The sequence below is a fragment of the Chiloscyllium punctatum genome, chromosome 7, assembly GCF_047496795.1.
Source record: "Chiloscyllium punctatum isolate Juve2018m chromosome 7, sChiPun1.3, whole genome shotgun sequence".
In the NCBI taxonomy this organism is placed as follows: Eukaryota; Metazoa; Chordata; class Chondrichthyes; order Orectolobiformes; family Hemiscylliidae; genus Chiloscyllium; species Chiloscyllium punctatum.
The window spans coordinates 4,648,297-4,792,475 of NC_092745.1; positions in this window are offsets into that span (position 1 = coordinate 4,648,297).

Below are 144,179 nucleotides of genomic sequence, written 5' to 3' on the forward strand. Positions count from 1 at the left end.
TGTGTGTATGTTTGTGTGTGTGTTAACTCAGTGTTGCCTGCAGGTGTGTGTGAGTGATGGATAGAGAATAGGCTTTGAGATGGGGATTGAAGATTAGGCCTTAATCTTCTCAAATCTCAGATGAAGAACAATTTAGTCTGAGATGGCAGCTCATTGAGGTGGACAAAGTTAAAAATCACACAACACCAGATTAGAGTCCAACAGGTTTCTTTGGAAGTACAAGCTTTCGGAGTGCTGCTCTTTCATCAGGTGGCGAGTGGGGCAGGATCATAGGAGAGAGAATTTGTCATGAAATTGACATGGCAGCTGAAAAAGGTGAATACTGAGAGTGAGTTCTCAGTAAGGGAGGGATTTCAGAGGCAGTGCACACTGTGCTCCCTAATGTGTTCCCCAATTACAAGGAGCCGGGGTCATTGCAGTTGTGGTTGTCAGCTCAGCCAGTGCTGGCTAGCCATAGTCGTATTTCAAGCTCAATTAGCCCTACACCAGGTGCAGCAATATTACCTTCCAGGGAGGGAGCTGTCTGAGTGAGGGAGGTTGAATCCTTGCAGCCCTGAGAGTGATTGCAGTGGATTAATTAAGGGTGCTACCACCATGAAGGTGTGACCTTCTCTCCCTCTGCCTCAGCTGTGATGACCCTCAGGGTTAAACTCACCACCAGTCATTTCTGTTTGTAATGAGCGAGTGTGGGGAAGGGGAAAGTGAAGACTGAGGATGCTGGAGATCAGAGTTGAGAGTGTGTTGCTGGGAAACCACAACAGGTCAGGCAGCATCGAGGAGCAGGATAATCAATATTTTGGGCATAAGCTCTTCATCAGGAATGGAGGGAACGTCAACCTCTCCCAAAGGCAGCACAGGCTGGATCGACGGGGCCACAAGAGTAAGCTTGTGGAGATTGAAGGTGACAGAAGGAGGGGGTTGGTTGGCAGGTTGTTATTCAGAGTCAGGTACTAGAGTATCAGTCCTTCTGACGCTCCCATTTTTATCTGTCAGCCAGGACTCCCTGATTGGACACGTTAACAGCTCATCAGGGAACTCATATTATCAGAAAAAATGAAACATTTATCAAACAAGGAGTGCAAGAACTAAACGACACTAGGCAAAATGAATGGTTTGAAAGATTTCATTACAGACATCACCAATTTGGCCCAACAAGTCCACACCGACCCACTGAAGAGAAACTCCCGAAGAATCATTCACCTGCCCTTTCACTCGACATTTCCCCTGACCGACACATTCCTGAACACTGTGACAATGGTAACATGGCCAACTCACCTAACCTGCACATATTTGGATTGTGGGAGGAAACTTGGAGCACATGGAGGAAATCCACACAGACACAGGGGGAGCGTGCAAATTCCACAAAGACCTGGGGCTGGAATCGAACCTGGGTCCCTGGTGCTGTGAGTTAGCCATGCTAACCACTGAGCCACCATGCCACAAATTTTTAAAAAATGCCCATAGAGTTGAGCTTTTGTTAAGCTTTGTGAGCCTGACGTGATATAAACTATAAACATGCAACCCTCTGTCAGGGAAGGTAGTGCAGTGTGGAAACTTTACAACCTTTAAATATCATAACATTCAAGGATCTGGGATAAATGCAGGAAATTGGGATGAGAGTGCCTTTAGTGGTAGTTATGTTGGTACAGACTCAATGGGACAAAGGATCTTTTCTGCTCTGTATCAATCTGTGCTCCATGTTGAGAGGGCAGTGCAGGTTAATTGTGACTAGGTGAGGCAGTTCTAAGATGGCAAACACATGATCAAGGGTCAGAGGAAATGGCTCAAGCTTCAGTGAAGGCCCAAGTAAGTGCTTGGGAGGACGGTCAAGGCTAATGGAGACAAGGTCAATGGGAACTGAACGAGGGCACAGGGTGCTGGCTGGCATCTCATTGTGTTGCAGTGAGGCATGTGGGGACAAGAGAGGATCGTGTAGAGAGGGAGTGCAGTTTCAGTTAAAATGTAACCTTTGTCAGCAGCAGCATGACCTTCAGCACCAGGGGGTGTCCCTGACTGTGTCAGGCTCACTGGCTGCTCTCTGTGTGATTCCACATAGCCACCCATGTGATCACCACGCAAGGTCTTGCTTGTGTCTACACTACCATTTACACCACCGTCTGCACCACCGTCTGTACCCACTGTCTGAACCCAGCATCCACAGCCACTGTCTAGTCCCTCTGTTTGCACCCACCACCTACACCCACTGTCTACACCGCTGTCTGCACCCTCCATCTACACCTCCCATCTTTCTGCTGTTGTACGATTGTATCCAATGATTCCATTGAGATTACTGCACCCGAAACCTGAATCTTAGATCCGGCAATGATTGTCTTCTAACCCTGACCTACAAAGTCTGTGTTCCACATTGGGCTGATTAATATTAATTACTGGATGGTATTTGATTTCTGTGATGGCAGGCCTGACGTATAAGGAGAGGTTGAGTTGGTGAGGATTGTGTTCACTGGAGTTTAGAAGAATGAAGGAAGGGAATCTTGGAGAAAGCTGTAAAATTGGAACAGGACGAGACAAGTTAGATGGAGAAAGGTTATTCCCAATGGTGGGGAAGTCCAGAACCAGGGCACATGGTTTAAGGTTAAGAGGTAAACTCTATAGGACAGAGATGAGGAAAAATGTTTTCACCCAGAGAGTGGTGAGCCTGTGGAATTCTCTGTCACAGAAAGTGGTTGAGGCCAAAACATGATGTTATCAAGAAAGCTCTTGTGGCTAAAGAATCAAGGGATATGGGGTAGGGATGGATTATAGTAATGTGATCCATGACCAGCTTCAATAATATCGAATGGCATAGCAGGCTGGTGGGGCCAAATGGCCTACTCCTGCTCCTATCCTCTATGTTTCCACATCATGTAAAATAGATTGCCAGGTGGAGTGCACTCTGTCAGATGGGCAAGTATCCATTCACAGATTCCACCCACACCACTCCCCTTCCATTTTAATTGGGTCCACTCCCTCTCTTCCTATGTCTTTGTTATCTAACCAGTGACCACACCTCCCCTTCACCACCCCGGCAGGGAGCTGTGCTAATAACCCATCGTTTGTTTTAATTTGCTAACTGAGTGATGTGATGGTGGGGTTTTCAAAAACAGGAAGAGCTGAATTCTTATCACCTTTTGTGCTGATTTTTTTGTGTGCCTCCCTCAATATGGGTGACACAGCACTGCTGCCTCACAGAGCCAGGGACCCAGGTTCGAGAGACACACAGCAAAGAGATAGGCCCTTCGGCCCACCATGTCAATGCTGACCAACATACACTCAACTACACTAATCCCATTTACCTGCAGTCGTCTGGAGCCTACCATGCCCTGGTATTATAATTGCTCATTCAAATGTTTTTAAAGGTTGTGTAATTTTTAGCCTGCACCACACTCTCAGGCAGCATATTCCATATATCTACCACACACAGGGTCAAAAAATAGTTCCACCTTAATCATATAACCTCTGGTCTTAAATAGTCTGGGCGAGGAGCGGAAGCTGCAGAACAGTGTGAGAGGTCAGGAGTGGAGAGAGGGAGAACAGTGTGAGGGTGAGGAGTGGAGGCTGGAGCAGGAAGACACTTGTGTTCTGGAAAGCAGCACAAATAGGGGAGAGATCCAAGAGCTGATAGGAATAGTCTCCATGCTTCCTAACAGTAGCTTTATTGTGGGAAAGAGCATAAATCAGGAGATAATGAGGGCCTGTAACAAAGGCTGCTCATTCATTACAAATGACTGTTATCCTTGTTGATTATTTATTGTCAAATTTTTCTTTTTTAATTCATTGACAGGATGAGGGTGTCACTGCCTAGGACACCATTTATTACCCACCCATAATTGCCCCCAGAGGGCAGTTAACAGTCATCCACATTGCTGTGGGATTGGATTTCCATGTAGGCCAGACCAGGAAAGGATAGCAGTTCCCTTCCCTAAAGTACGTTTATAAACCAGATGTGTTTTCCTGACAATCCACATGGATTAATGGTCATTGTTAGACTCTTAATTGCAGACTTTTTAATTGAATTTAAATTCCCCCATCTGCCATGGTGGGATTTGAGCCTGTGTCCCCAGACCCATATCTGGGTCTCTGTGCATTAATCTCAGAAGGTTAGTATGTAGGTACAGCAAGTCATCAGGAAAGCTCACAGAACATTATGGTGTAGTGTGAGGGGAAACTGAATGCAAGACTTCATTGAAACAAGCAGGATCCTGAGGGTCCTTGACCAGGTGGATGTGGAAAGGATGTTTCCTCTTGTGGGAGAATCCAGAACTAGGGATCACTGTTTAAAATTAAGGGAGAATCCATTCAAAACAGAGATTCAGAAACATGTTTTTCTCTCAGAGATTGTCAGTCTTTGGAATTCCCCTCCTTAAAAGGCAGTGGATGCAGAATTTAGAATCCATCCAGTGTGGAAACAGGCCCTTCAGCCCAACAAGGCCACACAAACCCTCCGAAGAGTAACTAATCCAGACCCATTTCCCGACCCTATATTTACCCTAGGAAGAGGTAGATAGATTCTTGATGACTGAAGGGATGGAACATTATTGGAGAATGTAGAGTTGAGGTTAAAATCAGATCAACCACAATCGTATTGAATGGGGGAGCAGGTTCAATGGGCCGAGTGGCCTACTTTTGTTCCTTGCCCATATGTTGCCTCACACACCTTCGCACAAGCAAAGACAGCCACTCGTATTTTCTACCTGCAGATTAAGCTGCTTGTGCAATAGGCCTCATGTGCACAGTGTTTTCTCCAGCCTTTCACTGTGAGGTTAAAGATCATGGTCCCATAATCAATCCATTAACTCTATGAGCTGGTTTTTTTAAAACAATAAAATAAATTACAAGTCATGAAACAGACATTACAGCAAGCAATAATAGGCAGCACGATGGCACAGTGGTTAGCACTACTGTCTCACCGTGTCAGGGAACTGCCTCAGGTGGGTCTGTGTGGAGTCTGCACATTCTCCCTGTGTCTGCGTGGGCTTTCCCCAGGTGCCTTGGCTTCCTCGCACGGTCTAAAGATCTGCAGGCTCGATAAATTGGCCATGCTAAATTGCCCAGAGTGTACAGGGATGTGCAGGCTTAGTGGAGTAGCCATTGGAACATACAGAGATAGGATAGGGATCGAGATAGAATGACCTTCGGAGGGGCGGTATGGAGTCAATGGGCTGAATGGCCTACTTCCACACTATAGGGATTCTGTGTTACAAATGCAAGTTCCTTCTTTCCATTCTCGCCCTGAAGCATGTGGTTCTGTCTCATATCCACTCAAGGGATGGCAACCCTTTGAAGACAGGAGCAGTCTCTATTCTTTTGGAAAGTACTTCTTCCACTCTGTGTCCTTCACAGCCTTGTAGGCAGCAACAATGAGATCGGGAAATAACCCAAAGCTGTAATCTTCTGGACTCTTCATTAAACTGTGGAACCTGAAAAATACAATTAATGTCCAAGTCAATGAAGATATTTCTCAGCAATCCCTGAATGCTGAGTTTTAGTACTCAGCATGCCCCAGGAGTCAAAATAACTGAATAATTGCTCAGAATTGCTCATAAATTTCATCTTCATATTTCTGGAGGCTTTGATCGAAAAGGTTGCTTACCCCTCTCCAAAATACAGCTTAAAATCAGCTCCAACTCCCAACCATCCAACTGAGAGCGGAGCCCTGTACAAACTGGAACCTGGTCTGTGGGAGCACTGTCACCTCTGTCTCAGAAGCTTTGGGGAGTCTATTTTGATCATAGAGTCCTTCAGCACTGGAGGCTGTTCAGGGGATGTTCCCCAGACTGATTCCAGGGATGAAAGGGCTGTCCCATGAGGAGCAGTTAAAGAGCTTGGGCTTGTACTCACTGGAGTTCAAAAGAATGAGGAGGGATCTGATTGAGGGAGAGAAAATGGGAAAGGGGATTGAGAAGGTGGACGTTGGATAGATGGTCCCCCTTGTAGGACAGTCTGCAACAAGAAGTCATCAATATCGAGTGAGAGGATGTCAGTTCAAAACTGAGCTGAGGAGAAACTACATCTCCCAGAGGGTTGTGAATCTGTGAAAGTCAATGCCCCAGAGTGCAGTGGAGGCAGAATCAATCAACAGGTTCACGAAATATGTCTTTCTGATGAAAAGTGAGATAAAGAGCAATGGGGAGCAGGCAGGAGAGTGGAGTTGAGACCAGGATAAGATCAGCCATGGTCCTGTTAAATGGCAGAGCGGCATCGAAGGGCTGAATTGCCTCCTCCTGCTCCTAATTCTTATGCTGACACTGCAAAACTGAGGGAGCTGTTGTCTTTCAGTGAGATACAAAACAGAGGTCCTGCCACTGTTATATATCGAACTGTACTATCTCCCCCAGTGACAAGTGCTGGAATTTGAATTCAAATCACAAAGCAAGCCTCATTAATGGTGTCTCCGATAATGATCCCTGATTGCTGTCCAGCCTCAGCCTTACCCAGTCTGGACTTCATGTGACTCCAGCCCCACAGCAATCTGGTTAACTCTTAGGTGCCTTCTGAGAGGCCACAGCAGGCCAGCAGTTCAAGGACAATTAGTCTTGGTTAACAAATACTGATCTATGCCAGTGACACCCACCTCCCAGAAAATAGAATGCAACAGAGATTGCTCTCAGCCAAAATTGTCAGATCAGACTCCCAATGAGATGGGGAGATGGTTAAAAATGCATTCAGCTCAGTATGGAACAGGTCCCCACTTGTTAACACATCGTCGCTGACCACATAAGTGAGAGAAAACAGAAAACTAAAGGTGAGAACTCTCAAATGTGAGAATATCAATGAGAATTCAGGCAACTGAAGGAAGAAATGAAGAACTGCAAAGGAAGACAAAAAGGAAGTAAGAGTTACAGAAAAGTGATTGAGACAGAGACCTGCAAGGGGTCACAAGAATAACACAAATATTTTACACGAAAATTAGAAAACCAAAGAGGCTCCAGTGCAATGTGAGCCCTTTAAAAACAAACTGGGAATTCCATGAATGAGCCTAAGGGAATGGCCGATATGTACAATAATTAATTGTGTCAGTCTTCATAGTCAACGAACGGCAAAATGCAGCTTATATTCCAGGGAGGTCCTGCCACAATTGAAGACTGGAATTCGCTAAACTTGATACATGCCAGAAAACAGCGAGCAGCTCTAATGGCTGACAGATCTCCAGGACCTCAGGGGTTGAAAGGAATGGGGAGGGGGGAGAAGTTGCAGACGCTTGTCCCATCAGGTTCCAAAGCAGCAACCATTCCTTTAGTTTGGAAAATGTCTTGCTGTAACTCCACGGGTTCAAGAAAGATGAGAGCGGGAACCATGAAAATTACATTATGGTCAATCTAACATCTCTTTTGAGGGTTTCATTGGAATCTATAATTAACAGCTGAGAGAATGAACATGTAGAGAATTGGAAATAGCCCACACAGATTTGTGATGGGTAGGTTCTGACAAATGAACCAAATGCATAAACTAAATAGTCGATAGGGCAGCAAGTTCAGAATTCCTCGATAATTTCCCACAAAACAGTCTGCTGATCAAAGTTAAAACCCGTGGGATTGAAGATGAATGTTTGACTTGGTTTGGAGGCATGTTTAGTGACAGACAACAGGGAAAGAAAGTGATGAGGGGTGTTCCACAAGGATTCTGTGGTGAGACCTTAACTACTTACTGTATGTATTAATGAGAATCATAGATCCATATTGACACAAAGACTGATGGAATAGTAAGCAGTGCAGATGGTTTTTTTGTTTAAAACTCACTCTGAGGACATCGGTGCTGCTATCTGGGCCAGCGTTTATTACACATTCTGTGTTATCCTTGTGAATCATGGAATCATCATACAGGGTAGAAGTTGGTCATTCAGCTAATCAAATCCACATCAACCCACCAAACAGCATCCCATCTGGACTGACCCCATTCCTGTACTGCAGCATTTCCTATGGCCAACTCACCCAGCCAACACATACCTCGACACTATGTGCAATTTGGCATGGCTAATCCACCTAACCAACACATCTATGGACTGTGTCGAAGAAACCCACACAGACATGTTGAAAATGTGCATCCTCCACACAGACAGTTGTTCCACGGTGAAATTGAACCCAGGTCCCTAGTGCTGTGAGGTAGCAGCACTAACCACTGAGCCACAATCCTGACCTTTGCAAAATGATGGTGAGCTGCCGTCTTGAACCACTGCAGTCCATGTGCTGTAGATAAACCCACAATGCCCTTAGGGAGAGAATTTCAGGATTTTCATCCAGCGACACTGGAGGATCAGGAATATATTTTCAAATCAAGATTCTATGTGGATTGGAGGGGAACTTGTTTTTGGTAGTATTCTGTGTCCTTCTACATGGAAATGATCGTGGGTTTGGATGGTGCTGTCTCCAGAGACTTGGTGTGAATTCCTGCAGTGCATCTTGTAGATGGTGCACACGGCTGTTACTGAGCATCAGTGGTGGAGGGAGTGTATGTTTATCGATGTGGTGCCAATCAAGCAGGCTGCTTTGTACTGGATGTAATCAAGCTTCTTGATTGTCTTTGGAGCTGCATTCATCCAGGCAAGTGGGGAGTAACCCATCACACTCCTATCCAAAACTTGACTGATCTTTTCTTAATTCATTTACTGGATTGGGCATCACTTGCGATGTGAGCATTTATTGCCCAGAATCAAGTGGGGTGGCACAGCACTGGGACAAGTTTTAATTTCACCCTTTGGGCAACTGACTGTGTGGAGTTTGCACGTTCTCCCTGTGTCTGCCTGGGTTCCCTCCAGCTGATCTGGTTTCCTTCCACAGTCCACAAACGTGCGGGTTAGGTGGAATGGCCATGGGAAATGCAAGGTAAAAGGGGAGTGGGTCTTGGTGAGATGCTCTTTCGAGAGGCGGTTTGGGCTGAATGGCCTGTTTCCACATTGTAGGGATTCCATGAATTTCTTCACTCAGCGGGTTTTGAATCTTTGGGATACTCATCGATACTTCGGCAGTTGAATAAATTCAAGATAGCGATAATACACATGTGGGGAGGCAATGAGTTAATGGTATCATCACTAGATTATTAATCACAGGACCCAAGTAATGTTCTGGGCGACCTGGGATCACCGTACGGCAGCACGGTGGTACAGTGGTTAGCATTGCTGCCTCACAGCACCAGAATCCCAGGTTCAATTTTAGCCTCGGGTGACTGCCTTTTATGGAGTTTGCACATTCTCACTGTGTCTGCATGGGCTTCCTCCGGGTGCTCCGGTCTCCTCCCATAATCCAAAGATGTGCAGGTTAGGTGAATTGGTCACGCTAAATTCCCATAGTCAGGGGTGAATGTGGGGAATGAGTCTAGGTGGGTTACTCTTCGGAGGGTCGGTGTGGACTTGTTGAGCCAAAGGGCCTGTATCCACACTGTAGGGAATCTAATCTAAATCCTGGCAATGAATGGAGTGGAATTTTAAATTCAAAAAGACTCTGGAGATAAGAGTCCAATGACGACTATTGTTGGGGGAGAACCCTGTCGGGCCCATTAATGTCCATCAGATTGTTGTCCTTGCTCATACTGACTGACATATGACTCCAGACCCACAGCAACATAGAATCATAAAATCACTACTGTGTGGAAGAAGGCCATTCAGCCCATCAAGTACACGCAGCATCTCACCCAGAACCAGCCCCCTCTCCTAACCTTACACTTCCATGGCCAATCCACCTAACCTGCACATCTCTGGACTGAGAGAGGTAACTGAGGCACCCAGAGGAAACCCATTCAGACACAGGGAGAACATTCAAATTCACACAGACAGTTGCCTGAAGGTGGAATCAAACTCAGGTCCCTGGCACTGTAAGGAAATGGCGCCAGCCACTGTGCCACCCATTCCTCATCTCTGATCGAAATGTCTAACCCCTTATTCCCAGACTGGGACTCTGCTTTAGAATCCCCAGGTAGGGCTTCATCCTTCCAAACTCTACCCTGTCAGGGTCCTGGAGAATTTGAAATGTTTCAGTGAAATCTCATCCAAGAATTCTGAATTCTAGGGAATCCTGACCCAGTCCCCTCTCGCAAACATTCGACAATCCCTCAGCCGGTCACATGAACTGTGGCTGGGTTTGATCATCTCATTAAGAGTTTCAAGGGGGGAAGGAGAAAGAAAGACTCTTTCTGCTTTGAATCCATGCTAAAATCTGAAAAAGCAGGAAAATATTATAATTAAATATTGTTCACATACTCTTACTTTTCATCAAAGTGCTGGGTGAGGTATCTTATGAATTTCAGGAGGTCACTGGTGGTGTCCTTATATTCTTTATTCTTGCCTTGTCCCTTGTTCATGTCATTGAGGAGAACGGAGTCAACCGAGAAGGAAATGAACAGCAGAGTTTGTTTTTTCTGTTGATTAAATTCACCTTGCTTGCTCCTCTGAGCACCTGAAGATAGGGCGAGGCTCTGAAAGATTATGTTTTCTAATAAATCTGTTGGACTATAATCTGGTGTCGTATGCTTTTTGACCTTGTCCTCTGATCACATTCAGGTTATTCCTCCGGGCACTGCATGTTCTTGCTTCTCCAGGCCAGGAGGTGGTGATCTTGACAATGGATTTCACAATGGTCTCCATCAGAGAGGACCCAGAAATAAGGGACAGCGACCAGAAATTACAGGCTCCTCAGTCCCAGACCCGAGTACAACGGGCCCCCTGGCATCCCAGTTACAGCTTGTTGCGTTCCGGACCCTGTACATAATGCAAATGGTGCAGCTGATCCTTCTGATTTTTCCCAACCTCACCAGGTCTCCACAATCGTTGAGATTCGTTAAATGCAGCCTTTGCCAATTAAGGACCCTGACTGATGGGAAACAGACTGAAATGGGTCAATAATACAGTATTGGGGAGTTACAGACACAGATTGCCAAGTGGAAAACTGATGCTGTGGCTCTAACAGAGACAGTCACAGCGACACCCCCCAGAGATTGGGAAAGTAACACTGACACATTTAAAACTGTATTATCACAACTGAGAATTCAAACAGCCACCCACTCCATCACACGGTGTTGAAGATGCACTGTCCTCATCAAAACACGTTTGCAAACCTCTTCAGACCATGTCAGGGGAGAGAAACATTGTAAAATGTATTATCACGAGTTAGGGTCAACTTAAAACAAGGACAATGATGTTAAATGTTCCCAGCTGTAAACAACACTGGTATATTGATGTCATTATCTTATTAAACAATATTAAAACCTCGGCCAAACATTTTCCTGCAGACAGTGCGTTTAAAATATCAAGAACCTTTCTGCGTTGTTGGTTTGATCAGTGACGTAGAAAGGAAGCAGCAGCTGCCCCATGAACTCCAACAAAAGAATGAGAACAGGCTCTTCATACGGAGTGGCTCCCGAGAATCCAATTCAACAGCAGGGATTAAGGAACAAGGAACAATACAGCACAGGAACAGGCCCTTCGGCCCCCCAAGCCTGTGCTGACATATTTTGCCCTTTCTCTCTGAAACTGTCTTCACCTACAGGATTCATATCCCTCTATTCCCTTCCTATTCATGCAATAGTGAAGGTATTTCTTGAATACTTCTATTGTGTCTGCTTCCACCCCCTCCTCTGGCAGTGTGTTCCAGGTACTCAACTCCCTTTGTGTGAAATACTTGCCTCGCACATCTCTTTTAAATTCCCCCGCACTTGAACCTCTATTCCCCAATAATTGACCCCTCCACCCTGGGGATAAAAAGCCTCATATTCTCCACTCTACATATCCCATTCACTACTTTATAAACTTCTATCAGGACACGCCTCATTTTTCCGCATTCCAGTGAAAACAAACCCAGTCTATCCAAACTTTCTTCAGGACTACTATCCACCATACCAGACAATCTCCTGATAAACATTTTATGCACCATCTTCAAAACATCCACATCCTTGTGGTAGTGTGGTGACCAGAACTGTATGCAATATTCCAAGTGTGGCCTAACTAATTTTCGATAAAGCTGCAGCATAACTTGTATTTCCTTACACCCAATGCCCCTTCCAATGAAGCCAAGCAGGCCATAAGCCTTTTTTACTGCCTTACCTCCCTGTACTGCCACCTTCAGTGGTCTGTGAACATACACACCCAGATCCCTCTGCATATCAATACTCCAGAGGATTCTGCCATTCACTGTAAAATTCCCACCTGAACATCACCTTTCAAAATGCATCACCTCACATTTGGTTGGATTAAACTACATCTGCCATTTTTCTGTCCATGCATCCAACTGATATAATATCCTGCTGTATCCTCCGACAATCCTTCTCATTATCTGCAACCCTACCAATCTTTGTATCAACCGTAAACTTACTCATTGGATCAGCAACGCATTGCTCCAAATCATTTATGGAGATCATGAACACCACTGTTATCTGTAGAACATCACTAGTCACAGCCCTCCGTTCTGAAAACCGTTCTTTCATCGCTACCCTTTGTCTCCTGTGACAAAAATAGTTCTGTGCCCAATGCTGGCAACATTGTAGACAAGACAACTTGTGTTGTGCGGGCACAGTGAAACAACTGGCTTCCAGTAACTATAGAGTACTTGAAGTACTGCTGAGGATTATGGGTAACGCCTCCTTCCATTAGCCACGAAAAAAACCGCAGTCATTCCAGTGGGAATGACCTGTCAGTTGCTTCCCAGATATTACATGGTTCACCATCGCCATCTCCAGGACAATTCGGGAAGAGCAACAAATAACCGACACGTCAACGCCCGCTCCATCCCAGGAGAAGTCAAAATAAATGGCATCCAATTCAAATGAACAAACTGGTGAGGCTTGAATTCATCTCTTTCAAAGACTGGACCGTCGCCCAGAAACAGAGCTTTGAAATGGGTGAACCTGGTTTGTCAGACTGAAAGGTGGAGTGTCCTTCGGATTAGCAGTGGGATCAGCAAAAAAACTAATTATACGCAAAGATCTAACAAACAGACATCAAAGCGTGCCACCAAAGTGCAAAGATCAGTATTTGAAGCTCCATGTCCCCATCTCCATCCTTATTTGTTGCTCTTCCCTAATTGTCCTGGAGATGGCGGTGGTGAGCCATGGGTTTCTTGAAGAGGATCTGACAGAGGGGCAAGGTCATGTCGTCAGCCTGAGCACAACTGTCTGACCTGCTGTGCTTTTCCAGCGCCACACTTTTCGACTCCGAGCACAATTATCCCTCAGGAGAATGATCTGTGGCACAACAGGAAACATGGGAGTGTTGGAAGGCACCGGCAGCCTGGTCAGCCTGCAGAGGGTCAGAAACAGATTTGATGAATGAGCTGATATCCTTCTGAGCTGAGATGCAGACTCAGGCTTTCAGAGCAACACAGTTTACATTGTTACTGACTGTGGCTCCATGGGCAATGCTCCTGCCTCATCGTCAAAATGGTCATCGGGTTGAAAGCCACCTCAGAAATGAGAGCACAGAATCCAGGTTGAGACTGTGGTGCACTGCTGAAAGTTGTACAGTCTCTGGCTCCATCATTTGAGGCTCCATCCCCACCACACCCTGACCACCCCCACCCCCACCTCAGGGAGCTCGACAAGATCCCATTCTGAAAGATTCCCTCGGGTGTCCTGCTCACTATTCAACTCGTGCCAACAAAACAGATGTGTTTCGTCATTCGTTTACTGTCTGTGGGACCTCACCATCTTGTCCGTGAACGTGACTGCTCTGTGCTCACATCTTTGAATATTCTGAGATGATTAAAAGAAAACAGCACCAACAAGAGTTCTTTCCTCATTATCATGTAAAAGGGGAGCATTGAGCAAGTGATAATGCACACTGAGAGCAAACACTGAAGCTTCAGCTGAAAGGCTTTTTGCATCATATTAACCTGCTCCTTGGGCATTTCCTTCCAATGTCCGAGATGCTTATCCGGCTGGGATGGAGGCTGACAGACCACATGGGATCCTTCAGGCAAGGTACACAAGGGCGCAGTTCAGGCTTGCTGCAAACATTGGCCTTCCTTCTGTTGAAGGGAAGGGAGATTCTCTATGGCGGTTTCTAGTGCAGATTCTCCGTGGAATTATCACAGACTTTACTGAAATGGAATGAACTCAGAGAGGAGAAGGAAATGGGAAGAATTAACCAGACAAGGGTGAGCATCAAGAGAAGTGGGATTGTGTGGAAGATTCCGTGCCATTTAAATTCCCAACTGGGTTTCACATGGAAAACTCAAATCGTTACTAGAATATAACCGGGAGAATACTCGCTGACAGAAACAGGCTGCGTGTCAGAGACCCCGAGCCTCCGGTGCCTGACTCTCTCTGAAGCATTACAGTCAAGGACTGTTCATGTGTCAATAAAGGGAGACTTGGTGACATGGGGTTGCGTCATGATTAATGACCGGAGGGGTACAGATTAAAGATAAATAGCCGAATATTAAGAGGGAACGTAAGGAAACACATTTTAACCCAGAGGGTGGTGGCTGTCTGGGATTCACTCCCTGTAAGGGTGGTTGAGGCAGAAGCTCTCTCATAACATTGAAGCATTTCGATGTGCAGCTGTGATGCAAAGGCATATAGGGTTACAGGCCAAGTGCTGGAACATGGAATTAGAATAGTGAGGTGGATGTTTGACTGGTTTAGGCTTATTGGGCCGAACGGCCTTGTTCTTGTAGACCTGTTGTAGATGTCTGACTCTGCCAGGACTCCAGCAATGTGGCTGACCCTTACCTGCCATTTGAAAGGCTGAGAAAGCCACTCAGTTTCAGGACAGTTAGGGATGGGGAACAAATGTTTGCCAGTCTTGCCAATGACACCCACATCCCATGAAAGAAGAGACAGCCTCAGTGGTAACGCCGTCACCTGAACCTGCAGGTTTTAAGCCCCACTCCAGAGACTGGATCACTATCCTTGGCTGGCAAAGGCAAAGATTCCATCTGCTGGATGATTGGTTAAACCACTGCCCTCTCAGAACAATGTGAATGTAAGGGCTTTCCGATCATCTCAGACAAAATGCCCGCCAGTGTTCTGACCAATACTTCTCCTGTAACCAATGGCATTAAAACAGATACAGAAACAAAATCCTGCAAATCTCAAATAGAAGTGCGATGCTGGAGAAAGGGAACAGGGGAAGCCTCTGTGGGAAGAGGAGGATTAACTTTTTGGGGTTCAGTGATGTTTTATCAAAAAAGCAGCAGCATTTTATTTTATTCCATTTTACGTTGTTTTATATTATTTTGTTTATCAAATTTTAGCCCGTTTGATTGGCACCACTTCCACACACATCCAATCCCTCCACATCAACACTCAGTAACATCTGTGTGTACTAGTTACAAGATGCACTGCAATAAATTCATCAAAAGTCCTGAGACAACGGCTTCTAAACCCATGATTACTTGAATCAAGATGGATAAGGGCAGCAGATACAATGGGTACATCACCCCAGCAAGTTCTCTCTAGGTTATTCACCAGTTTGACTTGGAAATATCATCACGGGGTCAGAATTCTGGAATTCCCTTCGTAAGGACATTTTGGGTCTACCTACAGCACCATCTTGTCCAGGACAATTAAAGATGGACAGTAAAAAGGCTGGTAAAAGTAAGAGTAGGTGTCATATTGGACCAGAAAGTGAGACTGTGATGTTTCAGTTATTCCTGGACATTGGTGTGACCACATCTCAAATAATGTGCGTAGTTTTGGTCTCCTTATTGAAGGAAGAATATAAATGCATTGGAGGTGTTTCAGAGGAGTTTTACCCAATTGATCGCTGGAATGAGGGGGCTGTGTGATGAGGAAGGATTGGAAAGGCTGGCCTTGTTCTCACTGGAGTTTAGAAGAGTGAGGGGTTTTCCTGACCCACAGTATTCTCCAACTCCCTATCTGCCTCCCTCACGGGTCATACCCTCCTGCCCCTTAGTACATGTGGAATTGAACTGTGCAGTCCTGAGGCCTATAATTTCCTTCTGGAACTAAGTCTCCAGGTATCTCCAGCACTGCCTGATATATCACTGCTTTTTCAATTCCGCTTCATTCCAAACTCCCTGAATGGGAGTTTCTGTAGTTTTATACATTCACTGCAGATATATTTACCCTGAATCATTTCAATGCAATGATTGGTTAGCTCTGCTGCCTCACAGCGCCAGAGACCCGGGTTCAATTCCCGCCTCAGGCGACTGACTGTGTGGAGTTTGCACGTTCTCCCCGTGTCTGCGTGGGTTTCCTCCGGGTGCTCCGGTTTCCTCCCACAGTCCAAAGAGGTGCAGGTCAGGTGAATTGGCCATGCTAAATTGGCCGTAGTGTTAGGTAAGGGGTAAATGTAGGGGTATGGGTGGGTTGCGCTTCGGCGGGTCGGTGTGGACTTGTTGGGCCGAAGGGCCTGTTTCCACACTGTAATGTAATCTGTAATCTGTAATCTGTTTGAACGGCACGTGGATCGAATACAAGGGGGCAAATTGTGAGCAAAAAGTAATTGTTACCAGTTTAGTAATTGCAAAGGAGAGAGCAACAACATTGCATTGCTTCTGGTGTCATCCTCTGTGCCCTAACATTTCACAGTGCCAGCTCCACACCCATCCATTGGCTTTGTCATTGAGAGTCAACTGTTGCCTTCCCACAGCCCTTTTTAAAATGTCATGTCCCAGAGAGGCAGAAAATACTTCACCTTTTCTGGGAAAGATAGAGAAATTTAGGATGTCGAGGAGCTGATTTCAGCCTTCAGGGTCTGACAGAAGGATGTGTACCATCTGTGGATTCTGGAGACAGATCACGGAGATATTCCTCACTCCCATCAACACCTGACTTTATTCTAACAACAGTTTTTATTCTTCATTATAAAGTACCAGTTTCAGACTGGACATTCCACACCAAGCCCCTATTTCCTCACATTGAAATCAAGAACCAAACTTTTCCCATCTCAGGATTGTCCTCTGAATGTGGTGTCAGTGTGCTAATCCTGTGTTTGAATGAAAGAGCCACGATGGATTCTGGTACTGAAGCCAAGGGGTTTCTGAGCCACCAGCAGCCTCCCCGCTGTGTGAGGGTCGGTTTGGATAAGATTTCAACCCCATGGTTCCCACTGATACTAGAGCCATGGACTGAGATTGCTGGAGCCACATGTGGACTGAGGAGCACAACAGTCAGGACAATGAACTGCTCTAGAATCCACCCTGAGCCCTGGATGATCCTCATTGAGATGGCCCAGAGGATACAGAATATGACAGCAGAAGGTTTATCTTTGATGGTCGTCCCCAGCCGTGACTCCCAGATGCCCCCGGACTGAACATTCTCAATCTGACCCTATGGACACATGGGAAAATTCTGTCCCATTTGAAGAGGAAAGAAAAACCAGGTCTAATTTATGGAATATTTATTTCTCAAACCCTGTAGAATTGTTATTCTGAGTAACAAGAGCCTGCTGGTCATATTCGTAAATAGAGGGTTCCCAATGGCACTGGCTCACAAACAGTTGAGTTGAATTTCTTGGATTGGGATCTTGCTGTGCCTAAGGGATGGGTGAGGGAATTTCCATCAGATTATTGTGTTCCCCAGTGTCCTTTCCTGCCTTCCTTCTTTTCTCCATTTATTGGGAAAGAATTCCTTGTGGCCCTGCATTCCTTCTGAAAGTACCCCTTCTGGACACAGTTGTAGAATTGCCCTCCTGCTCCAGGGACCTCATTACCCCCTCGATTCCCCCCTCTCGTTCCAGACCTTGAAGGTGGAGGTTAACACTTCACACACCTTTTCCTGAGGTTTCAACTCTCGCCATTCCCAAAGCACACATGAGACAGAGGCTGAATCTTCTTCATGTTTATTCCCTTTTCCAGACTGACATTAACAGAAAACAGACTTCAATGAACAGCCAAGACAGAGGAAGCGGCACAAATTCACAGCCACAATGGATCTTGAGGAAAACACTTGTGGAGATTTTCTCAATGACATAAGAATCCTGTCCCTTTAAACAGTGACAGAACCTTAAATTGGAACTGAAGGCTGAGCTTTAAGAAAATCTGTTTTACTGAAGCAGAGACTTCTGAGGTTCACATTGTTTTGTACAGCTGACAGTCTTCAACATCTTCGAAAGGTTTTACTTGGCATCACGAGTCTTTACTGTTCAATCGAACACTCCTAGAATAGGGTTAGCATGGGGTTTGATACAGAGTAAAGCTTGTTTTTGATTATCCAAATGACCTGCCTTAACCCTTGAACCTCAGACGTGTCTCTGATCCAATCCCAAGCAGGAAGAGAGTTGAAATTCAATGCTGACAATGACCTTTGTCCTGCCAGCTCAGCCCTGTTCTATTTAAAGTTGTGTCTCCTCTGTGGATTGTCTCACACACTCTACACACATTCTGATCTCCTGATGCTCATGCTGAGGGGAGAGGGGAGAGTCACGTGGGTGAGGGCACAGGAGAAGCGAGCGTTGGACTCCCAGTCAGACCCAGAGAGGGTCAGCAGGCTGCTGACACTGTAGGTGCTGTCCGAAGCTCGCAGGTAGTTGCTGGTCTGAAACCCGTCCGAAATGACTACACCGTCCTTCTTCCACTGCACCTCCAGCTCATCGGGATAGAAGTGATTGGCAAGGCACACCAGGGTGGCAGTGCCCTTGGCATTGACCTGCTCCGGGGAGGGGTGCAGCAGGGTCAGCTTGGGCTGAGTATTCTGACGGCCTGAAAGACAAGAGAAACCATTTTAATCCCTGCCATTCAAAGGGATTTCAACTCTGAACATTCACTGGCAAAACAATCCATTTGAAAATTTTCAGCCAATACCTAACAAACTCCATAAAAGGACAGGGACTTTTCAAATTGCTTCTTGGGATGTGAGTGTCACTGGCATGGTGAGCATTTATTGACCATCCCTAATTGCCCCTGATAAGGTGATGGTGAAAGAGAAGGGACAGTTTTGGACCTCCATTTATGGAATGGATGTGAGCAGCTGGAAGGGCTATCAATGGGGGAGCATTTGAGTGACAGTGATCAGAACTCAGTGAGATTGAGAGAAGGGATGGAAATGGAGAACCACGGAACAAGTGTAAAAGTTTTCATTTGGGAACAAACCATTTTACTAAACTGGGCAGGGATTGGGTAAAAGTGGGCTGAAAGACAAAATGCAGTGGTGAAATTTACCAGGACCTGAGGAAAGCAAAGAGCTGACAGGATGAAATGTGTCCAAATGAAGTCAGGGAAATCCCAGTGATGATTTATTGTCACAAAAAGAACAATAAAAATAAGGAATATATGAGGGCCATTCGGGAGCAGGAAGGGAACTTGAGTGCCATGGTGGAAGATGGAGCAATGGTTCCTCATGAAAACGTCCGGTCTGTTTTCACAAAAGAGAGGGACAAAGTAGTAACTGTAGTTCAGGAGGAGAACTGTGCAATATTGGAACGGCATCTTTCACATCTGAAAGACTCCCAGTTCATCCAAAGAATAGAAGGATTCATACTGTCCCAAAGACATTTGCAGACAGTGTGGGACCTGTTTGAAATGTGGTCCCTGTTGTAATGAAGGAAATGTGCAAGCCAAATTGTACACAGCAAGTAACAATGAGCCAATGAACATTTTGAGAGATGTTTGTTCAGGGATAAATATCAGCCTGAATACGATTCAAAGAGAAAGGAACTGGAACAGTTGGATGGAAAATGAGAAAATGAAAGTTAAAGGAGAAGGGAGGATTCCTGTGTCGTGATGGGATTGATTGTTACCAGGAAATAAAAGGAAAGGACAGAATATTATGAATGTCCTATTGTACTGAGGAAACCTAAAAGTGCAGGGAAGCTCAATTACTGACCAAACTTAAAGGCTTTGTCTCTTAATGCATGACCCATTCGAAATAATGTCGGCAAAGTGGTACCACACAAACCAAGGTCAATGAAGCTTCCGAGGAATTTAAACTAATTAAAGAAGGTAGAGGCTCAGGACACTTTATTAAAGCATCCAGACCAAGTAATAGGATCGAGAGTATGGAAAGGATCAGGAAGTGAACTTGATGCCTAGCAGGGTAGAATGGTGGATCAGTGGTTAGCATTGCTGTCTCACAGCTCCGGAGACACAGACTCAATTCCAACTGACTTTCTGTGTGGGATTTACACATTCTCCCCGTGTCCACTTGGGTTTCCTCCCATTGTCACAAAGAAGTATACGTTAGGAGGATTATCCATGGGAATTGTAGGATGGGTGTGATACTTTTTGGACGGTCAGTCTGGGCTGAATATCCTGCTTCCACACTGTAGGGTTTCTATGAATTCTAACGGAGATAACTGTGAGAAGGAGACAGTCAATTCATGACTGAGGGGGTTGTACTTCGATGCATCGAGTATATGAAACAAGGTAAATGAGCCTGTAGTGCAGGGACGTGGCTGCAAGGGGATCAGGGCTGGGAACTAAATATCCAGGTATGCACATCCAATTGAAAAGAAATACAAGGGGATAGAGGGTCAAGTGTGAAGGAGGAACTGAAGGTAATCCTTGTTAGTCAGGAAATGTTCTTGGAGAAGCTGATGCTATCAAAACTTAATCTGTCCCCAGGGCCTGATGCTCTGCAACTCAGAGTCCTTAAGAAAGTGAGTTTCAAAATAGTGGACACATTGGTGATCATTTTCTGGCATTCTGTCGACTCTGACAGAGTTCCATTGGATTGGACAGTATCCAATATGACCCCACTTTTTAATAAAAGGAGGGAGAGTGAAAATGAGGAATTATACATGAGGAAAATGCTGGAGTCAGTTATTAAAGATACAATAACCGAACATTTGGAAAGCAGTGACAGGATCGGTCCAAGTCAGCATGGATTTACTAAAGGGAAATCAGACCTGATACATCTTCTGGAAGGTTTTGAGGATGTGATCAGTTGAGAGTGGACAAGGCTAAATTAGTGGATATCAAAAACAAAAATTGAAGAAAAAGTTCAGCCGGTCTTGCAGTATCTGTGGAGAACAATCAACGTTAGCGTTTCGGATTGAGTGACCCTCCCTCAGAATTCAGTGGATGTTGTGTGTCTGAACTTTAAAAAGGCTTTTGACAAGGTCCCATACAAGAGATTAGTGAGTTTCATTAAACCTCATGGTATTGGAGATAATGTATTGACATGGAGAGAGAACTCGTTGCCAGATAAAAAGCAGAGAGTTGGAATAAATGGGTCCTTCTCAGAGTGGCAGGCAGTGATGAGTGGGTTACCGCATGGTTCAGTGCTGGGACCCCAGCTGTTCACAATATACATAAACGATATGGACAAAGGAATTGAATGCAATCCCTACAAACTTGCAGATGACATGAAGCTGGGTGACAATGTTGTGAGGAGGATGCTAACAGGCTGCAGGGTGACTTGGACAGGCTGACTGAGTGGACATATACTTGGCAAGTGCAACATATTGTGGATAAATGTGGGATGATCCACTTTGGTGGTAAACAGATTATGAATAAATGGTGGAAGTTTAGGAAAAGGTGAGGTGCACTGAGAGCTGGGTGTCATTGAAAGGGTGCATAAAGGTGCAGCAGGCAGTGAGGAAAGCTAATGGCATGATGGCCTTCACAGTGAGAGGATTTGTGTGTTGGAGTAAGGATGTTTTGCAGAATTAAACAGGGGCTTTTTGAGGCCTCGCCTTGAGTATTGTGTGCAGTTTTGGTCTCCGAGTCTGAGGAAGGACATTTTTGCTGTTGAGGGAGCCCAGCGAAGGTTCACCAGACTGATTCCCGGGACGGCAGGACTGACAAATGAGGAAAGACTGGATCAAATGGGCTTGTACTCACTGGGATTTAGAAGAATGAGGGTAATCTCACAGAAACATATTAGATCCTAATGGGATTTGAAGGGTTGATGCTGGAAGAATGTTCCCAACATTAGGAAAGTCCAGAACCAGGGGTCACTGTCTATGATTAAGGGTTAAGTTACTCAGATGTTGTGAAACTGTGGAATTCTCTACCACAGAAAGCTGGTGGGGCCAGTTTGTTAGATATATATTAAGAGGGACGTGGCCCTTGAGGATGAAGGGATTTATGGGAATAGGGGGAGAGTGAGAATGGGAAACTGAGATTACATAATCAGCCATGATCATATTGAACGGTGGTGCAGGCTCAAAGGGCTGAATAGCCTGTTCCTGCAGCTATTTTCTATGTTTCTATGTTTCTAATGATAGGTAGATGTGTGAGGGGTGTGAGGGTGGGGCATGGGAGGAGACGGTTTACCCTGTCAGGTAAAACTGAAATTACATCGATAGCAAGAAGAAATATCGAGTGGGAATGCATAGAGTCTGTGGGAGTCAACTTACGAAACCACAAAGGAACAAACACCCTGATGGGAGTTATGTACCAGCCTCTTCGCAGTAGTCAGGATGTGGGTCAGAAAATAAATCAGGAGATAGAAAAGGCATGTAAGAAAGGGATTATTACAATAATCATGGGGACTGCAATATGCAGGTGGACTGGGAAAATCAGGTTGGGAATGGATCTCAAGGAAAGGAATTCATGGAATGTCTGCAAGAGGCTTTTTTGGAGCAGTTTGTGGTAGAGCTACTCGGAAACAGGTAATTCTGGACTTGTGAATGTCTAATGAGGCAGCTCTGATTGGGGAGCTGAAGGTAAGTGAACCCTGAGGGGGCAGTGACCACAATATGATAGAATTCACCCTGCAGTTTGAGAGGGAGAAGCTGGAATTCTAAGTAACAAGAGGAGTTTATGAGCAAGTTAGACAAAGGAGAGCCAATGGATTTCCAGAAGGCCTTTGACAAGTTGCCACACAGGAGGCTGCAAAATAACATAAAAGCCCATGGGGTTTGGGGCCCGGTACTGACATGGATAGAGAGTGGGAATAAATGGATCTTTTGCAGCCTGGCAGCTGGTTTGTTGTGCAGTTCAGCACGGGACTGTGTTGGGTCCACAGCTATTCATGTATCAATTAATTATATATGAACGATCTGGGAAAAGGAACTGAGGGCATTGTTCCTAAATTTGCTGATGACACAAAGATGAGGTGAGGGACAGGGAGAGTTGAGGAAGTCGGGAGGCTGCAGAAGGACTTGGAAAGGCACAGGGAGTGGGCAAAGAAGTGGCTGATGTAATACAATATGGGAATGTGTGAGGTTATGCACCTTGGTTGGAAGAAAAGAGGCTCAAACTGTTTTCTAAACGGGGAAATTTGGAATTCTGAAACACAAAGTGGCTTAGGAGTCCTCTTTCAGGTTTCTCTTAAAGTTAGCATGTATGTTCAGTTGGCAATTCGGAAGATAAATGCAATGTTAGCATTCATTTCACCTGAGTTAGAATATAAGAGCAGGCATGTCCTGTTGAGGCTGTATGAGACTCTGGTCAGACTGCATTTGGAACATTGTGAACAGTTTTGGGACCTGTATCTAAGGAGGGAAGTGCTTGTATTGGGGGAGATCCAGAGGAGGTTTATAAGAATGACCCTGGGGGTGACAGCCTGGTCTGATGAGGAGCGGTTGAGGAATCTGGATGTGTACTTGATGGAGTTCAGAAGGACATGGGAGGATCACATTGACACTTACAGAACACTGAGACGCCTGGATAGAGTGGACATGGAGAAGATGCTTCCACCAGTAATAGAAACTCGGACCAATGGGCACAGCCACAGACTTAAGGGATAACTCATTAGGACTGAGATGAGGAGGAATTTCTTCTGCCAGAGCTTGGTTAATCTGTGGAACTCATTGCTGTGGAGGTGAAGTCATTGAGTGTATTTAGGACAGAAATTGATAGATTCCTGATTGGGAAGTTGATCAAACATAATGGGAAGAAGGCAGGAGAATGGTCTTGAGAAACACATGACCATACAACACAGCAGAGGGATGGGGCGAATGGCCTAATTCTGATGTCTTTTGAAGAGACACTGCCAATCCCCAGAACACTGAAAGCTCTGGATTGTGAGCCCTGCTGGAGCTGTTTGTCATCAGAACTTTGCAAAGTGGAGAGAGTGTGCATCCTATTCCTTGTGGGAACTTCGGAATGCTTCCTAGCTCCTGGAATACCATGAAGTACAGGAAGTGTGGTCAGAGATAGCAGTTGGAGCTCCGGGTTTCGGAGCTTGAGCAGCAGCTGGTGTCAGTGTGGAGTGTCCGTGAGGGTGAGAGCTCCGTGGAGAGCACGTTTCTCGATGTGGTCACTCTGAAGCTTCAGAGTATGCAGGGAGAGAGGGAATGGGGGAGCAGCAGACATTCGAAAAGGACCAGGCAGCTAGTACAGGAATACCCTGAGTGCATCCCGCTCTCCAACAAAAATTCAGTTTGGAATCCTGACGAGAATGATGGTTCATCTGGGGAATGCAGCCAGAGCCAAGTCCCTGGCACCACGGGTGCGGGGCAGCTGTACAGGAGGGCGCAAGGAAGACTGGAAGACTGGTAATGAGAGGAGATTGGAGAGTGAGGGCAATCGATAGGTGTTTCTGCAGCTGCAAATGGGAATCCAGAATGGTGTGTTGTCTCCCTGGTACCAGGGTCAAGAATGTCTCTGACTGGCTGCAGAGCACCCTGAGGGGAGAGGGGGAATAGGCAGCGGTCATGGTCCACATCGGTCCCGGTGACAGAGGGAGAAAAGGGATGTGCTCCTGCAGTCAGACTTTAAGGAGCTTGGGAGGCAATTCGCAACAGGAACTCAAAAATAGGAATTTTTGGATTACTCCATTGACCAATGCAAGTGAGGATAGGAACAGGAGGATAAGATCGGTGTATGTGGGGCTGGAAAGGTGGTCCAGGAGGGAGGGCGTTAGATTCTTGGCTCTCTGGGAATGACTTGGTGGGAGATGCGACCTCTGTAGAATGGATGGGTTGCTCCTGAATAGAGCAGGAATTGAGCTCCTCGTGGGGTGATTTGCTGGTGCTGTTGGAGAGGGTTTAAATTAGTATTGAAGGGCCGTGGGAACCAGGAAGTAATATCAGGGAGGAACATCAAGGATCACAGAATCCTGGAAAAAATTGTTAGCATCAGAATGAGGAATAGGAGCTTCTTAGGCAGGGTCAGAGTGAGAGAGAGCCAGCAATAAATTCTAAATCTGGCTGACTGTGCATGTATGGGACTGCACGGAGTGTGGGAATAAGATTGGGAGTTACAGACGCAGATTACCAAGTGGAAATCTGATGTTGTTGCTTTAACAGATGAGGTTCAAATGAGGACAGGACTGTTTGTTAAATATTCCTGGATACAAGGTGTTCAGAAAAGATAGGAAAGGGGGGAAAGGGTGAGAGGTGTGGGATTGATTAAGGAGATCGGTACAGAGCTGGAGAAAGAAGGTGTCTCAAAGGTGGCAAGGACAGAATCGATTTGGTTCAGGATAAGGACCAAAAAGGTGCAATCAGTTTTTTCAGTGCAGTCTGTCGGTCACCGACTAGTGGGAAGGATGTAGAGGAACAAACCTACAAGGAATTTACAGAGAGGTGCAAACATTAGGGGATTTTAATTGTCAGAATATCAACTGAGACAGTAACTGGATCTTGGGAATGAGGAGATCCAAGTGGATCAACTGACAGTGAGAGGACATTGAGGGAAGAGTGATCATTGTATCATAAGGTTTAGGGGAACAGTGGAAAAAGACAATGGACAATCCAGCATAAAGTCATGATCATGGATCGTATCCCATGGATCACCTCCAATGTTTCACTCTTAGAATTTTTCATATTTTATTTTAAAACCGAATATGAATGAGTTACCAATCTAATATTTTGCCGCAGTATTTACGGTTGAGAAGGACATGGAAGTGAAGGGAATTTGGGAAATAAATGTTGATGTCTTGAGAAGAGTCCATATTACAGAAGAAGAGGTGCAGTAATATGTTCTTTAAACTCATGAAGATAGATAAATGCCCAGGACCTGATCAGCTCCTTCCCAGTACTTTGTGGGAAGCTTGGGAAGAGACAGTGACACCCCTTGTGGAGATGTTTGTATCATCAACAGCCACGGGTGATGTGCTGGAAGACTGGAGTGTGTGTAATGTTGAGCTGTTATTTAATAAGGTCTTCAAGGAATACCCTGTGAATTATACACCGGTGAGTCTGATAGTGGTAAGTTGTTGGAGGGGATTTTGACAGACAGGATCTAAATGCATTTGGAAAGACAAGGATTGATTAGGGATAATCCACATGGCTTTGTCAGTGGGAAAATGTGTCTTACAAATTTTATTTGAGAATATGACCAATAAGATAGCTGAGGGCAGAGTGGTAGACATTGTCTACATGGACTTTAGCAAGGCCTTTGACAATTTCCTGCATGGACATCTGGTTAGTAAGTTAGATCAAATGGGATCCAGGGAGAGCAGGTTAATTGATACAAAATTGGCTTAATGGTTGGAGACAGACTGTGGTGGTCGAGGGTTGTTGTTCGGACTGGAAGCCTGTGACAAGCAAAAGGATTGCTTCCGGGTTCATCATTGTTTGTCATTCATAGAAACAAATTGAACGAGAATTTAGGAAGTATAGTTTGTGAGTTTGAACATGACACCGAAATTGGTTGTTTCATTGTCAGTGAAGAAGGCTATTTGAGAGTACATTTACATTATGTATTGAGATAATAGCGAGGTGTTGCATTTTGGTACAAAAACCAGGCCAGGGCTTACACAGTTAATTATGGGGCCTTGGGGAGTGTTGTCAAACAGGGACACCAAGGGGTGGAGGCACATAGAGGATTGAACATGGTGTCACGTGGAGACAGGGTGGTGAAGAAAGCATTTGGTGCACTTTTCTTCATCGGGTATGGGACTTGGGACATTATGTTACAGCTCCCCAAGATATTGGTCAGGCCATGTTTCCAATCACCCTGCTATTGAAGGATAGCATTCGAATGGAAACAGTGTAAAAAGGATGACAAGGATGTCACCGAGATTTGAGGGTTTCAGTTATAAGGAGAGGCTGGTTAGGCAGGGCTACTTTCCTTGGAAGCTCAGAGGCAGCAGGGTGACATTTAAGAGATTTATTCAATCATAATGGACATAGATAAGGTGACTAGCTAAGGTCTTTTCCCCAGGGTAGGTTCGTCAAAACCTAGCGGGCAGAGGTTTAAAGTGAAAGAGGAAAGATTCAAAAGGGACCTGAGGTATCCCTCTTTCAGGCAGAGAGTGGTATTGAATGAACTGCCAGAGGAAGTCGGAGATGCGAGAATGATTAAAACATTTAAAAGACATTTGAACAGGTACATGGGAAGAGAAAAAGGATAGGAAATAAGCCAAATGCAGGGAAATGGAACTACGGGGGATAGAAAAGTTTTATATTTCACAAAGAATGTGAATATGTTGCAGATGATGTGAAAGAAAATTCCCATGAAAAGTTCAGAGATGAGGAACGTCAGTTAAGAAAATATATTGGAGAAGTTCAGACTGTCTTCCTTGGGGAAGAGAAGGCTGAGAGGAGATTTGTTTGAGAAATTCAACATCAGGAGAGGTCTGGAGAGATTAAATAGGGAGAAAATGTTCCCACTCATTAAAGGATCGAGAGCGAGAGCCACAGATCGAAAGTAATTGGTAGAAGAAGCAGAAGTGAGACAAGGAAAATCATTTTCAGCCAGTGAGTGGTTAAAGTATGGAATGCACTGCCCGAGAGTGTGGTGGAGGCAGCTTCAATTGAAACATTCCAAAGGGAATGAGACTGTTATTTGAAAAGGAACAATGTGCAGGGTGAGAGGGAGAAGGCAGGAGAATGACACTCAGTTAATGGCTCATTCGGAGAGCAAGTACAGTCAGGATGGGCTGAATGGCCTCCTTGTGCACTGCAACAATTTTGTGATTGTGTGATTGAGCAGAGTTAAAGCTGGGGGAGGTGGGAGCTCAGTGTCTCACTGTGCTGCTGCTGCTGCTGCTGCTGCTGCTGAGGTCAGTGAGATCAGAGACTGGGACAGGGAGCCAGAGCTCACATCAAAATCTGCCCGTGTCTGTCACACTGAGACTGACAGGAGGCTACTCACTGATTTCACTCCATGCTGCAGGAATGCGACCACAGGCTGCAAATGGACAGAGCTCCTCCACAGGGTGAGTAAAACTGACTGATTATATCTTGCTGCTAAAAGGGGGCAATGGAACTAAAGAAATACAGCTGGACACCCTATTAGACACAGTGCTCCTCAATCAACCATTTCATTCACTGCAGCTCCCCACTAACACCTTCAACAATTCAGCATTTGTGTTTTAGCAAGTTTTGTATTGAAAGGGTTTACTTACTCAGTCTGAGCTTGGTTCCTTTACCGAACGTGTACCACAGTGAGAGCTCCCAGTGCAGAGGCTGTACAAAAATCTATGCTCTCTGCTTCATTCTGTCACTCTCACCCTCTCCCCATCTGTTTCTGTCTCTCACTTACTCTCAACTTCTCTTTGTCATTCATGTTTTTCTATATTTTCTCATTCTGTTTTTATCTCTCTCTCTTTCTCCCTCTCTCTCTCTCTTTCACACACACACACACACACAATCTCTCTCTCTCTCTGGGTTGAGTCCAGCTGGGTTCAGGAGGTTTGTGAACTTTTTATTTTGATGTTAAATCTTCCAGTTGCTCTTCACATGTGACCATGGAATGTAAGAAGGAAACTTGAGGCCTTCAGTGAGCGCTGGACACCACAGGGACTGGAGTGTGTAGTGGACAGTGACAATCCCTGCATGGGGTAATTTGCTCAGTTCCATTTATCTATAACTGTGGACTTTTCAATATAGGTGGTGTATGAGTGTGTTCTCTATTATATATTAAATATATACAATTGTGGGAGGTGTCAGTACAGGAGGTGGGACTGTGTGTCCATTGTTATACATTATATATAACAGTGGGATGTGTCAGTACAGGCAGTGGTGCTGTGTGTATTGAGGTTTTTGTATAGCTGTGTATCACAGTGCCAAGGCCAGCTCTCAGTCTGCTGACAGTAATAATCAGCGACATCCTCATTCTGAACACTGCTGATTGTCAGGGTGAAATGTGTGCTGGATACTTGTGTCCCGGTGAATCTGCTGGAGACTCCTGTGACTCGACTTGTTGCACTATAGATCAGGAGAGAGAGTTTCTGTCCTGCTGGTACCAGGAAACATCACAACTGGCACTCTGACTGGATTTCCAGGTGATGGTTGCAGTCTGGCCCACTCCCACTGACAGCACCGGTGGAGACTGCGTCGTGATGATGTCCCCACTGATACCTGAGGGGTCTGAGAGAAACACAGTGAAGTCAGAACTGTCACAGAAAGAGCCTGTCAAATGAGAGATTGTTGGAGACACTGAGCATTCCTCTGGTTTTAACATTTTCCCTTCAATCACAAGTCAGTGGAATTGGAGTGAAATGGAGAGCAGCTAAAGATTCAAGGTGGAAGGAGAGAGATTTGTCCCTGCGACACAGAATGCCAGGGGCCAGATCAACTGGATGTGTGAGATCATGGTGCATGCTCCTGTCCCTGTGTCGAGTTCCTGATAAACTCTCCCTTCACTGGGCTCTGCTTTAAAAAGCTGCAGCCTGTGAGAGTCTGACTGGGTGTTCCTCAGTATGTAAATGGAATCAGGCAGAGAGACAGGTCAGTTCCTCCCACTTCCTGTTTTTGTCTCTGTCTTATCCTTCCCTGGTTCCTCCCACCCTTTTCCCTTCTATCTCTTTTTCACCTTTCGCTTGAATATAATCCTGTTGTTTATTGACTTACTACCTCTTTTTCTTTTGATCTCCCTTTCCTTCTGTGTTGGTTGGCCTGTCTTTCTCTCTCTCTCTCTTATCATCCATTCCTCTCCGTCACAACTTGTTTCCTCACTCGTCCCCTCAATCTCTCATTGCCTCACTCCATCTTTGTCTCTCTCCCTCCAGTCACTCTCTAACTAATCTCTGCAGCAGGCGTTATTCCAGGACATTGGAACACTGAATCCTTGGGCAGCAGTTAAATGCCTCGCCTTCTCTCACTCAATCTCACAACGTGCACTTGCTCTCTTTCTCTCTCTCTCTCTCTCTGTCTTCTGTCTATCTCTCAATCAGAAGCTCAATGACTTGAACAGCATTTAACGACTTGGACAAATCATCAACGCTAATCCCACCTTGGCATTGAGGGAGAGGATCAGCCAGGATCATAGTGAATGACAGAGCAGCCTCACAGGACCAAACCCAAACCCTAACCCTAACCTGAACACTAACCCTAACCCGCACCCTAAAGAGAACATTACTCCTGCTCCCTGTTTCTATCTTTGTATGTCTGTGTTATCTTCAATCTCCGCCACTGGGTATTGATTCCTCTACTCATGGAAAAAATACCTTCCTGTCCACTCTATCTCTGCCCCTCATAATCTTATAGCCCTTTATTAGGTCCCCTCTCAACCTTCACTGCTCCCAGATAAACAACCCCAGCCTTTCCAATCCTTCCTCATAGCTCAGACTCTCCAGGCCAGGCAGCAAGCGGGGAAATCTCTGCACACCCTCGAGTACAGTCACATCCTTCTCATAATGTGGTGACCAGAACCTGTCTATCTCTCTCTCTCTCTCTCTTTTACGAGATTCCCTTTACTCCTAGTGTCACACCTACTCTGCATCTTTGTCTCTCTGTCTCTCTCCTCTCCCTCTGTCACACTGTTTCATAATCGATCTCATTCTCTCTCTCTTTCTCTCTCTCTCTATTATTCAACCACACCATCTCTATCTCCCTCTAACTCTCTCTCCCTCTCTACCTTTGCTCATCTTACATTTCCTCAGACTCACTCTACCTCTCTCTCTCATTCACACCCTGTCCTTCTCTCTCTCTCTCTCTCTCCAACTGTTCCTCTCCCTCTCTCTCTTTCTCTCTCTGTCTTACTCTATCTCCCTCTCTCTTTCTTTCCCACAGCATCCCAGGTGGTAACAGTTAAATACAGGGTAAATCTCCCTCTGCTCTGTCCCACCAATAGATGTTAACCCTTGATCCCAGCAGCATGTCTTCTCCTGGAGGAAGTTCCCACTTCCCACATTGACCAGGCTTTGGTAGCTCTCAGGAAGACAGACATATTCTTGCCAAATGAAGGGCACTTCCGTGCTGTTGGCCTATTTTCACTGAGGACTGGTTTGGACACAAACCTCATTCCATGAAGGCACAGCAGAGAGAGGAGATCTTCAGGCCATCAGTGTGAGCTGGAGGGACAGGACAGACTCTGAACCACTGACCCATCCTGTCCATTCACAACATGACCCAATCCCTTCTCCTCTCCTGCCCCTTCCATGGTCAAATCCAGTTTTACTGTCAAGGGCAGAACCCCCCTGGTCCTTACCTTCCACCCCACTGACCTTCGTATACATTGCATCATCCTCCGTTATTTCCGGCACCTATAAACAGACTCCAGCAACAGAGATAGATTTCCCTTCCCATCCCTATCCGCTTTCCATAAAGACCATTCCCTCCGTGACTCCCTCATCAGGTCCACCCCACCCCGCCACCAATCCATCGTCCCCAGCTGGCACTTCCCCTGCCATCACAGGAACCTGAGCCCACAACTCCCCCCTCACCTCTGTCCAAAACTCCAAAGGAGCCTTCCACATCCATCAAAGTTTTGCCTTCACTTCCACACATGCCATTTACTGTATCCGTTGCTCCCAATGCAGTCTCTTCTACATTGAGGAGACAGGACATCTACGAGCAGAGTGCTTCAGAGAACATTTCTGGGACACTCGCACCAACCAATCTCACCGCCCCCGGCCAAACACTTCAACTCTGCCTCCTACTCTGCCAACGAAATGTAGGTCATGGGCCTCCTACATCATCACTTCCTAGCCACCCGACACCTGGAGGAAGAACGCTTCATCTTCCGCCTCAGGACCTTCCAACCCCACGGCATTAATGTGAATTTCACCAGGTTTCTCGTTCCCCCCTCCCCATCTTATCCCAGTTTCAAACATTCAACTTGGCACTGTCCCATCTGTCCCTTCATGACCTGTCCCATCTGTCAATCTTCCTTCCCACCTATCCTCTCTACCCTCCTCTCTGACCTATCACCATTACCCGTACCTCCATCTACCAATCACACGGTCAACTTCCTTCCCTCCAACTTTGGAATGAGGAGCAGGAAGAGATAATTCAGTCCTTCAAGCCCTGATCTTGCCTGATCTTATCCTCATCTCCACTTTCCAGACTGCTCCTATTGCCCTCTATCCTGCTTTTCATCAGAAAGATATCTGTTTCTTTATTGAATCTGTTGATTGATTCTGCCTCCACTGCGGTCTGGGGGCAGTGACCTCCACAGATTCTCAACCCTCTGAGAGAACGAGTTACAATAGAACAGAATCCATTCAGGATGGAAACAGGTCATTTGGCCCAACAAGTCCATAGCGGCCGTTCAAAGAGCATTTCACCCAGACCCATCCCCTTACCCTTTCCCTGTGACCCTACATTTCCCATGACTGACGAACCTAACCTACACATCCCTGAACACAATGGGAAATTTAGCATAGCCAATCCTCCTAGTCCATATATCTTCCGACTGTGAGAGCAGCACCCTGATAAAACCCCCACAGATAGGGGGAGAATCTACAAACTCCACACAGCTGCCCAAGGGTGGGATCAAACCCAGCTCCCTGAACTGTGAGGCAGTAGTGCTAACACTGCACCACCGTGCCATTGTAGTTTATCCTCATCGCATTGTAGTTTATCCTCATCGCAGTTGGAACCTACCTCACCCACTCTATATCTATGACCTATTTTTCACGACTGTCCCACAGGAGGGAACAACTGTTCCATGTCTGACTTATCAATCCCCTTTAGCATCTTATATACCTCTCTCAGATCCCACCTCATGTGACTGAATTCCAGTGAGTAAAAGCCCAAGCTATTCAATCATTTCTCATATGACAGCCCTTTCACGCCAGGAATCAGTCTGGTGAACATCCTTTGAACTGCATCCAGTGCCACCATATCCTTCATCAAGTAAGGAGACCAAAACTGGACACAATGCTTCAGATGTGGTCTCACCAATACCTCACAGAATTGTCACAATATTTCTTTATTTCTGAATTCCAGTCCTTTTATAATAAATACCAAGATTCCAATTGCTGCAAGAAATACCAACATTCCAATTCCATGGGACTCAATTGGAACCTCCATCAGACATCAGTAAATATGAGCCTCCTTCCATCTGGACTCTCCAACAGACACCAATAAAACTGGACATCATTCCTACTGGGCCACCAAACAGAGATCAGTAACCATGGGCCTCTATCCCATTGGAATGTCTAATGGACAGCTGTGAGCACAGGACTCTTTCCCACTGGACCCTCCCTATTGGAACTTCAAACCCCACATCCTCTCCATGACGAAGTCTTTTATTTCAATCTCCACAAGATTGATCATCTATGCCCTACGTCAGCCCCTTGGCTACAGAAACCTCTATTCCTGCTCATCCCACATCCAAACTCTCCCAGTTTAGAGTCATAGAGTTAGAGAGATATACAACACGGAAACAGACCCTTTGGCCCAACCCGATATCCCAACCTAATCTCGTCCCACCTGCCAGCACCCGGCCCATATCCCTCCAAACCCTTCCTATTCATATGCCCATCCAGATATCTTTTAAATGTTGTAATTGTACCAGCCTCCACCACTTCCTCTGGCAGCCCATTCCATACACGTACCACCAGATGCGTGAAAAAGTTGCCCCTCAATACTCTTTTATATCTTTCCCCTCTCACCCTAAACGTACTCTCCTAGATCTGGACTCCCCTACCCCAGGGAAAAGACTTTGTCGATCTACACTATTCATGTCCCTCATGATTTTGTAAACCCCCAAAAGGCCATTCCTTAGCCTACAACGTTCCAAGAAAAACAGCCTAGCCTATTTAACCTCTCCCTATAGCTCAAATCCTCTAACCCTGGCAACACCCTTTTAAATTTTCTCTGAACCTTTTCAAGTTTCACAACATCCTTCTGAAAGGAAAGAGACCAGAACTGCATAGAATATTCCAAAATTGGTGTAAGCAATGTCCTGTTCAGCCATAACATGACCTCCCAACTCCTGCACTCAATACTCTGACCAATAAAGGAAAGTATACCAAACGCCTTCTTCACTATCCTATCTACCTGCGATTCTACTTTCAAGGAGCGAAGAACCTGCACTCCAAGGTCTCTTTGTTCAGCAAAACTCCAGAAGACCTTACCATTAAGTGTATAAGTCCTGCTAAGATTTGCTTTCCTGAAATACATCATTTATCTCTATCAAACTCCATCTGCCACTCCTCAGCCCATTGGCTCATCTGATCAAGATCCCATTGTCATCTGAGGTAACCTTCTTCACTGTCCACTACACCTCCAATTTTGGTGTCATCTGCAAACTTACTAACTCTACCTCTTAAGAACACATCCAAATCATTTATATAAATGATGAAAAGTAGCAATGATCTTTGTGGCACTCCACTGGTTACAGGCCTCCAATCTGCAAAACAACCCTCCACCACCACCCTCCGTCTTCTACCTTTGAGCCATTTCTGTATCCAAATGGCCAGTTCTCCCTGTATTCGGTAAGATCTCACCTTGCTAACCTGTCTCCCATGGGAAATCTTGTTGAATGCCTTACTGAAGTCCATATAGACCATGTCTACCATTCTGCCCTCATCAATCCTCTTTGTTATTTCTTCAAAAAACTCAATCACGTTTGTGAGACTTGATTTCCCAGGCAGAAAGCCATGTCGACTATCCCTAATCAGTCCTTGCCTTTCCAAATACAGGTACATCCAGTCACTCAGAATTCCCTCCAACAACTTGCCCACCAAGACGTCAGGCTCACTGGTCTATAGTTCCCTGGCTTGTCCTTACCACCTTTCTTAAGCAGTGGCACGACATTAGCCAACTTCCAGAATTCCAGCACCTCACCTGTGACTATTGATGATACAAATATCTCAGCAAGAGGCCCAGCAATCAGTTCCCTAGCTTCCCACAGAGTGCTACAGGACACCTGATCAGATCCTGAGGATTTATTCATTTTTATGCGTTTCAAGACATCCAGCACTTCCTCCATTGATATGTCGACATTTTTCAAGGCGTCACCATCTATTTCCCTCCATTCTACATCACCCATTTCCTTTTCCACAAAAATATTTGCTCAGTATCTCCCCTATCTCCTGCAGCTCCAAACAAAGGCCACCGAGCTGATCTTTGAGCGGCGCTAATCTCTCCCTAGTTACCCTTTTGTCCTTAATCTATTTGTAATGTCCCTTTGGATCTTCCTCAACCTTTGCTCTGTAAATTCCAAATTGTCTGCAACAGACTAGTCCCTTCCCTGTCTCACACCAAGGAGGAGATTGTCCATCAATAATGATTAAAAGGGTTATGGAGAGTTGGGGTGGTCAGAATTGATCAAACAGATGATAGCTTCAGCAGTTGAATATCCTGCTGGCAGGCTCCAGCCTTTTGCACACAGAATGGGGAAGTGTGTATTGTCGGGCTCCTTGGAACTATCCCTCATCATCAAGTGTCCCTCAGGAGGGGGGAGAGAATGTTCAGGGTCCTGAGCTCCATTTCCCAGCCCAGGCAGTTTTTCTCCCAGTGAATGAATGAGGTGCCAATTTGGAGCCCAGTTTAGGGACAGTCTCTGCTGTGGAACCAGGTCTACAAGGGGCAACTGGAGATCGAGCTAAAAAGGAAAGATTTACTGAGTTATGTGGAGAGAGAGGGCAGTGGGATTAATTGGATCACTCACAGACTCGATGGGCTGAATGGTCTCCTCCTGTGCGAGGGGGAGCAGATTTAGGACTTAATAGAGAAGGAACTTCTTCACCCAGAGGGTTGTGAATCTCTCCAATTCCCCGCCCAGTGAAGTGGTTGAGCTTTCCACAGTAAATGTTTTTCAAGCTAAGGCAGGTAATTTTGGAACAGTAAATGAATCTAGGGTTTTGGTGAAAAGGTGGGTAAGGGGGAGCTGAGGCCATGAAAAGATCAGCCACGATCTCACTGAATGGCAGAGCAGCCCGAGAGGCCAGAAAGCCTGCTCCCGCTCCTGGTTTTAATGTTCTTATGTGCTGTCAAATTCCAGGGAGTTTAGATGGTTCACAGTTTTCTCCCGTCTCAGTAACAAACGTCCAGCTGCTCCGAGCTCCTTCTTTCACTTCCTCTCTTGGTAAAGTTTCAACCTTGCGATCTGACAGTCTTTCCAGTTATTTTTTACACTGGGGCTTTCTGCTGTGGTCAGAATCTCTAATAATAAGTGTCCAATCAGTGACAATCACAGCAGCTTAGAGCAGTCAGGACTGAGGAGCCATGCTCACTGGGAAACATATTGGGAAGATCCAAGCAATCCTCTTCAGCTCCCAGCACGAACTCCATCCCTCTCCCTGAGCACTGTCTGCTGCTCAACCAGACTCTTTGTAAAAACAGAATACCTCAGCAGGTCTGGCGAGATCTGGGGAAATAAATCAGCATTAACATTTCGGGTGCCATGACCTTTCTCAGAACAGTTCTGCAGAAGGTTCACTTGTCCCAAAATGTTAACTGCTTTCTCTCCACAGATGGTGCCAGACCTGCTGAGCCTTTCCAGCAATTTCAGTTTTTGTTCGTCATTTACTGCAACCACAGCTTTTTCAGCTTTTATTTAGTATCAGATTCCTGCCAATCCTGGCCTCATCTTTGAGGCTGATCTGAGCCCCACAAACCACGGTGGCACAGTGGTTAGCACTGCCGCCTCACAGCACCGGAGACGCGGGTTCAATTCCCGACTCAGGTGACTGACTGTGTGGAGTTTGCACGTTCTCCCCGTGTCTGCGTGGGTTTCCTCCGGGTGCTCCGATTTCCTCTCACAGTCCAAAGATTTGCAGGTCAGGTGAATTGGCCATGATAAATTGCCCGTAGTCTTAGGTAAGGGGTTGATTTAGATGTAGGGGTATGGGTGGGTACACTTCGGCGGGGTGGTGTGGACTTGTTGGGCCGAAGGGCCTGTTTCCACACTGTAAGTAATCTAAATCTAAATCACAAACCCTCCAAATCACAGAGATCAGTCACTGAAAATCTCAGCCATTGCTTCGGGATTCCAAACATGATCATTCTAATGTTATACTGGGCCACATCACAGCCACTGCCCTCTGTAAACTTCAGCTCATCCCAAACTCTGCTGCCTGTATCCGAACTTGCACCAAGTCCCATCCCCATCCTCCACTGTCCTCACTGAGCAACATTGGCTCCCGGTCCAACAACACCTCGATTTTCACATTCTCATCCTTGTTCTGAAGTCCCTCCTTGTCCATCCACCCACCCCATCTCTGTAACCTCCTCCTAGCTGCCTCACTCAGTGTGGTCTGCAATCTTGAACAGATGACTCTCTGTTTCTTCATCCAAGTCATTGAGAAATATCGTGAAATGCTGAGGTCCCAGCACAGATCCCTGGGGACACCACTATTCACCTCTTGCTTATTGGAGGACACATACGTTATCCCTCCACTCTGTCTCCTTTCTCCAAATTAATTCCTGACCAAAGGCAAATGCTTTTCTCTAACTCAATATGTTTCCACGTTGATGAACAGTCTCTCAAACAGTGAAACTATGAGCAGGATTAGGCCATTCAGCCCTTCAAGACTGTTCCAATTTTCAATATGATCATGGCTGATCATCCAACTCAGTCGCATGTTCCTGCTTTCTCCCCGTAACCGTTGATCCCTTTCATCCGAAGAACTATGCGTAGCTTTTTCTGGAAAACATTCATTGGTTTGGGTTCTTTCAGTGACAGAAACTTCCACAAGCTTCCCACTCATTGGATGAAAAACCTTTCTCTCCATCTCAGCCCTAAATGGCCTTTCCCGTATCCTTAAATTGGAGTCCTTGATTCTGGACTCCCCAGTCATCAGGAACATTTGTCCTGTTAGGATTTTAGAGTTTTCAATGTGACTCCCCTCAATCTTCTAACCTCCAGTTAATATAATCCTAATTTATCCAGTTTCTCATCAGATCTAAGTGCTGTCATCCCCAGGAATCAGTCTGGTAAACCTTCACTGCCCTCCCCCCACAGCCAGAACATCCTTCCTAAGATAACGAGACCAAAACTGCACACAATACAATCATAAAATCACACAGTACAGAAGAGGCCCTTCGGCCCATTGAACCTGTACCAGCCAAACTACACTAAACCTGCATTCATCCAACTTTGCAACACAAGGGCCTTAGCATTAAATGTCATGATATTTCAAGGGGTCATCCAAATACTTTTTAAAGATTGTGAGATTTTCCACCTCAACTACCATCCCAGGCAGTACAAACCAGACCCCCACCACCCTCTGAATGAAAACCTGCTCTTCAAATGACCTCTAAAGCTCCTATCTTTCACAGTGAATGTGTGCCGACTGCGAGGTAGGGGAACAATCCAGTTAGATCCTCCTGTAACCTAAGACCTTCTTCCTCACTGTCAACCCTCTGCCAAACCTCGTGTCATCTACAAACTCAGTCATCATCCACTCACCTCTCACATTCTCATCTTCATTGTTTCAATACATCCTGAACAATAAGGGACCCAGCACTGATCCCTGTGGATCCCACTGCACACTGCGTCCAGTCACACAAACAACGTTTTGCCTTCACCCACTGTCTCCTGTCACTGAACCAGTTTTGGTATGAATATTCCAGGTGTGGACTCACTAAGGCTGCATACAATTACACCAAGACATCCCTGTTCCTGCACTCAAATCCTCTCACTATAAAGGTAACATATAATTTATCTTCTTCACTGCCTGCTGCACCTGCATGCTGACTTTCATTGACTGGTATACTCAGACACCCAGATCTTATTGCACCTCCCCATTCCCAATCTATCACCATTCAGATAATAATCTGCCTTCCAATTTTTGCTATTAAACTGGGTAACCTCACATTTAACATCATTGTATTTCATCTGCCATCACTTAACATCTCCAAAAATCACACTGATGTATCTCTGCATCCTCCTCACAGCTCCCCCTCCCACCCAGCTTTGTGTCATCTGCAAACTTGGAGATATTACTCTTAAGTTCCCTCATCTAAACCATGAACAAATATTGTGAATAGCTACCTTTCAGACAAATTCCAGTTTATTTTTACTCTTTGTTTCCTGCCTGCCAACCAGTTCTCTATCCACGTCAGTCACTGTCCCCAGTCCCATGAATCTTAATATTTTATACTCTCTTCTGTGGGATTTCTTAAAAACCTTTTAAAAGTTCCAAATATACCACGTCAATTGCCTCCTTCTTGTCAAATTCGCTATTTCCATACTCAAACAATTCCAGTCAATTTGTTAAGCGCGATCTCCCTTTCCACAAACCATGCTGACTCTGTCTCATCCTGCCACTGTCTTCCACGTGCTCAGTGATTATAATCTTTCATAACAGACTTGAGTATTGTCAGGCTGAATGGTCTAAGTTGTCCAGTTTCTCTTTCCCTCCCATTTTCAATAGTGGTGTTACATGAGCAACTCTCCAGTCAGTGGGAATTATTCCAGAATGTATAGAATCTTGAACATCAATGTTTCCAAATATTTTGGGCATTTCCTGAAGTAATCTGAGATGTAGATTATTGGATCCTGTGGATTTATCAGAATTTAATCCCATAAATTTCCAAAAATATTTCCCTAAAAAGCTAGTTTTCTTCAGTTCTGCTGTCAGTCTATACCCTGTCATCCCAAATGTTTAGAATGTATTTGAGTTTTCCATTGTATACAAAGATCCAGAATGCAGCACAGGAAGAAATTTCCTTTGCTCTTGTTGTCAGTGGCACTTTTAGCAAATCAATTTTGGATACGAATGACACACTACCTACCCTATCAATGCAATCTCCTGTCCTGGGAATAGGGTACAAATCCATCTTTGTGGCAACATTCACTTTCCTACTGTCTACACAGGATCGAATTGAAACATTTGGTTTCAGAACCAACACTACAATAGAACTCCAATTACTCTTACAGTTCAATCAGGGTACCCTGTCCATTTTTTGTTCAGTAATTTGCTGATTTTTAGATGGTTTGAATCAACCCCAGATCCCTGGTTCTGTCACTGGATTTATTTAAAAATGTCAAATGAAGAAGGCAGTAGATGGGTGTTTCAGGGCAAAAGAATTTCTGCGTTTATTCAATACAAAAGGTAAGTTTAATACAGGAGCAAATGCAAATGTAATAATCAGTGAAATTAACAGTATCCATTATACAGAGAACAGTAATTAAATACACTACCAAATTAAACACTGGTTATACACTATTAGAAGCTAGAGTGGTTTCAGAACTCGATCCCTATATTAGTGCCTTCTTAACAACACTTTCAACAAGGGTGGCAACTTTCAAGGATCTGTGTACCTGGACACCGAGATCTCTCTACGCATCTACACTTCCAAGAATCTTATCATAAGCCCAGTGCTTTGAATTCCTGTTCCTCCGACCAAAGTGAATCACCTCACACTTGTCCACATTAAACTCCATTTGCCACCTCTCATCCCAGCTCTGCAGCTTATCTATATCTCTCTGTAACCTGCAACATCTTTCGTCACTATCCACAACTCCACCGACCTTAGTGTTGTCTGCAAATTTACTAACCCACCCGCCCTTCCACTCCCTCATCCAGGTCGTTTATAAAAATGATGAACCGCAGTGGACCCAACACCGACCCTTGCGGCAAATCACGAGGAACTGAACTCCATATGAACATTTCCCATCAACCACCACCCTCTGTCTTCTTTCATCAAGCCAATTACTGATCCAACCTGCTATATCTCCCACAATCTCATTCCTCCGCATTTTGAACAGTAGCCTACTGTGGGGAACCTTATCAAATGCGTTGCTGATACCCATATACACCACACCAACCGGTTTACTCTCATCTAGCTGTTTGGTCACTTTGTCAAAGAACTAAATACGATTTGTGAGGCACGACATAACCTTCACAAAACCTTGCTGACTATCCATTATCAAATTATTATTTTATAGATAATTGTAAATCCTATCTCTTATAACCATTTCCAACATTTTACCAACAACTAAAGTAAGGCTCACTGGACTATAATTATCAGGGTTGTCTCTACTCCCCTGCTTGAACAGGGGAACCACGTTTGCCATAATTCAGTCTTCTGGCACTATTCCTGTAGACAATGACGATTTAAAGATCAATGCCAAAGGCTCGGCAACCTCCTCCCTGGCTTCCCAGAGGATCCCAGGCTAAATCCCATCCAGCCCAGTGGACGTATCTATTTTCACACTCTGCAGGATTCCTAATACGTCTTCATTGTGAACCTCAATCCAAACTAGTCTAGTAGCCTGTATCTCAGTATTCTTCTCGACAACATTGTCGTTTTCTAGAGTGAATACTGTCGAAAAATATTCATTTAGTGCTTTCTCTATCTCCTCCGACTCCTCACACAATTTCCCATTAATATGCTTGATTGCCCGTAATCATACTCTTGTCATTCTTTTATTCCTTGAATACCTATAGAAAGCTTTATGGTTTACCCTGATCCTATCGGCCAACAAATTTTCATGTCTCCTCCTGGCTCTTCTGAGCTCTCTCTTTAGGTCTTTCCTGGCTACCCTGTACCCCTCAAGCGCCCTAACTGAGCATTCATATCTCATTCGAACATGAGCCTCCCTCTTCCTCTTGACCAGAGATTCCACTTCCTTTGTAAACCATGGCTCCTGCGCTCTACAGCTTCCTACCTGCCTGACAGGTACATATTTATCGAGGACTCTCAGGAGCGTTTCCTTGAATAAGCTCCACATATCTAATGTGCCCATTCCCTGCAGGTTCCTTACCCATCCTATATTTCCTAAATCTTGCCTAAGCACATCGTAACTGCTGTTCCCTCAGCTGTAAATTTCGTGGAAGTTGTGTGTGTGTGTATTTCCGTGTATAACTCTTTGATGACAGGAGACAGGGTGGTCAAGGAGATTTTAGTGTGTGAGTGTTTGTTACCGTGTAGATGTGCTTACTGGCACGAGACAGTTTGGTGTGTGTGTGTTTTTTGTCTATATCTGTCCAATGTGCATATATCTTTTTCATGGTAGGAGACATGGTGGTGGTTGAGGGATGTGTGTGTGTTTGTGCGTATATCTGCTTAAAGGCAGGAGACAGGGTGGTGGTGGAGGATTGTGCATTGGGTTCGGTGTCTACCTGTTTAATGTCAGGAGGCAGGATGGTCATATTGAGTTGTGTGCATGGGTGTTAATGTGTATATCTATTTAAGGGCTAGAGACAGGGTGGTAGTGGAGTGTGCTGAGTGTGTGTTTCTGTTTATAACTGTTTAATGGCAGGTGGCTTGTTGGTATGGAGGGTTGTGTGTGTGCTTCTGCGTATATGTGCTTAATGGCAGGAGACATGATGATGTGTGTGTGTTTCTCTGTATACCTGTTCAATGGCAGGAGACAGGATGGTCATGGAGGGTTGTGTGTGTTTCTGCGTATCTCTATTCAATGGCGGGAGACACAGTGGTGCTGGAGGGTAGAGTGTCTGTGTTTCTGTGTCTGTGTGCTTAGTGGCAGGTGACAGGGTAGTGGAGGAGGGTTGTGTATGTTTCTGTGTATACCTGTTTAAGGTCAGTAGACAGGGTGTTCGTAGAATGTTGTATGTGCGTTTCTGTGTATATCTGTTTAATGGCAGAAAACAATGTGGTGGTTAACAGTTGTGTGTTTGTGCATTTCTACGTATATCTGTTTAATCGCAGGGGACAGGGTTGTTGTGGAGATTTGTGTGTGTTTGTTTCTGTGCATGTCTGTTTAATGGCAGGAGACAGGTTGATGGTGTCGAGATGAGTTTGTATTTCTGTTTATATCTATTTAATTGCCAGAGTGAGTGTGATGATGGAGGGTTGTGTCTGTGTGTGTTTAGGTGTATATCTGATTAACGGCAGCAAACGGGGTGGTGGTGGAGGGTTCTGTATATGTGTGTGTTTCTGCGTATATCTGTTTCAGGGCAGGAGACATGACGGTGGTCGAGGGTTGTGTGTGTGTACTTCTGTGTATAACTGCTAAATGGCAGCAGAACAGGGTGGTCGTGGACGGACATGTGTGTGTTTGAGGGTATATCTGTTTAATGTCAACAGACAGGGAGGCGGTCGAGGATTGTGTGTGTGTGTGTTTTTCTATGTATATCTGTTTAGTGGTAGGAGAAATGGTTGTGGTGAAGTGTAGAGTCCGTGTTTGTGTGTATATCCACTTAGTGGCAGGAAATAAGGTTGTGGTGGAGGGCTGTGTGTGTGTGTTTCTGCACATATCTGTTTAATGGCTGCTGACAGGGAGGTAGTGGGGGGTTTGTGTGTGTGAGTGTTTCTGTATATATCTGTTGAAATGCAGGAGACAGGGTGGTAGTGGAGGGTTGTGCATGTGCCTTTCTGTATATATCTATTGAATTGCAGGAGACAGGGTGGCAGTGGAGGTTTGTGTGTGTGCTTCTGTGTACATCTGATCATTGGCAGAAAACAACTTGCTTGTGTAGTGGTCTGTGTATCTCTGTTTAATGGCAGGAGACAGGATGGTAGTGGAGGTTTGTGTGTTTGTGTTTCTGTGTATAATTGATTTATAGCATCAAACGGGGTCGTGGGGGAGGGTTCTCTATGTGTGTGTTTCTGTATATACCTGTTTAATTGCAGTAGACAGGTTGGCGGTGGAGAATGGTATATGTTTGTTTCTGATTATATCTGTTTCATGGCACGAGACATGGCGGCAGTTGGTGGTTGTGCGTGTGTTTCTGTGTATATCTGCATAATGGCAGAAAACAATGTTGTGGTGTACTGTTGTGTGTGTATTTCTATGTATATCTGTTTAATGGCAGGAGACAGGGTTGTGGTGCAGGGTGGTGAGCGTGTATTTCTGCGTATATCTGTTTAATGATAGGCGAGGGGGTGGTCGTGGTGGTGTGTGTGTGTGTATTTGTGTATATCTGTTTAATGACAGGAGACAGGGTGGTGGTGGAGGCTTGTCTGGATGTTTCTGTAAATATCTGTTTAATTGCAGGAGACAGAGTGGTTTTGAAGGTTGTGTGTGTTTCTGTGTATATCTGTTTAATGGCAGAAAACAATATGGTGGTGAAGGGTTGTGTGTGTTTCTGTGTACATCTGATCATTGGCAGGAAACAACTTGCTTGTGTAGTGTTCATGTGTATCCCTGTTCAATGGCAGGAGACAGGATGGTAGTGGAGGTTTGTTTAATGATAGGAGGCAGGGTGGTGCTAAAGATATGCCTTTCTGTTTCTGTATAAATCTGTTTAATTCCAAGAGACAGGGTGGTGGAGGAGGGTGGTGTGTGTGTGTGTGTGTCTTTGTGTGTATAAATGTTTAATTGCAGGAGACAGTGTGGTGTTGGATGAATGGGTGTGCGTGTTTCTGTGTATATCTGTTTAATGACGGGAGACTGGGTGGTGGTGGAGGGTTGTCTGTATGTTTCTGTAAATATCTGTTTAATTGCTTAATGACAGGAAACAATTTGCTGTTCAAGGGTTGTGTGTGTGTATGTGCATGTGTGTGTGTGTGTGTGTGTGTGTGTGTGTGTTTATGAGTATGTCTATTCAATGGCAGGAGACAGGGTGTTGCTGTCGAGATGTGTGTGTGTTTCTTTTTATATCTGTTTAATCACCAGAGAGTGTGTGATTGGAGAGGGTTGTGTGTGTATTTCTGTACATATCTGAGTAACGGCAGCAAACAGGATGGTGGTGGAGGGTTCTGCATGTGTGTGTGTTTCTGTGTATATCTGTTTCAGGGAAGTAGACATGGTGGTGGTCGAGGGTTGTGTGTGTGTATTTCTGTGTATATCTGCTCAATGGCAGCAGGACAGGGTAGTGGTGGAGGGATGGACGTGTGTTTGTGTATATATCCCTTTAATGTCAGCAGACAGGGTGTTTGTCGAGGATTGTGTGTGTGCTTTTCTGTGTATATCTGTTTAGTGGCAGGAGACAAGGTGGTGGTGAAGTGTACAGTCCGTGTTTATATGTATATCTACTTAACAGCAGGAAATAAGGTGGTGGTGCAGGGTTGTGTGTGTGAGTTTCTCCATATATCTGTTTAATGGCGGGTGGCAGGGTGGTAGTGGAGGGTTGTGTGTGCGTTTCTGTATATATTTGTTGAATTGCAGGAGCAGGGTGGTAGTGGAGGGATATGCGTGTGCGTTTCTGTATATATCTGTTGAATTGCAGGAGGCAGGGTGGTAGTGGAGGGTTGTGTGTGTGCGTTTCAGTATATATCTGTTGAATTGCAGGAGACAGGGCGGTAGTGAAGGGTTATGCGTGTGCGTTTCTGTATATATCTGTTGAATTGCAGGAGACAGGGCGGTAGTGAAGGGTTATGCGTGTGCGTTTCTGTATATATCTGTTGAATTGCAGGAGACAGGGCTGTAGTGGAGGGTTGCATGTGTGTGTTTCTGTATATATCTATTGAATTGCAGGAGACAGGGTGGTAGTGGAGGGTTGTGTGTGTTTCTGTGTACATAACAATGGCAGAAAACAGGTGGTGGTGTAGTGTTGCGTGTGTGTTTCTGTATATCTCTGTTTAATGGCAGGAGACAGGATGGTAGTGGAGGTTTGTGTGTGTGTATAATTGATTTGTGGCATAAAACGGGGTTGTGGGGGAGGGTTCTCTCTGTGTGTGTTTCTGGATATACCTGTTTAATTGCAGGAGACAGGTTGGTGGTAGAGGGTGGTATGTGTTTGTTTCTGATTATATCTATTGCATGGCAGGAGACATGGTGGCAGTTGGTGGTTGTGCGTGTGCATCTGTGTATATCTGCACAATGGCAGAAAACAATGTGGTGGTGTACTGTTGTGCGTTTGTGTATTTCTATGTATATCTATTTAATGGCAGGAGACAGGGTTGTGGTGAAGGGTGGTATGTGCGTGTTTCTGCGTATATCTGTTTAATGATAGGTGAGGGGGTTGTCGTGGTGGTGTGTGTGTATGTTTGTGTATATCTGTTTAATGACAGGAGACAGGGTGGTGGTGGAGGCTTGTCTGGATGTTTCTGTAAATATCTGTTTAATTCAGGAGACAGGGTGGTTTTGGAGGTCAGTGAGTGTGTTTCTGTATATAACTGTTTAATGAATGTAGACAGGGTGGTCGTGAAGGGTTGTGTGTGTGTTTCTGTGTTCATCTGCTTAATGACAGGAAACAAATTGGTTGTCAATGCTTGTGTGTACATATGCGTGTGTGTTTCTGTAATGTCTGTTTAATGGCAGAAGACAGGGTTGTGCTGAAGATATGTCTTTATGTTTCTGTATATATCTGTTTAATTGCCAGAGACAGAGTGGCGGAGGAGGGTCGTATGTGCGTGTGTTTGTGTGTCTATATGTTTCATTGCAGGAGACAGTGTGGTGTTGGAGGAATGGGTGTGCGTGTTACTGTGTATATATGTATAATGATGGGAGATTGAGTGGTGGTGGTGGAGGTTTATCTGTATGTTTCTGTAAATATCTGTTTAATTGCTTAATGACAGGAAACAAATTGCTGTTCAAGGGTTGTGTGTGTGCGCGCGTGTGTGTGTGTGTGCGTGTGTTTGTGTGTGTTTCTGTGTATGTCTGCTCAATGGCAGGAAGCAGGGTGTTGATGTCAAGATGTGTGTGTGTTTCTGTTTATATCTGTTTAATCACCGGAGAGTGTGTGATTGGGGAGGATTGTGTGTGTGTATGTGTATGTTTATGTGCATATCTGATTAATGACAGCAGACAGGGTGGTGGTGGAGGGTTCTGTATGTGTGTGTTCTTCTGGGTATATCTGTTTTAGGGCAGGGGACAGGGTGATGGTCGAGGGTTGTGTGTGTGTATTTCTGTGTATATCTGTTCAATGGCACGAGAACAGTGTGGTGGTGGAGGGTTATGTGTGTGTGTGTGAGTGTGTGTGTGTTTCTGTGTATATCAGTTTAATGCCAGGAGACAGAGTGTTGGTGGAGGGTTGTCTGTGCGTTTTTTTTGTGCCAGTCTCTTTAATGGTAGTTGATAAGGTGGTAGTGCAGGGTTGTGTGTCTTTTTCTGCATATCTCTGCTCAATAGCAGGAGAACAAGGTGGTGTTGGAGGATTATGTGTGTGTTTCTGTGTATATTTATTTAAGGGCAGGACACAGGGTGGTGATGGAAGATTGTGTGCATGTTTCTGTATATATCTGTATAATGGCAGGAGACAGGGTTATCGTGGAGGAGGTGTGTGTGTGTTTCTGTGAATATCTGATTAATGGCAGTAAACAGGGTGGTGATGGAGGATTGTGTGTGTATTTCTGTGTGCGCCTGTTTAATAGCAGGAGACAGGGTGTTCGTTGAGTGTTGTGTGCGTGTGTTTCTGTATACATCTATTTAAGGGCTGTAGACAGGGTTGGGGGGCGGGTAGTGTGCGTGCGTGTTTCCGTGTATAATTGTTTAAGGACAGGAGACAGTGGTGGAGGAAGAACGTGTGTGTTTTTCTGTGTTTAACTGCTTAATGACAGGAGACAGGGTGGTGCCGGAAATATGTGTGTATGTTTCTGTATGTATCGGTTTATAGCAGGACATGGTGGTGGAGGAGGCTGGTGTGTGTGTTTCTGAGTAAATCTATTTAATGACAAGACACAGTGTGGTAGTGGAGGGTAGAATGTCTGTGGTTCTGTGTCTATGTGCTTACTTACACGAGACAGGATGGTGGTGGAGGGTTGTGTATGTATGAGTGTTTCTTTGTATATCTGTTTAATGGCAGGAGACAGTGTGGTGGCCGAGCTTTGTGGGTGTTTGTTTCTGTGTATATCTGTTTAAGGGAAGGAGACAGGGAGTTGGTCGAGGGTTGTGTGTGTGCATTTCTGTGTATATCCCTTCAATGGTAGAGACAGGGTGGTGATGGAGGGTTGTGTGTGTGTGTTTCTATGTATATCTGTTTAATGGCAGGAGACAGGGTGGTCGTGGAGGGTTGTGCATGTGTTTATTTGTGTGTTTATCTATTTAATTGCTGAGGACAGGGTGGTGGTGGAGAGACGTGTGTGTGTTTCAATGCATATCTGTTTAATGTCAGGAGACAAGGTGGTGGTAGGGCGATGAATGGGTCTGTGTTTCTGTGTATATCCGTTTAATGTCAGGAAACAGGGTGGTGATGCAGCCAGTATGTGCGTGTTTCTGTGTATGTCTGTTTTATTGCAGGAGACAGGGTTTTGGTAGAAGGTGGTGTATGTGTGTTTCTGTGTTTATCTGTATAATCGTAGGAGACAGGGTGGTGATGGAGGGTTGTGTGTGTTTGTGTTCCCGTGTGTATCTGTTTAATGAAAGGAGACAGGGTGGTGATGGAGGGTTGCTGTATGTTTCTGTAAATTTCTGTTTAATAGCAGCAGACAGCGTGGTGGTGGAGGATGGTGAGTGTGTGTTTCTGTGTATAACTGTTTAATAGCTGGAGACAGGGTGGTGCTGGAGTTTTGTGTGTGTATTTCTGTACATATCTGTTTAATTACAGGAGACAGATTGAGGGTTGCGTGTGTATTTCTGTGTATACATGCTCAATGACAGGAGACAAATTAGGTGTCAAGGATTGTGTGTGCTTGTGTGTGTGTGTGCTCCTGTATATATCTGTTAAATGGCAGAAAACAATGTGGTGGTGAAGGGGTGTGTGTGTTTCTGTGTATAACTGTTTAATTGCAGGAGACAGGGTAGTGGTGGAAAGTTGTGTGCTTTTGTTTCTGCTTATAACAGTTTGATAACAGGAGACAGGTATTGGTGCAGGTTGGGGTGTATGTTTCTCTGCATTTTACATTAACTTTGCAATTTGATGCAGAGACGTTGAAACTTGGACACGAGCCACATTGATACCAACTGAGTTGAAACTGAGTTGGAAACGTGTCTTTTTTTCTAACGTTTTCAAGATATCAATTACGCTGAACAACAACGAACTCTTGGAAACAGAAAGGTGAAAGGTAGAATTGCTTCAACTTTCAGCGCAGAATGCCACTGAGCCACAGGACGGGCGGCTGTGGTTCGTTTCTGTAGTGTATTGGTCATCACGTTTGCCTTTCACGCGAAAAGTCCCCAGTTTGAAACTGGGCAGAAGCTGCTTTGTTCTGCAACGGCAGCCTTTTACATGGACAAGAACGGAGCTTTCTTGCTTGCTTTCCATCTGCAAACCTGCCTTCGAGTTTGCTTGAACAAATCTGCTCTCATAGTCAAATGTAATGCAATTTCATTTAATGACTGTGCAAAGCATTGTAAAGTTTTTTCTCCAACCTGGTTCTGATCATATGCCCTTCTGTTTGTGAGTGTAGTTACCCCCTTCTGATGCTTCCATGAAAAGCAGCACCGCATTTGCATTCCTTGCGCAGGCGGCTCGGTTCAAAAACAGGGAAGAAGCTGATGCGCTGGTGTCACTGTGCACCACGAATTCCTGAACTTGTCTGTCTATCAAATGTACCCCAAAGTCGTCGCTGAAAGACTTCATTTGGAAGCTGTCTTTCGTTATTAAATGCGCGAGAATTGGCACCAGAGGTGCTGAATCATGTTTTGGAGCAGTTCGCACGTTAGTGGCTCATTCAATCAGCAACAGCAATGAAAGAAATTACACTCTCAGAGGAACCTCTGGACCTATGCTTTCATAGAGTCGCGAGAATTAAGGTGCGCCCCGAGATCAAAACCATGTTGGAACTGAAACGGAGGAATCGACAGAGAGGCTACAGAATGACATCGCATCCATTTGGTTTTCTTTAAATCACTGACGAGCAGGAAAATGTAAACGGGGAGGGCGAGTGGGGAAGTGAGGCAGTTACAGCTCTGGAGAAAGTCCTTCTTTGTGATTCACTCAGCAACCAGATACGTGAAGGTGACTCAGGCATGAGAGCTCTTCACATCGTGAACAAAAAGCAATCAAGGGCAGTTAGCACCTCTTTTGGAGTGGGGGTGGGGTGAGGTAATTACCTTTTGATTTCTGTTACTATGTTCAGAAACTGCCTTTTAGACTGAGGTGAACAGAAACTGCATTTCTAAAAAGCAACATGGAATTTAGCAAAATTTATGCAGTCTCATCTCGTCGATTCCCACACAGGTTTCCACCTCAGTGGTTATCCATGTGGATCATGTCCAGGTGTGAACATCTCTGCTGCAAATTGCACGGTTAAGGTAAAAGGCAAGGAAAGTGACATCTCGAACTGGCTCCGAGGTCAGAGCATCCTCACAATCCGTGATCTGTCGTTCTCGGATTGTAACGCTACCTCCGGTTTGAGGGTGGTGAACATTCTTTGGGACTCTTATTCTGCAAAACAGACACAGTGACTGAAACTGTGCTGCACGGTATGATGTGGAACACGGCCTGCTCAGCTTTGTGCATTTTCCCTGTAGTCCGGTGTGTTACATGTTCCGTGTAAACGTGAAAGTTGTCCTGTTTCGAGCAATGGGTGAAATCATTGAGCAAAGCAAGAATCGAAATTGCAGTAATGTCAAGCAGCTCATGGTTATTTGGCCAAATCATAAGCGAACATATATTCTCACAGAAACATTTGGAGCTGAAAAGAGTCTGAGAAGATAGACTCAGCTTACCATTGATTTTTGTTTGGATTGATTAGCTATCGTTATCTGCTGCGAAATTGATATTGTAGACGGGCACATCCCAGCAGCTGTGCGAGTCGGAGAGGGATCATGGAAACGTTTTCATGTGACTTTGCATCTGGTGTTATGCAAGAGATCACAATTGGAAATGCAAGAAAATGGGCTGTGTAGCCGGCTGGTAGTGTGGCCCAGCGGTCTCAGGCGCTGCATTTAGGCTCCAGTCTCGACAGAGGCGTGAGTTCGAATCCCCCTGCTGGCATTTCCGCAGAGCGACGCTGCTTGTCAGAATGCTGTTTTGACACCTGCTGCATTTCTGTTTAAAAAAAGAAAAATGAGTTTGCTTCCCGGGCAACTAACTGTGGTGTGGGAAAGTGCCGAATTTCCCGAGTTGTCTGTGCTGTCATGATCGTGTTCACCTCCCACGCGCAAAATCGCAAGCAGCTCTATTGTAGCTTTACGTTCCAGGCAAGTTGCGTTTTTACTGGAAACAAATGGAGACTGTTATTTCATCGCTGTTGTGAAACAAAGTCCTACGGTGACTCGACTCGTCGTTATTTGGTTTTCTGGCCAATGGGAAAATCGTCCCAATGAATTTCGATGTCATATGTTATTGAATTTCTCCCATTTTCTTCATTTCCGTCCTGGAGACATCGGAAGGGAAAGGTAATCTAATCGAGACTGCGATTGGTGAAATTCCCTTTTTATGGCCCATTCTTATTATGTTATTTCTTTCTCTCTTTTCAGCATTGTCTGGGAAGTGATGGTTCCCTAAGGCTGCAGTATGTTTGAAAGAGTATTTTGGAATTGTCCTGATGTTAGTTGTGAGATTACTTTATGGCTCATGCCCCCGGAATGTCTCACATTTAGCATTCATGCATCTCTGTGTCTGAAAATTGATTTGGTTTCCCAGATTTGTTTGTGTTCCGTGTTAAATGCTTTCTATTTTGCGATTCTCTCAATACATTACGAATTAACAGGGTTTCTGAGGTAACTTCCAGCTGCAAAAATCCTTAACTGAGAATCTGGCAAAATTTCCCAGAGTATGGTCAGTCGGAGCAAAAGTAAGGAAGTCGTTCGTTTCTGCAGTGTTTCACAATACTACCTTTCCCGTGAGCAATCGAACAGACTAAATGATTGTGCCACAGGCTGAAACGGAAAACTCCGCTAAAAAGTGACCCTTTAAAGCAGGTGTGAGCAACACAACTTTATTGAGGTACACCACGTGGAAACAGATACTTCGGTGTATCTCGTCCATGCTCACCACATAGCCAAACTTAAACAAGTCCCATTAAGCAACAAGCTAATGGAAACAGAAAGGTGAAAGGTAGAATGGTTTCAACTTTCAGTGCTGGATGCCACTGTGCCCCAGCAGGGACGGCGGAGACTTGTTTCTGTGGTGTAGTGGTCATCACGTTCACCTTACGTGTGAAAGGTCCCCCGTTGGAAACTGGGCAGAAACTGCTTTGCTCTTCAACTGCAGCCTTTTACATGTATAAGAACGGAGCTTTCTTTCTTGCTTTCCCATCTGCAAACCTACCTACGAATTTGCTTGAACAAATCTGCTCTCGTCGTGAAATGCAATGCAACTCCATTTAATTACTGTGCAAAGCATTGTAAAGTTTTTTTCTTCAACCTGGTTCTGATCATATGCCATTCTGTTTGAGAGTGTAGTTACCGCCTTCTGATACTTGCATTTGTATTCCTTGCGCAGGCGGCCCGGTTCAAAGACAGGGAAGAAGCTGAGGCGCTGGTGTCAGAGTACACCACGGATTCCTGAACTAGTCTGTCTGTCAAATGTACTCCAAAGTCATCTCTGAAAGACTTCATTTGGAAGCTGTCTGTCGTTATTCAACGTGCGAGAATTGGCACGAGAGCTCCTGAATCATGTTTTGGAGCAGTTCGCACGTTAGTGGCTCATTCCATCAGCAACAGCAATGAAAGAAATTACACTCTCAGAGGAACCTTTGGACCTGTGCTTTCATAGCGTCGCTCGTATTAAGTGGCGCCCCGAGATCTAAGCCATGTTGAAACTGAAACGGAGGAATCGACAGAGAGGCTACAGAATGACATCGCATCCATTTGGTTTTCTTTAAATCACTGACGAGCAGGAAAATGTAAACGAGGAGGGCGAGTGGGGAAGTGAGGCAGTTGCAGCTCTGGAGAAAGTCCTTCTTTGTGATTCACTCAGCAACCAGACACGTGAAGGTGACTCAGGCGTGAGAACCCTTCACGTCGAGAACATAAAGCACTCAAGTGCAGTTAGCACCTCTTCTGGTGTGGGGGTGGGGTGAGGTAATTACCTTTTGACTCTGTTACTATGTTCAGAAACTGGCTTTTAGATTGAGGTGATCAGAAACACCATTTCTAATAAGCACCATGGAATTTATTAAAATTTATTGAGTCGCTTCTCGTCGATTCCCACACAGGTTTCCACCTCAGTGGGTATCCATGTGGCTCATATCCAGGTGTGAACATCTCTGCAGCAAATTGCACGGTTAAGGTAAAAGGCAACGAAAGTAACATCTCGAACTGGCTCCGAGGTCAGAGCACCCTCACAATGTGATCTGTCGCTCTCGGATTGGAATGTGACCTCCGGTTTTAGGGTGGAGAACAGTCTTTGGGACTCTTATTCTGCACAACAAACACAGTGACTGAAACTATGCTGCACGGTATGATGTAGAACACGGCCTGCTCAGGTTTGTGCATTTTCCCTGTAGTCCGGTGTGTTTCATGTTCCGTGTAAACTTGGAATTCGTCCTGTTTCGAGTAATGGGTGAAATCATTTAGCAAAGCAAGAATCGAAATTGCAGTAATGTCAAGTAGCTCATGGTAATTTGACCCAATCATAACCGATCATATATTCTCAGGCACTCACAAATACATTTGTAGCTGAAAAGAGTCTGAGAAGATAGACTCAGTTTACCATTGATTTTTGGCTGGATTGATGGGCTATCATTATCTGCTGCGAAGTTGATATATTGTGGACGGGCACATCCCAGCAGCTGTGCGAATCAGAGAGGGATCATGGAACCCTTTTCACGTGAGTTTGCATCTGTTGTTATACAGGACCACAATTGGAAGTGCAAGAAAGTGAGTGCCTGGACTCCTGGTTGTGCGGCCGAGCGGTCTGAGACGCTGGATTAAGGCTCCAATCTCGACAAAGGCGTGGGTTCCAATCCCACCGCTGCCATTTCTGCTGAACAACACCAATGACGCCGCTTGTTAAAGTGCTGTTGCGAACCCTGCTGCATTTCTGTTAAAAAGAAAAGTGCTTTTGCTTCCTGGGGAATTACCTGTGGTGTGGGAAAGTGCCGAATTTTCCAAAGTGTCCGTGCTATCGTGATCGTGTTCGCCTCCCGCGTGGAAAATCGCAAGCAGCTCAACTGTTTCTTTCTGTTCCAGGCAAGTTGAGTTTGTACTGAAACCGAATGGAGACTGTTATTTCATCGCTGTTGGGAAACAAAGTCCTGCGGTGACTCGACTCGTCGTTATTTGGTTTTCTGGTCAATGGGAAAATCGTTCCAATGTAATTCGATGTGACATGTAATTGAATTTCTCCCATTTCTTTCATTTCCGTCCTGGAGACATCAGAAGGTAAAGGTCATCTAATCGAGACTGTGATTGGTGAAATTCACTTTTTATGGTCCATTCTTATTAGGTTATTTCTTTCTCTCTTTTCAACATTGTCTGGGAAGCGGTGATGCACTCAGGCTCCAGTATATTTGAAAGAGCAGTTTGGAATTGCCCTGTTGTTAATTGTGAGATTACTTTATAACCCATGCCCTCGGACTGTCTCACATTTTGCATTCATGATTCGCTGTGTCTGAAAATGCATTTGGTTTGCCAGTTTTGTTTGTATTCCGTGTTAAATGATTTCTGTTTTGCGATTCGCTCAATACATTACGAGTTAACAGGGTTTCTGAGGTAACTTCCACCTGCAAAAATCCTTAACTGAGGATCTGGGAAAATTGCACGGAGTTTGGTCAGTCGGAGCAAAAGTAAGGAAGTCGTTCGTTTCTGCAGTGTTTCACAATACTAGCTTTCCCGTGAGCAGTCGAACAGACTAAATGATTGTGCCACAGACTGCGACGGCATGCTCCGCTAAAAAGTAATCCATTAAAGCCGGTGAAAGGAACACAACGTTATTGGGATACCCGGCGTGGAAACAGATACTTCGGTGTATCTCGTCCATGAAGGTAAAACGTAAAATGGCTTCAACCTTCAGTGCTGGATGCAACTGTGCCGCAGCACGCGTGGCTGAGGCTTGTTTCTGTCGTGTAGTGGTCATTTGGCGTTTGTATCAATACGAGATATTTATTTCAGACACCATTGAATGACAGAATGCAGAAGGCTCATCAATATGTAATACCAAGAAGAGAGCATTGTCATAAAGGAACACTGGCTGGGTCAGTACACACACTGAAAGCCGAAATTGTCAGTCAGCAGAGGATGCGTTTTATCCATTAATTTCTGGTTTATGGGCCTACCACACTTCTGCTGGGCCGTCCTGTTAGCGCTGACCACAACAGCTTCCCGCAGTCTTCAGCTTTTTGTAGCATGTACCTTGGAGGATGACGTCAAAAGATCATCATCACTATTATTGTGGAACAGATGTGTCCCAGCTCTGTCAATATAACCACTTTATAATTTCCCAGATTCTGTTGATTTAACTGCCCTTTCACTCAGAATGACAAATTATGCCACACTACAGATTGAGGCCATGCAGCCCACCTTCGCTGTGCTGGTTCCACACAATGACGAAATGACTGTGTTTTGATTGATTGATTGTCACATGGATGTAACGACAGTGGAAAGCTTTGTTTGTGACTGGTAAAGGCAGATTATAGTAAGTATGAACATGCAGATCACAGAGAAAATCAAAATTTGGACAGACTCAGGAATTCAGTTTTCTCTGCACAGGTCACGCTCTCAGCAAGATCTGCAATGGCAGGATCGGCATTATTTCCAGGTAGACAATTCATTTCTCAGAGCAGTAAGTGCCTAGAAGAAGCTGCTCTTGAACTTGCTGGTGTGTGTTTTAAAGCTTCGGAATCTTGCTCTGACCTTGATCGATAAAAATCATACCTTCTCAGTCAAAAAAGAGGCAGTGAGCAAAATTCCAGGGCTCATGCGGGATGTGAACCCAAAACCTCTCATATGTAAGCCACCCGCCTGAAGCGCTACCTCACCTGAGACAAAGGAGCCACAACGGCGCCAGATGTGGTAGCCATAAATCTGGTGATATGGCTTGTCAGCTAAGGCTACTTCTGCTGTTTCGGAGTGAAAGCAGCACAGTGTTTTAATAACAGCTCCTTTCTATTCTGACTCACTTCTCCCAGGAGGCTGTGCTCGCTGCTTCCCCCGGAACCGTGCGCTCTCCATTGATGACTGGAACAACTGATCTTCTGGTGGCAATCAGTGTCGTGGGAGAGCAATGTGAGTCCGCTCTTCAGCTCCCTATCAAACACGGGATTGTGGAGCGGGGAGGGGGCTAGTGGGGGTGGGTGTTTTAGAAATTCAGGAAAGCCATACAAAAGGGAGATCGCGCATGCACAGGACCTCACCTTTTTTTGGCAACCTTGTACAAATAACGCCAGCTGAAACAGATAGAAATGTACAGAAATTCTGGGAAAAAGAGAATCTCACCCAGTCAACGGGAACAGTGTCTGTGCCCTTCTCGAAGTCACGGGAGGCCTCTGCTGTCTGACTCAGCATGGGATGTCACTGCAGCGACTCCTGTCACTCACACACACTCCATGTGAAGTGTATCCATTTTACCACGTTGCATCCAGTTCAGAGTAGATTTCACAGCTCACATCATCCCAGACTGACAGGGAACAGAAGCAAGCGATTCAGACCATCATCTTAAGACCTCCTGGAGAAAAAAATGAATGTGTAAGAGCGGACAGTCTCGACTGTTTCCAGCATTTACAACCTTGGTCCGTGTGACAACAAAAGCGGGAACCTGGATATGTTTATCTTGCTTCTTAAAACAGACAAGTAAATTTTGAAGAGCATCGATATTTTTTCCTGGTGGTCATGAACTGATCAAGAGCAGAGAACGGTTCCCTGAGTATGGGCTGATTTCTGGGTTATTGGCCCAGGGCACTCCCACTGTGAAATTCTGCTCATATGATCTGAACACATACAAAGAAATGACTCAGTGACAAAATCTGCTGAATCGGATTCAGTGAAGAACAGATTCCGATGGAATGATAAGAGGCATGAGAGTGGGGATGCAACATTATCTGTGAGGAAACTGCTTTCCAGACTCGAGGAGAGTGCACAGTGCTGTTTCCAGGGTTCAATATCTGGTAAATAGACGGAATCAGCGTTGGGTGTTATTGTACTGCATCTATTGTACAACGGTGACAAAGCACGGACCTTTTGTATAGAGGGGACAATTTCAATTTCCTCAATGAGACAAAACGGACAAATTAGGTAAACAACAATGCAACCAAACAAACTGGTGTTACATCATGGGTTAAACACCCCCTGCTCAAATTTGACTCAAAATCGCTTTCTGTCAAATTCCTGAGTCTGAGATTCGAACAGTGTGAATGGTCTATGTTCATAAAAACTGCTCTGATCTCACAACTTCAGCATATCATAGCCCATGTATATATGGCTGGCAATAGTAATTTATCCCTCACTGTGTTACTTCAGTACACGTAGAGAAGAAATAAATATAATAACAACAGCCACTTAATTGACTGGGATTTGACCCTATGCTGCTGCAGCCAATTTATTCAGCTGTAGTTGAAATTGCTTCCAACTTTCCTGTGTCGGTAATAAGATTGCACAGCTTAGTCGCGAGTTTTCACGCGTTGATTAGGACCCAGCGTCCTTTCTTAGCTTGAAACTTACTGGGATATAAAGATATGATGAAAGACACGGGCAGCACTTACTGGAATATAAAGACGTTAGGAATGACAGTGCCAGATTTCCTTTGATACAAAATCGATACAAGCGATGGAAATGAGGTTTACTAGGAGATAAAACCACAAGAAAAGAAAAGGGGCAATTTAATGGAATGGTGGGATAGATAAAGAATCATGCGGGAGAAATCAGGAAAGGCTTAATTCTCTCCGAAAGGAAGTTATCCAGCTGATGTGAAGTTGGTAAGAGTAAATATGATGGAAATTCCCTCGTTTAAGTGAGTGGATACAAAAGGTTAGAACTTCACAGCCAGTCGGGAACGATAAAGATGTTTGGAGCAATCATTTTTTATTCTGAGAGTTCTTGAAATTGGAGATGAATTTTCAGAAATAAAAGCATTTAGAAGCTGATTCCAGAGTATTTGAAAAGCGTGAACAGAGACATAGTGAGTGGATTTGACAGCGAAAGGGATTCTGGGCTGCCTGGATGGCGAGGTAAAAGGGACATATTCTCGATTTGGTTAACATTCATCGGAAAGAAATTTCATAACACCTGCAACTGAAAATGTTATGTATAAGAAGAGCTGCTGGCATTGAAAGGTGCAGCAGCTCATTCTACATGAGACATTATAGCTTGCAAATGCACTGAGCTGTTTGAATTAGCTCTACATTGAATAAAACTCGGTTAGCTCAGTCTGCTGTCTGACTGGTTTATGAGAAAATTGAGACCAACAGCATGGGATTAATTCTCTCATTATCTCAGGTAGACATAAGGAGCATTATCTCCCCCGCTCTCCTGGTCTGTAATGCTACTGTGCCTCTGGTGTGTAAGATTTGGTCCGTTGATGTAAAACATCATTATCATTGCCATCTGTTGCCTTGAACATTTAGTCACAATCACCAAAAAGGGGAGTGAGTCCATTTAATACTCACTGGTCTCCGCTTGAAATATCCTGCGACAAGACTCGATCTTATTCCCGTTTGAACCCTCTGTTCCTCCCAACACCAAAACTACTTTTCCAGATGTACTGACAACAATCAAACTTCCCAAAGAGATAGATCTAATACTTCCGATTGGTTTAATGAGCTGTGCGAGTTTGCAGGAAACGGAATGATATGAAACGAGATAAACAGACTTTCCCAGAATGTAATCCAGTGCAGGGTCAGCGATTTGAGAAAGGTCATCAAGCTAAAATTTCACCTCTGTATCTCTATCCACAGACGGATATCCACCTGGGGAATATTTGTAGCTTTTCAGTTCATAATTGGCACGTTTCCCAAAGACAGAACATTTCCCCAAATCAGAAACTAAAGTTGTCAAATAACTGCTACTTTACTCAACATTGTTTTCAACTGCATTTCAGTCTGATGCTCCAATATCTCCTGGTCCATGGCAGTAATGGTATCTTCAGATAAGCATTGGCCTTACAACCTTGGCAGTTTACGCACCTTTAAGTACCTGGCACTGACAAATCGCGGTCTTCGAGCCGCAGACAGCAAAGCTGTCACGTGGCCTGCTCCTACCTTGGAATTTTAACTCAACTGCTTTACTGTTGTTGTGATGGTCAGATTCCCTACCGTGTGGAAACATGCCCTTCGGCCCAACAAGTCCGAAGAGTAACCCACCCAGAACCATATCCCCCTGACTAATTTGGACCCACTCAGACGGGGTTGGGGGTGGGGGGGGTGGAAATGTGCAAATTCCACACTGCTACCCGAGGCTGGAATCGAAACCCGGATATAGCTGCTGTGAAGCAGCAGTGATAACCACTGAGCCACCATGACACCCCTCAAGCATGTGGTTCTGAAATTAAAGCTGACACAGACGAGGTGAAACAGACATCAACCTGCGATGATTGAAGCATCAGGTTCAGGAAAGGACACAAAAATGGGCAAAATTGAATTCATTGAAAAATGGGTTTCTGTTGGTTCCTGCGTTGTTCACAAACAATGTTAAATTGCCGATGTCGCAGGGCTTTTCCTTCCATCGGTTTCAGTTCGGCACAGAATTCGAATCAATGAAAGTTCACCAACCTCCTTCTGAAAATTCATACTGGCAACATGAAACATATTGCATTCATCAATAATCTTCACCATTCCTACATCCAAGAACTCGTTGCACGAGTTCCATGAATACAAAAGATGGAAGAATGTGATACAAGGATAAATTCAATTACAGTTTAAATTGTAAGGTAGGAAGAATGCACAGTAAGACACAAAATGCCAGAAATTCATGTACGTCACCATGTCCAGAACTGCAGCCCAGCAGAGGGGAAATCTGTCCCTGAGTCCCTAATATTCCCACGTTTGCTTGCTCCATGTGCCCAGTTGGAAATCATTGTGAAGGAGCATGCAGTCTGACAGAGCGCCTGGGAGAAACCTTCACTGTCTGATCTGGGAGCTGTCTATTCCAGCTGTGAGAGCGAAGATGTAAAGGGGAGCACCTTGGTATTCCGTGGTGTCGATCCAGCTTGTCCTCATCATATTATTGTTGAAAACCTTCTGTCAGAAACAGCACAGAAACAAAGGAACAGGAGGAGGCTATTCCACACACCGGTCCTTTCCGACCATTTGATATCGTCATGGCTGATCAAACGATTCAATGTTTTACCCCAGCTCATCCACAACAACCTGTCACACAAAGGGAAAAAAGACATTTCAGCAATCGCAAATGTTTATGCCACGATGGGAAGGAAAAGATTTTCGAGACAGTGGGTTTCTGCACGAACTTTGCAGGTTTTGCGGCTGAGCAGCTGATTCTGGTTGATCATGTTTCAAACGATATGATTGCGTCAAACCCCCCCCCAAGAAGGTAAGGAATGTTCTCTGATCATCACCAGAGTCGTGAACTCCTGACGACGGGAATCGATGATGATTCAGCAGAACAATCATTGATTGAGCTGGCATCTAAACTCCGATTCTGGTGGAAATCAAACCCAGAAACTTTGAATAGCAATGATATCAATGCTGTAGAAATCTAATGTGCTTTTCAATGCGCCACAGAGCTGTGCTAGCCACAATTTTATAGAACATAGAACATAGAACAATACAGCACAGAACAGGCCCTTCGGCCCACGATGTTGTGCCGAACTTCTATCCTAGATTAAGCACCCATCCATGTACCTATCCAAATGCCGCTTAAAGGTCGCCAATGAATCTGACTCTACCACTCCCACGGGCAGCGCATTCCATGCCCCCACCACTCTCTGGGTGAAGAACCCACCCCTGACATCTCCCCTATACCTTCCACCCTTCACCTTAAATTTATGTCCCCTTGTAACACTCTGTTGTACCCGGGGAAAAAGTTTCTGACTGTCTACTCTATCTATTCCTCTGATCATCTTATAAACCTCTATCAAGTCACCCCTCATCCTTCGCCGTTCCAACGAGAAAAGGCCGAGAACTCTCAACCTATCCTCGTACGACCTACTCTCCATTCCAGGCAACATCCTGGTAAATCTTCTCTGCACCCTCACCAAAGCTTCCACATCTTTCCTAAAGTGAGGCGACCAGAACTGCACACAGTACTCCAAATGTGGCCTAACCAAAGTCCTGTACAGCTGCAACATCACCTCACGACTCTTGAATTCAATCCCTCTGCTAATGAACGATAATACTCCATAGGCCTTCTTACAAACTCTATCCACCTGAGTGGCAACCTTCAAAGATCTATGTACATAGACCCCAAGATCCCTCTGTTCCTCCACCTGACCAAGAACCCTACCATTAACCCTGTATTCCGCATTCTTATTTGTTCTTCCAAAATGGACAACTTCACACTTGGCAGGGTTGAACTCCATCTGCCACTCCTCAGCCCAGCTCTGCATCATATCTAAAACCCAAAGTTGCGGTTGTCGTGGAGAAAATGTAGACAAACACTAGGAAATGCAGAGAGACCTTCAAGGAGTAAGTATTTTATTTGTAAACAAAAAAAACCGTGACATTCAGAAAGCAAATTCTTGAATGCCCTCGAACCTCAGGGTCCATGGCACTACTTTATACCTTTTCTTTACTCAGGTTTTTTAGATTATCAGCACGGCCAACTGTGTTAGTCCGAATTACTTCACACCAGCTACACAATAAACCAATGATGTTCGTTCCTATTATCACTCCATTTCTGCCACTATGGGTTTTCCAACCTTCAACTTAATATTATTCTATTGTCATGATTTGGTATTTTACTGCCACCTCTGCTACAATTATCTTCCATCCCAGACTAACCTGTCATGATTAGATATTTAGCTACCCAATCTACCACAATGGTTTCCTGTCCCAAACTGACTCTACTAACTACCGATTTGATAGTTAATGTCTTATCCTGCTACGAGGGTCTCAAGCAGGCTGACCCTACGAACTATCAATTGAATATTAAAAGCCATGTCCAAAATATCTATTGTCACGACTTGTCCCACCCTGCCATGATGATATTTAGCAGGCAAGGCTGACTTGACTAATTGTTATTATCTCAGCCTGCCATAGTAACCTTTCAGCACATTCTGACTCTAACTGGTGTAGGAGCATTGCACTATTCATTTCCCCTCCTGCCACAGAGGCCCCATCCTGCCAGAGTGATCTTCTGACCAGTGTAGCATTCCACACACCCCTTGTAACAGATTTCCAATAGTATCCATGCGTATAACCTTCCCATGCTTTTATGGTCTCTATTTTCGGTACGGTGTTTGGATCTTTCATCAGACATCTGCTTATCTTCACCCCACTTTCCAGTACCTGGTCCTTATCCATGTGTACTCTAGCTTCTCAAGTATTCAGTTAAATACTCCTGAAATATTTTGTAACTCGTAGATTTACCACACGTTCAAACAGAGAGATCCAAATAAGCAACAATCTCAGAGAGAACACGTTCTTCCTGTATCTGCTCTGAAAATCCTCTCCCTTGCGTTTACCGTACATCCCTGGTTGTTAACACTTCCCATGAGAAGTTTATTCCTATCACACATACCGATCCCCTTAATGTGCACCTTCATCACTTCCTCACTCAGCCTTCTCCGCTCTCAGATAAAGAGCCTGAGCTGAGCTCGTCTATCTTCGCCATGGCGAGAGTGTCGTGCTAGAAAACTGCAGCAGGTCAGTCAGCATCCGAGGAGCGAGAGAATCGACGTTTCAGGCATAAATCTTTAATCAGGAATGAGTCTTGTGGGTGGGGACTGAGAGATAAAAGGGAGGGGGTTGGGGTTGTGTGAAAGGTTGTTGGTAAAGTGATAGGTGGATGGAGTGGGGAAGAAAGTGCAAGTTAGAAGGGGAAGAGATGAATGGGTCCGGAGGGTAGTGCCGAGTTGGATGCTTTGGAATGTGATAATGTGGTGGTGGTGGGGGAGGGGAAATGAGGAAGGCATTGAAATCCATATTTATCCCGTGTGGATGCAGTTTCCCAATAAAGAATATGAGGCATTCCTCTTCCAGGCGTCAGGTGGTGATGGTTTGGTTGTGGCTTATGCCTGAACCAAAGGTTGTCCTGTTCTACAATTCACATTACAGGAGAGATGTGAAAAACGACAGACTTGGAAAATGGACAAAAACTTCGAGATTCAGTGTTCGAATTAGACGCAGCGAAGACAGATATCATTTGACGAGTTGAGTCTGCATTGTGCCATCGACGCGAATCACACTCCCCCACCCTATCTTTCTCAACCCGCATTATTGATGCACCAACAAAAAAATACTCCAAATGCATCACTAGAGAGAAATGAGAGTTAACATAGTGAATCAAAAACAGTTCCGATGAAGTGTCTGTTGAACCGAAGTCGTCATTCTGTTTGCCCCTAGCTGCAATTCCTAATTTTGTCTTTTATTCATACATCTTACAGACCATTCAGGTTTTGTTTGCCATCTATCTGAATTGGTCTATGCCTTGGTATCACAAATTCACATCTGAATACTTCTGAAACTTAAAAGGATTTTTGCCCCTAAAACATTTGGTTGCGCTGAGTAACAGAATTCAACTACCGACTGTTTCAAAGCATTTGTCTGCGCATTCACTCAAATCTTTTCGCTTCTGTCCATAAATCCATGCCACACTCCCCCGCCCCCCCACCCCCCCCCCATGATTGATCTCACCATCTAAGAGAAACGTTTTATCAGTCTACGCCATCCTTATCCCTGATTATTTTGCACATCTCAATGTTGTCTCCTCTCAATCTCTTCTGCTCTAAGATAAACAACTCCAATGTATCCAATCTCTCTTCATAACTGAAACTATTCTTCTCAGACAATATCTTGGGAAATCTCTCCAACATCATTTCCAGTAATATCACATCCCTGCTATAATGCGAATTGCAGAACTGCACACAATAGCTTAGATAGAGCCGAAAGAGCAAGTGAAATAAATGATGTAGAAATCCACAGAAATATGTCTTTCAGAATAAAGTTTCTTTTCCTCAGTGCTGCCCTGTTTCCTTTTCCTGAGCCTGATATTCCAATAATCTCCAGTCCATATCAGTAAAAGCTGCTACATGAGAATTAATCTCACGACTGTGGTATTGAAATGGATTGACTGGTTTGAAGGTGAGCACGTGGTTATTCTATGATGGCACAGAGGCGCATGAAATGCCAAAGCTGGGAGTGGTCCTGGTCAAAGGCGGGAAGAGTGGCATATTTGTCTCCGTTTATTAGATTATTGAGATACAACAGCAGCATTAACCCGCACTGCAGATTGACTCAGCGGAAGCATACTGTGGGTCACGAGAGGTCGATGAATTGGAAGCGTTCTCTGACATTTTCCTTAACAATGCGCCATTTTGTTACTTTTACTCGAAGAGCTGTTTTTGATCACAACGTCTCCACACTGGCGTCTTGCTCCCAGTAAACACTCCAATCCCGCGTACATCACTTAAATTCCGACACAGCCACATGTCATATTCTCATTCCCTCTGTGATAATCGGAATTGACAATGTCATTTTCTGCAATGGAGCAATGTAGCATGGAGTTGGTAGTGTAGTGAACAAAGAAGAACAATGAGCACAGAAAATTTGCAGCCCAGGAACTGCCCTTTGGCCCTCCAAGCCTGAGCCAATCCAAATCAACTGTCTAAACCTGTCGCCCAATTTCTAAGCAGTTGTATCACTCTGCTCCTCACTTACTCATACATCTGTCCAGGCGCACATTAAATGAAACTACCACGTCATCCTCTACTACCTCTGCTGGCAACGCATTCCAGCACCTACCACCTTTTGTGTAAAATACTTTCCGTGTATATCTTCCCTAAACGTTTCACCACTCTCCTTGAACGCATGACCTCTCATTATTGAATGCCTCACCTTGGGAAAAAGCTTCTCTCAATCCGTCCTGTCTGTTCCCTTCATGATTTCGTAGACCTCAATCAGGACCCCTCAATCACGTTTTTTCTAATGAAAAAAATAGTAACCTACTAAACTTCTCTACAGAGCTAGCATCTTCTATACCAGGCAACATCCTCGTAAACCTTCTCTGCATTATCTTCGAAACATCCACATCCTTTTGGTAATGTGGCGACCAGAACTGTACAGAATATTCTAAACGCGGCCGAACCAAAATCTTATACAATTGTAACATGACCTGCCAGCTCTTATACTCAATGCCCCGTCCGGTGAAGGCAAACATGCCATATGTCTTCTTGACCACAAGATCCACCTGTGCAGCAACCTTCAGGGTACAAAGGACCTGAGCTCCCAAATCTCACTGCTCATCAACTTTACCCACAGCTCTTCCGGTTACAGAAAAGTTGGCTCTAGAATTAGACTTCCCAAAATGCATCACCTCACATTTGTTTGGATTGAACTCCATCTGACACCTATCCGCTCAATACTTCTGTCTATCTATATTCCCCTTCATTCTTTGACAGTTCCCTTTACTTTCTGACCACTCCACCAATCTTCGTGTTATCTGCAATTATAATGGCGGTATTTGGGCTAGCAACCCTTGGAGTCTGGAATATGGCAGGTGTTCATTCCATCCAGCCATGAACCATGTTTGGATGCCTGTTTCCAGTGAAGTGCCACTGTTTCCTGATGTAAATCACTAATTCAAACTTCGTTGTAGGAGTCATGATTTAGAAGTTTACAGATGATACAACAATTGGTCGTGTCGTTACCTATGATGAATAATGTCAGGGACCGCAGGGATGTATGAATCAGGTGTAAAGGAAAAATGGCGAATGGAATTGAATCCAGATGAATGAGTGGTAATGAATTTGGGGAGTTATAACAATAACAGTGAGGATTCTGATTGGTGCACAGTAACAAAGAGATCTTGGAGTGGACATTCACAGATCTCTGACGATTGTTGTGCAGGGAGATCAGTTGTTCATGAGGGTTTTTGGATATTTTCTGTTGTTGCCACAGACTGTAGAAGATATTCGATCTTTAGCAACCGCCAGTTTAAGAAACAACTAAAGGAATGCGCACAAGTTTGGTCAATGCAATAATCAACATTTTTAAAAATTGGAAGACAAAAGAGGGAGGGCTGAAGTATAAATCGTAGCCCATTAAGACCGCTTCACCACTCAATGAATTTACCACTGATTCCTCTCCTAGTCACGCTGGTATTTGCCTTGGAGGGTAATTTGCAAATGGTGAAGATTCAGTACATCTTCAACCTTGTCCTTATAGTCAGTACAGTTTTTGAGCTTTGAAGGTTCTGTCAACAAAGCCTGGATGACTTACTCCAGTGAATCTTCTAGATGGTGCAGTCTGCTGCAATTGTGCCTTAGCAGTTAAGGGAATAAAAATTCAGGTTTTGAAAAATGTACAGTTAAGTGAATGCATTTTCGTGGTGGGTGGTCCTGTTCCTTCAGTGGTATTGAAGCTGAACCCACCTAGGCAAATGGAGAGAGTTCTGTTAAACATCTAATTTGTGCGTTGCGGACGATATAGGCTTCACGGAGATAAGAGTTGAATTAATAATCAAACAAAAACGACCGACGTACATGTTTTTGTAGGTAACTTCTTTATATGGACGGTTCAGGTTCTATTTCTCCTAAATAATAGCTCCCAGGACGATTACACAAAGGAATTCAGTTACAATGAAGTCATTGAATGTCAATCGAATATGATTAGATTCTCATTTGTCAGAGTTACCATTGCTGTATTTGGTCATTCTGTGGATCAATCCGATTCCAAACGCTTTCTGATTTCATGTTCCAATTCCATCTGTGCCTGAGATTTCAACCCATTTCCTCGCCGAAATTTCTCCACCTGTCTTAATAGTATGTAAGGACGCTGAAAAGGACAGCAGAGATTTACAAACGTGTTGCTAACTCTGTATAACATGGAGCTTCATGGAATGATTGTTTAGGCTAGGATTGAAACAAAGGATATGGAGGGGAGATATAATCACACAATAACAATTATAAACGTTCAATATTCGTAGGATCTTGACAGGGTAGCTACAGGCAGGTGGTTTCCCTATGCTCTAAGGAGAGCACCAGACGACATGAACTCAAATTTAGATATTGCCCATTTAATTCAGAAATGAGGAGTAATTTCTTTGCTCGGGGCCAAGGAATCTGTGGCATTTTTCAGCAACCGCTGTTGAGACTATGTTGTTGGGTATTTTCAAACTGTTCCAGATTGTTAATCAGAAAGATGATGAAACTTTGTCGAGGTAAGTGAGCAGAAAGGAGTTGAAGATTATCAGATCAACCATGAGTTCGTTGAATGATGCGGCAGACTCCATGGGCTGAATGGCATACTTCCACATTTGGTCGAACGCCTTATTTTATTAATAAGTTCAGCATTGTGAGGGGTTGGGATGAAGTGATAGAGAAAGTTGTATTAAACAGATCAGACAGATCAGGAACAAGGCTCGTAAACGCAGGAAGAAGAAATGTATTCTGACCTGTGGGCAACAAATGACATTGGCCACAGCGCAGGTGGCTGTGTACAGAAGCTGTGATTGCTGAAGAACGTTGGTAGACCTTATACAGTTGGCAAGTCAGTGATCACACTGGATGATGGATCATTGTATTATTCATCCACAGCAGGCATTTGTGAAAGAATGAAAGGTTCGCTTCATTGGAGAAGTTTTTTTGCGGTTCCAATTACAAGTGACTGTTTGAAATACTGATCAGATCATTGTGTGAAGTGTTAGGTTAAAATACTCATTTGCAACACCAATGGATAAACTTGTGCTCCCGATCTCTTGTTATTTGTTTCTCTTTTTTGATGTAAATTCATAGAAGGACAAAATGAAATGTGGGGGTGGAGGTGGGGTGTGGCGCGGAAGAAAAATGTGTTCCTTCTCATTACAACAATTTAATCTACAATTGAATAGAATGACTGTTCTCAATCTTCCTTTCGACTTTAGTGTGGTGCCGATTATTCGTGAATCTCCCATGCGGTGAAGGACAAGGAAAATACTCTCGATTCAGTGCATACCAGAGTGTGAGGTGCAAAGGAAAACTGCTAGACCGGTACGTAAAGTTAACAACCAGATTGTGAGTCGAACCCGTGAATGTGGAGCACATTGGTATAATAACCCACCACCATAATCTCTCGGTCTCCTCTGCACATTTTGTAGATGGGTGACATGTGACCTCATCACGGTTACATGCGGTGAAAGTCATGGATGAGAAAGTTCCAGAGCGGAATCGAATCCACACCATTGTGTTTCTGCTTTCACTGGAATTATAATAACAGCAAATTCCTTAAATAGCCAAGCTGGTCAGAATGAATAGCTGTCTTTGATACATTCTGATTCAGAACTGTGTCCGAATGAAACAGAGGACAAGAATTTTCCGTCATATTCACGCCTACATTTGACTCATAATTTCTTCAGGCACTTTCTCTCTCACGTGAAGAAGCAGCCATGGAGATGGAAGTAAAGACGATGTTGTGGCTCAATGGCCTTTCTCATGTGGCTGAACCTGATTTGGATTAAATCGCAAGAAACGCTGTTTGTTCGTTTCATATTAATTTTGCTGCAACCTCACAATGTTCATTGTAATAATCAGAAGTGAATTAGATTTATCTCATTGGAACGATTAATGTTCTATTCAAATTTGCTCCGACTTTATTTCAGCTTAAGGTGAATATTTCTTAGAAAATCAGAGGGTTAAAGTGCAAAGGAAAACCCAACAGTTTTGTTGCTCGTTGCTTTGGCAGATTTCACTGAATGGACCAAATATCATGATGTTTGTCGTCACATCTTTAACGCGTGTGATTAAAGCAGGAAGTCGCTGTCCAAGCAACTGGTCACTTCCTATTCATTATGTAATATCATCCTTTCACAATAAGAAAAATCCACTCAGTTCCATTTACAATGCTTCAGGTACATTATTATGCCAAATCTTTCAAAATCCAGAATTTTTGGAATCGAATCATATTCATCTGCATAGGTTCACGAAATTTCTTTACATTTTAAGTCAACCAACTTAGGCATTGTTTCCCCGCAATATCCGACCGACTTCACCCCAGCCCTGCACCTTTACCTCGCCACACGCTGTCTCTCTCTCTTTGTGAAATTTATTTCTTGTGTGCCACCAAATGTGCCTTCCAAATATTTTGTAAAACAGATTCTCGGAGTGACAGCGATTCACTTCTAAGTTATTCAAAGGTTTAATCAAAGGTTTTGAATGCCTGACGTCTAGATGTTTACTTAATTGAAATAGAGCATTTTCCACCTATTTACTCTGTCCAAACATTTCATAACATGAAAACCCCCAATTAAGTCTTTCTTGGTTCAGGGATAACTGTTCTAAATTTTCGAAGATAACAAGTAATTAAAATCTCGTCCTCAGTAAACCCCGTCAGCGTCGTCTCTAATGGCTTTACACCCCAGTAAACACCGTCATTATCAATTCTGATAGAATCACGGAATCCTACAGGGCAGAAAGAGCATTTCAGTCAATCGAGCCGGTGTCGACTCTCTGAAGAGCATCTCACCCAAACCTAGCAAGGGGCAACCCTCCCCCTTATGATGTCAAATAAACCTGTTGGTATATAACCTGGCGTCCTGTGACTTCTGACCTTGTCCCTGCGTTACCCGTGGCTAATTCATTAAAGTTACTAAATTCACTCCCTGGACACGAGAGGGCAATTTAACTTGGCCAATCAACATAACCCTCAGACCGAACAGCAGTGCAAATTTCTGAGCCAATGTTCCATCATCGTGAGCAAAATCTGTATCATTATTAATGGCTTTATACCATAGTAAGTCAGCCTCATCAAAGCAAATCAACCCAAATTCAATATATCGAAACACTATTCTGTGCTTTACGTTCTGATTCGTGCTGCGGGAAATGTTTCTGCACTCAGATTTGAATGCTTTTATGCTGTTTCTTCCTCACCTTCCTGCTTTCAATAACACTTCAATCCGGAACAAGTCTGTCAATTTTTTTTCAATACAACACAGTAACAAGGTGCAGTTTGCAGAAGTCACGTGTTTGCACTGACACTCTCACTCTTTCTACCTGAGAGTTGCAGTTCTTCCCCACCTTGATTCAGGCAGTACTGTCCTTCCTGTGACATACCCCATCGAGAATGGAAGGAGAAGTATCAATACCCGCACCTGGGAACGGGGCGACAGTTTTAAAATATTTACACTGTCCCCAGTGGAGAATTGAGCCCTGTGATAGGCGGGGACACGAGCCACTATACTACCGAGGACAAGAGTGTCAAAGGAGGCCCTTCAACCAATTGTGGCCACACTTGTGAAAAACAATGCCTAATGAACTGAATCCCATTTCACAATGCTTATCCCACAGCCTAATATGTTTTGGCATCACAAGTTCACATCTGAATATTTATTCAGGTTATAAGGGTTTCTGCCCCTCTGAACAATGCAGACAGCCTATTTCAAATTCCAACCACCCGCTGGCTGATAATCGTTTTCCACACATCTTCTCAAACCGTTCTGCCCTTTTCCTTAAATCTCTGGCCCCTGCTGATGGATCCCTCCATCAATGGCAAACTCGTTCAGCCAACCCTGTCCATCCCTGAACTCATTCATGTCTTGTCTACATCTCCTTTGAACTGCGACAAACACTCTACACTGTCCTGTCTTTCTTCCTAACTGAAACTCTTCAGCCCAAACAATATCCCGGTAAGTATCTCCTGCAATTTTCTCAGTGTGATCACATCCCTGCTACAATGTGACTGACAAAACTGCACAACAACACTCTCACTTGAGCCTAATGAGCATTTGTTTTAAAATTTCTGGATTAGTATGAGGGCGATTCTGGCGAGGCCGAATTTATTACCCATTCCTAATTGCACAGAGGGCAGTTGAGACTCAATCATATTGCTATGAGTCTGAAGTCACATGCAGCCCAGACCAAGTAAAGGTAGCAAATTCCATCCCGAAATGACATCAGTGAAGCTGATTTTTTTTTCAACAATTGTCAATGGTTATATAGTAGTCATTAGATTCTTCACTGCAGATATTTATTGAATCCACATTTGACAATCATGACATGGTGGGCTTCAAGCCCGAGTGCCCAGATTATTACCTCGGTCTCTGGATTATCAGTCCTATGAAATTACCACAAGACCAACACAGAAAGCCACAAAAGCTGATCTTTTCCAATAAAATGTCTTTTCACCAAAACTGCCCTGGGTATTTTCCATGGGCCTGACGCTCCAATTGTCTCTGGCCTATGTCAGTTAAAGCTGCTCCATGGGGATTGATTTCACAACCGCGGTATCCAAATGGATCGAATTGTTTAAAGGTCCCGATGGTGGGATTGGGGCACGTTCACCCAACAACAGTGACCGCAGCAGCAGCACAGACAGAACAGTATGAACATGAAAGAGAGTGATAGATTGGGCATTGCCTCAGAGAAATGGGGGGAGGGACGGAAAGGAGGTTGAATAATCGTGGGAAGGAGAGCAATCTCCCACAACGGTTGTGTTTGAATCCTGATATATGAAACGCAGAGATGTGAGAGAGCGGAATTGAAGGTAAAACAATTAATTTCTGAGCATGTGTCAGAAAAAGGACGAAGGAGAGAACGCTTAGTGCTGTGATTTGGTTTCAAATCGAGGTTGCTGTGATCACAATGCAAAATACCGACAACCACAGAACAGGATGCTTGCAAGCAGCAATAAGTGTTCTTCAGAGGAAATGTTCGGAAGAATAGCAAGTGTACAATATCAGTACTCAGCGAACAATGACAGACATGTGGGAACTGACAGTGAGCTGAATCTTTAAGTTCGGTGTCCTTAGAGGCTGTGGACATCCCTTGAAAGAAAATGTTGAAAACTGATATTGATAGATTTCGACAAACATCAAAGACTCGGGGGACAGTACAGGATATTGCTGAAATGTATGCTTCAATAACATTTTAGCTTAACATCGGCACAGCCGCCCAGATCCAACCGGAAATGGGGTTGAAATGAGTGCGCGGAGTTATTCTCTGTCTCCAGTGATGCAATGGGTGAGCGTGCGTCCTTCTATGATGGTATAGAGGCGCAAGAAATTCCTCGGTTGACTGTGCTCCTTATCAAAGGAATGGTTGTCCCCATTTATACTCTCATAGCGATCTACAGTACATCTTTCTAAGACAGCTGAGTGGCACAACTGGAGCGTGTTGAGCCGTGAACTTTGCAGTGGTGGGTTTAAAACATGATTTTGCTATTTGGATCTGTGTTCCCGACACTAGCGGTGGCAGCTACATTTGCTTGCATCAGCTCTGTAGCAGTTTCTTCCACACAGTCAAGACTTCAACCTGGAGAAGGTGGTGTTGGGGTGATATTTTAAACTATCCGTCCTTGGCGACTGGAACACGGAAAGGGTGATGTTTAAGTTCGACGAATAAAACCTGAAATGCAAGCTTGACCCCAGGAACAGAGATCATGACTTTAATTTCCTGCAATCCCATTCATTCATGTCCTTTATGCAGGGGATTCAACCATCTTCATCCAGACCTGCCTACGAGTGACTCCACGAGCAGGAAAAACATTAAGGACCCTTAATTCAAGAATCTCCACCGTGTGGAGAAGCAGTGTAATCGGCCCTTCCAGTCGACACGGTCCATCCGAAGCGCATCCCACCAGACCCCACGGTATTCCCTGTCCCATGAGCCTGCATTTTCCATTGTTTATACCTGTAACTGGCACATCTTTGGTCAGAGGGAGAAATAAAAACGCAAACATACAGAGAATGTGCAGACTGCCCACAGACAGACACCCGAGGCTGGGATCACACCCGGGTTTGTGGTGTAGCCAGACAGTAACGAACGAGGGGCGAACAATAAATGTTGTCCTAACCAGTGATTTTCACACCCTGTGGTGAATGAGAAAGAATGAAAACACATTCACAACATGGACAACACGATTCGTATCTGTGTGGACACAATTTAAAAGGATCGTTCACCCTGGGTAGAAAAAAGGAGGCCAATACCACGGAGAAAACAGGGCAATGTGGGAACTGCTGGAAGGGAGTCAATTAACTACAGAAATGGAATCTCATTTAATCAGTAACAATGGGGAGAGACCGTTCACCAGTCCCGTGTGTGGGAAGGGGGTATCACTGAGCAAAACAACCTCCGGAGGCTCCAGAAGGATTACATATCCCATCAGGTGTTCGGTGATGCTGTCAATGCTGCTGTTAATCCCAACCAGGTATTTGTTCCATAGCGTCAATCATAGATTCATACAGCATGAAGACATACAGGTCAGTCAGTCCAACCAATCTATGCTGAACACATTGCCGAACTAATCTATTCCCATCTGCCTCCTGCTGTACCCTCTGAGTGGTTATAATGCCCTTGTAGTTTTATTACTATGGTGTTTATCCAATAACCCAGGTAATATTTTGGGTATAAAGCGTTCAGGTCCTGGCATGACAGATGGCGGAGTTTGAATTCAATAAGCACCTGGAATTGAAGAGTCTCCTGATGATCTGAATCAGTTGTGTGGAAATTCCCATTTGATTCACTCATGCCAGTTCGGAAAGCAACCCTGCCATAGTCATCTGCTCCTTCTCACATGAGACTCCAGATGGATAATATCGTGGTTGACTCTTAAATGCCCTCTGGGAAAAAACTGACGTATTAGGCATGAATAAATTTATTTTAAAAATCCCACTTTCCAATTCATGTTTGGAATCAATTGTCCATTAATTGTTGCAAACGTACCCTCATCCATCACTTCCTCAGCAAGTTAATTGCACACGTAAAACACCTTCCCTAAAAAAAAGCCTCATATGCCTTTTTTAAAAAAAATCTCTCTTTTCATCTTAAACATATGCCCTCTCGTCTTGAAATTCCCCTCCTGGGAAAAGGCCGCTATCGTTAACTCTAACTTGCCTTTCAAGAATTCATAAACGTCTGTCAGGTCGCTGCTCAAACCCCTAACCTAGAGTGAAAACAGTCTCCACTAAGAGAAAGTGAGAACCGCAGATGGTAGATCAGAGTCGAGAGTGTTGTGCTGGGAAAGCACAGCAAGTCAAGCAGCATCTGAGGAGCAGGAGAATCGACGTTTCGGGGAAGAGCCTGGGAAACGACACTTGCCCGAAAAAAAAATTATTCTCCTGCTCCTCGGATGCTGCCTGACCTGATGTGGTTTTCCAGCACCCCAATCTCGAATCTGAAAATAGTCTCAGCCTATCCAGCCTTTCATTATAACTCAAACCTTCCACAGGCAACATGCGTGTATACCTTTTCTGAACCTACTCCAGCTGAATAATATCATTCCAACAACTGGGCGACCAGAACTGGACAGAATATTCCAGAAGAGGCCTCATAAATGTCCTGCAACGCTTCAACATACCGTCACAACTCCTATACACCAAGGACTGAGCAATGAAGGGAAGTATGTTAAATGCCTTTGAACCATCTTGTCTGTAGGTAGTGCAAATTACAAGGAATTATGTCCCTTCATCCCGAGCTTCCGTGTTCTCCAACATACGCAATGCCATACTCTTTATGTTGTACCGAAATGCAATACCTTCCATTTATCCAGATTGAACTCCATGTTACATTTTTCAGTCCAACGACTCATTGGATTAAGATCCTTTTGAAACTTAGATAATCTTCCTCACTGTCTACAACTCTGGTGTCACCCGCAAAACTATGAAGCATGTCTGCTGTTAATTCCACTGTTTTATCATATAGATCAATGATTCCTATTTACTTGTAGTTGCCGTGATTTAGCAGTGTGCAAATCATACAACAGTTAATCATGCAATTAACCATGAGGAAGAAAGCCGCAGACTGCAGGGAGATATCAAACTATTGGAAATAAAAATGGTGAAAGCAATTCATTCCAGGGAAGTGGGTGATATTGAAGCAAAATTAAACTTCAAACCAGCTGCCCACGCTCCAGTTGTGGCACTCAGCTGTCTCAGCAAGATACACTGTAGATTGCTGTTATTATAAACGGGAACAAATTTTCCCCTCTGCCCCGCATTTGACCAGAAGCACTCCCAACCTCGGAACTGCTTGCGCCTCTAAACCATCATAGAAACCGTGCATTCTCCGGTTGCGTCACTTGAGCCATCGAGTATCTCTGCGACCTCATTCCCATCCCGATTTCAAGTTGCATCTTCGCGACTGCGCCAACCAGTTCCTCTGATTCTGGGGCTGGGAACTGGGACTATGTGGCAGCAGTGGTTACCACCTTGTGTGGGGAAACTCGTGAAGTAGCCGATGTTCAACTGCATTGCTATTGAAGTGTACATTTCAACAAAAGCTTGGTAAAAAACAATGACTGCAGATGCTGGAAACCAGATTCTGGATTAGTGGTGCTGGAAGAGCACAGCAGTTCAGGCAGCATCCGAGGGACAGGAAAATCGACGTTTTGGGCAAAAGCTCTTCATCAGGAATACAGGCAGAGAGCCTGAAGGGTGGAGAGATAAGTGAGAGGAGGGTGGGGGTGGGGAGAAAGTTGCATAGAGTACAATAGTTGAGTGGGGGAGGGGATGAAGGTGATAGGTCGGGAGGGAGGGTGGAGTAGATAGGTGGAAAAGAAGATAGGCAGGTAGGACAAGTCAGGACAAGTCATGGGGACAGTGCTGAGCTGGGAGTTTGGAACTGGGGTGAGGTGCGGGAAGGGGAAATGAGGAAACTGTTGAAGTCCACATTGATGCCCTGGGGTTGAAGTGTTCCGAGGTGGAAGATGAGGCGTTCTTAGACCAGGTGTCTGGTGGTGAGGGAGCAGCAATGAAGGAGGCCCAGGGCCTCCATGTCTTCGACAGATTGGAAGGGAGAGTTGAAATTTTGGGCCAAAGGGCGGTGTGGTTGATTGGTGCGGTAGTCCCAGAGATGTTCCCTAAAGCGCTCTGCTAGGAGGTGCCCAGTCTCCCCAATGTACAGGAGACCGTGCCAGGAGCAACGGATACCATAAATGATATTGGTGGATGTGCAGGTAACAAAAGCTGCACTGTCCCCAGAGTCTTTGATGTTTTGGAGAAATCTATTTTTCTCAGCCTTCAGCATATTAATGGTGAAATCACCACAGCCTCTGTGGGCACCGATGTAAAACGGTCAGCCAATTCTGAGTTCCCACATATCTGCCACCGTTCGCTAAGCACTGATATTGTGCATTTGGTGCTCTGCCTAACATTTCTCATGACACTGTACTTATTGCATACGCTGAGTGTGTTCGTCTGTGGGGTGCGGTGATCGTATAGCAGTCAGTAATATGTGCTGTGGCCGCAGCAACCTCGGTTCGAATCCGTGTCACAACAGTATTAGCGTTGTATCTCAATCTTTCGTGAAACACAACGGAATCAGTTGTTTTAATGTTTTGATTTTCTCCAAGGTGATTTTTTTCCTTCAAGCTCTGCTCGCTCACATCTCTGTGTTTCATATGTCAGAATTCAAATCCACCCGTTCTCAGAGATTTCTTCCCTCCTACGATCACTAACCGAACTTTTCATCCCATACCCCCATTTCATTAATTTAGAGATGCCGATGTTGGACTATGGAATACAAAGTTAAAAATCACCCAACACCAGGTTATGATCTTACAGGTTTAATTGAAGCACTAGCTTTCGGAGCGCAGCTCTTCCATCATGTGTTTGTGGAATCATTTTCTATTTCACGAAGGTATTGCAGAATCTAATACAGACTCTCCCATTGATACTGATCAGTCTGTGTGGCTGCAGTCACTGTTCCTGGGTGAACGTGCCCCAACCCCACCATCGGGACCTGCAGACCATTTGATCCATTTGGTTAACATTGTTGTGAGATCAATGCTCATGTAGCAGCTTTTACCGACATGGACCAGATATTATTGAGGGGGTCAAGCTCAGGAAAATGGCACAGAACTGTATCGGGGAAAAGGGACACCATTGGATCAGATCAGTTTCACTGCTTTTCTGCAATGGCTGAGCGCTATTACCACTGAACACTGAACTGTTAATTCAGACACCAGGGACCTGGGTTTGACTCCGGCCATGCTAGGTGGTAGAATTGGGATTCAATAAATATCTGGAATTACGAATCTAAAACCTCCTATATATCCATGTTCAATTGTTGAAAAAACAAAACCATCTGACCTCATTTAAGGAATGAAACTGCCATTCTTACCTGCTCGGGCATCCATGTGACTCCAGACTCACTACAATATGGTTGAGTCTCAACAATCCGCAGTGCAAGTCGGGATCGTAATAAATACTGCCAAGCCAACGACGCCCTCATACTGTAACGGAATAGAAAAAAAAAGTTCATTCGGCTCTAGCTAGATTACTTTGCACAGATCTGTAATTCAGAGTACTTCAGATGTGATCGCACTGGGAACGTTGCAGTCGAGATTCACTGGGATATTGTCTGGGCTGAAGAGTTTCAGTTGTGACGAGAGATTGGACACGCTGGGGTTGTTTGTCACCGAGCAGAGGAGATTGAAGAAGACATGATTGAAATGTACAAAATAATGAGGGATATGGATAGGATAGACTGAAAGAAGCGTTTCTTATTGATGGAGAGATCGAACACTTGGGCCAAGAGACTTCAGAAAAAGGCAGAAAGTTTTGAGTACATTTGTGGAAAGGGTCAGAGAGCCGGAAATCGTTCTCACATTTAAAAAAAATTGAGATGTGAATTTGTGATGCCAAAATATATAAGACTATGGGCTAAACGGTGGAAATCTTGATTCAGGTCGTTAAGCAGTTGTGTTGGACAAGTGCGGCCACAACAGGATGAAGGGCCTCCTTCGATGTTGTTGTCCTCCACAGTATCATGGTTCGTGTCCCCGCCTGTCACAGGAATCAATTCCCCGCTGGGGGCATCGTAAAGATTTTAAACCTGTCGCTCTGTTCACCACTGAAGGTTATTAATTCTTGGCCTTCCATTCTCGATTGGATATGTCACAGGAAGGACAATGCTGTCTGAATCAGCGTGGAGACGGACTGCAGCTCCTGGGGAGAGAGGGTGTCAGTGACAGTGCAAACACGCAACTTCTGCAAACTGCACATTGTGTTTGTGTTGTAATGAAAACCATTATATAGAGTTGTTCCTGATTGATATGTTTATTTAAAGCAGGAATCTGAGGAAGAAAACAGAGTAAACCCATTCAGATCTGAGTGCAGAAACATTTCCAGCAGCACTAATGAGTTGTACAGCGTAGAACCGCGTTTGGATGCATTGAATTCGGGTTGGTGGGCGCAGCTTGCTTTCACTGTGTGGAGTTGCCAGTGTGTAAAGCCATTACACATGATACAGATAGTGTTCAATGTGATGGTACACTACAGTGGTTCGCACTGCTCTTAAGTCTGTAGGTTAGGTGGATGAACCATGTTAAATTGCGTTGATGTGTCCAGGGAGTGAATTCAGTAAGTTAAGTGAATTAGCCATGGGTACCGCAGTGATAAGGTCAGCAGTCACACGATGCCAGATTTTATTCCAGCAGGTTTATCGATAATTACAAGCCAGAGGCCTGGAGGGATAGAGACGGGAGCTTCGTCTGGTTGAGATGCTGTGCAGAGTCTCCTGACAGACTCTATTGGCTGAATTGTACTTTCAGCATTTTCGGGAATCTGTGATTCTAACAGAGAGGACGCTGCCAGCGTTTACTGGGCTGCTAAGACATTAGAGACGATGCTGACAGCGTTTAGTGGGGATGGGATTTTATTTATTTGTGATTTGGAAAATTTGATAGTAAACCAAGGAAAACCGAATGGAAGTTTTCCAGAGTATTTGAGGTTTGGAGAGATTAAATATGTGGTAAATTCACTCTTTCAAGTTCATAAATTTCTGAAAATCAAGATTTCAGCACCATCGATGTAGGACAAAGAAATAATGGGAGTAGAATTTCTGTCACTCCGAGAATCCGTTTCCAAAATATTTGGAAAGGCACATTTAGAGACACACAAGCAGTGAGTTTCAACAGGAGAGAGACAGCCTGTGGCCAGGTAAAAGTGTAAAAGTGGGGTGTAGGGGGTAGAAGGTGCGAGGAAACAATGTCTAATTTGGACGACTTCAGATGAAAAGAAATATCGGAAACGTCTGCAGCTGAGTAAGGTGCAGCAAAAATACTCAGAGTTTTGAAAGATTTATATTAATATTCCACGTGAAGCATTATAAATGGAACTGAGCAGATTTTGTATATTGTCAAGGAAAGCTATTCCATAATGATTCGGAAGTCACCCTTCTCTTGGAGATCGATTTCCTGCTTTAATCCCGTGCCTTAATGTTGAGAGGATGATCGCAATGATGTTGGGTTCATTTGATACCCACTGAAATCTGCCAAAGTAACTGAGCATCAAAACTGGCATCTTGTTTTGTAGTTTAAACTTCTGTTTTTCTCATCAGTATTTTCTTTAAGCTGAAATAAATTCGGAGCAAAATTGAATACAACATTGAGCGTTCCAATCATATGAATCCAATTCACTTATTGGAATGAACAGAGTGAAGTTGCAGCAAAATTAATAAAATGAAAGGAACAGAACTGCATTTCCAGGAATTTTACCCAGTTCAGGTTCAGCCATATGAGAAAGCCCATCGAGCTAAAACATCACCTTCACTTCTCTCTCCATATATACTTCTTCACGTGAGAGAGAAACTGTCTGAAGAAATTATGCGTCAAGACTAAATGTGCGTGTGAATATGACGGGAATGTCATGTTTACTGGTTCATTCTGAGACAGTTCCGACTCGGAATAAATAAAGGACAAGGTATTCCTTCCAAGGACGAGGTCAATTCCTTGGATTTTGCTGGTATTATTATTCCGCTGGAAGCAGAAACATAATGTTGTGGATTCGATTCCGCTCAGGGAATTTCTTATCCCCTTGGTGCACCATATGTGATCTTGATGTGGTCACATGTGAGCCCCTTTGCAATGGGCTGAAGTGTCCCAGAGGTGAAGGCGACGTGTTGTTCTTTCATTGTGCATGTGTGGATTTGAATCCGACTCGGGCTGTTACTTCTCTCAAACGGAGCTGTGGTTTCCCTTTGTGCCGCGCATCTTTAGGATACATTGGATGGAGAATCTTGCTCTTGCCCTTCATTACACCGGAGATTTGTTATAAATCGATACCTCATCAAAGTCGAAGTAAAGCACTTTGTTTCTGTTGTAAGTTACCTTGGGATAATGAAAAGGAGTGCAAACATTTCTTTCCTCCTTTCATTCCATCTTGACTTTCCATGAATTTACATCGAATGAAAGTGAAACAAATAAGGAGAGATCGGGTGCAATAGTTTATCCAGTGGGATTGTTAATTTTAATGTAATTCTCCGCACAAAGTTCTGATCAGTATTTTAAACAGTCAATTGATTTGGAACCACAGAAATCTTTTCCAATGAAACGAATCTTTCATTCTTTCACAAACCTTTGCTGTGTGAATCATACCGCGATCCATCATCCAGCGTGATCACCAAGTTGGCAACAATATTAGATCCACCAATTTTCTTTAGCAAACACAAGTTCGGCACAGACCCATCTGCGGTGTGCTCAGTGCCATTTGTTGTCTCCAGGCCACAGCAAATTTCTTGTTCATGAACTTATGAGCCTAGTTCCTGATCTATCTGATCAGATTGGAAACATTTTCTATCACTTCATCCCATCCCCTCAGAATTCTAAAGGTATCATTAAAATAAGGCGTTAGACCAAATGATGTAGGATTGGAAGTCGGCCATTCAGCCCATCCAGTCTGCTCCACCATTCAACGAACTCATGGCTGATCTGATAATCCTCAACTCCATTCTCCAGCATTGCCTCGACAAAGCTTCATCGTCTTTCTGGTAAAATATCTGTCTGGCACAGTTTGAAAGTACACAACAACTCAGCCTCAACAACAGTTTTGGTAAGGAGTTCCACCGATTCACTGGACCCTGAGCAAAGAAATTACTCCTCATTTCTGAAATAAATAGGCAATACCTAATTCTGAGTTCATGTCCTCTGGTGCTTTCCTCATTCCGGAGGGTGAACCACCTGCCCGTAACTACCCTGTCAAGATCCCATGAATATTGAAAGTTTATAAATATTATTATGTGATTATAGAGCTCCCCTCCGCCTCCTTTGTTTCAAGGAGGATACCCCCAGCCTAACCAATCATTCCACGAAACTCCATTTTCTCCAGTGTTGACAACATGTTCATTAATCTCTGCTGTCCCCGGCAGCGTCCTTACATATTATTAAGGCAGGTGGAGAAATTCATGCGAAGAAACGATTGAAATTTCAAGCACAGACGGGAATTAAATCTTGAAATCAGTCAGCGACTGGAATCAGATTGGTCCACACAAGGGCGAAATAGAGTAATGATCACTCTGACAAATGAGAATCTAATCATATCTCACTGACAATCAATAACTTTACTGTAAGCAAATTACCCCGTGTAATCGTCCACAGAGCTATTATTTCGGGGAAAAAGGTATAGAAACAGGCTACATAAACACTTTGACAACAACAACATGCTCTTGAGCCATTTGTTGATGATAAACTCAACTCATTGCTCCGTGAATCCGACATCATTTGCAAGGCACAAATGAGACGAGGAATATAACTCTGTCCATTTGCCTAGATGGGTGTAACTTCAATAACACTTAAGGAACTGGACACCGGCCAGGACAATGCAGTCATTTGAGTGTACCCTCTTCAGCATCTGCAATATTCATTCCCTTCACTGCTAATTCACAATTGCAGCAGAGTGCACCAACTATAAGATGCACTGGAGTAAGTCATTCGGGCATTTTTGACAAAACCTTCAAAGCTCAACAGCCGTACTGACTATAAGGACAAGGTTGGAAGATTCATCGAAACGCCAACATTTTCAAGTTCCCCTCCAAGGCCCATAGCACGCTGACGTGCAAAGGAATCAGTGATAAACTCATTGGTGAAAAGGCCTTGATGGGCAAAGTTGCATACTTCAGCCTTCCATCTTTTATCTTACAATTTTAAGAAAAATGTTGATTGATGCAGTGACCAGACTTGTGCTCAGTCCTTTAGCTGTTCCCGAAACTGGTGGTTGCTAAAGTTCTGCTATCATTCACAGCCTGTGGTCAACAATAGAAAATATCCGAAAACCCTCTCAATCAACTGACTCCCCTCAAGATGAGAGTGGTGTTGGAGAAGCACAGCAGGTCCGGCAGCATCTGAGGAGCAGGAAAAATGGACGTTTCAGGCAAAATCCCTTCATGAGGAATGAGACTGGGCGCATATGGGATGGAGAGATGAATGGGAAGGGTGTGGGGCTGGCGAGAAGGTAGCTGAGAGTGCTCTCAGTGGAAGCAGGCGGGGGGTGAACATGATATGTCAGAGAAGTCGGTGGAATGGATAGGTAGGAATGAAGATACACAGGTGGGACAAGTCAGGCAGATGGTGTTGAGCTGCAAGGTGGGAACTGGGGTAAGGTAGGGGGACGGGAAATGAGGCAAAGGGTGAAGTCCAAATTGATGCCATGGGGTAGAAGGGTCCCGAGGCGGATGATGAGGCTTTCTTCCTCCAGGCATCGGGTCGTGAGGCAGTGGAGATACAGGAAGCGCAGGACCTGCATGTCTTCGGGAGAGTGGGAGGGGGAGTTGAAATGTTTGGCCATGGGGCACTGGGGTTGATTCTTGTGGGTATTCTGGAGATATTCTCTGAAGTGCCCTGTGAGAACACATCTCCTCTCTCCAACTAAGAGGAGACCGCACGGGGAGTAACGTATACAAGAAATGACATGTGTGAAAGTGCAGGAGAAACTTTGATGGATGTGGAAGCCTCCATTAGAGTGTTGGACTGAGGTGGGGAGGTAGATGTGGGTGCAGGCTTTTCAATTCCTGCAGTGACAGAGGAAGGTGCTAAGCGGGAATGGTGAGTCATTGGACGGCGTGGACTTGACTGTGTAGTCACAGAGTTAATGGTCTTGGCGGAAAATGGATAGGGGTGGGTACGGGAACATATCCCTGGTGGTGGGATCAGTTTAGAGGTGGCCAAACTTTCAGAGAATTATGTGATTTATGCGGAGGTTGGTGGGCTAGAAGATGAGGACCCGGGGGTTCTGTCCTTATTCTGGTTGGAGGTGTGGGGTACATGGGCGGAAGTACGGGACATGGATGAGATGCGTTGGAGGGCATCTTCAACCACATAGGAGGGGAAATTCTGATCTTTAAAGAAGGAGGCCAACTGGTGTGTTCTGTGGTGGAGCTGGACCTTTGGGAGCAGATGCGATTGAGGTGGAGGAATTGGGAATACAGGGTAACATTGCGCAAGAGGTTGGGTGGGAGGAGGTATAATCCAGATAGCTGTGGGAATCAGTGGGTTTGTAAAAAGTGTCAGCAACACTGACCTCGAGGGATATATTTCCCGCCCCACCCCTATCCACTTTTCACAAAGACTCTTTGCTCCACGACTGCCTAGTCAAGTCCATATCCTCCAATGACCCACCCTCCCCTCATGGCACCTTCCCCTGCCAACACAGGAAGTGCAAAACTTGCACCCCCATCTTCTCTCTCACATCCTTCCAAGGCTCCAATGAGCCTGCCACATCCATCAAATGTGCATGTGCACGTCCACACGTGTCATTTATTGCATCTGTTGCTCACGATGCGGTCTCTTCTACATTGTGGCCAACAGACACCTTCTCGCAGAGCGCTTCAGAGAACATTTCCAGGGCACCCGCAACATTCAACCCCAATGCCCCATGACCAAAAACATCAACTACTCTCCACCCCCCCCGACTCTCCCGAGGTCATGCAGGTCCTGGGTTTCCTCCACCGCCATTGCCTCAACACTAGACGCCAGATCTTCCACCTCGGGACCCTTCAACCCCAGGGCATCAAGATGGTCTTCACCAGTTTCCTCATCTCCCACGACCACCTTATCCGAGTTCCTACTTTCGAGCTTGGCACCATCCCACTGACCTGTCACACCTGTCTATCTTCCTTCCCACCTATCCACTCCAGCCTCTTCTCCTACCTATCACCTTTAACCCCATCTCCATCCACCTCTTGCACTCTCAGCTAATTTCTTCCTAGACCCAGTCCTCCCGTTTATCTTTCCACCCTCGAGGCTCCCGCTTTGTTCCTGATGAAGGGCTTTTGTCCGAAACGTCATTTATTTTCTGCAACTCGGATGCTGCCTGACCTGCTATGCTTCTTCAGCACCACTCTAATCTTGATTCTGATTTCCAGCACCTGCAGTACGCACTTCCGTCCAACTGATTACCCTGTCCATTGATCTTGAATTGGCCGTTGAATAGGCCGTTGCTAAAGTTCCAGCATCATTTCCCTGCTCTTTTATTCCCACCTATGGTCAAGAACAGAAAGTATCTCCAACCCCTGGAGACCACTTGATCCCTTGTCCAATCACCTTCAAAAATTCGTGAATGTCTACTCCAATTTTTCTTTTATTACTGTAAACCACCCAGCATTCACACATTTATCATTGTTCCTCCTCAAATTCATTATCACCCACTTCGCTGGATTGAATTCCTTTCAGCACATTTTCTTGCCAATTGTTTACAATCTCCCTGCAGGCTATGGCTTTCTTCCTCATGGTTAACTACATGACTAATTGTTACCTGATTTGACAACTGCTAAATGATGGCCACGACAAATAAGTATAAATCATTGACCGATATGAGAAAACAATGGAACTCATAGAAGCCATGGTTCATAAGCTTGTAGAGGACAGCAGAATTGGAGACTGCAAAGAAGGTGATCTAAGTTTCGCGAAGGATCTTAATCCAATGCGTCTTTGGGCTGAAATATTTCACATGGAGTTCAATCCGGATAAATGGAAGGTATTGCATTTTGCTACATAAAACAAGAGTAGGGCTTATACAATTAATTATCGGGCGTTGTATAGTGTTGTGGAAAACGAAGGCCAGTGATGCAATTAAATATTTCTTTTTAGTTTGCTTCACATATAGACAGAATGGTAAATTAAAAAATTGTCATCCTGCCTTCGTTGTTCAGTCCTTTGAGTGTAGGAGTTGGTCCATTATGTTGGAGTTGGATAGGATATTGGGTCAGGCCTCTTCTGGAATACTGGGTCCAGTTCTTGTCGGCCAGTAATAACAAGGAAATTATTCAGCTGGAGTAGGTTTAGAACAGGTATACCAGCGTATGGCTAGTGGGGAAGGTTTGTGTTATAACGAAAGGCTGGATAGACTGAGAACATTTTCACTCGAGCATTGGAGGTTTCAAGGCGACCTGATAGAAATTTATAAATTATTGAGAGTTCAGCTAGAGTTAACTGTAACTGTCTTTTCTCCAAGGAGGGGGATTTCAAGTCGAGAGGGTAAATGTTTTAGGTGAAAAGAGAGATTTAAAATAAGACATGAGAGGCTTTGTTTTAACAGAGGATGGTTGATGTGTGCAATTCACTTCCTGAGACAGTGATGAATGAAAGCACATTTACAATATTTACAGGATATTTGGATCGATAAATGAATTGGAAAGATTCCGTGGGATTAGAAAAAAGCTACTAATTTATGCCTAGTCCATTATTTATTGTCCAGAGGGCAGTTCAGAATCAACCACGATATTATGGATCTGGAGTCATATGTCAGCCAGACCAGATAAGTATGGCAGTTTCCTTCCCTGTCAGGCATTAGTGAATCAGATCTACAACAACTGATTCAACATCATCATTAGACTCTTCAACTCTTGGTATTTATTGAAATAAAATTCCAGCATCTGCCACGTCAGTATTTGAACCAGTGTCCGTAGAATTATATCTGGACATTCATATTAACAATGCAGTAATATTATTACAAGGGCATTATTAACCCTCAGCAATTACAGGAGCCGTCAAATGCGACTCGTGTAGTTTGGCATTATGTACAGTATGAGCTGGTAGGAGTGAAAGGCCTGTTTTCATGCTGCGTGAGTCTATGACTTTGACACTATGAAACTGGCAGCTGGTTGGGATTAACAGCAGCATTGACAGTTTAATTGATCTCTTTCTGGGATATGTAATCTTGCTGGTTACTCTGGAGTTTTTATTGCTTACTGAGCCCTTCCCACACACGGGACTGTTGAACAGTCTATCCCCAGCTTGACTGAGTAAATGAGTTTCTACTGCAGCAGGTAATTGAATCCCGCATTGCCCTGGTTTCTCTGTGATTTCGGTGTCCTTGTATCTACCCAGAGTGAACGATTGGTTCTAATCATGCCCACGCAGACCTAAGTCCCGTTGTCCATGTTGTGAATGTGTTTTTATTCTTCCTGATATACCCACAGGGTGTGGATGTTGCTGGTCAGGACAGCATCTGTTGTTCATCCTGATTCGCTGCTGCCTCGCTGCACGAGAGACATGGATTCGATCCCAGTCTTGTGTGACTGTGTGCAGTTTGCACATTCACTCTTTGCTTGTGTGAGTTTCCTCCCACATTCTGAAGGTGTGCAGGTTACTGGGATCAGCCATGGGAAATGAAGGGGAACGGAATAGGGATGGAGTGTGGGTCTGATAGGATGTGCTTCGGAGGGATGGTGTCGACTGGAATGGGCCGAATGACCAGCCTACTCACTTTGTCAGCATTCTCGGATTAAGAGTTAACTATGTTGTTCTGCACCTAGAGTCACAAGTAGGCAGGATTGGTAAAGATGGCATCATCCCCTACATAAGGGTCATACATGAATGAGATTGCAGGAAATTAAAGTCATGTTCTCTGTTCCTGAGATCAGGCTTCCATTCCAGGTTTTATTCGTCGAACGTTAACATTACCAGTTCCGTGTCTGAGTCCCCAAGAATGACTCGTTTATCATATAACCACAACACCACCTTCTCCAGGTTGCAGTATTTACTGGGAACAAAAAGCTGATCCTGAGCTGATGCAAACATAAGCAGCTGCTACTGCCAATGTCAAGAACACTGATCCAAATAGGAAAATGAAATTTCGATCATTGATACCCCAAAGTTAAAGATTCAACACTCTTTCGATACGCCAGTTGCCTGAATCAGCAACATGTACCGTTTATGGCTGTATTATTATAAATGGGGGCAAGTATTCCCTTCCGCCCCGTTTTTGACCAGGAGCAGTCCCAACCTCGGAAATAAACACGCCGCTCTCCCGTCATTCCATCCCATCCCAACTTACAATTGGATCTTCGTGGCTGCTTCATACAGTTTCCCTGATTCCGGGTCTGGAACTGGAATTAAGTGTGATTGCCTGCAGCAGTTGGTACTGCCTTGTGTGGGCAAAGTGATGAAGTGGCCGATGTTAAACGATCATGCTACTGAAGCATACATTTGAGCAATATCCTGCACTGTCCCATGAGTTTGGAGAGTTTCATTAATCCCATTCATTCATCCCATTCTTATTCATGGAATCTCCACAGACTCTGGGGACGTTAAAGGTAAAGATTCAACCCATTCTGAGTTCCCACATGCCTGTCGCTAAGTCCTGATATTGTGTATTCTTCCTGACATTTCCTCTGCTACCATACTGGCTGCAGTTGGCAAGCGTGGTCTGTGGAGTGCTGCAACCATTTAGTATTTCGTTTTCTGCGTTGTGATTGCCACGACTTAGTATCGAATCCACATCATAGCGGTCAGTTTTCTCAAAGTTTTACTTTAGGTGAAATACGGAAAGAAATAACTCGTTTTTCCATGATAATGTTCTCCGAGGTGATGATTTGTTTTCTATCGAATTTCGTTCTCTGATATTTCAGCGTTTCATGTAGCAGGATTTAAACCCAAAAGTTCTGGAAGATGTTCATCCCTCACACTCGCCCTCACCCTCCCTCGTCCCATTTGACTGAGGCATTGCATAATCTAACATACACTTTCACGTTGATACCGTCCAGTCTATGCCATTGCACTCATTGTTGCTGGGCACCTTCAAATCATTCGATCCATTTGGGTATCGTGGCTGTGAGCTCAATTCTCTTTTAGCAGCTTTTACTGACATGGAACAGAGATTATTGGAGCGTGAGGCTCAATAAATGAACACAGAGAATAATTGGGGAAAAGATACTCTATTGGAAAAGGTCAACCATGACGGCTTTCTGCGAGAGCCTACTGGTATTATAGCTGGATTGTTAATCCAAAAGGCCAGGTCACATTCTGGCGAGACGGGTTCGATTCTCACCACACCACGATGATGGCAGAATGTAAATGCAAGAAATACCTCCAATTAAGAATACGCTAAATCCGTTGTCTGAAAAACCCATCTGTTTCACTGAAGGCCTTGAGAAAAGGAATCTGCCATCCTGAACTGGCCTGGCCTCCATATGACTCCAGACCGCTAGGCAACATATGCTGCAGAGCCACGCCGCATGCTGGTGCAGAATGTAAAAAAAGGTTCATTTGACTCTATCTAGGCAATTGTCTGCTGTTCACATAAGTCCTTTGATGTGATCACACTGGGAAAGGTGCAGGAGAGATTCACTCGGTTAGTGTCTATACTGAAGAGGTTTGGTCATGAAGAGAGACAGGATAGACTGGGGTTATTTGTCACGGTGCAGAGGCATTTGTGAGAAGGCATGGTTCAGATGTACGAAATAATGAGGGGTGTGGATAAGGTAGACTGAAAGTAACGTTTCCCATCGACGGAGAAATCGATCACAGGGGGGCAGAAATTTAATGAGAAAGACAGAAATGTTTAAGCAGATGTGTGGAAAAGCATTATATGCCGGCGAGTGTTGGAATTTGCAACACTGTGTCTGTAAGGGTCAGGGAGGCAGGAACCCTTAGAATCTGAAGAAATATTCAGATGTGAATATGTTCTGCCAATACTACAAAGCTATGGGCTAAACGATTCGAGTCATTAAGCAGTTGTTTTTGACAAATGGAGTCACAATGTGCTGAAGTGTCTCCTTTGAAACAGTTGTCCTCGGTAGTATAATGGTTAGTGTCGCCGCATGTTATGCGGGAGATAGGAGCTCAATTCCTCTCTGGGGCAGTGCAAATGTTTTAAAACTGTCGCTAATTTCTAAAGTGTGGGTTATTAATGCCTGTCCTTCCAGTTTCCATGGGGCATGTCACAGGAAGGATAGTGCTTTCTGAATCAGCGTGGGGAAGGGCTGCAGCTCCCGGCGAGACAGTGTCAGTGAAAGTACAAACACGTGACTTCTGCAACCTGCACCGTGTGTCTGTACTTGGAATCTAAACCATTTAATAGAAAGAAGAAGGAAGCTGAAGAAGAAACAGGGTAACCAATTCCGATGTGAGTACAGAAAGATTTTCCACAGCATCTTGAGGAAAACTGACAATTGCTCTGAGAAAGAGTTTCACTCTCAGAACTGTTCGTTCACAGAGGTGTTTTTGTTACACTTAAGCACTTAAGAAATTGAATAACAATTTAACTGAAGACTTGAAATGTTAGAACACACCAGGCGATGAGTCACGTGCTGGAAACTGTGTTTACAAGCCAGATGTTTGATGACTGATAATGATGCAATAAGCTGAAGCGCCTCTCGCCATGCTTTTAAAAACTCAATGACTGTCATTTTTCAACTGAACCAATAATGCAAAAACAAAGTCACCAAGAAAATTTGCAACCTTGCATATGTCTTCCTTGGTGCGAAAGTGTTCAACTTCAGCTCTCTCACTGCTATTTCCCAACGTTGATTTCCAGTCAGGGGAAAATATTTGTTGTTCCTTTTGAAAGTCGTAAATTGAACATGAATTCCTGATATTTCAAAATATAAAACATATCAGTGCCGTCAGAGCCAGTGAGAATTTCATATCGGAGATGAATTCAAATGGAAATAAACGTTGAAAGCAGTTGCCTTTGCCTGCTCAGACTCAGTACGACAAAAATAATGCTTACTGAAACATTCAGGTTTTCTCAAGGATTTAATAAGTTGAATGAACAAAGGTTGGTTCTGTGACCAGAATGCCTTGGATCGAATGACTTGGAGATGCAGGTTTTGGACTAGGGTATGCAAATTTGAAAACCACAGAACACGAGGTTATAGTCCAGCAGGTTAAATTGGAAATACTAAATTCGGACTGCTGCTCATTAATCCTGCTGTGTTGTGGAGTACACAGTTGTAAGACACAGAATTTAAAGCGCAAGTTTACAGTGTGCTAGAACTGAAAGTGTACGTTGAACAATACCATCATTTTTGCTAAGTTCCCATCTGTTTGAATAACCATGTTAGCTTCACTTCTTTCATTTGTAAAGCGCAAAACTTTTGATTTTAAAGTTACATTCTCAGGTCATTTGAAGAATTGGTGTCAGTCCCCGTGTGCTGCTGTCTGTTCTATAATGTTTAGATTGATTCTAATTTTATAACAGGAGTTAACAGAGACTGACATGGATATACGCTGTTTTTGAGCAAAGTATAATGTAACTCTGCAAGTACAAATTCACCCCACATACGTATATATGCGTGCGTGTGTGTGTTTGTAGGAGGGCTGCTGTGTGTAGATAGGGCAATAGGATCACCTGGACTGTGACATGAACCCAAGGTCGCAGTTGAAGCCATCCCCATTGGTACCGAAATTTGCTCACAGCCTCTGCTCGGGCACATTTAGCTGCTGCCTGTGTCGAAGTCCGCCTTGGAGGATTGTCACCTGAAGGTCCGAGGTCGAATGTCCTGGACCACGGAAGTGCTCTCCAGCTGGGAAGGGGCACAAACGTCTGTGATTGATGAGCAGTTCCATTCACCTGTCGCTGTACCCTTTGCTCGGTTTCACCAATGTACCATACCTCAAAACATCCTTGCCTGCAGCGTGGTTCTTTTCAGATTAGATTAGTTACAGTTTGGAAACAGTCCCTTCGGTTCAACAGGTGCACACCAACCCGCCAAAGCACAACCCACGCAGATCCATTCCCCTACACCTAACACTACGGGCAATTTAATATGGCCACTTCACGTAACCTGCACATTTTTGGACTGCGGGGGCAAACCAGAGCACACCTACACAGACACTGGGAGAATGCGCAAACTCCACACAGTCAGTCGCCTTAGGTGGGAATTAAACCTGCGTCTCTGGCGCTGTGAGGCAGCAGTGCTAACCACTGTGCGGAGATTAGGGTCAGCCTAAACATTATGGCACGGACACAGCACACAGGGACTAACACCTTGAAAATATTATCGGGGCTGACACTAACTGTTAAAGTTCACCTGACAACGTGACTTTCAAAGAAAGTTTTGCAAATTACATAAGAAAGAAGTGAAGCTAACATGGTCATTCTAACAGATAGAAGACTTAACTATCAATAAAGATATTTTTCAATGCATCGTTTCAATTACATCACACTGTCAACTTTTTCTATAAGTTCTGTATCTTATAACTGTGTACTCCACGAACACCTGATAGTGGAGCAGCGCTCAATAAGCGAATGCTTCCAATTAAACCTATCAGACTATGACCTGGTGTTGTATGATTTATAACTTCGTATTAGAATGCGGATCTCACAATTAAAACAGAGGTGAGGAAGCTTTTTATCTCTCAGACAGTTCTGGATCAGTGGACTTTTTTGTCGCAGAAGGCTATTGAGGAAGGGTCATTAGGTGTAATGAGGCTGAGGTCGGCAGATCATCAAACAGCAAAGACATCAAGCGTTATGGGGAAAGGAAAGAAAGTGCAGCTCAAGGTTATCGGATCAGACATGAAACCATTCAATAGCGGAGCAGACTTGATGTTCTGAATGGTGTCTTTCTGTTCCGAAAATTGTTGGCCTTAATATGAAGCTGTAAAACAGACCTGAGTAAAATGTACCAAATTTAAAAATGCGTGTTCCCCCCGGAGTACTGGACTGAGGTGAAATGATCAAAGAACATCACAAATGGCAGATAATATGGATAATTGATCCGGAGTGATCAGTATAACAAGGTAAACAGGAAAACCGATATTCAGTATCGACATTGAACCTGGCTCCACGAGGCATGTAGTGAACTCTCACAAACCACCATTCCCCTTCCATTTTAGTGACGCCCCATCCGTTCTTGATTTAAACTGATTGAACGTCAGGCAATTGCAGCTGACGTTGCTGATGCAGAACTGTAACATACAGGGAAGCGGTTCTGACTGCTGCACAACATCATTCGAAAGATCAGGCAGTATTTCATATCGATTACTGTAAATGTTAACATTTAACAAGCCATGACAGTGAAAGCATTGAATCCTCATCACTATACTACCAGGGAAGATTTCTGTTAACACCACCCTGGACACCATGAGAGTCATCATTCTATTCTCTCATCCTTCTGTGCATGATGCCCTAGGCTCCATTCCAGTCTTGTTATTTGGCTTATAACACTGAGGCTAAACAAACATCTGTTGCATTGAAGTTTCTAATGTATGAGACCTTACCTCTGAGCTGGCAATGTGCTGGCTCAGTGGTGATAACACTGGCCTTGTAAACGAGAAAAGTGTTTGAAATAACCCATTCCTGTTTTTCAGTCCAAGAATTTGAGGAAAACCGTTCGGCAGGACAGGAAATATCGGGCGTGAGCAACGATCTAGTTTTGCTGCAAGAACGAGGTGAGGCAGTATAAACAACAGAGTAATGGGGAAACAATGGGCAAGGAACACTGGGACGGGAGAAGCTGAATGGTTCCTTTCTTGCCTGTAACCAGACACTGGTGTTGAAGTCTGAAATTGGACAATATCAGCCAAGCGGGCAAAATCTTACTTTTTGTTTGTTTTCTCCCGAGGCCTGTTTCACTCTTGGGGAAATGTGTCTGCGTGCCTCATTCTGTGCGTAAAAACGGGCTTCAGTTCACCGACTGGGTGTGAACATATTTTTCCCATCTCAAACTTCAATCCCATTTATTGAATCTTACAAGATTAAAACGTTCCAGTGTAATTAGCATTGAGATGAACACGTGAAACATCAGAGTTTACAAGGTTACAGACCAGGTGCTGGGAGGGGAGATGATGGGACCCATTTCTGTGCTGTAAACACTTGATAATTCATTCATTTTTGAGGGGAAACATATCTGCAGTGACATAATTTTAAAAAAAACTGTGTTATGAAGAAACGGTGCAACAGTTTCTCCCCTCATCCCTGGTGATCTAGTGGTTAGTATTCGGCGCCTTAACTGAGTGGCCTGAGTTTCATTACCGTTCAGGAAATCAGGACTTCTTGTTCTTGATGCAGAGAGAGCAGGTCGACCAGGAATCAGTTTAATGCCTTAGATCAGTCAATACCCTAGCCCTTGAAAGAATGGAAAAGTGCCTTCCTCCTCTCTGTGCAGTCGGACAGTTCATCCTTCATTCTCCTGATTCCACATCCCAAAGAGTTTCAAAATATTGTCAAAACTGAGTCTCAGCTATTTCCTTTCTGTGCTTTTCATACACAGAAGTTGCAGCGATTGAATGGGTTGGCATCTGAAAATGAAACGTACCTATGAAAAATGTGCGTTGCTATTTCAGGATTGTTTTCTCTGACAGCGCTTGCACATGCCTGATGTTCTCTATGATATGGAATACCAGTGTTTGAGTTGGGTAGACAAAGTAAAAAATTACACAACATCAGAGCATAGTCCAGCAGGTTTATTTGGAAGCACGAGCTTTCAGAGAGCCGCTCCTTCATCAGGTGGGGGTCTTTCTGCTGAAACTTGATGTATCTGTCAACATGCGCAATCTTGGAAGATCATCTGGACTTTAAGCGATCGTTCGTGGTGTCGAGGGTACCCCTGATTGGAGGTGTTGGTGTTGGATTGGGGTGGACAAATTTGAAAATCATGCAAAGCCAGATTAGAGTCCAAAAGTTGTCAACCATCTGACGAAGAAGCTGTTGCTTCCAAATACGCCTGTTCGATGCAACTTGGTGCTGTGGGATTTTTAACTCTGATTGTCCTTGGTAATGTTTATCTTATCGAAGACAGTGAAATAATTTTCGTTCGTAGAGATGAAAATTCCAAATATTATCCACTTCAGTGTAACAAAAAAAAATTTGCTTCGATGTGCTGTGAATCTCCACAACGCTCTTGCGTCAAGTCAATTTTGAACCTACAACCATCTGATCCGTAGCCAGGTATACGAATGGTTGTAACACTGGCCAGATGCACAGCTGAGATTTTACACTCTGCAGAGCTGTGGTGTTAACAAGGACATGAGCAATAACAGTAACAGTCCCAAGGTGAACAAAAAACAAAGATAATCACCATCAATTATTCACTTCAAGTTGTCCTCAGATAAAACTACCATTCATAATCTGATCAGCCAATCAACGAGGTCACTGCTGATCGAGGAAATTTCAACTAATTTTGCTGCGTTTCCACTATAATTCGAGGTAAACTCCAGTCTAATGACAATATCGTATTTCCCACAATTTTCAGATTTAGATTGCGTTAATGACCTGTTCGAATTTGCAGAAAATAAGTAACATGAAATGAGTGAAGAAGTCCTTTTTGTGATGAGATCCAGTGTAGAGTCGATCAGAAAAGAAAAGTCAAACACCTGAAACATCACTCGCATTTCTCTCTGTATTAATGCGTGTTCCTGTGTTGAATATTTGCAGGTTTGTTTTCAACATCTAAAGAACTTTTTTTCCCGCGACAGATTCTTCATAAATCAATTAACATCTGAGGTGTTGAAACTTATTTTAGATGAGATTAGATTAGATTACTTACAGTGTGGAAACAGGCCCTTCGGCCCAACAAGTCCACACCGCCCCGCCGAAGCGTAACCCACCCATACATCTACACCTTACCTAACACTATGGGCAATTTAGCATGGCCAATTCACCTGGCCTGCACATCTTTGGACTGTGGGAGGAAACCGGAGAACCCGGAGGAAACCCACGCAGACACGGGGAGAACGTGCAAACTCCACACAGTCAGTGGCCTGGGGCGGGAATTGAACCCGAATCTCAGGCGCTGTGAGGCAGCAGTGCTAACCACTGTGCCACCGTGCCGCCCACGCTTTTTACTTCAGATTAAATTGGTTGAATATCCTTTCCCCCAGCCTAATATCCCAATACACCCTCCTCTTCCATGTATATACAAGCTGCTCCAGGTGAGGCTGCAGCTCCCAACCTGACGTTCCATTGCTCCTTGCTGCTCCATATGAATAGAAGCTGCTGCAAGTAAGATTGGAGCTCCCACTCTGATGTCCCAATGCTCCCTGCTGCTCCATGGTATTAAATGCTGCTCCAGGTGAGAGTGTAGCTCCCAGACTGATCTCGCAAAGCTCCCTCGTCCATGTCAAAAGATGCTGCTCCAAATGAGGTTGGATCTCGCAGTCTGATGTCCCAATGCTCCCTGCCGGTCCCTGTTAATAAAAGCAGCTCCAGGTGTGGTTGGACCTCGCAGTCTGATGTCACAATGATCCCTGGTACATGTCGACAGATGCTGCTCCAGATGAGGTGGGAGCTCTCATCCCTGGCAGCTCCCTCACCTCTATACCATCAAAGAAATATTGCCCACTGACCATTTCCACCATTGGAGCCATTGGTGGAATATCCGCACCATGAAAACCTAATCTTATTTTTCATCACCACCGAATCATACTAAAATACTTCCTTTCTTCAACCTTATTTAGCATGTGCATATTGCAGTCAATCCGAAGTAAGATAATGGTGTTGATTGACGTATTTTCAATAAAAATTACATCTTATTTTTCATGTTGAGTAACTGCTACTTAAAAATGTTTGTAATGAAATCACAGTTTTAATCTGTGTGAGCGAACGTGATTTGTATTATTTAAATTGAACTTGTTCGCTGTGTAAAATGATGAAATAGATGTCAATTTCAAAACAACATTTGTATTGTTGTAATCCACCTTGAAATGTGGTCATAGAGATTTACAGCATTGAAACAGACCCTTCAGTCCAACCTTTCCACGCCGACCAGATATCCAAACCCAATCTAGTCCCCCCCGCCAGCACCCAGCCCATATCCCTCCATACCCTTCCTCTTCATATTCCCATCCAAAAGCCTCTTAAATGTTGCAATTGTACCAGCCATCACATCCTCTGGTAGCTCATTCCATACACCTACCACCGTCTGTGTGAAAACGTTGTACCTTAGGTCTCTTTTATATCTTTCCCCTCTCACACTAAACCTATGCCCTCTAAGTCTGAACTCCCCGATTCCAGGGAAAAGACTTTGTCCATTTATCGTATCAATGCCCCTCATAATTTCGTAACCATCTATAAGGTCAGCCCTCAGCCTCCAGTGCTCCAGAGGAAACAGCTCCAGCTTGTTCAGCCTCTCCCTGTGGCTCAAATCCTCCAACCCTGGCAACATCCTTGGAAATCCTTTCTGAACCCTTTCAAGTTTCATAATATCTTTCCAATAGACAGGAGACCAGAATTGCACGCAATATTCCAACAGTGGCCTAAGCAATGCCCTGTACAGCCGCAGCATGGCCTCCCAACTCCTGTACTCAATACTTTGAACAATAAAGGAAAGCATATCAAACGCCACCTTCACTATCCTATATACCTGCGACTCCACTTTCAAGGAGCTATGAACCTGCACTCCAAGGTCTCTTTCTTCAGTAACATTCTCAAGCACTTATCCTTATTTGTATAAGTCCTGCTAAGATTTGCTTTCCCAAAATGCAGCACCTTACATTCATCCGAATTAAACTTCATCTGTCATTTCTTAGCCCATTGGCCCATCTGGCCAGATCCTGTTGTAATCTGAGGTAACCCTCTTCGTTGTGCACGACACCTACAATTTTGGTGTCATCTCTAAACTTACTAACTGTACCTCTTATGCTGATATCCAAATCATTTCTGTAAATTATAAGAAGTCGAGGATCCAGCACCGATCCTTGTGGCACTCCACTGGTCACAGGCCTCCAGTCTGAAATACAACGCTCCACTGGCACACTCAGCCATCTACCTTTGAGCTAGTTCTGTATCTAAATGTCTGGTTCTTTCTTTATTCCATGAGATCTAACCTTCCTAATCAGTCCTCCACGAAGTCCATATAGATCGCATCTTCTACTCTGCCCTCACTAATCTTCTTTGTTACATCTTCAAAAAACTCAATCAAGTTTGTGAGACTTGGTTTCACACGAAAGCCATGTTAGGTATTAGAACGAAACGTCTGTTAATGACATTCGTTTAAAGATACTTTAGATGTTTATGCTGCATTAATCTGTGGTTATTGATCCACAGTTTACGTTCACTTCCTGCAGTAAACATGCTGATTTCTCCAGTTGTTCATAGTTCAGTGTGATGCATCCAGTGTGTGCATAACGAGAGGGAGCTTGCTTCCCACATCTTGTGTTTCTCTGTGTCTTATGTCCAGCCTTCATAAATGGCGAGAGCAAGGGGGAAAGGGGAAGATCAATGTATAAGTCTGTCCAGGCCAATCACGGCACCCACATCGGCAATTCTCTACTGTGCATTCACAGCAAGTTTTCTGTGCCGCTACACCCACCCCCTGCACCTTTTGAAATATCTCTATTATTTTGTGGTGTCTCTCTGTGCTCTTACCACCAAGCTGAATCACTTCTACTGTTCCTGCTCCAGATTTCATGTGACGAAACACTCACTAAGAATCCCATAGCATTAAACATGCACATCGCATCTCTCGTTATTTGGTTTCCCTGGATCTCTTTCATAAGATTAACGTTCACAGCAACTTGACTCGGAAAAGAAAATCGCGTTCCTTTCCATTATCCCATTTCAGTCTACATTTCGTTAAGTTCAGGCATCAGTCTCAAATTATTCTTTGAGGTTTTATAATATCATCGATGCAGATAAACTAATCATTGGAGTTCCAATTTCAATAAGACTGTGTGATAATCCAAAAATAGCAACGAGAGTGGGATTCGAACCCACGCATGCAGAACGCAAAGGGTGAGCAGTCTATCGACTTAACCTCTCGGCCACCTCGTCGCATACAAATGAACGGATATAACATAGTCTCCCAGATCATCATAATCTCATCACCTTTGGGGAATCTCCCATTCACAGCCGCCAACCTCATTGTCCATGAACCACGCACTGCCCGATTCTACCTCCTTCCTAAGACCTGCTGTCTCTGCCTGCGCCTGTTTGACCCGACTCATCTCTTCCTACCTCAACACCTTCCTGTCTCCCCAGTCCACGAAATTCTCACCTACGTTTGTGACACCACCTATTAACTTCATCTCACGAAAGACTTTTATTTCCCTGGTCCACAACGCGTCATCTTCACCTTGGAGATCCAGTCCCTCTGCACATCCATCTGCCATGACGAAAGTCTCCAAACCCTCTGTTTCTTCATCTCGCCCAATCCCAACCAGTACCCTTCCACCGACACCCTCATCCAGCTGGCTAAACTGGTCCTCACCCTCAACAACTTTTCTGTTCAATCCACCCACTTCCTCCAAACCAAAGGGGTAGCCATGGGCACACACATGTGACATAGCTATGCCTGCCTGCCTGTTTGTCAGATATGTGGAATTGTCCGTCTTTCACAGTTACTCTGGCACCTCTCTCCACTTGTTCGCCTGCTACATTGATGAATTCTTGGCCCCACTTCATGCTCCCACGAGGAGGTTGAACAGTTCCCCAACCAACACCTTTCATCCCGACCTCAAATTCACCTGGATCTTCTTGGCAACTCCCTTCCACTTCTTGGACCTGTCCATCAACGTCTCCAGCGAATGACCAATAACAGACATATATTACAAGCCCACAGACTCCCACAGCTAAAAATATATGACATCTCCTCCCACCTCACCTCGTGTAAAAACACCATCCCTTATTCCTAATTCCTCCGCCTCTAGTGCATTTTTTCCCAGGATGACCAATTCCACCTCAGAAAGTCCCAGTTGGTCTCCATCCCACGTGTTTGACGATGCTCCCCAGTGCATCACCTCCACTTCACTCACCACCGCCCTTAAACCCCACCCCTCCCGCAACAAGTACAGAATCCCATGGCCCTCAACTTTCACCCCACCAAACTCAGCATAAATCACATCAGACTCCACGACTTCTGCAATCTCCAAACAGACCCCACTATCAAGTGTATATTTCCCTCCACATCCCTATCAGCATTCTGAAAAGACCATTCCCTCCACGAACCCATCGCCAGGTCTACAACCCCCAATAAACACACATCCCACTACTGGCATCTTTCCCTACCACTGCAGGAAGGGTAAAAGCAGCTCCCACACCACTCTACTCATCTCCATCTAAGGCCCCAAGGGATTCTTCCACATCCGTTAGAAATTCACCTGTACAACTTACAATGTCATCTTCTGCATCTGTTGAACCCAGTGTGGTCTCCTCTACATCAGGGAGACAGGACACCATCTTGCAGATCATTTCAGAGAACATCTCGAGCGGTTCAGTGACTCCCTCCTGTTCCTGTGTCCTAGTCTCGAGCAGTTGAATGACACCCTTCTGTTCCTGTGTTCCAGTCTCGAACAGTTGAGTGACTCCATCCTGTTCCTGTGTTCCAGTCTCGAGCAGTTGAGTGACTCCCTCCTGTTCCTGTGTTCCAGTCTCGAGCAGTTGAGTGACTCCCTCCTGTTCCTGTGTCCCAGTCTCGAGCAGTTGAGTGACTGCCTCCTAATCGAAGTTTTGTGAAAGTAGATGTCCTCCTCCTGCTTCTGAGTAACAGGCTCCAATAGCTCTGTGCTCACCTGCTGCTCCTGTGGAATAAAGTTGAGGGACTGAATGGCCTCTTCACATTGTTTACAGCTTTTCTTGACTAAAAGCCTTTCTCCTGTTTCTGTAAAACACCATCAAAATCTGAATGATTTATTTTTGTATTTTACTGTCAGTAATTGAGCAAACAAGCTGACTGATAGACTTCAGAAGCTGCATAGCCTCCTCCTGCTCCCATGTTAAACACTCAAGAGTCATCAGACTCTCAGAGATGTACAGCATGGAAAAAGATCCTTCGGTCTGGTCATCTATACCAACCAAATATCCTAAATTAATCTCGTCCCCCTAGCCAGCAGTTGTCCCATCTCCCTCTAAACCCTTCCCATGCACATACCCATCCAAATGCCTTTTAAATGGTGTAACTGTATCTGCCTCCGCCATCTGTTTCGGCTGTTCAATCCATACACGCAGCAGACTCTGTGTGAAAATGTTGTCGCTCACATCTTTCCGACAGCAGGTTGACCAGAATTAAAGGCAATATTAAAAAGGTGCCCAAACCAATGTGCTGTACAGATGCAAGGCATCATGCAAATGCTTAGACTCAAGGCACGCACCAATAAAGGGAAGAACACGGAGTGCCTTCTTCACTACACTGCCTACCTGTGACGGCAATTTCAAGGAACGGAGAACCTGCACCACCAGCTGCCTCACAGGGCAGCGATATGGGTTTAATTCCATCCTCGAATAACTGGCTGTGTGGAGTTTGCACAATCTACCCGTGACTGTGTGAGCTTCCTCGGGTGCTATGTTTCCCTCCGACAGTATAACGATATACAGGAAAGGGTAGATTGGCCATCCTAATTTGCTCATAGTATCCTTGGATGTGAGGTCAAGGTGCATTAGCCATGGGAAATGCAGGCTGAGAGGGATAGGGTAGGTTTTTGTCCAGTGGGCTACTGTTTAGAGGGACGGTGTGGCCTCGATGGGCCGAAAACCCTGTTTCCTAACTGTAGGGATTCTATAATTTCTATGGAGTTCTCCTTCATTGGCAACTTTCGACAGGATCCTACCTATATGCCTGGCCCTGACTTTTCTTGCCAAAATGCAACACCTAAGATTTATCTAAAATAAACTCCATCTGCCACACCTCAGCTCACCTAATTAAGTTCCCATTATATTCTGAGAGATCATTCTTCACTGTCGACTACACCACGAAATTTGGAATTATCTACAAACTTACTGACAGTACTTCATATACTGAAGTGCAAATGATTTGTGTAAGTAACAAAAGGCCCACAATTGATCTTTGTGAGCAGCGCCACTGGTCACATGTCTCCAAGTTTAATGAACAAATGCCAACTGTTACACCCTGTCTCCGATATTCAAGAAAAGTTTGGACCTAAATGGCAAGTTCTCCCTGGATCCCAGGTAGCCTAACCTTGCTAACCAGTCTACCATGTGGAACATTTTGGTTTTCTTACTGAATTCCATGAAGACAGCATCCACTGTCCTGCCTTCTCAAACGCCATCTTCACTTCCTCAAAAAATTCCACCGAATCAGTGTGACGTGATCTCCAATGTACAAAGCCCTCTTCAGTCCTTGTCTTTCCAAATGCATATACATCGTTTCCCTCAAAATCCCCTCTAACAATTTAGTCACCATTGACATCAGGCTCACCAATCTATAGTAATCTCGGTTTTCTTTAGTTTCTGAAACAATGACACTCTGTTGGCAACCCTCCAGTCTTTTGCCACCTCACCTGTGGAAATCAATGTTTACAGATATATCAGCAAAAGGCTGAGCAATTTCTTTCCTAGCTTCCCACAATATTCTGGGATACAACTGATCAGGTACCAGGGATTTGTTCACCTTTATGTGTTTTAAAATGTCAAACATCTCCTTGTAATATAGATACTTTTCAAAATATCACTATGTATTTCTTCATTCTCTCGCTCTTGTAACCTCTTCTACATTAAATATTAGGAAAAATACTTGCTTAGTATCCCTACCACCTCCTATGGTTCCACACATACGTAGCCTTACTGATCTGAAATGTGCCCTATTCTCTCCCTAGTTAATATTTTGCAATTAAAGGATGTGTAGAGTTGCTTCAATGCCTCGTTAACCTTATTTCTAAAGCCATCTCATGTCCACATATTTCTGGCCCATTTTCCCCATATACACTTGTTGTCCTTATACATCTCTCGAGATTCACTTAATCTCAGCTCTGTTTACCTGACATATGCCTCCTTGCTAACCTTGACCAGAGCATCAATATATCTAGCCATTCAGCACTCCCTGCACCCACCAGCCTTGCCCCTCTCACTAATACGAACACGTTGGCTCTGGACTCTCTGAAACCAAGTTTTGATGGCCTTGCATTTACCAATCATCCCTTTACCTGTGAATAGGGTATTCCAATCAGCCTTTCACAGGGCTCACCTAACACTTTCAAAATTGGTCTTGTTCAAAGTTAGAACTTTAACGTTTACATCAGGTCTTTCCTATTCCACAACTAGTTTAAAACTAATATTTATGTGTAACAGACTTGAATGTTAAATAAACATTTCTTGCCCCTCTGTAACAGGCTCGAGAGGCTGAATAAGCTCCTCCTTTCCTTCTGTAATAGACTGGAAAGGATGAATGACCATCTCTTGTCCCTCTGAAATAGACTCAAGAGGCTTCATGGCCACCTCCTGTCCCTGTGTAACAGATCCGAGACATTAAATGAGACAACAACCCCTGGATTATGAGCAGCTGGTAAACTGGATCTAATGGAGGTCTATTCCTTCTCAGTTACAGAAACACAAACAACACTATTTACTCCAGGTGCCCTCTCAGTAACACTTCATACAGCTGCAGCGATGCATCTCTTCGTTTTGAATTATTCTTTCGGCAAAATGTGCCAATATTCCAGCTTTCCACCTTTTCAACTAGCAACAGGCTAATATGGGCTGAATGGCCTTCTCTTATCCCTCTGTAAGAGGCCCATAGGGACAGAATTGCTTCGGCCTGTTCCTGAGCAGCTGTCTCAATGCTCTGTCTCAAGGTTATGGAAGGATTTGACAACAGGGCATTAAAACCAGGAGTGGCCGCACACTGGTCAATAAGTACCGCACTTTGTGTTCAGGTATCGAGAAACTTGACCACCCGATTTTCTTTTATGCAGCCGATCTGTTATTTTATAACTGCCTCCTTTCATCAACAGAGTGGAACATATATAGACGCCTGCAGTGTCCTGTTAATACTCTCATATACAAGTTAATAAAAAGATTTATATGATTTAAAGATTTATGATCCATCCCTCAGCAACCATCATCCATTCCATCCAAAACCAGTAAATGAAAAGTGATGTTTTGAACAGGTTAACTGAGCCTATTTGTTCAGTAAGTGCGATTAATGCCAGTCTCCATGGATTCTAATTATCCCAGTGGAGGGTTTCCATCTATTAATGATAAATGGGCGCCGTTCAATGTATTATCCCATAACATGAGCGGGAGCATCACCGACAGCACTGACAGGGAACAGTAGATCCAGAGAGAGGGGGAGGAGAGATCAGAATCTGAGAACATTGGACTGGAATGTGCCAACAATAGATCAAAATTTGAGAACATTAGATTGGAATATACCAACAATGGATCATAATGTGAGAACATTAGACTGGAATATACCAACAATGGATCAGAATATGAGAACATTAGACTGGAATATTCCAACAATATACAGGAGCTTATCCAATTATGTTTGGCGTCTTTCTGCATATTATTGGTTGTCATTATCAGAGCGGATCTATTACGTTCTTCTCATTATTAAATTTTTTTATTATCCCTTCCTGGCTATCGTTGGTGTTCCTGGTGAGTGTCACTGTCCAGATTTTGTTTTCTATAAACCAATTATGAATTTATTATTGTTATTTCATATAGTCTACACATCTTGCCACTATTATTGTTCCTGTTGAATCTCTCAATCCAGACATTCACTCTACAGACCACTACTAACTACATTAATGAACGTGTTCAATTACTGTCTCACTCTCTGCTTTGGCAGTGTTACTCACGGGTCTCTATGTTGATCTATTCAGTTTCAGGGGATAACCACAACGCATTGTATCATTGCCTTTGCTGTTAAGAGCATGGAGGTCACCGTCTACTGCTCTGGTTACAAACTCCACTTCCTTCCACTGTTTCCATCCCATCCCTGGCCAATATCTGCAGCTGAAGCAGGCAAGTCACAACTGTGGTATATCTCTTTGACTATGAGCTGATTCTTGACACCATGCCTTAAACATTTCTAACTTGAAATACTCCCCACTCCAGAATGTATCTCACTGGTATATTCCATCTGCTGTTTGAACCTTGAGCTATGAAGTACAGGCTTAATGAAGTCAATAATCAGCTGTTGATGGTCCCGGCTTCAGACCTGCCGAAACAAATCTGATTCGACCTCACACCAAACTCCCATCCATCTGTCATTCATGTGCACGCCGATGTATATTGCTGTTGTGTCTGGCAATGACTTTATTTTAATATTCTCAAACACTTTATATCATGTGTACGTGAAACTTCCCTCGTTCTCTCTGTTGATTAACAAAAAGCCTGCCAGTTGTTCGTATTTAAAATAGTTTCCTCCATGCGCGTTCCTTCTCAAACAATGGGTTTCGCATTCAAACACACACACACACACACACACACACACACACACACACCTTCCCATTGTAGGCAGAAATCTGATGCGAGGATAGTTAGTATATGATAGTAAAGTTTGCAGTACTCTCTATTCTGGGCAGATAGTGCAGTTTACTGAGCAACACACTAGCATGATCTGCACAGCTCTCCATTCTGGGCTGTCATCTTGTCCCAGTTTATGTTGTTTGTGGTGTTCTGTCAAGCAGATTCAGAATTTGATGTTACAAACCATTCCAGCTGATCTGACAATGCCTTTATTCAATGTTCTCATTCTTCTCATTTTACTCACGAAGATCTCACTTCTCCAGTTAGTCCCACTGTCCTATCTTTTTCCACATATTTCCACAACATCTTTTCAGTTAATTAACTGACTGTTTCTGTCTTTAATGTGAATCTCTCTGTCTCTCTGTATCTTTCCCTGGCCTTGGGTTTTGGCTCCCTAGTGTATCGAGTGCTGGCATTGTGTAGCTCAGAAATACTGAAATGGTGTGTCTCAAGCTGTTGTTCACTTCCTGGTATGTCCCATGTGATGGTCCATGGACAGGGGTGTTTCAGAAGTTATGAGATACATCCTTGTAACTTGGTCTGTACCTGTGGCTGTCCCTCTCAGGTGACCTTGCGATAAGTAACACGAGGAAGCCCAATGAGTGAAGGGCCAGGCATCTAAATTGCATGACAATGCTGTCACTTTTTTAAATAAAACGTTAGTTTCTCATTTTTTTTTAGTAAGCGGTCTTAAAGGCCAAACTGCTGACTGAAAACAGCTCAAGTAAATAACTTACGGCGCGTTTTGGGTTTTTAATAAATAGTAGTAACAATGGACAGCTCGCACAGACCAGGCTTTCTAGCTTGTTTTTTTCTTGTAGCTGTAACAATCACCGGGTGCTTGGGGTCCCAAAGGGGTTGGAAGTTTTAGTAAATTATCCCTAGCTGCTACTCTCTCCAAAGCCTCACTTGATGGTGTTTTCTCCTGGATTGGAGAACTGTATGCAGGAATGCATGTCTGAATGTTTCTTTTTGCCAAGGGGTGTGTTTAGGTGATGTTAACAGATTGAACAGTTCATTTGTAGAACGTACTGTATCCATTAATCGGTTAAGGTTTCCAATAGTTCAGTTATTCTAAATTCCTCTTCATTTTGTATGGATTTTCATTCGAGGATAGTGAGGTAGAACAGCCAAAGGCCTGATCAGGATCTGTTTAAATACATCCAGGCATTATCTAAATTTGATGACAATGATGGGGGAGCCTTTTTAATTTCATTTCAGAAAGTGGCTAAACAAGTGCAGCGGCCAGAGAACGTGTGGATTTAGTTTATCCAAACAAAACTAATAGGTATTTGCATCCCTATTGGAGGAGGTGAAGAAAGCCATCTGAAGTGCATATGAGCTTGTGCCAGAAGCCGACAGAGTTTCAGGAATCTAAAATAGTGTCCCTGGTTAAATAAACGTGTGTTTGAAAGAATCGAACAAAGTAATTTTGAAAGGTGGGGAAGGGTAATAAAAACAGAGCAAACCTATGGCACTCTGAGAGAGAAGTAACGCCCCTGGTGCTCACCTTCCACCCTACCAACCTTCGCATAAACCAAATCCTCCGCCGACATTTCCGCCACCTCCAAACAGACCCCACCACCAGGGATATATTTCCCTCCCCACCCCTTTCCGCCTTCCACAAAGACCGTTCCCTCTGTGACTACCTGGTCAGGTCCACGCCCCCAAACAACCCACCCTCCAATCCTGGCACTTTCCCCTGCCACCGCAGGAACTGTAAAACCTGCGCCCACACCTCCTCCCTCACCTCTATCCAAGGCCCTAAAGGAGACTTCCACATCCATCAAAGTTTTACTTACACATCCACTAATATCATTTATTGTATCTGTTGCTCCCGATGTGGTCTCCTCTACATTGGGGAGACTGGGCGCCTCCTAGCAGAGCGCTTTAGGGAAAATCTCCGGGACACCCGCACCAATCAACCACACCGCTCCGTGGCCCAACATTTCAACTCCCCCTCCCAATCTGCCGAGGACATGGAGGTCGTGGGCGTCCTTCACCGCCGCTCCCTCACCACCAGACGCCTGGAGCATGAACGCCTCATCTTCCGCCTCGGAACACTTCAACCCCAGGGCATCAATGTGGACTTCAACAATTTCCTCATTTCCCCTTCCCCCACCTCACCCTAGTTCTAAACTTCCAGCTCAGTAACTGTCCCCTTGACTTGCCCGGACTTGTCCTACCTGCCTATCTTCTTTTCCACCTATCCACTCCACCCTCTCCTCCTTGACCTATCACCTTCATCCCCTCCCCCACTCACCCATTTACTCTATGCTACTTTCTCCCCACCCCCACCCTCCTCCAGCCTAACTCTTCACGCTTCAGGCTCACTGCCTTTATTCCTGACGAAGGGCTTTTGCCCGAAACGTCGATTTCGAAGCTACTTGGTTGCTGCCGGAACTGCTGTGCTCTTCCAGCACCACTAATCCAGAATGAGGAGCTATGTCATTCAGAGGGACTATTGGAGAGATGAGAAGGGCTCCATTATGTAACATGTGGTCAGAGTGTCCAGTGGAAACATCAACACATTTATTCCACAATGAGGAAGGAGGCCTTGCGCTTGGTGTTGGCGTTACAACATTTCAGCATTTAAATTGCGAATAACATACCTGAGACAAATCTTTATCACTGATCGTGACCTCTTAAAGTTTTTGGAGAAATTTAGGGAGAAAAATACCAGTCTGTTTCGACAGAGCTTATTCTTGCTGCCATTCAATTTGAAATTATAAAGTTGACAGAGCGAGAAAAAGTAAGTTTTGACACAGTGTGGAGACTTGGATGAAGAAAAGCAAAAGGCATTCTGTGGCAGGAGTAAAATGACTGACATCGAATCGAGTTGTGAACATTTGTATGCTCAGAGTCAATGTAATATATATTCATTCCAGTGTACTAACAGAGGAAGTTTAGGATGTTTGAAATGAATCCACGGTTGTATATTGATGGATTATTTTATTACCGATGGAGTCGGGAGGATACCATCACTGTAAAAAGGTTATTTTCTCTTGGATTTTTTAAAGAGACGTTTTAAAGGCAGAGGTGCGGAACTGTGTCTGAAAACAGTTTAAGTAAATAACTGAGAACGCCTTTAGGTTTTATTAAAACGGTGGTAACAATGGAAGGGCAGTGGCCAGCTCTCCCAGACTAGGTTACCTCGTTTTGTTTTTAGCTGCAGCATCCAGAAGCTGTTCAGGGTCCCAGAATGGTTGGAAGTCTCAATACATGATTCCTCGCTGCCTTTCTCTGTGAGATCTCTGTTGATGTTCATTTCTCCTGGATAAGAAAATTGCATGTAAGAATCTGTATTTGAATATATCTTTGTGCCAAGCAGTGAATACCAAGAAGGTATGTTATCTATTGTTTGTGTTAGTGTTCAACATATAAGCCATCCTGAAATGTTCTTTTCTTTGATTGTATTTTAACTAAAAAAATTAAATAGATTATATTTTGCTTCATGTCGAGTGGTTTGACCAGTCACAACATATCTGGAAAGCAGACTTCACATCTATATTCAAAATAAGGAAAGGTTTTGGTCTAAGCGGCCTTCTTAAAATATTTTGCGAGAATCTGATCTGGTTCATAACACTTACAGACGAGGGGTTTCTGACTGACTCCTGTTATTGAAAAGTTAGTGCAGCAGCTGGGGATGGTTTGCTGGAGGTTGTGCTGTGAGCTGCCTCAGACATTCAGGGAGACCTTAGGATTTGGTGACCCAACTTTGGATGGAGCCTGGGGACTGTAGTTACAACATCTGGGTCTGCAACATGAACAACAAATGGAGCAGAGGTTGCCGAGAGATGAAGCTTTGAAACAACGCAGTGAGTGTGTGTGGGGAAAGGGATCTGCTGTGTCCACCCCGGATTTTCCAGGAACAGCTTCCCAAGCTCCGCTTAACCCAGGAGAAGAGTGTGAGGGGACCCTGACTGAACAAGGAGCTGGTCACAGAGCGGTGTCACGTTCTTTAACACGTCCTGCAGCTTCACACCAGGGGGAGGATGGTGCTGCCAGGGGCTGTTAGGGTCACAGTTTCATTCAGCTTCTATGTTCTGGAACTTTTCAAACAGGACTGGGTGACATATCCATCATCCCCCAGTATGTTGCCATCAATGTAACCATTCAGTGATGAAGGATATATATGGTGGATGAGGTAAATACATTGTTTCACCCTCAGCAGGGAACTGCCAGATGTATCCAGTATAATGGGATTCCTGATGGTGTACATGGAGTAGCCGTGTCAATGGGGAGAGGTAGAGGAACTGAAGGAGCACTCTCTGTATTAATCATGCAGCGTGCTCATCACAGTACAGCATGTTGGTGAATATCCCTGTCCTCACTGCAGCCACGGCCTCTTCATTCACAAGCAGGCAGCCATTCCCATCGTCTTCAGATCTCCATATAGAAGGGAATGAATGTATCTTGGATAAAGGCCATCCCCTTGATACACCTTTGAAAATAGCATCCCCCATCACCAACCAAACACTTCAAAACGTTCCATGTGTACGGAGAACAATGGGGTCACTTGGAGCATCAAGGAGCAGACGATCAGGGATGGAGCAAAACCTCCCATATCTGAACGGGTCTGAGTGAACCCCCCAGTACACAGTATCATTAATCCCTGTAATCCCTCTCCATTTCAGTAACATACTGCCTTCCATTATTCCTGTAAATGAAATGACAGATTGTATCATGTTATATTGCAGCTGCCAAATTATTCTCCATTGCCTTTACCTCTCTGTATCTATCTGTAGACCCTCCACTCTCTCTTGATAATTTAATCTCTTGCTTATCACAGCGACATCACCAAACTCAGTATTTCTATATCTGTTCCATCCTCCTGATCATTGATATAGATTGTAAATAGTTGAGGACCCAGCACTGGTCACTGTGTGACTCCACTGGTGACGTTCTGTCAAACTGATTTGGAGTGATTTATCCGGAGTTCCTGCTTCCTGTTTGATACATAATCCTCCCCCATTACTGTGTAACACAGTCGTAAAGCTGAATATGAACGAGGAGAATCAGTCAGGAATCCAACCCTTCGAACCTGCTCCGCCATGGAATACAATCATGGCTGATGTCATCGCGGCCTCTGTTCCACTTTCCTGCCCTCTCTCGATCCTCAAACTCTAGTCTCTTATTGTAGATTGCGCCACATGAAAAAATATCCACTCCACAGCTACCCTTTCAATGACCTTTAGCATTTTACAGCCCTCAATCAGCTCTCCGTTTATTCTTATAAACTGGGGAGTATAGGCCTAAACTGCTCAATTTCTCTTCATTAGACAAACACTTCAAGTATGGAATCAATCTAATGAAGCTCTTCTGAATTGCCTCCAATGGAAATACCTCATTCTGCAGGACACCCAAACTGTACTCCAGTTGCAGCCTCACTAATGCCTTGCACAGTTACAGCAACCTTTCTACTCCCTCCTTTTACAAATAAACGATGAAATTATGCTTGCATTTCTCATTACTTCAAGTACCCGCAAGCAAGTTTTTCTATGATATGCAAGCAGGCACCCAGATCCCTCTGCACTTAAACACTTTGAAGTTTCTCTCCATTTAGAAAATAATTTGCCTTTTTCTTAGGCTGGCCAACTTGAATAACCCCATATTTATCCATTTTAATTTTCATTGCCAAATGTTTGCCCATTCACCCAATCCATACACATAGTTTTTAAATCTCTTGCATCATCATTCCGAAGTAATTTCCCACCAATGTTAGTGTCATCTGAAAATGTAGCTATAGCATTTTCTATCCCGTCAACCGAGTAATAATGTCGATCACAAATGGTTGAAGCATGAGAACTGAAATCTATGGCACCCAACAAGTTGCATTTTCCAATAGAAAATGACACAGGTTATTCATCTGACTGCATTTTGTTGGTTAACCAATCCTCCATCCAAGCCAATAAATTACTCCTAAACTGATGCTGTCTGATCTGACCACTCACTCTTTGGAGGAGCGACGTATCTGAATCCTTCACGAAGACCAGCTATCTTCCATTTCCAGGATTCCTACTATCCACCTTGTTTTTCACATCTTTAAATAACTCAAGAAAACACTTCAATCATGATTTATCCTTTGTAAAACCATGTTGACTCCGATGAATTGTGGTTTACGTTTGCAAATGTCCACAACAATGGATTCGAATAATTTCCCTTAAATTACAATACTTTATTGTTACATGTTACTCCCTAATGTATTCAGTTATTTTAAGTTCTTCCCTTTCTAAAACCTTTACGTTTTCTTTGAATTCTTGTTTGATGGGCAAAAGGTTTTATGGGATGTGCCCCAATTGATGTATAAGCGGTATGTGTGGCTGACTGGACTCATCATCCTGCTGGTGTACAAAATCGATGGGATGAAGTCTTTCTGGTGTTCCCATGTTGTCATCTCCAAGGCCAAAATAACCACCTCCTGTTGATGCGTTAGAGGGGTTGGGGATTATGGAATCTTCCCGTTACTGTGTAACATTTTGAGGGTCTGATGTGTCTTCTCATATTTCTCCATAATCGGTGGAGATACTGAACGGTCTCCTCATGTATCCCAGACATGGAACGAAAGGAGCGATTGGTCTTCTCTTGTTCACATACAACAGACACGTGTCTGAATTACCTCCTCCTTTCTCACGAAAAAAGTCTCAGATAGTTTTTATCCTTACACATTTCCCTTGCAACAGACTCGGTGGGTCTGAATGGCCTCCTGTTATCCCAGTGTAACAATCTCCAGTCACTGTGTGACCACTTCCAGTTCCTATGTTACGGACTTGAGGAGGCTGAATGGACTGATCCTGTTGCTGTGTAACAGGGTACAGGTGCAGCATGGCCTACTCTGCTCCAGTGTTATAGATTCGAGGGGCTGATTGGCCTCGAATATATATCAGGCTCGAGGGGCTGATCAGTGTCGTCCTATTCTGGTGTAACAGGCTGGAGAACGGAATGGATTCCCCCACAATCTGTGTAATTCTCTTCAGTTGTTGACTCCTTCCTGTCACCTATTGTCTATTGTCTATTACCTATTGTCTAAATATAGGACCCAGCAATGGATGACCAAGAAAAGAAAATCAAAAAGCGAAAAAGCATACAAACAAAAGAAAAACATAAAGACTGCAAAAAAAAGTACATCAGTGTATGAAACAAAAATAAGAACAAGGTCAAATATGGAACAGTGGGTTTGCAGAGAGAATAATTTATTGAAGACAACAGAAAAATCAAAGGGAGAAGAAACAGTTTCGGAGTGTCTATCTTCAAGGCAGAATATCCAGAAATTCTCCCAGAAATACCAAGTGACCATGGGACTTGTGTAAGTAAAGTCTAAGATCATTCTTATAAGTGCTGAGGTCATGTTTTAAAAGAAAGCTGGATTGAGTATTTATAAATCTGACACATCAGATGTACTTCATACAAGAATTTCAGAGGAAGCAGCAATAGGCATATTGATTGCATCGCAGATTATCACGTTGTTTTCCAATACATTCCCGAAAGATATTTAGCCAATCTGGATAAGGCAAAGGTTACAAATGTTATCCAACAGTTTAAGAAATGATGAAGATGGAGAGCGGTGAACTACAGATCAGTAACTTGTCATCCGCTGTCGGGTGTCTGATGTGCTCGATTATAAAGAACGTGTTACTGGATATATAGAAGGTAATGGGAAAACTGGGGAGGATGATAATGCATCGATGAAACGAAAACCATAAGTGGCAAACATTTTTTGGAATGGTTTGAAGATGATTCTTGTGGACGTAGGCAATGAGGAGCTAATGGATAACGTATCGTTGGATATTCAAGAGGATCTTTTTTTAAGAACTCTCCCACTAATATCATAAGAAAAGTTAAAGTAAAAGGAATTGGGAAGAATTGGGCGGCACAGTGGCATAGTGGTTAGCACTGCTACCTCACAGCGCCAGAGACACGGATTCAACTCCCGCCTCAGGTGACTGACTGTGTGGAGTTTGCACATTCTCCCCGTGTCTGTGTGGGTTTCCTCCGGGTGTTCCGGTTTCCTCCCACAGTCCAAAATGTGCAGGTCAGGTAAATTGGCCATGCTAAATTGCCCGTAGTGTTAGGTAAGTGGTAAATGTCGGGGTATGGGTGCGTTGCACTTCGGCGGGTCGGTGTGGACTTGTTGGGCCGGAGGGCCTGTTTCCACACTGTAACGCAATGTAATCTAAATACAAGCAAATAGGAAACGAAAAAATAGGTTTACATTCATGTGTATGAAATTGAAATATAGAAGATGCCATGCGCCAGCTGCACAGAGTGTTGCTGAGACTAAACTGGGAGTATTGTGTACCGTTTGGTGTCCCAATCTAAGATAGAATATACTACAGACGAACTGCAAAAGGTATTCTCCAGATTAATCCCTAAAATGGCAAGATTGTCTGATGTGGAAACTCAGCCTGTGATCTCGAGTTTCAAAAGTTGAGAGGTGATTTTAGTGAAACTTAGAAACAGAGAGGGGAGAGAACAACCGAGGGACATGGAGAAGTGCAAGCAGGAGAGATGAGAGAGAATCCCATGATATTCTACAAGGACAAGTAGAACAGAATAATCAGCAAACAGTTAGTGTACATTAGAAACCAAAGGGGCAATCAGTGTGTCAACCCGGAGAACATTGATAGATTGTTACATGTAAACATCACAGCTGCTTTACTTGGGAGAAGGAGGATGCAGGTACAAAATTCTAGAAGATGGACTGGAAAGCTCTTGAAAAGAGTTTGATGTAAAATACGAGCGGCGGTTTGAGGCTTTTTCAGGTATAAAATTGTACCAATCTGCAGGTCTGGACAATGTTGGAGTCAAGGGAGGAAAGATGCTGATTGGAAATTTTAATTAGAATCTGACAATAGGGGAGGTGCCAGAGGACTGGAGAACACCTATTATGATTGCACTTCACAGTAAGGGTGGTAGAGATAGACCAGGAAACTATAGACGAGCGAGTATTAAATCACTGTTCGGGAAACTACTGGAGAAAATAGAGAAGGAGAAAATTGAACTCCAATCAGAATGGCAAGGCTTGATCAGGGATAATCATCATGACTTTATCAGAGTGAAGTCACACTAATGGAGTTGATTCAATTAGTTTGAGGAGGTCGCTTGTTTAGTTTTGATGCAATGCTTTTGACAAAGTTCCGCATGGGAAACTGAAAAAAATAAAGTAAAATCTCACAGTATCAAGGATAACTTGAAAAGTTACAGCGAAACTTGTCGTAGTGTCAGGAGGCAGAGGGTGGTGGGAGAAGGCTGTTTGTGTGATTGGAGACCAGTGTCCCCTGGTGTACCACAGGGATCAGTGCTGTGTCCCTTATTGTTTGTAGCATTCATAAATGGAAAAGATGTGAATCTGGAGCGGGAGTGGGTGGAGGGGTGGGAGTTGTGATAAGCAAGTTTGTGTTTGACACAAAGATTGGCCGGGTGGTTGGTAGTGAGGAGGAAGCTCTGATTTTAAAGGAAAATACAAGTGGAATGATCAGATGGGCAGATCAATGGCAGATGGAATGTGATCCTGATAAATATGAGGTGATGTACTTTGGAAGGAGGAACCAGACATGGGGTGTACACAATGATTGGCAGCACACTAGGGAGCTCAGAGGGTGTTTATCCACACATCCCTGAATGTGACTGAACAGGGTAATGGACTAGTTAAGAATTGAATCTTGGGTGTCGCGTTTATTAATCAGGGAGTAGATTATAAGTGTTATACAGGGCTTGGTTTAGTCCATGATGGAGTACTGTATGTCGTTCTGGGAGCCTCATTATAAGGAAGGATGTGATTGTACTGGAGGGGTTTGCAAAGGAGATTCACCAGGATGTTCCCTGGGATGGAGCATATCAGCTATGGAGAGAGGCTGGATAAGCTCGGGTTGTTTACTTTTGACAGAGAGGCTGAGGGGGATGTGATTCAGAAGGATAAGTTAACAAGGGGCATCGATAGGGTGGACAGACAGCATCTGTTCCTTTTAGACAGAGGGTCAAGAACAAGGGAGCACACTTTTAAAGTGAAGGGTTTGAGGTTCAGAGAGGATTTAAAGATGACTTTTTCTTCACCCAGAGGGTGTTGGGGTCTGGAAAGGACTTTCTGAGAGGGGAGTTATCAAGGTTAACCTCTCAACGGTTAAAAGTACTTGTACAAGCACTTGAAAGTGCCATAACATTCCAGGCTATGAACCTTTTGTCGGAAAGTGGGACTAATATAGATCGTGCTGTATTTCTGTTGGCACAGAGACTATGTTCCTGTGAGTGTATGATGTGGAAGGTCAATTATTGAGCATCTTAACACAAGAATTGATGGGTTTCTGAAGATAATGTTCACAAAGGTTATAAGAGTGAACTGTTATAGCTTGTCAAATTATGTCAATGTGAGAAGTATGAAAACAGTGCAGGTTTTTTCCAGTTTGAAACCAGAGAATGGAGAATGGGAAACAGGGAAATGGCAAAACTATGAATCCACTACTTCAATTCTGTCTTCACAGAACTTTCTGACAATACCAGGAAAACCAAGTCTGGCGTGGAAAACGAAATAGTACATGGAACATAGAACATAGTAAGTAATTCTTTTGGGAGAAATTATTGGGACTGAAAATAATGGTCATAGACAACACTAACACAGGTTTATGAAATGGGAATTATGTTTGAGAAACAGACTGGGAGACAAATGAAAGAGAAGCAATGGATGTAAAACATGTGGATTTTCAGAAAGACTTTGGTAAAGCTCCAAGCCTCGTTTGCAAAATCAAATCTTCGTGGATTTGGGTGAATATATGGCCATGCTTCTAGAATGGGACAGCTGGCAGGAGACAGTGAATAGAAATAAACAGACACGTGAAGCAACAACCTGACATTGTATTTAAGGTCTGATTCTGTGAGTATGACTATATCCCTGACACCCCACCACCTTCCCCGGATATCTCCTCTCTCACCAGCAGGATAGACAAAGCAGAAGTGGTGGCACCGTGGGATAAAGTTTGAAGGGAATTGTTCTGGGAGTCCTCAACAGTGACTCTGTATCCCTTGAACTCTCATGGCGTTAGTTTACACATGGGAAAGGAAACCTCCTTCTGATTACCATGTACGCGCCTCTTCCAACTGATGAGTCAGTACTCCTCCAAGCTAAATTACACTTGGAGGAAGCACAGAGGGTGGCAAAGGCACAAAATGCACTCTGGGTTAGGGACGTCAATGTCCACAAAAAGAGTGGTTCAGCAGCAGCATTCCGGATTGAGCTGGTTGGGTCCGAAAGGATATAACTTCTCAACTCGGTCTGCGGCAGGTGGTGAAGGAACCCACAAGAGGGAAAAACCATATTTGACCACAGCCTTACTAATCTGTCAGCTGCAGAAGTATCTGTCCATGACAGTATCGGGTAAGAGTGACCACCGCATAGTCATTGTGGAGATAAAGTCACACTTGCATGTTGAGAATAACCTCCACCATTTTAGGTGGCACTGTCACCATGCTAAATAGGACAGACTTTGAACAGATCTAGCAGCTCAAGTCTGGGTTTCGATAATATGTTGTGGGTCATCAATAGCAGCAGAATTGTACTCCAGCACAAGCTCATGGCCTGGCATATCCTCCTCACAACAATTACCATCAAGCCAGAGGATCAACCATGATTCAACGGAGTGTTCAGGAGGGCAGAAGCAGCACTGGGAATACCTGAAAATGAGGTGTCTGCCTGATGAAGTCACCAACCATGACTACCTGTGTGCCAAACAGCATAAGCAGTTAGTCATAGACAGAGCTAAGTGATCCCACAAGCAACGGTGCAGATCTAAGCTCTGCAGCCCTTCTACTTCTAGTAGAGAATAGTTATGGACAATTAAACAAGTCATCGGAGGAGGACATTCCACAAGTATCCCCATCCTTAATGATGGAAGAGCCTAGCACTTCAGTGCAAAAGATAACGTTCATGCATTCGCAACAATCTTCAGTCAGAAGGGCTGAGTGGATGATCCATCTCGGCCTCCTCCAGTGGCCCTCAACAATTCAGTTACCAGTCATCAGCCAATTTGATTCACTCCACACGATATCCAGATTCAGTTGGAGACACTGGATACCTCAGAGGGGACATACCCTGACAACATTCTGGCAATAGTACTGAAACGTTGTTCTCCAGACCTTGTCACTGCCCTCACCAAGCTGTTCCAATACCGTTACAACAACATTTCCCCGATTACATGGAAAATTACCCAAAGTATCTCCTGTATATAAAAAGCAGACCAAATCCAATCCGGCCAATACCACCGCATCAGTCTACTCTCGATCTTCAGTAAAGTGGTGGAAGGTCTCAGTGCTTTTAAGCAGCACCTGCTCAGCAATACCCTGGTCAATGACGCCCAGTTTTGGCTCCATCAGGACCACTCAGCTCCTGACCTCATTACCATGGTTCAAACATGGACAAAAGAGCTGAATTCCAGAGGTGGGGTGAAAGTGATAGCCCTTTGAATCAAGGCTGCCTTCGCCCAAGTGTGTTATCAAGGGGCCTTAGCAAAACTGGAATCAATGGGCATTAGGGGCAAACTCCCCGCTGGTTAGAATCATACCTGACACGGAGGAAGATGGTCATGGTTGATAAAGGTCAGTCAACTCAGCACCAGGATAAATCTGTAGGAGTCCCTCGGGCAGTGGCCTAGGCCCATACATCTTCAGCGCTGCTTCATCAATGACCTTCCCTCCATTTTAAGGTCAGAAGTGGAGATGTTTGCCAATGATTGCACAATCTTCTGCAACATTTGTGGCTCCGCAGATACTGAAGCAGTCCATGTTCAAATACAACAACACCTGGACAGTATCCAGGCTGACCAGTGGCAAGTAATAGTCACGTCACACAAATGCCAGACCGTGAACATCACCAATAAAATACAATCTAACCTGCCCCTTGGCATTCAATGGTGTTACTGTCACTGAATCCACAGTGGACTGCAGCGGTTCAACAAGGCAGCTCACCACCACCTTCTCAAGGGGCAACCAGGGACAGGCAATAAATGCTGGCCCAGCCAGTCACACACAGATTTACGAAATAAATATCATTTAAATAAAATAACAGAGGAAGGTTTCTGGGATATCGCAGAGATCGGTGCTCAGGCCCCAGCTGTTCACAATACCCATTAAACATTTGGTTGCAGGAATCAAATACAATCTATCCCAACCTGCTGATAGAACTAAAGGATGTTGGATCGCGAGTGGGTGAGGAGGTTGTAAAAATGCTTCAAGGTGACTAAGACAAGTGGAGTGAATGGGCAAATACGTGGCAGATGGAGAGCAAGGTGGGTTGAGGTGACAGTGTGCCCTTTGGTTGGAACAAGAGATTGGCAGCTTTTCGTTTGAAAAAGGATTGTTTGAAACATGATGATCTGAAAAGCGACGTATGGGCCTTTTTGTTGTTTCCTTCTCCGTAGCCCTCCGAGGTCCCTGCAGCACAGTGAATTCTGAACCCACAAGGCAATACTGGGAATGGCATTCACACGCTGTCCAGTGTACATAGACCTACCAAGTGGGGAGCTGTGACATTGCAAAGGATCTGGATCTCCCTGTAGACCAGTCACTGAAAGCAATATTGCAGGAGCAAGAACCAGATAGGAAGATCAATGATGTGCTGACCTTCATTTCAGGGGGATTTGAGTCCAGGAGTAAGCGTGTCTTACTGCAGCTGTAGAGAGCTTTGGTGTGACCCGATCTCAAACACTGTGCAGTATTCTGCAGATTTGGTCTCAGTACATAATAAAGGACAAACCTGACATTGAGGGAGAGCAGTGAAGAATGACCAGACCGATCTCTTGGATGACAGGCTTGTTGTGGGAGCAGAGTTTGGGGCGACTGGGCCTGTATTCCTTGGGGTTTAGGAAAATGGGTGGAGATCTCAGTGAGATATATAGAGCTCTGACAGGATGAGACGGATTGGAAGCAGGAACAATAATTCCCCTGGCTGTGGTATCTAAAACAAGGGTCCACAGTATAAGGTACAGACAGACCATTCTGCAATGAGATGACAATAAATGTCTGCACTCAGCAACTGGTGAACCTGGGGAATGCGCTCGAACCTGGAAATCAAGACACTGAATAGAAATAAGGATTTAGAGACAGTAAAGGAATGGTGGGAGAGAAGGAGAACGATATGGAAATAAAGGGCAAAGTATCATTATATTGAATTGGGTCGCAAACTCGACAGACCAAATGGACTACTGCACATCCTACTTTATAGCTTCCCATAGTTAATCACATTAAGGGATGTGTACAGTGTGTGGAAAAAGTGCATTGTGTACATATTTGAACATGAACTGGAATGGGGAAGGCTCAATGTGTTGTATGACCTACTCTATTCCCGATGTTTCTATGTAGTCTGTAAATGTTGTCACAAGCTCTCAGATGTTAGGAAGGAGGTTTCTGCAGGGTCAACAGGACTGTGTTTCTCATTCCCTTTTTCCGATACTGAGGCTGGTGCCGCGTGTTCTGTCCGGTTTTATCCTTTAGACCTCGGAACAGTTTGATACAATAGAATGTCTTGTTTGGCGGATTCAGAGACCATTGAAGAGTTTATCACATGTCTGTGTGTCTGCAGTCACGTTTAGGCCAGACCAGGAAAACACGGGAGATTCACTTTCTGAAAGGACATTTGTGAAGCAAATTGGTGTGTACAATCGACATTGGCTTGAAGGTCACTATTTAGGGACACCAGATTTTGCATCTTAATATTTTGTCAATTGTGTTTAACTTACACCAGCTGCAAGAGCATTAGCCTGGTCTGGATTAATAATCCAGTGACCTTTTCACAGCAGCACCATCTCTACATGGGGACCTATCTGAAATTGTACTGAGCAGGTTATTTCTGTGCTGCTTGATAACTCTGTCAAAAAGAACTCCCACCAATTTGACTGTCGAGGTGGGACTGAGGCGGAGGTAATTGGCCAGATTGTAATTATAATCCTTTTAGGAACTGGACATAGTTGAGTAATTTTCCACATTACCAGGGAGATGTCAGCGTTAGAGCTGGAATGAAAGAGCTTCCCCAGGGACACGGCTTGTTGTGCAGTACAAGTCTTCAGTCCTATTACAGGAATGGTGTCAGGGACAATTGCCTTTTTCGTACGTACTGTGTTCAGCTGTTTTTTCATGTCACATACAGCAAAATGAATTGGTTGAAGACTGGCATCTGTGATTCTGTGGGTATCATGGCGAGGGTGAGGTGGATCATCAACTCAACACTTCTGGCTGAGGGTGGTGCAGCTACCACATCCTGGTCTTTTACACTGATGTGCAGAGCTGTTCGATTACTGAGGATGGCGATATTTGTGGAGCCCTTTGCTCCAGTCATTTGTTTAATCATCCATCACCAGTTATGTCAGAAGGTAACAGGATTGCGGAGCTTCGATCAGATCTGTTGATCAAATGTGGTAGCTTTAATGGGTTCACGTCAGGTTTAGGTTCACGTGGTTCTGACCCAGTCATGTTCACCCACAGTCATTACTGAAACATCGATCATATTGATGGTAATGGCAGACTGAGGAAATTATTCGAGGCTAAAAGTTACAGGTTGTGGTTGAATGCTGTTTTGCTTCTGCTGCTGTAGTCTACAGCACTACATAAATACGCAGTTTTGAGCTGCAATATCTGCAATGCAATTCTGCTGTCTGTCCCTTAGTTCACATCGGGACCCATTCACCCATTAATCATGTACTCAGTGACCTACTCTGGTTTCTGATGTGGTAACACTTCCATTTTCATACTGTCATTCTGCTGAGGGTCTCTTCCCGGGTCATGCTTTCAATCTGACACATTCTGCAAAACCAATTAACTGATTTTAATTCAATTGTTTAATTCATCTGAATCTTTTCCCTTGAGTAATACCATTTTCTGTGTTTAAAGTGAATGTGTTTCCTCTGTTTCTCTCCCTGAACATGATTAAGAGGTCTGCAGTGACAGTGATGCCAACCTTATGTAGTTTCCGAGCTAATGAATTCTCTGGATTCCCAATCATCTTCGCCACGTTGTATGTTTCCTCTTTTGGTTTGATGCCTTATTACTCTTGGTTGCCTTGTCCTGTCATGAGTATGTTTCATCACCTTTGGGAGAATTTCTGATATCCTCCGAAATATCCCCAGAAATTCCTGCTTTTGCTGTTCCATAGTCTGCCCAGCTCGGCTCCCCTTCCAATTAACTCTGGCCAGCTCCTCCCACATGTCATTGTAGTTACATTGTTCAATTATAATCACATTACATCAAGAAGAGACCAATAGATATAAACCGAAAGAAGGAGCTTTGAGAGAGGAGACGCAAAGAATAATTGGTAAATTTCTTAACTAGATACAAAGAGAGAAAGAGCAAGACAACATAGATGAGGAAATGTGAAAAATGAGAAAACTAGATCATCGAAAGAAGTAGATGCACATCCCTCAATGTGTTGGCAATTCCTGTGTACTGTGGTCCTTTGTGTAGGGCATGGACAACAGAGTAACGTGTTCAATTGCTGGCTCTGATGCCAGAATTTTTATCTCCAATAAAATGACAGACACTAGCTTTGGAAAGTATCCAACAGGCCAATATATTGAATTCTGGTAGAAAGGAGATTAACTGAAATAAGTTGGGACACCAGAAACAAGAATTTATAACACATCCTAATAAGAATGAGAGATTGGAGTGGGCAATTCCAGAAAAACAGCGAACGTTGAGGGAAGGGGAACATATCATTTTAGATGAGAATCAAATGATGTTTTAATGTTTTATAAATTTTATACATCATTTGCATCACTTTTTGTTAACTGTGTCTCCGTTGTTCATTTAGAATGTGTTGTGCACATATGAAAAATGTTACTTATCTGCACACACACATTATTTAAACAGTGTATATAAAATCATTTTTCCGCCATTGAATTGGTCCTGTTGTTGTGTTACCAGGATACATGAACACCAACTGGCCACCAAAAGACATGACCCATTATCACTATGTTCCATACATACAGGCAAAGAAGGGCACCACTTTAATTGGGACAATGCACACACATACTAAGACACGCAAGGACGTTCTTAGAGGAATGGCATTCTGACCAGAAGTCCATCAATAACCGCATCGATTTAGATCCTATCTACCTTCTCTTGTAAAACGAAAGAACTGGAAATTACATCACCCATCTTAGGAACCCCAGACCTATAAATAGAGAGGCGCGACATACCACCAGCTCTTCAGCAGAGACTCTCACTGATGATGTTACCTAGTCATAGTGTCGAATCGTCAGAAAACAAACCTTCAAGCACAGCGAGCTAACTTGCATACATACAAACGGTTACTTTTCTTTTATTAGTGGAATTTGTGAGTTCTTTGTCACTCATGAATTAACAGATTACGAGGTGAGGTGAGCTTTTTAGGTTTGTGGTTTTAATTAACAGAAGTGCTCGACATAGATGTCTCCACACTTTGGGGCCCTGCCGTAAGGGACTTGGACAGATTTGAACAGATTTCGGGTACAAAATGTCCCAGCAAATTCCAACACGTTGCAATTAGTGACCTAGATCTTCAAATAAAAGCGGTCGGAAAATCTGTTTAATTTTGTTTACTGGTGGTGGTTTAAATTAAAAGTGAGGGAAAAGGCTTTTAACAGTACTAAAGAGGTTCCCAAATTTGCCAAGAAAGTTTAGAAAGACAAAAGGAGGACATTTTTTAGAATTAGCAAATAGGTTGGAATGGGGTTTAACTAGGGACAGACGGAAAGCTGAAATTATAATGGAGTTGGTAAAGCACTTTGATGTATCAGAGAAACAGACAAGTGCAGTCGAGTAAGATAAAACTTAAATTGCTAATATGGCAACTGAAGTTAGAAGATAAAGAAAGAGACGGAAACAGAGAGAGAAAAGAAGTGAAGGAGAGGAAAAACAAAGAGAGAGAGAATTTGAGATTCAGAAGTTGGGAATTAGACAAGAAAGTTAAATTAACAGGATGGAGATGAAGGGAGAACATCGGGATGTATACAACTATGTTAACGCCTTGCCATATTTCGGTGAGAAAAATGTCAAAACATTTTTTATTTCATTTGAAAAAAATGACTCGGCAGATTACGTGTCCAGTGAACTTGTGGGTAATGCTAGTTCAGACTAAGCTGGTGGGAGACAGCTGGTGAGGTATGTGCAGCGCTATCAGATGAGGGATCAAGACATTATGCAGATGTCAAATTGGCTATTTTGATTGGTTATGAATTGGTACCAGAAGCCTAGAGACAGAGGTTTATAAAAATAGAGACGGAACCAGGTCAGACTTATGTTAAGTTTGAAAGAATTAACTCCAGTCATTTTGATAGATGGGTGCTGGACTTAAAAATAGATAAGACCTGTGACGCTCGAAGGGAGATTAATCTGCTGGAGAAGTTGAAAGACTCACTTCCAGAGATGGTAAAAATTCATGTGCACGAACAGAAAGTTCAAGAAGCGAGAAGCGTGGCAGAAATAGCAGGTAAATATGCATTGGTGCATGAGATGAAATTTAGCTTCCAGGAGAATTTTCATGCTATGGGGGATAGAAATTGGGAGAAGGGAAGTTCACACATTACAAAGCGAACAGTAGCGCACAATAGTTTGCCACAGGTGAAAAAAGAAGCCCAAAGGGGTTGAAAGGAGGTGAAAGGCCTCAGGTGTTCTCAGTATAAGGGAGTGGAACACATAAAATGATAGTGCTGATGGTTTAAGAAGGGCACTGGGAACAGGTGTTTTCATTGAAGTAAGCTGGGACACACTGTGATGGTCGTTGAAGGAAGGCACTTTGGAGAAAGATGAGGTGGAAGAGGCTAAGCCAGTGGCATTAGTGAAACTGGTGAAGGAGACCCCAAGTAGAGCGAGGAGCTGCAGGAGAGTGCACAGCCGAGGCAAGGTCTGGGTATGGAGTCGGTACCTGATCTCTGAAAGAATTCGCCTCAGTAGATAAAGTTTACTTAGAAAGATCAGGGGGAGAAGGACAAGAAGTTATAATTTTGTGAGATATGGGATCTGCTCAGTCTCTAATAGTTGAGAAGTGAGACGCTGGAAAAGCACAACAGATCAGGCAGCATCCGAAAAGCAGAACAATCGAATATCAGGCAGAAACCGATTGTCAGGAACATGGTGGGGGGACAGTGGGGCTGAAAGATAAATACGAGGGTAGTAGCTAGGCTGGTGGGAGGGTCACTGGGAAGGCGATAAGAAGATGTAGGTGGGAGTAATAGTGATATGTCGGTTGGGAGGGTGGGGTCGGTAGGTGGGAAGGAAGCTGGCCAGTTCAGGCGGTTCAAGAGGGCAGTGCTAGGTTGAATGGTTCAATCTGGCAGAGGTTGGGGGAGGGGAGATTTGGAATTTGGTGAAGTCAACGTTTATGATGGTTCTAGTTTGAAGGTTCTAGTTGTCCTACCACCTATCCACAACACCCTCCTCTCCGACCTATCGCCATCACACCCCACCTGCGTCTACCTATCGCCTTCCAAGCTATCTTACACCCAGCTCCACTCCCACTCTCCTATTTATTTCTCGGTCCCCTCCCCCCTCCCTTACCCCACCTCCCACTTTCCTGATGAAGGATTTATGCCTGAAACGTCAACTCTTCTGCCCCTCAGATGCTGCCTGGTTGGCTATGCTTTTCCAGCCCCACACTTTTCAACTCTCACCGCCAGCATCAGCAGCCCTCACTTTCTCTCGGCCTCTAATAGTGAGAGATGAAAGTATTTTCATTCTTTCTGACATATTAATCAAGACCGTAACAATTTGTGGAATGGGGTTAGAAATTAAGTATTCCCTTGTGTCACATCAGGATGGAATGCCAAATCAAGGTTGGGGAAGTAACAGTGACAGTGAGTAACAGAGTGTCATTTCCAGAATTACAATTTATTCTTGTGAACGATTTAACAGGATCCAAGGTGGGAGTGGCACCCCTTGTGTTGGAGAAGGCAAAAGGAAAAGTAGGGAACTGGGGAGTTAAAAGAAAAATACCCAGGATTTTTCCAGACTGTATAGGAACAAGATTCCACTGTCATAAGTTAGAGCAGGAAGGAAAACCGGAATAAAAAGCCAAAGGAGTTGATGTGCAGTGAACTGACACCCTGTTTGATGAAACGGTGCAGGAAAAACCTGAACAGGCAGAGGATCAGGCAGACGTGTTTAGTCCAGAAAGGCTCATGGACTTACAACAGATATATACACACACATTCACACACACATACACATGCACACACACAGAACAGGAATAAAAATATATTGTCGAACGTTATTAACTTAAAGATAGAATCATAAAATTAAAATGGAGACCCCGATCGGTTACTGCAGAAGGGAAATGGTCCGAAGTGCACCAGATGGTTTTTGAGGTAGCGTACAGTGTTACGGGTAGCACATAAACTAATTGCAGGGGGTCACTTAGGTGTACAGAAGACTCAGGCTAAGGTACAGAGGCATTTCTAGTGGCCTGTAATGCATACGGACGTGGTTATTTTTTGACGTACATGTCAAACATTCTAAATGGTAGGTAAGTCACAGGCAGTAATAAAGCCAGAACCTTTGTTACCAATTCCTGCATTCGAAGAACATTTCACGTAGTTTATGATGAGTTGTGTAGTTCCCCTATCTAAAATAAAAGTGGAAACTAATATTTGCTCACCATAACGGATGTGTCTACCAGATTTCCAGAGGCAATTCTATTATGGAGTGTTAAGGTAAAAAAGGGAGGTGGAGGGGTTGGTAGCTTTTTTTACTCACTGTGGGCTCCACAGAGAGATTCAATCAGACCAAGGTCTCATTTAACCAATCAGCTGTTTAAGGAAGTCATGGATAGCTTAGGCATACAACAGTTTAAATCAAGGGCGTCCCATCCTGAATCCCAGGGAGCCTTGGAAAGTTAGCATCAGAGGCTGAAGACCATATTAACAGTATACTGTCAGGATTACCGGAATGATTGGAATGAAGGTGTCTCATTAAATTGTTTGCAATTGGACAAAAATTACTTGCCCGAAATAAATCTACTCAGTTTACTTCCTTTGAGTTAATATTTGAAGTGAGAAGTCCTTTGGAATTAATTGAATATAAATTGACAGGACCGAAGTCAGAGATCTCACACTCGGATTATGTATGTGAGGTGAGGGAGAGATTAGATGGATTAGGTGAGTTATCTAAACAGCACCTGAAGGGCACATCATAGAATGAAGCACGTTTCAGAAAAAAACTCTGAAATTTTGACGATTTCATGTGGGGATGACGTATTAGTATTGCCACCAGTGATAGGAATCCCCTTCTAAGCCAGGTTTAGTGACTCAGGAACAGAGGTATGGTCAGATGAACAAATTGCGTCGTTTATCTGTATGATGTAGTGACCTTTAGCAAGTGATTGAAAGCTCACATGTTACAGTTGGCAGAGCATGTTGAACGATTACAAGAAGCAAACTTGGTAATAAACTTAAAGAAAACAGAATTCGCGAAGGCAGAGGTGACGTTCTTGGGACATTACATTGGACATGGAAGATTGAACCCATGGGACACAAAGACGAAGGGCTTTGTGGAATTTCCACGACCGTCCTCGAAGAAAGAGGTGCTTCGATTTTTGGAACTGAATGGATTCTATCGGAGGTTTGTTCCAAACTTCACCAGCGTATTTGCACCACTGATGGATTTATTAAAGAAGGAAACAGAATTGTGGTGGACAGAAAAATGCCAGGAGGTATTTGAGAATTTTAGAGCAGGATTAATCACCGCACCAGTTTTAGCTACACCAAATATTCTGAAACCCTTTGAAAATTCTATTTGCTTCTAGGGATTTAGGGTTTGGAGATGTATTGATACAGAAAGGTTATGATGGATTTGAGTGGCTAATTTGCTACTTGTCAAAAAACGCAATATCCACCAGAAAGAAAAATACAACATTCTCCATTATTGAAATAGAATGATCAAGTTTTGCATTGACCCGACAATATTTTAATGTTTATGTGACAAATAAATTGTCGGAGATGGTTGTGGACAACGAGAAACCTCTCACGTATTTTGGAATATTTAAAGACCAGAATATGACAGTATTTCATTGGAGTCTTATCACACCAACTTTAAACTTACAAAATGTACATGCTGTGGGTCCTAAAATGTGATAGCAGATGTGTTATCGCGGATTTAAAGGAAAAAGTTTAGATAAGATTTGACTTATTCCGGTTTAAATAGGTGTACAAAATTAATATTAATGACATAATTGAGATTAATACTTTTGTATTTCATAATAATGGGATTAAGAATTAGAGGAAAAGAAACGAAGCCATCTTTTCATTCTGATGGTTCTCTTGTTTTCTGAAGGAGGGAGGTCTTATGAAGCCGAAAGCATGTCAGGTCACTTTAAGACAGAACGGATTTTGTTGAATAGAAAGTAAAGCACAGATGCCAGCTAAATGTCAGATTGTTCGATATGTCAAAATTAGCTAGGAAATGGAGACCTCAGTTTTGGTTGCTGTTTTGACAACAATTCAAATAAAACAAAAGATTTTGAATAACGTTCAAGATACCAGAAGCCAACGGAACTTGAATATTATTGTTTGGACATTTGGAAAGCAATCCAATTATGAGAATTGTTGTATCATTGGGAGTATATAAACCCAGCATTTGAACACTAGAGGGAGAGCCACTGCCATCCAGCAGCAGAGTAACTGCTGTAGAGCAGAAGTGCGAACTGGCCATCTCAAACACTCTCTATCAAAGATACATGTTCGTGTCAAACCTATGCAATAAAAAAATGACCCAGGGAGATCAGCAGCTGGAAGAGTGAACACAGCGGGGAAGATAGAGACTGTGTGGTCTTGAGATTGTAATGTTTAATATGTGGGCTTTTGGAACAGAATATTTTTCCAGAGTCGGATTCAGACAGTAAGTAGCTAAGAAAAGAGGGGCTTGTTTTTGTGAGTAGCTGTTGTTTAGTGTTCACTATTAAAGTTAAGAAACTAACTTGCTAATTTTTGTTTAAATAGTGGAATGTAGGAGATCTGTGTCACTCATATTTTAACAGACTACGAGGTGAGGCCAGCTTTTCTGGGTGTTTGGTTTTAATTCACAGAGGGGCTTCACTCTACATTGTAAATGTCCATCCACGCTAACCCCAATCCCCTGCAGTTGGCCCATATCCTTCCAGTCCTTTCCTATCCACATATTTATCCAAATGCTTTTGAAATGTTGTTAATGTAACCCCCTCAACCACATCTGCTGGCAGCTCATCCACGTACCAGCCTCTGTGTAAAGAAGTGCCCCCTCAGGTTCCCTTTTATTCCTTCCCCTTTAACCTTAAACTCATCCTCTCTCGTCCTCGATTCTCTAAACCTTGGAAAAAGACTGAGAGCATTAACCCTACCATCATGATCTTATTCAGCTCTATAAGGACTTCCTCAGTCTTCTACATGCTAAAGAAAAGGTCCTAGCTTGTCCAAACTCTCCCTATAACTCAGACCATTGGGTCCTGGCAACGTCCTTGAAAATTTCTTCTGCACTCTTTCTAATTGAATAACATCCTCCCTGTAACAAGGTGACAAAACTGAATACAATATTCTCAGTGCAGCCTTACCAAAGTCCTGTGTAACTGCAACATAAATTCCCAACTTCTATACTCAATGTCCTACCTGATGAAGACTAGTGTGCGAAAAGCCTTCTTCACTGCCCTGCCTACCTGTGACTCCACTCTCAGAGAACCGTACACCTGAACACCAAGGTCTCTCTGCCCACTACACACTTGAAGATCCTCCCATTCACCATGAGACTTCTACCTTGATTTGAGTTCCCAAAATGTAAGACATCACGCATCTATACTAAATTCCATTTGCCATTTCTCTGCCCATTTCTCCACCTGATTAATGTCCTGCTGCAATTTCTGATAAACTTCCTCACTGATCATGCTCCCACTTATTTTAGTGTCATCTGCAAACTTACTAATCATGCCTTGTACATTCTCAACTAATTCATAGATAACAAACAGCTATGGACCCAGCCTCCAGTCTGACAAGCATCCTTCCACTAAACCCTCTCTGCCTTCTACCATCAAACCAACTGTGTATCCAATTTGCCAGTTCCCCCAGCATTCCACGTGGTGTCCCCTTCCAGAGCAGCCTGCCGTTTGGGACCTTATCAAAGCCCTTACTGAAATCCATATAGACTATGTCTACCGCTCTGTCCTCATCAACCTTCCTGGTCACTTCATCAAAGAACGCAAACAAATTTGGGAAGCATGATCTCCCACTCACAAGTCGATGCTGACTGCTCCGAATCAAACCCTGTGTAAGTAATGGGTGCAGTCAATGGTATGCTGTCCTTCATTGTAAGATGATTCGAGTACATAAGTAAAGCCATCTTCCTGCTGTTGTAGAGCCTTGCTGAGAGAGCATTTGGGGCACTCTCTACAGATTTGATGTCCTTTGTAAGGAATGATCTTCTTACCACAAACACCAGTGATGGTAACATGAGGATAGAGTAAAAAAGCTAAGTGTTTAACCTGTAGAGTTGTGAGAGACGAAGAAATGGTGAAGCTGAAACACGAGGAGTAGCAGCGATGACTTATTTCCAAAAGACACATTGGCAGTGTGAGAAATTCCATACTTTACCCAGGATTGATTGGTTTGATTTATTGTCACGTGTACCTCAGTACAGGGAAACACTTTGTTTATGAGCAGTGGGGGCAGGTCATAGTAAGCATGGCCAGACAGATCATAGGGTGGAAATAGACTTGGACCGAGTAAGGCATACAGGTTACACTGAACAGGACGTGCACTAGACAAGATCAACACGAGTAAGATCACCATTATTTGAACTTAGAGAGTCCATTTATCAATCTAACATGGCTTTCCGAATAGTTTATATGCCTTTACGAATTCTCCCCACGTTATTGTGCCGTCGGCGTGTGAACCCTGTACTGAGCGCCAGGTTGTTCACAATCCCCAACAGCAGCCACAATACCTTCCATCTGAAACAGGTAGCCATTCCCACCAGCTTCCGCCTTACATAGAGAACACCAGGCTGGCTTCTCGGAGATGGAAGGTGCTTTCTTGAGACTTCACACAAGACATATGGCTTCCCTCCTCACCATGTTAAAGTCCTACATGTGTATCATGAGCAACGGAGCCAGGAGGAACAACGTGGAACAGTCTGTCTGTGCAGCCTCTGCTCCAATTGTTCATCATGTTAGAGCATCAATCTGGAGACACTTCAGACTGCCGATGCTGGAGATCAGAGTAGAGCGTTGATTGCTGGAAAAACACAGCAGGTCAGGCAGCATCCGAGAAGCAGGAGAATCGACGTTTCGGAATAAGACATTCATCAGGAACCAGCATCAATTACCACATTCTGCCCCGTGTAAGTGCATTGAGGTGGGAATGGCCTCCTGCTGTTCCTGTATAAGTGACTCAAGGGGCTGATTGGCATCTTCCTCGTCCGATTGGACAAGGCCAAGGGCCTGACTGGGTTACCCCGGTTCCTGTTTGACAGGTCGATGTACTGACAAGTCTGATGATGCTGTAGCTTTAAGAGGTTATTTTGTCCTATATTCTTTTCAGAGAGAGATTGAACAATCATTACCAAGCTGGATAGTTAAGACCATTTGAGTAACAGCTCGGGGAGGCCTTAGGTTAATTTTAATGCAGCCTGAATGAGTGTGGCCATCTCTCACAGGTTAGGATCTCTGGGTTTTGGTTTCTCAGTAACATCAGAAACTATTGGGGTCTCCACAGAGTTGGAAGCTTTAGGGAATGTCTCCTGACTGCTACTCTCTCTGAATTTAGTCTTGATGCTGTCACATTGCATCTGGAACAGACACTTTACATTCCCTTTAAAATAAGAAAACATTAGAGTCTACGCTACTGCCTTCAAATATTTCGAGGGGCTCTGGTGGTCCATCACACTAGACTCCTTCTCTTCCTGAGTAATAGGCCGGAGGTACTGAGTGGGCTGTCCCTGTTCTACTCCAATAATATCAATGGGCTGAATGGCTTCCTCATATTCCTGTGAAACGAGCGTGAGGTGCTGAATGAACTCTTGTTTTACTGTGACAATGTGCCGTGTCAGGCAGTGCTGTTACATGAATGTTACCGACACTTTAACAGCACAAGCCTGAGTGTGTCTGGGACCTGCTACACACGGACACAGACCAACTCAGGAGCTGAGGGGGGACAAGATGTTCTGAACATTGTGGAATCTTCTGTGACCATCCCCACTTCTGATCCTATGGTGGGGAGGGTGGGGGTGGGGAGACATTGATGAAGCAGTTGAAGATGTTTGTGGAGACGAAGCTACCCTGAGGATCTGCCACAGAGCTGACCCAGGACAGAGATGATGACCATCTTCCTTTGTGCCATGTTTGACCCCAAACACTGGAGAGTTTACTCTGATTCCCATTAAGTCAAGTTTTGTTAAGCTCCTTTACGTCAACAGAAGTTAACCACTGCCTTGACATCAGGGCCAGTCATTTTTACCTGAACCCTTGTGTCAACCTCTTTTGTTCACATCAATAAACCATGATATAGGAGAAGCAAGTGCTTTCTTCAAACAGGTCGGATTGAATGTCAGGATTTCTCTTCTCAAGGGTGTTGGGGAGCGAGATGACTGAAAGTAGTTTAAGAGGAGCTAGATGGATATTGACCTGTCAGAGAGGTGAGGGCTGTGAAGAATTGGGTATGAAAAAGGATTTGGGACCAAGAGCAGATCAGTCATGATCTTCGTGAAGGGCAAGGCTGGCTTGGGGATTGAACGACCTGCCCCTGTTTCTGAAGTTCTCACATTCTGTTATTGGAGTGTTAGTGTGTGTTATTTTCATGAATGCTCTGTTGTTGCATATTGCAGTCAGGGAGACCAGAGGATTCTGTGAGTCATCTCTGGGTGAGGTATGGGGGCTGTATTCTCAGTGAACTTGGGTCTAAACATGACCAACAAATGAAGCACAAGTTGCAGAGAGGGGAAGATCTGTAAAGAGAGATGAGGGGCCTCTTTCATACCTGTGCCTGGATTTTCCAATTACACTTCCCAAATCACCTCAAAGCGTGTGGGACAGTTTTGAAGGGCTGAATTGTCTGTGTTTCTGTGCACCAGTTTATAGCAGTAAGTAGCATCTAAGTGCTCCTGTCTAGCAGGTTTGATGGGCTGAATGGAACACAGAAACATGGGACTGAGGAGCAGGAGTGGGTCAATAGATACTTTGAGCCTTCTCCACCAGGCACTAAGATTTGGCTGATCAGGTTGGAGTCTCAGCCCCACTTCCCTGTCTATATCCCTTTATGCATGACTCATACTTCTGTCAAATATTTAACTAATGCAGCTTTCAATCAATGTGAGCATGGAGGCACAATACACTTCCATTGAAGAGGATTCCGACTTGAAAGGGCCTTTCAGAATTTTTTGTCATCCTTCTTATCGAATCAGAGAGTCATGCAGAACGGAAACAGACCCGTTAGTCCAACCTGTTCACTCCGATCAGATATCAAATCTGATCCTGTCCCATTTGCCCGCATTTGACCAATATCCCACTTCTTTCAGATACTTTCTAAATGTGCGATTGCAACCGCTTTCACCACTTCCTCTGACAGGACTTTCTGTACACACACCACTCTCTGTGTGAAACGTTTATCTTCAGGTCCCTTCGAAATCATTCGCCCTTTCTCCTCCAATCTATGCCCTCTTGTTCTGGATTCCCCTACACTGGGGAGAAGAACTTGGCTGTTTAGAATATCCATGCTACTGCTGGTTTTCTGAACCTCTATAATGTCACCCGTCAGCCTCTGACACTCCAGGAGAAAGCACCTCAACCTAATCAATTTCTCCACGAAGCTCAAACTTCCAGTCCTGGAACATCGGTGTCTAAATCATTTCTGCAGACAATGAGTTGTACGTAGTATTCTTAAAGTGGCCTCACCAACATCCTGTACAGATACAACATACCACCACAACCTTTTACTCAATGCTCCGACTGATTGAGGCAAATGTGCCAAATATGTTCTGTCCCACATTGTCCACCTGCAACTCCACTTTCAAGGAACAATGTACCTGCAGTCCTATGTCCCTTTGTTCCACAACACTCTCCAGGACCTTAACATCAGTGTATAATTTCTGCCATGATTTGCCTTCCCAAACTGCAAAACTTCGTATTTATTTAAATTAAACTTCATCTGTCACTCCTTGTCCCTTTGTCGCATCTAATTGTGGTCTCGTGGTGCTCTGAGATAATCTACTACACCACCTTTCTGATGTAATCTGTAAACTTACTAACTATGGCCCCAATATTTACATCTAAAACCCTGACATAAATGATGAAATGCAGTGAACTCAGTACTGGTTCTTACAGCACACTGCTGCTCACAAGCCTCCAGTCTGAAAAATACCCCTCTTCCTTCAAGCCAATTGTGACTAGCTTCCTCTGTATCCCATGTGACCGGATCTTACTAATCTACCAATCAGAATGAAATACTCGCTATGAAGAGAGGCTGCGTAGGTTAGGTTTACTTTCACAGAAAAAAGGACATTGAGGGGGTACCTGATTGAGGTTTGCAAAATCATGAAGGGTATAGACAGGGTGGACAGAATTGAAAAATGTGGTGCTGGAAAAACACAGCAGACCAGGCAGCATCCGACGAGCAAGTGAATCAACGTTTCGGGCATAAGCCCTTCTTTAGGAATCAGTGTGGATCGAGACAAGCTTTTTCCCAGTTTGAAGGATTCAATAACGAGAGGTCGTGCTTTCAAAGTGAGAAGTGGAATGTTTAAGAAGGATACACGCGGTAAGTACTTCACAAAGAGGGTGGTGGGCGTTTGGAAGACGTTGCTAGCAGAGGTGGTAGAGGCAGGCACGGTAGATTCATTTAAGATGCGTCTGGACAGATGCATGAGTAGATGGGGAGCAGAGGGATACAGATACTTAGGAATTGGGAGACAGGCTTAGTCAGTAGATTTGGATCGGCTCAGGCTTGGAGGGCTGAAGGGCCTGTTTCTGGGCTGTAGATGTTCTTTGCTCTTTGTTCTTTAAATGAACACCTTGCTGAAGTCCATATAGACAATGTCTACCAAACTGTCTTCATCAATCTTCTTTGTTATCTCTTCAAAAAACTCAACCAAATTAATGAGACATGATTTCCCATGCAGAAAGCCACGTTGTCTACCCCGATCAGCCCTTGGCTTCCCAAATGTATGTAAATACTATCCCTCAGAATCCCCTCCAACAACTTTCCCACCGCTGACATCAGGCTCACCGGTCTATAGTTCACGGGTTTTGGGGTCACTGTTTCCTTTTCTAGTCCCACTCCTCCACTGCTCCCAACAAATGTTAAATGTCACCAGGTTTGTGATATGGCCGATCATATCGGTCTCAGACTGGGTCAGGGTCAGTTTTAGGAACAAGTCAGGCTAGTTTCTTTAATCTGCTCAAATAGCACATTTATGATCCAGAGCAATGTTACTCAAACTGTGATGGAAAGATGAATAGTAAACGGTTTGGATATTGCAAGTATATAATCAATATTTCACTTTCTAAACACACACACACACACACACACACACAACACACACACACACACACACACACACACACACACACACACTTTTAACTTGAAAGAACTTTGTTTAGATATTATTGGAACTCATGACTCAAATGGAAAATTGTGAGATTGTCCAAAACGCTTTTCTGTTTCTGAAGATATTGTACTCACACAGCTGCTAGCAATGGGATTCCATCCTGGGACAAAGGTGTGGGGTGGTGCCAGTGTAGCTGCGATAGGCCAATGTCCGGCCTAATACCCTTACCTTGACCTCCTTCCACCTATCACATTCCCAATGCCGCTCCCCCAAGTCCCTCCTCCCTACCTTTTATCTTAGCCTGCTTGGCACACCAGCCTCATTCCTGAAGACGGGCTTATGCTCGAAACGTCGATTCTCCTGCTCCTTGGATGCTGCCTGACCTGCTGCGCTTTTCCAGCAACACATTTTTCAGCTCTGATCTCCAGCATCTGCCATCCTCACTTTCTCCTATTTATTATAATCAGGTTGCCATTACTGAGTTACAAGAAAACACTTTGTATTGTTAAACAAATGCAAAATATTGTCTTAACTAGTATTTTGAGTGCACGTGCTGTGCCATCGAAATTAACTATGAACAACTTTAATTGCTATCATCTGTAGTCTGCAATATTAGGGAAAGAAATCCTGCAGACACACTCTGCCCAATGAAGGGTCTCAAATGGATATTTATTACTGAACACAAGAGACGAAGAAAGAGCTTAATTTCTGGCCCCAAAGCACCGAGCGGTATTACCCACCTCTAACATGCGACTGCCCACTTCCTAAAGCCATGAAATGATACCAGCCCAGTGATAACTGTCCAGCCCCTCCTCCCCACTGACTGTGTCTGCAATCCGTCCCTCCTCGCCCAAACCACAGAAGGCAACCCAAGCTCAGGGTCTTTGTGAAACTCAAGGCCGGAGTGTGCAGGCCTCCTGGAGAGGGATGGGAACTTTAAAATTGAAGGGGGACGGTGAGGTGGCATTAATATCACACACTGGGCTGAGGGGTGGCAGGTGGAGTTTAGTTTGGATTAATGCGAGCAATTCGATTTGTTAAATCAAACAACAGCAAGACCTATACAATTAAAAGTAGAGCCTTTGGCATTGCTGTAGTACAGAAACCTAGGCTGTCAGGTTTAATTCTTTAAAATTTGCACCTCATATAGATCTTGTGGTTAAGAAAGTGCTTAACACACTTGATTCATTGTTCAGACCTTTGAGTATCGGAATTGGGATGTCATGTTGTCGTTGTACAGAACATTGGTGAGACCCCTTCTGAAATACTGTGTCCAGTCTGGTCACCCTGCCCGCTCATTCCATAGGCACACCACCCTCTGGGTGAAATAGTTGCCCCTTAGGTCATTTTTAAATGTTTCCCCTCTCACCTTAACCCTATGTCCTCTAGCTTTGGACCCCCCGTACCCTTAGAAAACACCTTGACTATTCACTTTGATATTATTGACCTTGATATTATTAAGCTGGAGAGGGTTCAGAAGAGATTAACCTAGATGTTGCTGGGAAAGGAGGGAGTGAGCTATAAGGAGAGGCTGGATAGGCTGGAACTTTTTTTCACTGGAGAGTATGAGATTAAGGGGTAACTTCACAGAAGTTTACAAAATCGTGACGGGTACAGATAAGCAGAAAGGCTGATGTTTTTTCCCTAGAGTTGGAGATTCAAAACTGAGGGTTATTTTAAGATGCGAGGAAAAATGATTCACAAATGTCATGAGAGGTAATTTATTTAGACATAGTCTGGCTTGTGTGTGGAATGAACTTCCAGAGGAAGTGGTGAAAGCAGGGACAGTTACAATGTTTAAAGGACATTTACATCAGTCCATGGATCATGCATCAGTTTGGATGGTGCGGTGAGCAGCTGCCCTCCCCCTCCCCATCTCTGAATGAATCCCTGTTGGTTTCACTGTCTGTCAATGCCTGTGCAGTGGCGTAGGGAGGCCAGCAGAGGGTGGCATTGCATCACTTTAAGCACCACGGAGACTGACAGACTTGCCCCACACAGAGACACACAGATACACACACGGGAATTGTTAGGACACTGCATGAAGCTCATCTGGTAATTTAAACTAAACATAAGTTCGCCTCGTAAACTGTTAAAATATGAGTGACAGACCTACCAAATTCTACTATTTAAATAATAACATCAATTTATTTTTTCATGCTGGAAGTGAACATTTTACATGAACTATTCACAACTCTGGGACTCTCTTTCTCTTAACTGCTTATTACCCGACTCCAGCTCTATAGCAATATATTGTTTCTGGGTCTGCCATCCTCTCATATCGCAGGTGCTTGTCTGCTCTCAGTTCAGAACAGCATTCAACCTCTCTTAAAGGTACAGTACACACTTTCAACTTCATCAAAATTATACTCTGATGAAGTGGATAAGTGGGACCTATCCGATTTCTCTTGCTCTGTGGTTTGTCAATATTTCATCTACTCCATCTCGTATGTGTCAGGAGTTTTGTTGCTCCATTGACAGTATGTCATTATTCGACTCTGTCCGTGGGAATATATCAGTAGTTCACTTGCTCACACTCGTGAGTGTGGCAGGATTTCAGTTCTTTCATGGGGACTGTGACACTATAACAATCTCAATGTTTGTAGGTGGCACCGAAACTGGAAGAACTCTGAAGTCTATGGAGGTCAGTGTGGAACTCTAACACGACAGTGACACGTTGGAGTAGTGTTCAGGTGTAAGGCAGATGGGGATCAATGCAGAGCAGTGTGAGGTGACGGACTGTGGTAGGAAAGACATTGAAAGGCAGTTTAATACAGGTCATACCGTTATAAAGGGAGTGCACGAGCAGAGAGCCCAGGCTGTATATGATCATAGATTGTTGAAGATGTCAAGACAAGTGGTGAGAGCAGTAACTATTACAGATTAGTTTCAGTATTTGAGCTGTTTACAGGGGGAGGTGTAGGAGGGACTCTCCGTGCTCCCTTCCTGGGAGGTGGTGGTGACGATATGTTGTGAGCCCACCCTCCTGCCCACCGAGACCGTGGGGATTCCATTTGTACCAGCTCGACACAAAAGGGAGATGGCATCAGGGCCACGGCTTCCAAGTTGTGCCGGGGGGGGGGGGGGGGAGGAAACGGAGCTGCCAGTTGGTTTAAAGTGAGAATTGCCCTTCACTGAACATTGCTCCTTACTCGGTCGGTGGACGTGGATGTTTCAAATTCTCCACACGAGGTCCTCCCCATATGGCGGGGGGAGGGGGTGAGGGAACGGATATCAGACACTCCATCTCCCGGATAGGCCCTTTCTGTCCTATTCCAGGCTGTTTCTCCTGGAATAGGAGAAGGGGAGGGAGGAAGGGGAGGGGTGTGTGGTCCTGCTGTGAGTGCTGGAAGAGATGGGGAACAGGGTCATGGTGAGGGGTCTGAGGGGAGTCAGTCCACAGTGTGTATCCATGCAGTGTTATTAGTGTAGGGGGGTAAAGCTGAGGGAGGGGGAGAGAGGAAGAGAGACAGAGATAGACAGAGACAGACAAAGACAGAGACATAGACAGAGAGAGAGAGAAGGTGCAGCATGCGGCAGTGAGAGTGGTGGACCATGAGCCTTGTTCGGGGGTCGGTGCTGTAACAGATATACAGTGAGTGTGAAGGAGCAGGGAGAATACAGTGACCCTTATCCTGACAGAGCGGGGAAGGTTATTGATGCTTGACCTGTATTGCTGGGCATTTCTTCAGACCGCAGATACTGCACTGAGCTGGGTGGTGAGCTCAGACCATGCTCGGTGGGTCTGGTGGTGTGGCCCCCTCTGGGAAGAGAATGGGCCCCCTCTGTACTAGCCCATTCACCAGGACCTCCGTGCCCCTGTCGACAAACCGTGGTGCAATTGTCCCTTATCTGCCATGCTCGAGGTAAACTGTGCAGGGCAGCTCCGAACTGAGAAAGCTCAACAGTGTGCCCCTTGGCCTTTTAAAGATGGTCCCAGTGCCAGGGATCACGGAATATCCAGGGGCACCCAGGCAATGGTGAGTACCTCCAGTCATGATGAGTGGGAGAATCGGGCTGGTGTTGAATGAGAGGGACACCATGGGATGGGGTGGGTAGTTAATGAGGTGAGTTCGATATGATAGCACCAGGAAACTAGCTCGGCCTAGTGCGGATGATCCCTCTGTCACAGTCAATGAAAATGGCACTGAGACAAATTATTGTTAGATTTATCCCAATGAGTCAAAGACTCTGCTGACCCTACACCCAGATACAAAGCTGAAGAACAAATACTCATCCAAAACTCTGCATCATCTGTACACCAACAATATCATGTTCACCTACCATTACTGGAAACACTGGCTTATGTTACAGGATGCTGTTAAAATGTTTTCATTTCAGCATTCTGAACCTGGGAACACATCCTTCCATAACATTGTCTCTCAGTCTCCCCCTCACTGTCTATTTCCCAAACCCCTCTTATTTGTTATTCTTTAAACTGACTCCCTCGCCATCTCTCTCTCTGGCAGTGATGTTCACACCCACAGCACCCCCTCTTCATGGCCCAATGGGGATATGAAGCTGTAAATGGGTGTGAGCTGCACATCCTGTCACTTCCAGCAGTGGCTGCAAGTTTCCCCTCACTGGGCAGGGATCTCACACAGTGTTACAGATCAATGCACGGGGGTGGGGTACACAGTCCTACATGCTGGGAGGGTAACTGCTCCTGGGTTACAGATCAATACACTGGGGTGGTGCACACCGTCCTACATGCTGGGAGGGTAAATGCTCCTCTTTTACAGATTAATTCACGGTGATTACTGCACTGTTCCCTGTGCTGGTCTGACTAACTGGTTGAGGTTTATAGATAGTTTCCGTGAAGTTGCACATACTGGAAGGACATTTCCTTCAGGTTCACACATTAGTGCACTGCGGAAATGTGCACAGCTCCCGGTGCTGGACAGATATCTCGTCTGGGTTTATAGATCAATGCACTGCTGTGGTCTGCACAGCTCCCCGTCCTGAACAGGTACCCAGTCAGGGGTTATAGATCAATGCACTGCTGTGGTCTGCACAGCTCCACGTACTGAACAGATATCTAGTCTGGGTTTTTGATCAATGCACTGCTGTGGTCTGCACAGCTCCCCGTCCTGGACAGATATCTAGTCTGGGTTTATAGATCAATGCACTGATGTGGTCTGCACAGCTCCACGTACTGTACAGATATCTAGTCTGGGTTTTTGATCAATGCACTGCTGTAGTCTCCACAGCTCTCCATGCTGCACAGATATCTAGTCTGGGTTTATATATCAATGCACTGCTGTGGTATGCACAGCTCGCCGTTCTGGACAAATATCTAGTCTGGGTTTATAGATCAATGCACTGCTGTGGTCTGCACAGCTCCCCGTCCTGGACAGATATCTAGTCTGGGTTTATAGATCAATGCACTGCTGTGGTCTGCACAGCTCCACGTACTCGACAGATATCTCGTACATGTTTCTAGATCAAAGCACTGCTGCAGTCTCCACAGCGCCCTGTTCTGGACAGATATCTAGTCCGTGTTTATAGATCAATGCACTGCTGTGGTCTGCACAGCTCCACGTACTGGACAGATATCTAGTCCGGGTTTATAGATCAATGCACTGCAGTAGTCTCCACAGCTCCCCGTGCTGGACAGATATCTAGTCTGGGTTTATAGATCAATGCACTGCTGTGGACTGCACAGCTCCACGTTCTGTACAGATATCTAGTCTGGGTTTTTGATCAATGCACTGCTGTAGTCTCCACAGCTCTCCATGCTGCACAGATATCTAGTCTGGGTTTATATATCAATGCACTGCTGTGGTATGCACAGCTCCCCGTTCTGGACAAATATCTAGTCTGGGTTTAGAGATCAATGCACTGCTGTGGTCTGCACAGCTCAAATTACTGGACAGATATCTCGTCTGGGTTTATAGATCAATGCACTGCTGTGGTCTGCACAGCTCCCCGTCCTGGACAGATATCTAGTCTGGGTTTATCGATCAATGCACTGCTGTGGACTGCACAGCTCCCCATCCTGGACAGATATCTAGTCTGGCTTTATAGATGAATGCACTGCTCTGGTCTCCACAGTTACCCGTGCTGGACAGATATCTAGTCTGGGTTTATAGATCAATGCACCGCTGTGGTCTGCACAGCTCCCCGTCCTGGACAGACATCTCGTCTGGCTTTATAGATCAATGCACTGCGGTGGTCTGCATAGCTCCCCATCCTGGACAGATATCTACTCCGGGGTTATCGTGCAATGCACTGCTGTGGTCTGCACAGCTCCCCGTCCTGGACAGATATCTAGTCTTGGTTTATAGATCAATGCACTGTTGTAGACCCCACAGCTCCCCGTTCTGGACAGATATCTAGTCCTGGTTTATAGATCCATGCACTGCTGTTGTCTGCACAGCTCCCCATCCTGGACAGATATATAGTCAGGGTTTATAGATCAATGCACTGCTGTAGTCTCCACAGCTCCCTGTCCAGTACTGATATCTAGTCTGGCTTTATAGATCAATGCACTGCTGTGGTCTGCACAGCTCCCCGTCCTGAACAAGTATACAGTCAGGGGTTATAGATCGATGCACTGCTGTGGTCTGCACAGCTCCCCGTCCTGCACAGATATCTCGTCTGGGTTTATCGATCAATGCACTGCTGTGGACTGCACAGCTCCCCATCCTGGACAGATATCGAGTCTGGCTTTATAGATGAATGCACTGCTCTGGTCTCCACAGTTACCCGTGCTGGACAGATATCTAGTCTGGGTTTATAGATCAATGCACTGCTGTGGTCTGCACAGCTCCCCGTCCTGGACAGACATCTAGTCTGGCTTTATAGATAAATGCACTGCGGTGGTCTGCATAGCTCCCCATCCTGGACAGATATCTACTCCGAGGTTATCGTGCAATGCACTGCTGTGGTCTGCACAGCTCCCCGTCCTGGACAGATATCTAGTCTTGGTTTATAGATCAATGCACTGCTGTGGTCTACACAGCTCCCCGTGCTGGACAGATATCTAGACTGGGTTTATAGATCAATGTACTACTGTTAGTCTGCACAGCTCCCCATGCTGGATAGATATCTAGTCCAGGTTTTTAGATCAATGCACTGCTTTGGTCTGCACAGCTCCCCGTTCTGGACAGATATCCAGTCAGTTTTTATAGATCAATGCACTGCTGTAGTCTGCACCGCTCCCTGTCCTGGACAGATGTCTAGTCCGGGGTTTTAGTTCAATGCACTGCTGTGGTCTGCACAGCTCCCCACCCTGGACAGATATCTAGTCTGGGTTTATAGATCAATGCACTGTTGTGGTCTGCAGAGCTCCCCGTTCTGGACAGATGTCTAGTCCGGGGTTTTAGTTCAATGCACTGCTGTGGTCTGCACAGCTCCCCATCCTGGACAGATATCTAGTCTGGGTTTATAGATCAATGCACTGTTGTGGTCTGCAGAGCTCCTCCTCCTAGACAGATATCTACTCTGCGTTTATAGATTAATGCACTGCTGTGGTCTGCACAGCTCCACGTACTGTACAGATATCTAGTCTGGGTTTTTGATCAATGCACTGCTGTAGTCTCCACAGCTCTCCATGCTGCACAGATATCTAGTCTGGGTTTATATATCAATGCACTGCTGTGGTATGCACAGCTCCCCGTTCTGGACAAATATCTAGTCTGGGTTTAGAGATCAATGCACTGCTGTGGTCTGCACAGCTCCAAGTACTGGACAGATATCTCGTCTGGGTTTATAGATCAATGCACTGCTGTGGTCTGCACAGCTCCCCGTCCTGGACAGATATCTAGTCTGGGTTTATAGATCAATGCACTGCTGTGGTCTGCACAGCTCCCCGTCCTGGATAGAAATCTAGTCTGGGTTTATAGATCAATGCACTGCTGTGGTCTGCACAGCTCCACGTACTCGACAGATATCTCGTCCATGTTTATAGATCAAAGCACTGCTGCAGTCTCCACAGCTCCCCGTTCTGGAAAGATATCTAGTCTGGGGGTTTTAGTCAATGCAAGGCTGTGGTCTGCACAGCTCCCCGTCCTGAACAGATATCTAGTCCGGGTTTATAGATCAATGTACTGTTGTAGTCCCCACAGCTCCCCGTTCCGGACAGAGATCTCGTCTGCGTTTATAGATCAATGCACTGCTGTGGTCTGCACAGCTCCCCATCCTGGACAGATATATAGTCAGGGTTTATAGATCAATGCACTGCTGTAGTCTCCACAGCTCCCTGTCCAGTACTGATATCTAGTCTGGCTTTATAGATCAATGCACTGCTGTGGTCTGCACAGCTCCCCGTCCTGAACAAGTATACAGTCAGGGGTTATAGATCAAGGCACTGCTGTAGTCTCCACAGCTCCCTGTCCAGTACTGATATCTAGTCTGGCTTTATAGATCAATACACTGCTGTGGTCTCCACAGCTCCCCTTCCTGGACAGATATTTAGTCTGGGTTTATAGATCAATGCACTGCTGTAGTCTGCACAGCTCCCCGTCCTGGACAGATATCTAGTCTGGGGGTTTTCGTCAATGCAAGGCTGTGGTCTGCACAGCTCCCCGTCCTGAACAGATATCTCGTCCGGGTTTATAGATCAATGCACTGTTGTAGACCCCACAGCTCCCCGTTCTGGACAGATATCTAGTCCTGGTTTATAGATCAATGCACTGCTGTTGTCTGCACAGCTCCCCATCCTGGACAGATATATAGTCAGGGTTTATAGATCAATGCACTGCTGTAGTCTCCACAGCTCCCTGTCCAGTATTGATATCTAGTCTGGCTTTATAGATCAATGCACTGCTGTGGTCTGCAAAGCTCCCCGTTCTGGACAGATATCTAGTCTGGGTTAATAGATCAATGCACTACTGTTAGTCTGCACAGCTCCCCATGCTGGACAGATATCTAGTCCAGGTTTATAGATTAATGCACTGCTGTAGTCTCCACAGCTCCCCGTCCTGGACAGATATCTAGTCTGGGTTTATAGATCAATGCACTGCTGCGGTCTGCACAGCTCCCCGTCCCGGACAGATATCTAGTCCGAGTTTATAGATCAATGCACTGCTGTGGTCTGCATAGCTCCACGTACTGGACAGATATCTAGTCTTGGTTTATCATCAATGCACTGCTGTGTTCTGCACAGCTCCACGTACTGGACAGATATCTCGTCTGGGTTTATAGGTCAATACACTGCTGTGTTCTGCACAGCTCCACGTACTGTACAGATATCTAGTCTGGGTTTTTGATCAATGCACTGCTGTAGTCTCCACAGCTCTCCATGCTGCACAGATATCTAGTCTGGGTTTATATATCAATGCACTGCTGTGGTATGCACAGCTCCCCGTTCTGGACAAATATCTAGTCTGGGTTTAGAGATCAATGCACTGCTGTGGTCTGCACAGCTCCAAGTACTGGACAGATATCTAGTCTGGGTTTATAGCTCAATGCACTGCTGTGGTCTGCACAGCTCCCCGTCCTGGACAGATATCTAGTCTGGGTTTATCGATCAATGCACTGCTGTGGACTGCACAGCTCCCCATCCTGGACAGATATCTAGTCTGGCTTTATAGATGAATGCACTGCTCTGGTCTCCACAGTTACCCGTGCTGGACAGATATCTAGTCTGGGTTTATAGATCAATGCACCGCTGTGGTCTGCACAGCTCCCCGTCCTGGACAGACATCTCGTCTGGCTTTATAGATCAATGCACTGCGGTGGTCTGCATAGCTCCCCATCCTGGACAGATATCTACTCCGGGGTTATCGTGCAATTCACTGCTGTGGTCTGCACAGCTCCCCGTCCTGGACAGATATCTAGTCTTGGTTTATAGATCAATGCACTGCTGTGGTCTACACAGCTCCCCGTGCTGGACAGATATCTAGACTGGGTTTATAGATCAATGCACTACTGTTAGTCTGCACAGCTCCCCATGCTGGATAGATATCTCGTCCAGGTTTTTAGATCAATGCACTGCTGTGGTCTGCACAGCTCCCCGTTCTGGACAGATATCAAGTCAGTTTTTATAGATCAATGCACTGCTGTAGTCTGCACAGCTCCCTGTCCTGGACAGATATCTAGTCTGGGTTTATAGATCAATGCACTGCTGTGGTATACACAGCTCCCCGTCCTGGACAGTTATCTAGTCTGGGTTTATAGATCAATGCACTGTTGTGGTCTGCAGAGCTCCTCCTCCTAGACAGATATCTACTCTGGGGTTATAGATTAATGCACTGCTGTGGTCTGCACAGCTCCCCATCCTGGACAGATATCTAGTCTGGGTTTATAGATCAATGCACTGATGTGGTCTGCACAGCTCCCCGTCCTGGACAGACATCTCGTCCGGGTTCTCGATCAATGCACTGCTGTAGTCTCCACAGCTCCCCGTTCTGGACAGATATCTCGTCTTGGTTAATAGATCAATGCACTACTGTTAGTCTGCACAGCTCCCCATGCTGGACAGATATCTAGTCCAGGTTTATAGATTAATGCACTGCTGTAGTCTCCACAGCTCCCCGTCCTGGACAGATATCTAGTCTGGGTTTATAGATCAATGCTCTGGTGTGATGTGCACAGCTCCCCATCCTGCACTGATATCTCGTCCGTGGTTTTCGTGCAATGCACTGCTGCGGTCTGCACAGCTCCCCGTCCCGGACAGATATCTAGTCCGAGTTTATAGATCAATGCACTGCTGTGGTCTGCACAGCTCCCCGTCCTGGACAGATATCTAGTCTGGGGGTTTTCGTCAATGCAAGGCTGTGGTCTGCACAGCTCCCCGTCCTGGATAGAAATCTAGTCTGGGTTTAAAGATCAATGCACTGCTGTGGTCTGCACAGCTCCACGTACTCGACAGATATCTCGTCCATGTTTATAGATCAAAGCACTGCTGCAGTCTCCATAGCTCCCCGTTCTGGACAGATATCTAGTCTGGGGGTTTTAGTCAATGCAAGGCTGTGGTCTGCACAGCTATCTAGTCCGGGTTTATAGATCAATGCACTGCTGTGGTCTGCACAGCTCCCCGTCCTGAACAAGTATACCGTCAGGGGTTATAGATCAATGCACTGCTGTAGTCTCCACAGC